Source organism: Lampetra planeri, chromosome 28 (assembly GCF_965212315.1).
Source record: "Lampetra planeri chromosome 28, kcLamPlan1.2.h2, whole genome shotgun sequence".
Taxonomy (NCBI): domain Eukaryota; kingdom Metazoa; phylum Chordata; class Hyperoartia; order Petromyzontiformes; family Petromyzontidae; genus Lampetra; species Lampetra planeri.
The window spans coordinates 11513726-11657904 of NC_136134.1; the positions used below are offsets into that span (position 1 = coordinate 11513726).

At 55.8% G+C, this 144179-nt stretch overlaps 1 protein-coding gene across 1 annotated transcript; it reads left to right on the top strand.

Moving 5' to 3' along the window:
* Positions 1-7628: 7628 nt before the first annotated feature.
* On the top strand, positions 7629-108838 carry LOC144728468 (paired box protein Pax-7-like). Its single transcript, XM_078607934.1, has 9 exons — positions 7629-8318; positions 13733-13968; positions 18083-18212; positions 24772-24918; positions 69190-69392; positions 77848-78013; positions 79074-79276; positions 102792-103056; positions 105368-108838. The coding sequence occupies exons 1-9, from the start codon at positions 8264-8266 to the stop codon at positions 105484-105486; spliced, it is 1524 nt and encodes a 507-aa protein (XP_078464060.1). The 5' UTR covers positions 7629-8263; the 3' UTR covers positions 105487-108838.
* The last annotated feature ends 35341 nt before the right edge of the window (positions 108839-144179 follow it).

Below are 144179 nucleotides of genomic sequence, written 5' to 3' on the forward strand. Positions count from 1 at the left end.
GGCTAAAATCGGTTGCAAGTGGTATCGCAACTTGCACTGGGCTTCCCCTAGGTCTACTCGGCCTTACATATGAACATGTTGCTGTGTCTAAAAACTTGAGGCAAATGCCGTCGTGCGAAGTCCCAACCACAGCAGCCGTGCGTGCGTGTACCATGCCGACCTTCAAAGGTGTTTGCTAACAGCACTTGGCCAAACAGTCAATGTAGGATACACGGGGGATCTTTGTCTTTGTAATCATATGGCACACCATACATCACGTGACGCGCATCACAGATCGCACCCTGCACAATTCCCATCACACAACACACCACACGTATAACCACACCCCACACACTGCATCCCACACACTGCATCCCACACACCGCATCCCACGCACCACATGCACCACACGCACCACACACACCACACACACCGCATCCCACACATCACACACACCCACCACACACATCCCACACACCCGCCGCACCACACGCACCACACGCACCACACGCACCACACGCACCACACGCACCACACGCACCACACGCATCACACGCACCACACACACACGCCGCACCACACGCACCACACGCACCACACGCACCACACGCACCACACGCACCACACACCGCATCACACACACCACACACACACCACACACACACCACACACACACCGCATCACACACACCACACATACCCACATGCACCACATGCACCACACACACCACACACACCACACACACCGCATCCCACACATCACACACACCACACACAACACACACACACCACACACATCCCACACACATCCCACACACATACCACACACCACACACGCCGCATCACACGCACCACACGCACCACACACACACACACACACCGCATCACACACACCGCATCACACACACCGCATCACACACACCGCATCACACACACCACACACACACACGCACCACACACACCACACGCTTCACACACATCCCACACACCGCATCACACGCACACTGCATCCCACGCAGCACGTATCTCATTACGCCCCATCACACGCATCACACCATGCGTCAAGTCACACCATATCACTCACCACACCACGCGTCACATAAAAACACACGCATCACACCATACCACGCATCACACCACATCACGCATCACACCACTCCCTGGGCGCGCTGTAGTCGGAGTCTCGCTGCGTTCCCAACGCCGCGGCTTACGCAGCGGCGGAGGGGCGGGGCCAGGGGGTTGTGGAGGAGGTTGGGTGTAAATGAGCAGTGGGGAGACAAAGGCGGCCGGGCGTGGTTGAGGCCACCCACCCCCTCGTGTACCGCGGTGTTGGCCTTTACAGGTGCTACTCGCGAACAGAACTTGCCCAAAACGTGTCCAGCCCACAGGGTGGGTGACCCCTTGATGTGTCTGCGGCTGTGAGTCTGCCTGTGACAGTCAGGCTGGGTGTCACTGCGGCTGTGAGTCTGCCTGTGACAGAGACAGTCATGCTGGGTGTCTCTGCGGCTGTGAGTCTGCCTGTGACAGTCACGCTGGGTGTCTTTGCGGCTGAGTCTGCCTGTGACAGTGACGGTCACGCTGGGTGTCACTGCGGCTGTGAGTCTGCCTGTGGCAGTCACGCTGGGTGTCACTGTGGCTGTGAGTCTGCCTGTGACAGACAGTCACGATGAGTGTCTCTGCGGCTGTGAGTCTGCCTGTGACAGAGACAGTCACGCTGGGTGGTGTCACTGCGGCTGTGAGTCTGCCTGTGACAGTCACGCTGAGTGACACTGCGGCTGTGAGTCTGCCTGTGACAGTCACGCTGGGTGTCACTGCGGCTGTGAGTCTGCCTGTGACAGTCACGCTGAGTGACACTGCGGCTGTGAGTCTGCCTGTGACAGTCACGCTGAGTGACACTGCGGCTGTGAGTCTGCCTGTGACAGTCACGATGAGTGTCTCTGCGGCTGTGAGTCTGCCTGTGACAGAGACAGTCACGCTGGGTGGTGTCACTGCGGCTGTGAGTCTGCCTGTGACAGTCACGCTGGGTGGTGTCACTGCGGCTGTGAGTCTGCCTGTGACAGTCACGCTGGGTGTCACTGCGGCTGTGAGTCTGCCTGTGACCGTGACGGTCACGCTGGATGTCACTGCGGCTGTGAGTCTGCCTGTGACAGTCACGCTGGGTGTCACTGTGGCTGTGAGTCTGCCTGTGACAGTCACGCTGAGTGACACTGCGGCTGTGAGTCTGCCTGTGACAGTCACGCTGAGTGACACTGCGGCTGTGAGTCTGCCTGTGACAGTCACGCTGAGTGACACTGCGGCTGTGAGTCTGCCTGTGACAGTCACGCTGGGTGTCACTGCGGCTGTGAGTCTGCCTGTGACAGTCACGCTGGGTGGTGTCACTGCGGCTGTGAGTCTGCCTGTGACAGTCACGCTGGGTGTCACTGCGGCTGTGAGTCTGCCTGTGACCGTGACGGTCACGCTGGATGTCACTGCGGCTGTGAGTCTGCCTGTGACAGTCACGCTGGGTGTCACTGTGGCTGTGAGTCTGCCTGTGACAGTCACGCTGAGTGACACTGCGGCTGTGAGTCTGCCTGTGACAGTCACGCTGAGTGACACTGCGGCTGTGAGTCTGCCTGTGACAGTCACGCTGAGTGACACTGCGGCTGTGAGTCTGCCTGTGACAGTGACAGTCACGCTGGGTGTCTCTGCGGCTGTGAGTCTGCCTGTGACAGTGACAGTCACGCTGGGTAGCGTTGTTGGTGTTCGTTCCGTGGTGGGTGGGTGGAGGGACGAGGGGGGGTGTCCTCTGCAATACGCGGATCGAGGGGAGAGACTTTTTTTCGTGAAATCTGAGAATTCACCCCCGCGCGCGCGCGCACATCCTCCTCCTCGCCTTTTAATTTGTCAGCGAAAAATGGGTAAATAATTGTGAGAAATTACTGCGGGGCATCTCGAATTGTCGCTAATTGTCCCAGCGGTGAGCTAAAACGCGTAACCTTTATTTAGCAGACGCTGTTATTTTAATAGCGACCTGAACGAAACGCCGATTTAAACGCGCCACAAAAGCGGGGTTTTAATAGCGAGGAAGAAGCGCCTCCCCCGCCGTTCGGTTGGAAGTTTAAGACAAATAAATAAATAAATAGCGAATCATCGCTTTAGAAAGTTAACAAAAAAACATAACAAAGATGATTACAGATGCAATCGCCAATCGCGGCCCCCTTCATTCCCATTCACACTTCTCCGCGATGATCGCGCGGAGCGGAGACTCTGATTCAGGCTCTCAGTTTCCGAGTCTACAAACATCGGGGAGAGAGACGGCGTCGACAACGATAAAACACACAAAGATCGCCCCCGTGTCGCCTTCACAGACTGTTGGGGTAAGCGCTGTTCGCGAGCACCTAATGAAGGCCGGAACAGCACACGAAGGGGTCGTTGGCCAGCACCACGCCCGGCCGTCTTTGTCTCCCCGGTGCTGATGTTTTCTACACACCGCACCAGGTACTCATTTGAGGCCGAGTCGACCTAGAGGAGTCCCAGAACCGGTTTAGATTTTCGCAAACGGCGTTGGCCGTGAGCGGGAATTGAACTCGGGTCGCCGGATTTGTAGCGCAGTGCGCTAACCGCTCCAGCACACGCGCACACATAATTAAGACAAAGACCCCCCCCCCCGTATAGCCTCCACATGATGTTGGGGCAAGTGCTGTTAGTGACCTGTACACACACACACGTGCGATACAGACCGTGTGGATCGCGAACTCGGCAACGAACTCGAGCACCTTAGTTTGATCCCCGACCACGGCTCACATCCGTGGCGAGTCGTCTCAGAACTTGACCTGGCCCTTCCCCGCTTCGATGAGTAAACCTGGTGCGGTATGCTGACGTCAGCACTGGGGGAGACAAAGGCGGCCGAGCATGAACTCTGCCGCATCACACCCTCGTGCGCCGTAGAATATGGTACCCAATCGGTGCTCGTGAACAGCACTCGCCCCAACAGCCTGTGCGGGAAATACGCGTGATCATATTTACACAAATAAAGATCCCCTGCGTAACCTTCACAGATCGCAGGGGCAAGTGCTGTTGGCGAGCAGCACCTATGAAGGCCGGAACGGCACACGAGGGGGTCTGTGACTAGCACAACGCCCATACACATATATACATATACCCAAATACACACAAGCATGCATACACACTTTGGCATATAATACACAAACTATATACACACTTATGCATATACATAAATACGCATACGTATTATGTGCACAGCTATGCATGCACATACTATAAACACAAACACCAACGCATACACCCATACATAGACAAACACACGTGCACAAACACATTTACACACACACATACACACAAAACATATGCTCATTCATATTTACACACGTACACATTTACACATACGCAGTTTCACACGCATATACACACCTACACATAGACAAACATATACACAAACACAAAGATAAAGATCCCCCATTTAGCCTAACATACTGTAGGGGTAAGGGCTGTTAAACACAAACACGTACACACATATATATATACACACCTATGCATACATACCTACATACTCAATACACACAGACGCGTACACACGTGTGCACACGCCTACAATGTCACATTTCCCATCGGCGAAGAAAGGCATCATCGGTGCATATTCCCCTCTTTGCCGCATTGACCAGCGCGACGAAGTATGGACAAACAACACCCACACGAGTCAAGTTCACAAAGTTAGGCTCTGCATTTAAAAACTCGCTTCGCGTAACTTACGAATAAAAATGGGCCGTTGGCCGAAACGTCATCTATTGTATATATACTTATATTAACCCCTCCCTTTTAAAGATGACAAGGTTACGAACCTACGTGCTGAGTGTTGTGTCCGCGTGTATGCACCGCTGCCAACGCAGCAGCATCGCAAAAGAAACACGTGTGAAACACGCACACGTGTACCTGCGTGCACACGCATGTGTACAGGTGCATGTGTACACATCAACAGTCGACACACATCGCACCCCCTCGGCGATTTGCCGTAATTGTTGTTGATGATGATGGTAGTGCCCCAACAGTCTGTGCGAGGCTCTGCGGGGAATCTTGGTGGTGGTGGTGGCGGCAACGTCTTCATCTCTCTCGCAGAGCTCATCAACCATCACACCACGTACCGCGTATACATGTCACAAAGACAAAGATCCCCCGTGTAGGCTGCTTACGGCTCCTGGGGCAAGTGCTGTAAGCACTTACCCGAGCGCCTATGGAGGTCCGCTGGTGTGTGTCGGTGTGGATGCCGTTCGCGTACAACATCCTCATGCCACCCTGAGTGCGCGCGGTAATTAGCGTGGAACACAAGTGTTGCACGACACAGACAAAGATCCCCCGGGTAGCCTCTAACAGACTGTCGGGGCAAGTGCTGTTCGCGAACACCTTTTGAAGGTCGGCACGGCACACGCGGGGCTGGGTGCGCCAACACCACGCCTGGCCGCCTTTGTCTCCCGCAGTTTATGATGTTTACACACCGCATCAAGTATTCGCGTAAGGCTGAGTCGACTTGGGGGGGGGGGGGGATGCCCAGGAGCGGTTCAGAAAATTGTCACCGATGTTGGCCGTAAGCGGGAATCGAACTCAATTTGTAGCGGGGTGCGCGAACCACTGCACCACCGCTCTCTACATACATACATGCGATGACATGCGTACATACATGCGATGACATGCGCGCATGTCATCGCATCCCCCACGGCGCGGCTTCTCCGGTCTCGGTGCGCTGACACCGCCGTGAAATTACCTCCCGGTGTGTCTCTCCCACCACCCCGAAATCGAACGATGTTCAGTTCCATCGACCCGCGGTCGGCCTCCACACTGCGATTCGCAGCACGCGTTTCAACACGGGCAGGGTTCCCGTCTTCTGGGGCTCATCAGCAGTGAGGCGTGCGGAATAAAATCCGCTGGTTTACCGACATGCATTGGCACGTACTCCCTCCCTCTCTCTACACCATGCATGGGCCGCTCGTCAGAGCAACATTTAAAAATCATATGGAATTGCATTATTGTGCAATACGTTACAAGGGAGCGGTGGCACAGCAGTTGGCGCACTGCACAATAAACCCGCCCTGACCATCGTGGGGAAGTATGGTCAAACAACTCCACGTGACCGACAGGGTTTTTTTGGAGAGGCTTGACAGCGGGCTGTAAATAGTTATAATTGATAATTGTGACGTATTTTACTCAACATGTTATTGCGTCAGCATTTGAGTTGCATGGGACCGGTGCGAGGTAGCAACTTTGTTCCCAGCGATGAGAGTCGGTGACTCGGTGTGACAGTTGTGACCACAGCATCCTCGCGGTCGCGGTGTAGAGGGTGATTTATGCTCGTTGAGACTCCACGTGAACGGAGCCCCCGGGTGTCGAGGATGATTGAGCCCCACGTGTTTGTGTGATCACGGATTTTAATTTTATAACTTTCGTGACTGCAGGAATTATTTGGTTCTTTCGGTTAAGTCACGTCTTAACCTAACGTGACTTAACCGAAATAACCAAATAATAATGATCACGATTCTCCAGCAAGAGTGACAAAGACAAAGACACACCGTGTAGCCTTTCACAAACTGTTGGGGCAAGTGCTGTTAGCGAGCACCGATGAAAGCTGCCACGATACACGATGGGGTGGGTGGCCAACACCACGCCCGGCCGCCTTTGTATCCCCGGTTCTGATGTTTTCAACACCGCACCGTACCAGGTACTCGAACTAGGGGAGGCCCATGACCGGTTTAAATATTCGCCGCTGATGTCAGTAGTCGTGAACTGGGCTCGCCGGGTTTGTGGCGCAGTGCGCTAACCATTACACTACCGCTACCCATTCGCGTACACACACACACGCATTCACACATTCACACATTTATCAAACCGCTAATTGGGCAAACGAATATTTTATTAGAATGGCATTTATACTTACAATTATATTTAAAACGTCGTACTCAAAGTGCACTTACACCTATATACACGTGTGGTGTGCGAGTCACACGTGCGTTAACGATGCGCACACGTGGATCGCGTTCTGCAGAACGACCGACGCCTACACTAATTATTACTGTCATGTAGTGACCCCCCCCCCCCCCCCAATTAACTCGATATTCACATTGCTATTGGTGATAGATTTCTGTCGATCACCTGTGGTCCACGGTTCGATTGTGTCAAATTACTCCTAAAAATCCCGTGTGTGTCCGATTGATGGAGATGATTAAGTTTTTAAAAACAGACTTTTAAACTTGTGTTGATCGGGAGATATAATGTGAAAATGATGCGACCTGTTCTCGTCGGCTTATCTTAGTCGCGGCGCGTCCACGAGCTCGCTCTCCTACGCACCGACAGACTTCATCTTGTCGTGTTAACAAGGGAAAGTAGCGGAATTGAACTTCACATTAAATTAACCGACAGAATCTCGTAACATCGCAAAGTGCGCGGCGCAATGAGAAATTCTTCCAAGTGGCCCAGACGGCCGAGATGACCACCACGACCGACAGGACCACCACGACATACCTCTCCGGCGAGCCGTGGCCCAATCGGAGGCGAGGGTTGCCCTCTCATGGCCGACTGCCCCCCCCCCGACCTCGCAGCCAATGGGAGCCGAGGGGGAGACACAACGAGAAGACACTTGGGGAAAGTTGGCGCTCGCATGGACGAGAGGGAAGAAGCACTCGGAGGAGGGTGGAGAGCGCGAGAGAACTGCTGCTGCTGTTGTCGTGGCAGAGGCGGCGGTGCGAACGCGAAGCAGGGAGCCGGGCGAGAGCCACCCCGCCCACACCCCCCCCCCCCAGCCGGCGGCGTCCGTGCCCACCGCCGTTTCGACGGAGACAGAGAAACTCTTTAACACGCAGACGCACAGGCAGGCAGACGCACACACGCACAGGCAAGAGACACACACACAGGCAGGCAAGAGACACACACACACACACAGGCAGAAGTTGTGCAACAGCAGCAGGAGGAGGAGGAGTGAGAGAGAAGGAGGAGGAGTGGGAAGGGAAGTTACTCGCTCGGTTCGCAGCTGAGCGCCGCGCTCGGCTCGCTCCGTGCTCCGTGCGAGGAGCGATTTCCACGATCATAGAGAACAATAAAGCGACGACAACAACCACAAACAACAACAACAACAACAACCACAAACAACGACGACAAGACGAGAGAAAGTATTACAACTTTCAGCACGGTTTATTGAACGCGCAGCAAAAGCAGCAGCATCAGCCAGAGCGATAGACATCATCAGCAGCAGCATCATCAGCAGCACTTTGCCGGCCCGGTGTTTATGCAGCAGAGTTCTCAGGATGATGCGCCCGGCACCAGGACAGAACTACCCCCGAAGCGGCTTCCCGCTGGAAGGTGAGTCGACTGGTGGTGGTGGGTGGTGGCAGTGGTGGTGCTCTGTGTGTTTGTGGTCTAAACAGAGCGTGTGCGCGCGTGCGTCGAGTTATCCTGGGATTTGTTAATCCAGCCGAGCCCCGTGTCGTTGTTTGTTGTTGTTGTTGTTATTAAAGGTTAAAACAAACAAACGAACACGTTAAAGCGCCTCTAATGATTACCCCTCCACCCAAGCAGTGCGTTACCTCGCCGCGTTGTGGGGGGGGGGGTGCAGCGTGGCCCCCCGCGCCCCCCCAACCCCAAGCGCCCTGGCTGGGTGGAGAACTTCCCCTGTCTACTCAGAGCCACTTGCTGCGTGGGATCTTCCTGCCCGACGATGTCCGCCGGCATCTGGAGCTTAGACCGCGACCACCTCCAACAAACCCACCGCGTGCCGAGTCCTGTGCCTTGTCGGGCAGAGTCGGTGACGAGCGCCTTGAGTGGCTGGATCCCGCGTGCTGTGCACAAAAAAGCCATTGGCCCTCAGCGCCACACTGTATATATATACACGTGTAGTTGTAATGTGCAAGGCCGCAGGGTTATTTTTGACACGGGACGTGTTGAGATGGTTACCTGCCACACGTCACCTGTGCACCACGAGCAGCATAGCCGCAGCAGCGTCACCACCTGAGAGAGGGCCCACGTGGGTAGCTCGATGGGCACGGGCGCGACATTCGGGGTTTCGCGCGCACGTGGGACTACGACCACACGGCGAGTGAGACTCTGTCTCAGCGAGTGAGACTATGTCTCAGTGAGTGAGTCTGTGTCTCAGTGAGTGAGTATGTGTCTCAGCGAGTGAGACTGTGTCTCAGTGAGTGAGTCTGTGTCTCAGTGAGTGAGTGTGTCTCAGCGAGTGAGACTATGTCTCGGTGAGTGAGTCTATGTCTCGGTGAGTGAGTCTGTGTCTCAGCGAGTGAGACTATGTCTCAGTGAGTGAGTCTGTCTCAGTGAGTGAGTCTGTGTCTCAGCGAGTGAGACTATGTCTCAGTGAGTGAGTCTGTGTCTCAGCGAGTGAGACTATGTCTCAGTGAGTGAGTCTGTGTCTCAGCGAGTGAGACTATGTCTCAGTGAGTGAGTCTGTGTCTCAGCGAGTGAGACAATTCCCCAGCGAGTGAGATTATTTTCTGGCGAGCGAGTCTATTTCTCGGCGAGTGAAACTGTGTCTCGGCGAGTGACAACTCTCGCCTCGGGCTATGCGTTCCAGCCCGCGTGTTTCCTCCCGGGGCCCCCGCATCTACACGCGTCTCGAGTGCTCGGATAGAGGGGCTGCGGCTCGCGAGGTGGAACACGATTAGCAAACGGATTTGATGAAAGGATTAGGCGCAACATGACTGGGAATAATCACGGCTGAATCGGGGCCGCGACCCGACTCTCCGCGTCCCACCACGTTTGGCGTGCACGCGCGCGCGTGTCCGTGTGTCTGTGTGTGTGCCCGTGTGTCTGTGTGTGTGTGCGTGTGTGTCTGTACGCGTGTCTTTCTGTTTGCGTGTGCGTGTGTCTGTGAGCGTGTGTCTGTCTGTGTGCGTGTGTCCGTGTGTGTCTGTGCGCATGTGTCTGTCTGTGTGCATGTGTCCGTGTGTGTCTGTGCGTGTGTCTGTCTGTGTGCATGTGTCTGTCTGTGTGCATGTGTCCGTGTGTGTCTGTGCGTGTATGTCTGCATGTGTCCGTGTGTGTCTGTGCGCGTATGTCTGTCTGTGTGCGTGTGTCTGCGTTTTTTTGGCCTCGCATTAATCTATCATCAGCAGCTTCCCATTTATCCCTGCCTCTGTTCTGTCTCCTGCCCTCGTACTCTGCCTGCATCAACACTTACACAAAACACAAACTCTGAACAAATTCGTCAATTACGCGCTGCCTTTTAAAGGGAAGGCACATGCACACACACACACATATATATGTAATATGAATGTTTAAAGGCCACACAGAGTTATTGACAAACGCGTTGAGGTTTGTTTGTAATTCTTATTAATATCATCAATTGTACTTGTGCACCACTGCCAACGCAGCATGCAGGATCACCCCAAATAATACCTTTAAAAAAGAATCATCGATCATCATCGAACCACTGCTGCCCGTTTTGCTTGGTAGGCACACTCGCTCCGTGCTGCCAACGCAGGCAAATCCCCGGGGCGTCTTCTTCCATCGACCTGCCGGGGTCGTCCGTGGCCAACGTCGCCGCAGGGTTGCGCAGTTACCCCGCTTACGTCCGAGCAACCCAAGGCGGCTGTTGCCACCTGTGAGCGTCTCTTTGACGTCGGAGCCGTTCTGGTGACACGCGCGGAGATTAAAATCTTAGCAATAATTTAAGCTCTTAAGTAATTTTTAAATATAGGTATTTTTTTATTGAGACCCCCCCCCCCCTCCTCCTCCTCCCCCAGTAAATGTGTAATTGTAACCCGGAATGCGCGCGCACAGTCGCTGCTGATGATATCCGATGCGTGGCGCGTGTTGTACAGGCGCGAGTGAGTGGAATTCACGCAGCCGAGTGTCAGCTTTCTGACGACACGAAACTCCATTCGCCGTTGATGTAAACACCGGGCGAGTGGCGCGTTCAGGGACCCAGCCGCCTCGTTTCTCAAGGGAGTGCTGGGCCGCAATTTAATAAACACATCGCGACGCGATAGAAACACGCGCGGTGTAGCGCAGCCGTCTCGCACCCAGGGAGCGATGAATCACGCGCTCCGCCTCCTCCTCCTCCTCCTCGCCCGGCGTCTCTGGTGTGTCGTCAGTCACCAGTAAATGTGTTCGCTTTATGTCGCCCGTGAGCGCGATCGTCCCGACGGAGCGAGACGCACGGAGCGATCGCGGGGCCCGTTATCTCCAACCGTTATGGCGATGTCGCAATGATTATTGTTGTTGTTGTAATCATGATGAATGATGATGACAACAATGTTGATTAACCCCGCAGCAAGCCCCCCCCCCCCCTGGATTCACCACACAGGGGCCTGGCGTACCGAGCCCTGCGGGTTTCACTTCCCGGTTCAATTCCCACCCCCTGCCGATAATCTCCATCGAGGAATGTGCTGCCCCCCCACTCCCGCCCCCACTCCCCGCTGCGTGTTGACGTTTGAGAGCCGGTGAGACGCTTCACAAGAGTAGCGCCGTGCGTGCCGGGGTCATAGCTCCCCCCCCCCCCACCATTCCCATCTCAAGACGACACCGGCACAGAGATTGTTAATTCTCACGCTCGCGCGCTTAACAAGCGCTCCCGTCATACATTTAGGCTCCTTGTAGTGTTTAATCTGAAAATGAAAGTAGAAGGAATTGTAACGTATGAGACTACATTTTTCGTATAATTAAAAAACGCGTGCGTAGACCAGGTGGAGGACACCTTGAGGCGGGCCACGTCCCGCGCGCAAACGGGAGCCCGGAGTCTCAGGGCGACACCCCTCGGAGTCTCCCTGGTCCCGCCCGCGACTTCGGCAGAGTCGCGGGCAGAGCCAGGCCCGTGCCTCCTCCTCCTTATTCACTCCCCACGTTGAATCTACCGCCTAGTTATCGCTTGACACATCCCATCCGCCACACTCCCTTCTGGGGGTGCGCTACTTATCGTCAGGATCAGAAGCAGGAGTGGAGTCCCCACTGACTAAAGCCCGCAGAGCTAAGGAGCTCTTTTTCAGGGCCGCTCGGTTGGCTGACAACATTGATACGAAAAAGAAAACAGGTCACGTCAATGTCGGCTCAAATAAATAAACAAACGAAGGCGCGCCAATATTAACTAAAACTCAACCAAAGTCAACGAACTCTAACTCAACTAAATTAATTACCTAACAAAATGCGTGTGGGATCTAATTAATTATTTTAACACGAACATGAACGGGTCGGAAAGAGAGATTATACCTCCGCATTATCGCAGAAAAATACATAAACGTGTCGGTGATATTTTAAATTATTTTGTTAATATCTAACGAAGCGTAATTATTTAGGCCCTTGGGTTTATTTTCTGGACGTGCAAAATGATGGCAACTCGAGTGCCCGTGTGAGTGAGCACGGGGGGATGAACCTCCCGTGTCAATAATTGGAAAAACACGGCGTGGACCGGGGATTCTAATGACCCCTGATATAAATTCCCAGCATCTTACCAACAATATACCACACACACACATATCATGAATACTGTATAGATTTTGTGCAGTCCTTTGAGCAAATCCACTGCTGGATGAATCAAGCCTCCTCCTCCCACACAACTTTGTCGTTGGTCATGGGGTCTATTTGACCATACTGCACCAGTGTGGCTCACCTCGGCCCGGAATTACATTCACGTAAGGTAATACAAGTTGTGCACGTTAAACAAAGCAAACAAACAATGTCCTTAACAATTACTGTTAGAAGTCTATCGTCGGTATAGTGCAGTCAAAGACAGTCCTTGGTCTATCCACTGCTGGATATAACGAATGTGTCTTGTCCGCAGGTTAGGTGATGGGGGAGCAAAGTTTCCGCCCCAGTAAACACAACGAATAAACACAAGAAACACAATAAACACACTAACAATACACACAAACGCAATAATATCAACAAACACAATAGTCACAATAATCACAATATCAACAAACACAATAGTCACAATAATAACAATAATCACAATAAACACTAAACACAACACAATAATAACAATCACAATTAACACAATAATCGTCATCACCACACCGCCATCACACCGAGTAATTAAAACTCACTCGCACACAACACTTGCGGCTGTCACGGGTCGAGTGCGTTCTCGTGAACCCGCAGTGTGCATCGCGTGTGTATGAATACTATATATACACACACTCGTGTGTGTGTGTGTGTGCGTGTTTGGCTGGGAGTGATTGTATGAATGAAGACTATGGGATGGAGGTGTACACGCGTCGTTACGCGCGTGCTTTGTGTACGCGTCGATCGACACACGGGACGTCCTTGCAACGACGAGATGTTCCATGTCAAAGGATGCTCACGCAGGTGTAATACTGATCAGAATCAACATCTTTATTTAGACTGCGGGAGGAGGAATCCGATGAGCTATGAAGCTCTTTTTCACAGATGTCCAGTAGGGGCGGGTCGGCAAGTTACAACAACAACAACAAACAATACAATAAATATATCTCTTAAATTCATTAATCAAATAGCAACGGCAGGATCAACACGGCCACCACCACTATCCACATCGTTCCCTTCAGAGACGGATCTAGAAACGTCCCAGGGAGGGTGCGGAGGCAGTCAATACAAGTCAACATTTGTAAAAACAGAGACCTTCGCTGATAAAAGTAACAACAACACAAAGCAAAACCTCGGCTAAATTTCAACAGGCTGCCAATTCTGAATGCGCCACAGGTCACCTGCACCACTGCCGCGACCGAGAACCTAACGCCCCCCCTCCCACTTTGTGACCCCCCTCCCCCCCCCCCTCTTGTCCCGGGCAGTGTCGACCCCTCTGGGCCAGGGTCGCGTGAACCAGCTGGGGGGAGTGTTCATCAACGGGCGCCCCTTGCCCAATCACATCCGGCACAAGATCGTGGAGTTGGCGCACCACGGCGTGAGGCCCTGCGTCATCTCCCGCCAGCTTCGCGTCTCGCACGGCTGCGTCTCCAAGATTCTGTGCCGATACCAGGAGACCGGATCCATCCGGCCCGGGGCCATCGGAGGCAGTAAGCCCCGGGTGAGCGTGATGGATGGATGGGATGGATGGCACCTCACCACCAGATGCTCACTCACTGACTCATTCACTCACTCAGCCCAGCCAGACAGACGCTCACCCACTGACTCATTCATTCAGCGGACACTCATTCACTCACTAAGCCAGCCACTCGCCCCATATGGCCATAAACGACAAGCAGCAGCACGGACAGAAGCAGCACCACCATGACCAAGCATCAGCATCACCGTTACCGCCACTTACACCTCCACGACCACCATCATAGAAGAGCAATCATAGCAGTACCACCACCATCAACAGCAACAGCAATAGCCACCATCTACCACTAAGTAGCGACGACGTTACCACAGCGCTTGTGCCAGGCTAGGTGCACTTGGAGGCTATCACGTGAAGTGTGGAAGGCTTGCTGCTGGCAGGTCACGGGACAGACCCAGGAGTTGGGGGTTAGATGGATGAGACAACTTAGATGACATCGACCCCCACCACCACCATCAACACCACAACCACCACTCGCCCTCCACCCCAACCACCACCACTCCCAATCTCACGCGGTGAGCAACAGCCTGGCGCCCCCCTCCTCCCTTAGCCCCCACCCCCCGCACCCCAGGCGACCCTCACAACCCCGAGGCCGGCCCCGGATTCGGCCTCGGGGTTCCCGTGCACCCCCCCCCCTCGCCTCCCCCCCGTCGTGACTCGTCGCCCCCTCCCCCCTCACCTCCTGCCCATGAGCAGAAGGCGCCTCGCGCGACTCCACGCAGATCACTCAGAGAGACTCACTCGGAGAGACTCAGAGAGACACAGAGAGACTCACTCAGAGAGACTCGGAGAGACCCACCCAGAGAGACACAGAGAGACTCACTCAGAGACTTGGAGAGACCCAGAGAGGTACAGGGGGCCCTCGGGGGAGGGGTCACTCAGAGTCGATCCCGGGACCACCACCACCACCCCGTCACTCCACGTCGGATTGAACGCAGCCGAATTGGTTCGTGAACGTTTTTTTAATTAATTGATTAAAATAACATATCACTTGGATAATTCCTGGAGAATGGAACGTTTTGCTGGAAATGGAACGTCTCAGTCGAGATGGGACATCTCGTTGGCAAGTGTCCCGGGCGTCAAAGCAAACCTGCACGGCCAAGTCAGAATGGCACGTGCACACACAGACACTCAGTCACACCAAACAAAGACAAAGAGCCCCGTATAACCTCAACAGACTGTTGGGGCCAGTGCTGTTAGCGAGCACCTATGAAGGCCGGCACGGCACACGAGGGGGTGTGTGTTCAGCATCACGTCCGGCCGCCTTTGTCTCCCTCGCGGCGATGTTTCGCACATCGCACCACGTACTCAATTGAGGCTGAGTCGACCTAGGGGATGCCCAAGATCGGTTCAGATAATCGCACCTGGTGTTGATGGCCGTGAGCGGGAATCGAACTCGGGTGGGTCGGGTTCGTAGCGTAGCGCGCTAACCGCCACACGACCGCTCCCCACAAGCTAATGGCGAGACGCACATTCACATATATGTATACGCAGCAAACGCGTAATGGCACGTGTCTACTAACATTTAAAATCTACTACGTGAACAGTTGGTGTCGATACAATGAATATCGCACCCAGTACATTGTCGCGCGCGCTTAGCGCCGGCATCGACTTGGCATCAGGGAATTCCTCTGCAAGCCACCTGGTGGAGTTCGGGTTAAAGTCTGGGATGTGGTGGTTCAGCGCTGTGGAAAGACCGGTGAATTGTAATGATTATTATTCTTGGAATCATTGTCACGACCACGAACACTGCCACCACCACATTCATCACCAACCCCCGCGATCATCGTCACCGTCACCATCATCATCATCAAGCCTTCGACAACTTTGGTGAGCTTCCCGCTGTTGCCGCATCGGCGGTGTTGACGCAGTAAATACCACGCCGCGTGTCGGCACTCCAGACCGTGGCTCTCGTTTCATTGTCGTTGCCCGGTTTTACTGACGAGCGCGCACGCACATTCACACCGCGCGCATGTGTGTGTGTGGATGTGTGTGTGTGTGTTTTATGCATGCCGATGTGTGTGTGTGTGTGGATGTGTGTGTGTGTGTGTTTTTTGCATACTGGTGTGTTTGTGGATGTGTGTGTTTCATGCATACCGGTGTGTGTGTGGATGTGTGTGTGTGTGTTTTTGCATACTGGTGTGTTTGTGGATGTGTGTGTTTCATGCATACCGGTGTGTGTGTGGATGTGTGTGTGTGTGTTTCATGCATACCGGTGTGTGTGTGGATGTGTGTGTTTCATGCATACCGGTGTGTGTGTGGATGTGTGTGTGTGTGTGTTTTTGCATGTTGTATATGTATGTGTGGGGAGCGGTAGTGTAGCGGTTAGCGCGCTGCGCTCCAAACCCCGCCACATGTGTTCGATTCGATTCCCGCTCACGGCCAACACCACTGACGATTATTTTAACCGGTCTTGGGCCTCCCCTAGGTCGACTCAACCTTAAATGCGCACCTTGTGCGGTGTGGAAAACATCTACAAATTGGGAGACACAAATGGTGTGGGGGTCTCCGGAATGTTAGAGACGACACAAAGACAAAGATTCCCCGTATAGCCGAAACAGACTTTTGGGGCAAGTGCTGTTATCGAGCACCTATGAAGGCCGGCAAGGCACACGAGCGATGAGGTCGCCAGCGCACACAGACACACACGTGTAACGAGACGGAGCTGAACACGTGTGTGTACGCGTGTACGAATACAGATTGTTTTACATCCGTGTTTGTATCTCTTCGGGGCACGCGGTGTGCTCATGTGGATTACAGTTCTCTGAGAACACGTGAGTGGATATCCACGGGCTCTGTGTCGGCTCGCAGGCATGCGCCGCTGGTGTTTTACAAGGCTGATGGAATCTTACACATGTATATATATATAAATATATATTTAGTTTTAACGATGCACAGCTGGCGAATCAAATTAATCGTCGCGATTCAGGGTCTCGATTCGATGCAATTATCGATCGTTTGATGTTATTCAGACAATACGTTGTCAATGTAGCGGCCTCTAGCGACTGCTGGGGTCACGCCAACCCAATCGACAGACACCGGCCCCAACGCACGCGGCTCGCTGCACGCGGTGGGCGGTCGGCACGGACCGCGTGCGCGCTCACCCCTCCCGTGAACACCACGAGCGCTAAAACATTTACACAACACGGAGAGGAGCACGAACTCGTTCCAGATGAAGCTAACGACTCGACGCAGATACTAACGCGATTAGTTGCGTTAATCGACGCTAAGATCAGCCGCGTACACACATTAGGGATGCACCAGTCCGAGGGACCGAACGAAGGAATGAACGAACGAACGAACGAATACACGTGTGCTGCTCCTCTGAAGCGGGTCGCAGTGAGCACGCGAGAGGCGTCGTGGTCGTGTCTGTGAGTGGATGAATGAGTGAATGAATGAGTGAAGGAGTGAGTCGATGCGCGCGCGTGGCTGAGTCTGTGAGTGAGTGAATGAAGAGTAGATGAGCGAATGATTGGCTCGTGGGTGAGTGAGTGAATGCGTCGGTGAGTGAGTCTGTGAATCGGTAAGTACACGCGTCTGTGATTAATTGGGCTCGCGAGTGAGTGCCTGAGTGAGTGAGTGTACGAGTGAGTCCCTGAGTTATTGAGTCTGTGAGTGAGTGAGTGTACGAGTGAGTTCCTGAGTGATTGAGTCTGTGAGTGAGTGCCTGAGTGATTGAGTGAGTCCCTGAGTGATTGAGTCTGTGAGTGAGTGTACGAGTGAGTCCCTGAGTGATTGAGTCTGTGTTTGTGAGTGCCTGAGTGATTGAGTGAGTGCCTGAGTGATTGAGTCTGTGAGTGAGTGCCTGAGTGATTGAGTCTGTGAGTGAGTGAGTCTGTGAGTGAGTGAGTCTGTGAGTGAGTGTACGAGTGAGTCCCTGAGTGATTGAGTCTGTGATTGAGTGAGTCCCTGAGTGATTGAGTCTGTGAGTGAGTGCCTGCGTGATTGAGTCTGTGAGAGAGTGAGTGAGAGTGAGTCTGTGAGTGAGTGCCCGAGTGAGTGATCGTGCGAGTCGGTCCGCGCCGGGCGCTGACTGGGCGGCGTGTCTCCCCCCCCCCCCCCCCGTGTCGACCACGTGCAGCAGGTGGCGAGCACCGACGTGGAGCGAAAGATCGAGGAGTACAAGCGCGAGAACCCGGGTATGTTCAGCTGGGAGATCCGGGACCGGCTGCTGAAGGACGGCGTGTGTGACCGCGCCTCGGTGCCCTCGGGTATGCGCGGCGCGAGCGGGGGCAGCGCGACTCGCGCACCGCGGGCCTCGTGCGTGTGTGTGTGTGTGACAGGTGTGTGTGTGTGACAGGTGTGTGTGTGTGACAGGTGTGTGTGTGTGACAGGTGTGTGTGTGTGACAGGTGTGTGTGTGTGCTGATTGTGTGTGTGTGCTGATTGTGTGTGCGCGTAGGTATGCGACAGATCTTCACCTTCTGTATCGATGTGACAGGTGTGTGTGGTACGTTGTGTACAGGTGTGTTTGTATTCGTTCTTATGCATGTGTGTATAAATGTGTATGTCAGGTGTGTGTGTGTGCGTGTGACAGGTGTGTGTGTTTGTATGTTCATGTGCAAATGGTGTGTATCTGTACAAATGTGTACACGCGTGTGTGTACGTGTTTGTATATTTGGCGCACTGTATTGTACTCTTATGTACATGTATACGTACACTTATTTATATACATGTGTATATGTTGACGTGTATACTTAGGTGTGTGTGTGTGTATATATATATCTCGATATAGGTATGTGTTTTTCATTCGTCTGATTATGTCTTCATGTCTGTACGGCCTGCGTGCATGTCTGCACGTGTGTGCGTGTGTGTGCATGTGTGCACGTGTGTGCGCATGTGTGCACGTGTGTGCGCATGTGTGCACGTGTGTGCACGTGTGTGCGCGTGTGTGCATGTCTGCACGTGTGTGCGCGTGTGTGCATGTCTGCACGTGTGTGCATGTGTGCACGTGTGTACGCGTGTCAGGCCGTTAAGATAGGGATCTCCGCATGACCACTTTCGCCATGAAAATCGTAAAAAAAACCCGGCCTCGGATTGTGCCACTCGTGTAGAAATGTCGAGCAACAAACGACCACCGCACTTGCAATGCAGAGGTGGCCGGTTCGATCCCAGCGCCCGACGCGGCAGCTGAGACGATGTGGAAAGTTTTTGTTTCATCCCCCCTCCTTCACCCCCCATCCTTCGCCCCCCTCATTTAGCCCCCCCCCCTCCTTCACCCCCCCCCCCTCCTTCACCCCTGCACCTTCTTGTCCACCCAGCAGCTGCTGCTGCTGGGTGGACAATGGGTAGTAACCACCGTTAGTCGACCTGCGGGCGGCGTGGTAGTGGTGGTGGTGGGGTGCAGTGTGGTGGTGGTGTGCAGTGTGGTGGTGGTGGTGGGGTGCAGTGTGGTGGTGGTGGTGGGGTGCAGTGTGGTGGTGGTGGTGGGGTGCAGTGTGGTGGTGGTGGTGGGGTGCAGTGTGGTGGTGGTGGGGGGGTGCAGTGTGGTGGTGGTGGGGGGGTGCAGTGTGGTGGTGGTGGTGGGGTGCAGTGTGGTGGTGGTGGTGGGGTGCAGTGTGGTGGTGGTGGTGGGGTGCAGTGTGGTGGTGGTGGTGGGGTGCAGTGTGGTGGTGGTGGTGGGGTGCAGTGTGGTGGTGGTGGTGGGGTGCAGTGTGGTGGTGGTGGGGGGGTGCAGTGTGGTGGTGGTGGGGGGGTGCAGTGTGGTGGTGGTGGGGGGGTGTAGTGTGGTGGTGGTGGTGGGGGGTGCAGTGTGGTGGTGGTGGTAGTGGGGTGTGGTGGTGGTGGTGGTGGGCCGCGCCGTCGCCGTTCTCGCCGTGCGGTTTGTCCGTCCGCGCGTATCAAACCGGCGCATTCGTTTCTAGAATTCCACTAGAAACGGTTACCGGTTTCTCCCTTTTTGAACCGGTATTCGTTTTAAAAATGGTTACCGATTTACCCGGTTATCGTTTAACAACCGTAGTATATGTGCTTACACGTGTCTATGCGTGCGTTCATACATGTGTGCGAAAACACGGACGTGTTTTACACTAGCAACGTACATATATGCGTCTATGTGTCGGTGTGTGTAGTGTGTATATATATACATGTACGTGTGTTTAAGAATGTATACATAGGTGCAAGCTGCACCCAGCCTGGCACAAGCCTCGTGATGACGTCCACGCAACTTGGTGGCGAACGGATGTCGTTGTGTCTTTGTGTTCTACGCAGAGCCTGTGTGTTGTGTACACGATCACTGTGTGTTGTGTACACGATCACACAGAGAGTTACGTGCCTGTAGAGAAACAATTGTGTCAATATTACATCCGCTTGTCATTGTTCAGGTCTACCTTGTGTGCACAGCACTTGTCCCAACAGTCTGTGAAGGCTGTCGGGGGGATCTTTGTCTGCGTTCTGAGTGAAATCGGAATCGCTTTTAACCGCATATTCTTCTGGCAAACCTCTGAGCGATGTTCACGCGTGCGCTCACTCGTGAACACCTCATCACCCCCACATCTTCACTCACAATCATCATCAGCATCCCTAGTGATCCAAAACGAATCTCTCCCGCATCTTCACTCATCATCATCACCCCCCACTCCCCGTGCGTGTGTCGCCTGTTCAGGCGATACCCACCGCGCTACGTGACCGGCCCCCCACTCGCCTTCCTCTCTCGTACCGTCACACTTCGCTCCGTCTCCTCTCCCTCTCTCTTAGAGGGCCACTCTACATCTGTGGCATCACTCTGCCGACGTTCATATGACACGCTCGCTGCGACTTCGCGTTCCGCATCCCAGCTCGTGGAGTTGCTATAGACTGTGTGTGTGTAGTTGATATAGACTGTATTTGTGTGGAGTTGCTATAGACTGTATGTGTATGGAGTTGCTAGAGACTGTATGTGTGTAGTTGCTATAGACTGTACCTGTATGTAGTTGCTATAGACTACCTGTGTGTGTAGTTGCTATAGACTGTATGTGTGTGGAGTTGCTATAGACTGTATGTGTTTGTATTTGCTATAGACTGTGTGTGTAGTTACTATAGACTGTGTGTGTGTGTGTAGTTGCTATAGACTGTATGTGTGTGGAGTTGCTATAGACTGTGTGTAGTTGCTATAGACTATATGTGTGTGAAGTTGCTAGAGACTTACCCGTGTGTAGTTGCTATAAACTGTATGTGTGTGTGTAGTTGTTATGGACTGTGTGTGTGTGTGTGTAGTTGCTATGGACTGTATGTGTGTGTAGTTGCTATAGACTGTATGTGTGTGGAGCTGCTATAGACTGTACCTGTGGAGTTGCTATAGACTGTATGTGTGTGTAGTTGCTATAGACTGTACCTGTGGAGTTGCTATAGACTGTATGTGTGTGTAGTTGCTATAGACTGTGTGTGTGTGTGTAGTTGCTATAGACTGTATGTGTGTAGTTGCTATAGACTGTCACACGGAGTTGCTATAGACTGTATGTGTGTGTGTAGTTGCTATAGACTGTATGTGTGTGTGTAGTTGCTATGGACTGTGTGTGTGTAGTTGCTATGGACTGTATGTGTGTGTGTAGTTGCTATAGACTGTATGTGTGTGGAGCTGCTATAGACTGTACCTGTGGAGTTGCTATAGACTGTATGTGTGTGTAGTTGCTATAGACTGTACCTGTGTGTGTGTAGTTGCTATAGACTGTGTGTGTGTGTAGTTGCTATAGACTGTATGTGTGTGTGTAGTTGCTATAGACTGTATGTGTGTGGAGCTGCTATAGACTGTACCTGTGGAGTTGCTATAGACTGTATGTGTGTGTAGTTGCTATAGACTGTACCTGTGTGTGTGTAGTTGCTATAGACTGTGTGTGTGTAGTTGCTATAGACTGTATGTGTGTGTGTAGTTGCTATAGACTGTATGTGTGTGTGTAGTTGCTATGGACTGTGTGTGTGTAGTTGCTATGGACTGTATGTGTGTGTGTAGTTGCTATAGACTGTATGTGTGTGTGTAGTTGCTATGGACTGTGTGTGTGTAGTTGCTATGGACTGTATGTGTGTGTGTAGTTGCTATAGACTGCATCCACACGCGCGCGCACACCCGCGCTTAAACACAGATTGTGTTTACGTGTCACACTCCAGCATGTACACACACACGCGCGCGTGTACACACGCAGACACAGAGCTGCTGCTGTGTACACACACGCGTGTGGGTGTGTACACACGCTCCAGCATACACACACACACACGCGTGTGGGTGTGTGTGCGTGCTGGAGCGTGTACAACGATCCTCTCTGTGGGTAGTGGCTGGACTCCGTTCCCCGTGCACACGTGGATGGATGTCCCCGTGCACACGTGGATGGATGTCCCCGTGCACACGTGGATGGATGTCCCCGTGCACACGTGGATGGATGTCCACGTGCGTCCCAGTTTCGCCGTCTCCGGCTATCGCCCCGGCGCGCACGCGTCACCGACTCGACGTTGCACGCGACAGTCGACGCAGCCGGAACTCTCACGGCGAGCGAGCGACTCGACGATTCACGCGGCCGAGGGGGTTTAACGCGGCGCCACTGGACCGCTAGAGGAGGACTCGCGGAACATTTCCGCCAAATAATAAAACTGGACGACCATCAAACGCGTGTCTGAGGCGCGCGGTGTTCGCACACCACGCGTCGATCTGGTGGTCATCGCCCTCTCCGCACGCACGCAATGCATGACGCGTAATCACTTAACACAAAATACATTCTTGTAAAGCTCTTATGTGAAATGTAATTCTGGTAAGTCACCCTGAGTTGATGTCTACAATAACTCGCATCGGCTGACGGCCGAATAGCCCCGGCAGAGGCGTCAATTCGGTGTGGGGGGGGGTTGATGAGCCGTGTCCCTGCAAAGAGAACGCGAGTCGGGACTCTCTCCTGGTTCTCTCTCGTACAGACACAGAGCTGCCGCTGCTGCTGCAGCCTCCACGCGAAACGATCTCCCAAATAAATCACCACTCACTCACTCGAGCCGCCAGTCTCAGCCCATTAACGTCTGTCATTAAAACTCGCTCGCGCAACACAGCTGCCACTTGTTAGAGCCAGGAGCGTACGCTGCATGGTACCGGTGATGTGCATCGTGTACTTATTGCTCATATTTTATACATATGTGTATGTGTCTATGTATATATGTGTGTGTGTGTGCTGTTGGCTGGGTGCGTTGTTCATTGTATAAATGTGCCCTGTGTAAGTTGTAGATTTACAAATGTCGCGTGTGCCGTCGTCACGCGGCCATCGTGCACACACGCGCCACTTCGCTCGCAGCAGCAGCAACTGAAACAACAAAACAACTCCATCGCGAGGGATCGTTTATTGTCCGGAAGAAATAATTTAAACAAGAATACAAATGACGACAGTGACATTTGAACAAGTGGTTGAAACTAAACTACAACTGCAGAATGAATTGACGCGCGGGAGTCACCCGACCGTCGCCTCCCCACGCATTTCGCACACACAGTTCAACGATAGACACACACGTACACACGCGCACACACGCGCGCACACACGCACACACGCACACAGTTCAACGCTGGACGCACACACGCACACGCACACACACGCACACACAGTTCAACGCTAGACGCACGCACGCACACGCACACACGCACACAGTTCAACGCTAGACGCACACACGCACACACAGTTCAACGCTAGACGCACGCACACACGCACGCACACACGCACACACAGTTCAACGATAAACGCACACACACCGCACGCACACGCACGCACACCCACACACACGCACACACACACAGTTCAACGATAGACGCACACACACACGCACACACGCACACACACGCACACACACGCACACACAGTTCAACGATAGACGCACACGCACCACGCATACACGCACACACGCACCACGCACACACGCACCACGCACACACGCACCACGCACACACGCACACACACACACGCACCACGCACCACGCACCACGCACCACGCACACATGCACACATGCACACGCACACACACTCACACACACACACGCTACACGTGCGGCGTCTACAGCGATGATTTATAAATGAACATCGACGAGTCGAGGACTTCTCGTGCTCGAGTTTGTGGGCCCTGGCCGGCGGGGGGGCCCTCTGAGAGCCCCGCGTGAGGGGAGCGACTTGGGGGGGGGGGCGCCTCCTCCTCCTCCTCAACGGCGGTCGTCTCTGTGCTGCTGTCTCTGTGCTGCTGCTGTCTCTGTGCTGCTGCTGTCTCTGTGCTGCTGCTGTATCTGTGCTGCTGCTGTATCTGTGCTGCTGTCTCTGTGTGCTGCTGTCTCTGTCTCTGTGCTGCTGTCTCTGTCTCTGTGCTGCTGTCTCTGTGCTGCTGTCTCTGTCTCTGTGCTGCTGCTGTCTCTGTGCTGCTGTCTCTGTGCTGCTATTTCTGTCTCTGTGCTGCTGTCTGTGTGCTGCTGTCTCTGTGCTGCTGCTGTCTCTGTGCTGCTGTCTCTGTCTCTGTGCTGCTGTCTCTGTCTCTGTGCTGCTGTCTCTGTGCTGCTGTCTCTGTCTCTGTGCTTCTGTCTCTGTATCTGTGCTGCTGTCTGTCTCTGTGCTGCTGTATCTGTGCTTCTGTCTCTGTGCTGCTGCTGTCTCTGTGCTGCTGTCTGTGTGCTGCTGCTGTCTCTGTGCTGCTGTCTCTGTGCTGCTGTCTGTGTGCTGCTGTCTGTGTGCTGCTGCTGTCTCTGTGCTGCTGTCTCTGTGCTGCTGTCTGTGTGCTGCTGTCTGTGTGCTGCTGCTGTCTCTGTGCTGCTGTCTCTGTGCTGCTGTCTGTGTGCTGCTGCTGCTCGCAGTGAGCTCCATCAGCCGCATCTTGCGCGCCAAGTTCGGCAAACGCGACGACGAGGAGGAGGAGGAGGAGGGCGCCGAGAAGAAGGACTTCGGCGACGACGGCGACAAGAAGGCGAAGCACAGCATCGACGGCATCCTGGGAGACAAAGGTGGGCGGGGACGCGCACACGTACACACACACACATGTACACACACACACGTACACACACACACGTGCACACACACGCGCGCACACACACGTACACACACACACGCGCGCGCACATGCACGCACACACGTACACGCACACACACACGTACACGCACGCACACACGTACACACACGCACGCATGCACACACGTACACACACACGTGCACACACACACGTACACACACACACACGTACACACACGCACGCGCACACACACACACGCGCACACGCACACACACGCACACACACGCACTGACACACGTACACACACACGTACACACACACACGTGTACACGCAGGGGACTCGGATTGTCAGGGCCACGTTGTCTGAGGGTCTCACAGTCTCCAACCTCGGCGTCGTTCACTCCGTCTCCCATGGCCGTGCTGCCTTTGTGCCATGAAGAAGGGCCATTGCCCGAAACGTTTACAACGGAAGTACGTGCACCTACATTTTGTTTTCATTGTAAGGCCACGCGGTGTTGTTGATATTGACACGGAATGTGTTGAGTTGTTATTCTTTGTGAACCGCTGCCAACGCAGCAGCATTGTATCATCTGTTCCGTGTGTGTCTCGAGTGAGTGGGTGTCGAGCGCTACGCTGCGCTACGAACCCGGCGACCCGAGTCCGATTCCCCTTCACGGCCAACACCAGTGACTGCTATCTGAATCGGTTATGGGCCTCCCCTAGGTCGACTCAGCCTCATATAATTACCTGATGCGGTGTGTAAACATTGCCGCTGGGGAGACAAAGGCGGCCGGGCGTGGTGCTGGCCATCCACCCCCTCGTGCGCCGTGCCGGCCTTCATAGGTGCTCGCCAACAGCACTTGCCCCAACAGTCTCTTTCGACTATACGGGGGATCTTTGTCTTTGTATGGGGGTGTTAGCGCGTAGGTTGTTCGTCTGTGCATGCTGATTGTGTCGGTGTCAGTGTGAGTGCGTGTGTTTGTGAGAGAGTGTGAGTGAGTGCGAGTGTGTGAGAGAGTGAGTGTGTGTGTGTGAGAGTGTGAGTGCGTGTGAGTGTGTGAGAGAGTGAGTGTGTGTGTGTGAGAGTGTGAGTGCGTGTGAGTGCGTGTGAGTGTGTGAGAGAGTGAGTGTGTGTGTGTGAGAGTGTGAGTGCGTGTGTGTGTGAGAGAGTGAGTGCGTGTGTGTGTGAGAGTGCGAGTTAGTGTGAGAGTGTGTGTGAGTGCGTGTGAGTGCGTGTGCATGAGTGTGAGTGTGTGCGAGTGAGTGACTGAGTGTGAGTGTGTGTGAGTGCGTGCGAGTGAGTGAGTGTGTGAGTGCGTGCGTGCGAGTGAGTGTGTAAGAATGCATGCGTGTGCACGTGCGTGGTTGACTGTTGTGTTTGTGTTTGCCTAAGTGTGTAGTGGGCGTGTAAGTATGTGAGAGAGCGTGTGAGGGTGTTTTGTACGTGTTAGAATGCGTGTTTGTTTGTGTGTGTTTGCGTTCGTGTTATCCGGGGGTGTTAGTGTGTCCGTGGTCACGTCTGGTAGTGTGTGAGTGCGTCTCAGTGTGTGAGTGTGTGCCATGCCCGCCCAACAGTCCGTTCAGGCTACGCGGGAGATCTGTGTCTTTGCAAGTGCGCGTTACGCTGTCGGTGCGTGTTAGAATGTATCTCGGCGCACACTAACACATTGCACATTCACGGCACAGATTCGATGTCCGCGTGTGGCTGTTAGCGCGCCTCGCTACGCTACAAACACGGCAGAGGCCCCGAGTTCGATCCCCGCTCACGACCCGGTGCGATGTGTCAACATCGCCTCGATGGAGACAAAGGCGGCCGGGCGTGGTGTTGTCCGCACCATCCCCTCGCGTGACGGTCATCACAGGTGCTACTCGCTAACAGCACTTGTCCCAACAGCCTGTTAAAGCTAGACGGGGGGTCTTTGTCTTTGCATCGGGGATGCTCCCTCAGTTCGGCACGCCGTTTCTCATCAAAACAACAACAACTACCCACGGTGTGAGCGGACAGAGCGCCTGCCTATTACCGAAAGCACCGGATTATAAGACGCACTTTCCACCCCCTGTATGTGTAATCGATCATTTGTGTGCGTGGAGGGGGGGTCTTATAATCCGGTAATTAAACAATGTATTTGGTGGTGATGGATGCTGCTGCGTTGGGCCAAAGCACAGACAACAGACATCGCGATGTCCTGTAAAGGGTCATTGCCCGAAACGTCACCAATGATATATTTATTTTAAGGCCATAGCGTTGTTGACGAGTGCTTGTGAGTTATCTATATTATACAGAATCCGGTAGTTGTGTGTGTGTGTGTATACGCGTGGTGTGCGTGACCATCATCTGTATAACTGTATTGACATGGGCGTATGCGGCAAGGTCGGAGTACCCACACTCTACCCCACCACACGCGGACCGGGACTCAGTGTGGCGGCTCGCTCGGGGGGGGGGGGGGGGACGGTGGTTTCCGCAGCTCGAGTGAGCGTGGCGATGCGGGCGCAGTGTGGACACGCGGATTCTCACTTCGCTGTCGAATTCCCCTCGACGTAAGCGTCCAGTGAGCCCCGTGCGGCACAGGGGAGGCTCTCACTGTGGCCGCATCTCTGAACCATCCCTGCCACCAGCAAGGGCCGTCCAAGCGAGTCCCACTCTGCTCACGACGAGACGTTTGAGTGCCGAAACCGGCCCAGCGCTATCTGCGCGTTGATCCGATATACTGCTGCTGAAACATTGCAGCAAGAAGTTCGCGTGGCTGTTGGGATGTGTAAAAAACACGTAATTTTGATGGTGCGGAGAGACAAATGCGGGAAAGAATCTGATTGTCTGCATGTTCATTGTGTTATTTATATTATACAAGTGTGACTATGCGTATATGGGAAGCGGTGGCGCAGTGGTTAGGGCACTGTGCTACAAACCCGGCGACTCGAGTTCGATTCCCGCTGAAGGCCAATACCAGTGACGATTATTTCAACCGGCCTCCCCTAGGTCGACTCAGCCTCAAATCAGTATCTGTTGCGGTGTGTAAACATCGCCACTGGGGAGACGAAGGCGGTCAGGCGTGGTGCTGGCCACCCACCCCCTCGTGTGCCACCGTGCCGGCCTTAATAGGTGCTCGCTAACAGCAGTCTGTTAAAGGCTATTCGGGTGACCGTTGTATATGCACTTAGCGTCATTGATGTGCATGTTGGTGATGTGTCAATCGTAAGTGAGAGGTGATTGCACCGAGTTCATTGATGGTAATCGATTGCCCACCCCTCGTGGGCATTCTCATCAATGCGTTTCTTGTTGATTTTGTGTGATCAGGGCAGAACCGAAGAGACCTGAATGTTATTTGCAAGCCTGTCCCGGGGGCATTGGTCCGCCAGTAGGGGGCGATGATTGCTGCTGCTGCTTCTGTGTGCGCGTGTGATCCCAAGTTATCGCTTACTGTGTCATTTTCGAATTTCGCCAAATTTGGACACTGACGCCACTGGCACGCGATGGCCTCACTCTTGTGAATGCCGTCACGGGATCTTTAACGTCTGCTGCGAGTGAAGGAGACGGCGCGGACGAGTGTTGTCGCGGTTATTAAACGCCGGCAGTATTGACTGGGGCGGCCGCTGTAGCGATTCCTGCACACCGCGCACGGCGGCTAGCCCAGTCCGGGTGCTGTTCCCCTTCAGGGGAAACCGCTGAGCGGTTTTTTTTTAACGGAAATTTCTCACGCGTTGGAGTCTCGCACCATGGCGACGATAAAGCCGACGTGGTGTGGACGTTCTCAACGACCCGTGAAGGTGTTTGTGGTTAAAGTAAAGGTCATTTTTTTTAGTCAGACAGACTGGCGAACTAACAGACGGATGGACGGACACAGACTGGCGAACAGACAGACAGATCGACAGACAGACGGACAAGTGGACGGACGAACAGACGGAGATCCGAACAGAGGGACAGACAGACAGACGAACGGACAAATGTAAGAGGCAGACGAAGAGGCACGAGCAGGCGGACACGGGAACCCGTTGTGCCGAACGCTTCGAGTTGCCTCTGCAGAGTCTGCAGCTGAGCGCCCTGATGGTCTGAGTGGAACTTCGCCGAACCTCACAGCGCGTGCAATTGCGGGTCGGAGGAACACTTCCCTGGCAGAACTAGAACCGGGTCCTCAACACGGGCGGAGGAATGAACGAAGTGACGTTCACGGGAAACCGTGTCCCGTGGTAGTCGCGTTAGAGGAGTGACGAGCGAGTGAGCGGAGTGAATGGGTTCCTGCCGACTTTGACTGCACCATCAAACTGGACGTGGGACTCACAGGAGCACTGACCTCTGACCGGGACCGCTTGATCCCACGCGGCAATGGGAGCCGCTCGCAAGGGGGAGGGCATGCGGGCGGGGGGGGGTCATCGGCGATTAAAATCTGTTATCGCGCCGCGGGGGGCAGCGGGAGTTCGAGAAGGAGGGGGGGAGGGCCTCTCACGCAATTACCCCAATTAGAGCGAGCTGCGTGTCAAGGACAGTCTCGGGGTCACGAGGCCACGTGGAGGCTGTGTCACACTTATCACCATCATCACCACCACCATTATCACCATCATCACCACCATTATCACCATCATCACCACCAACACCATCGTCATCATCACCAACACCATCGTCATCACGAACACCATCAACACCACCACCAATACCAACATCACCACCAACATCATCATCACCATCATCACAGCGACACGTGGTTAGTTCAGAGACTGCGAGTTATAATTGGGAGAAAGGGGCGGGGTATGATTCAGTATCATCATCCCTTCGCGGTCGATACAATTGCGTACCACTTTGTGGGAAGTCCATCGGCAGTTGCCCTACGGGTCAGACTTGTCTCCGGAATTGCAATGTGGAATTTGCACCGCTGGCCATTGGAGATGTTGGGTTTCTTGTTGAGTGAAATGCTTTGTAATTGTGGACATTGTGTTGTAAAACTATGGAGGCCTTCCTCCGTCCAGCAGGGGATTGATCATGATGATAATGATTGGGATCTTTCTGATATTTTAAACCTGCGACTCTAATGCACATTGACGATCGTGACCGAGTCGAGGGCAGTTTACAATGTTCTAGAAGGGCTCAAGAGTGTAATTGTGTTTAGCAATGGAGTCGACTACATGCGCATAAATTGTGGACAAACAATGATCTCCAAAACCAAAATGTTTACACAAAACAATGAGGGCGAGGAATTTTAAAGAGGCAAAGTCGCTCTGAAGCGGGCACCCATCGTCGATGGATCACAGCACGGCCCTGCAAGTCGCTACCCGTGGAGTGTGACGCTAAAGCCAATAAAAAGCAATCAAACTCTCAGAGCAGTTGGGCGCATATATACACACACGCGCGTGTGATCGGTGCGTGTGTGTATACATAAATATACACACACGGGTATATACACAAAAGTAGGTCGGTACGTTTACATAAAAAATAGCATCTACGAGATTCACAGGGTGAGATCCATTTACAGACACCCCACTAAGCCGTTTCTCCCACCGACCTCGCCGCGCCGAAGAGAGGTCGTTCAACTCTTCTTCACGACCGAAAACAGTCAGTGGGGTATCTGTAAATGGATCGCCGTGGACTTGTCGATACGCTGTACGATCGGCATGGTTTCAGTACAGTTCGCTTTCTCTTGCCTCTCTATTTCGTAGCTATTAATAAGTGCTATTGTCCGAAACATCGCCCATAAAATATGTTTACTTGAACGGCCAGACAGAGTTATTCACAAACGCGTTGAGTGCCGTTTTTTCTGCTTACGTTTGCCATACCTGCAGTACACGTGCGTACTGGATAAGGGGCAAGGCACGAAACGTTAGTCCATCACGTTGTATAAAATGTGTGTGTATGCATGGATCATGTGCGTGTGTGCACACGTGATGTGTGTGGAGCGGTTCGGGCGCTGCATTACGAACCCTGAGTTGGATTCCCGTTTATGGCCACCAATACCAGACACGATTATTCGAACCAGTTCTGGGCCTCCACTAGGTCGACTCGGCCTCATGAGTTATTGTAGCGATGTGTAAACGAGAAGACAAAGGTGGCCGGGCGTGCTGTTGGCCACCCACTCTCTTGTGCACCATTCTGGCCTTTATGAGGGCTCGCTAACAGCACTTAAGAGTCTGTTGAAGCCTATACGGGGGATCTTTGTCTTTGTGCACGTGGTAAGAGTGGTCGCGTGATGCCCTCGCACAGACCGCGCCGCGATTTCGCCACGACTTCGACTCCCACGACGGCTGGACTCGGATGCGCGTTCCTGCCCACTCCTCCTCCTGCTCCTCCTCCTCCCTCCCGCCTCCTCCTCCTCGCAGTCTCCCTCCCTCCCCGAGACTTGCCGCAACCATCGCCCCAACTCACTCGCTCTCCCAATGCTGCTACTGCTCACTCCTTGCGCGTGATGGCAGCAGCAGCAGCAATGCTCGATGCCGATGTCGAGGTGTGCTGCTGCTGGCCACGACGATAGGGCTTCAGCAGAGAGACAGAGAGACAGAGAGACAGACAGAGAGAGACATAGAGAGAGACATAGAGAGAGACATAGAGAGAGACATAGAGAGAGACATAGAGAGAGACATAGAGAGAGACATAGAGAGAGACATAGAGAGAGACATAGAGAGAGACATAGAGAGAGACATAGAGAGAGACATAGAGAGACAGAGAGAGACAGAGAGAGAGAGAGTTGGTGTCGTGTCGCTCTTCCTCCTCCTCTTGCGTGGAAGGAGCCGTAGACCACGGCGGGTTCATTGCGCGGTCCGTAGTGTGGGTTGCATGGCCCCACTGGCACGACTGTGGCTTGTCTTTAACGTATCTCTGTGGGTCTCTGTGGGTCTCGATGGTTGACAATGTATCCCTATGGGTCCCAATGAATCTCTATGGGTCTCTGCGTATCGCTATGGGTTTACTCGACTTTCCAATTAGGTGATCAAACCAGAGGTGCCGGGGTGCCGCAACCACAACATGTGGGGAAGAAGGGGGTAGACGGGGGGGGGGGGCGTGGAGGATTGGGGGGGGGGTGAGAGGGCGGAGGAGGAGTGAGCGAAATGCGGATAAAGAGAGAGCGAGAGAGGGAGCAGCAGCAGGAGAGAGAGAGAGGGGGGCCCCCCTCGTGTGCCCGGGCGCACGGCTCCAACTTGACGATGAACTTGCAGTCACAATGGGCGGCAGTGCTCGTCCATTGAACCGGCACGGCGGCGGCCAGCGGCGAACAGCGGCGGAGGCCGCAGCAGCAGCAGTAGCAACAGTAGTAGCAGTAGCAGCAGCAGCAGTTTGGCTGCTCGCACAAGATTCCTTAAAGAAGCTGCGAGGAGAAGGAGGCGGAGGATATGCCGTGGGAGGGAGCGGGTGGGGGTTAGGAGGGAGTGGGTGGACCGGTGGGGGGGGTTAAATAAGTCGGGTGGTGGTGGTGGTGCTGAAGAGGGTTGGGGGGGGGGGGTAAAAATGAGCTCACAAAAGGCGGGGGCCCCTGCAGGAGGAGCGGGGGGGGGTGGCAATGAGAGATGAATTATTCAGCACTCCCCCGCCGCGCGACTCGTTTTGTCGCTTTTATCGCTGCCCCCTTTTTTTCCCCGCAGTCGCTCGTGAAAGGAATGGCGCCGCTTTCTGTAACAAAACGTTCGCTTTTGTCCGGGAAGGCTTCAAAATCCGGCCTCTGTTTAGGCCGCGAATCAAACGCCGCGGCCGCGGTGGAGGGGCGACCGCGCGGGCCAGCGGCGAGAGAGCAGCACCGTCAGGCCCCGGGCTGCCCGTGCAGGGACACCTGAGGCTGCTCCTGCCGCTGCTGCTGTTGTTGTTGTTGATGAACAAACGGACGAGTTAACCCGGAGGAGCTGTCCTTTTGGGTAACGGTTAGCGTAGCACACTGGACTTGCAATCCATTGGTGGACGATTCAATTCCACCTCCAAATCCCCTTCCACCACTGCACGAGGTGGGGTCAAGCGTGGTGGGTCACCCCCGACTCTCACGCCGCGCGCCTGCTCAATGCGGAAGAGTCGACCGCATTCCCTCTCGAGTCCAGCAGTGCGTGGGCGCGTCGATTGCAGCGCTGCGCCTTTGCGTGGAGTTCACAGCAAACGACTCCCTGGTCGCTCAGCGCGCGTGCGATTGGTCCACTCTCACAGACAGTGCGCTTCTTGTTGTCCCTCCACGTGCGTTGTTTTACGCATTTCATCAGCCACGCGACATTCTAGGATGTGGCATCATTTCAACAGCATTGGTTCAACACGAACGATACTCTGCGCGGGTTTCGACGTGTCGATGACTCGTCGCTGTCTCCGTGTAAGCGAGGCGCATTTGAACGCGCAACGCTCTCGCGCGATGTAACTCCACCGCGACCAACACCAACAACAGCACCCGGCAACAACGCAAACAACAACAACAACAGCAGCAACAGCAGCAGAAGCGATCTCAGAGCCCACCAGGGCGAGCGAGGTCCGGCCACGCCGCTCGCCGTTGGGTGCGTGGCGAGGGTTTGTGGTGGTGGTGGTGAGGGATCGCGCGGGCGAGCATTTGAAGTTGTAATCAGAGACCAAAGTGGCTTGGCGAGCAGCACAAAGGCGGCGACCGCGGAGGAGGCGGCGGCGGCGGCGTGAGCCCGGACCGCGCCTCCTCCTCCCCGCGCTCGCGGAGCGCCGCGATCTTTCGCCCGACTTCTTCGCCACAGCCTCGCGGCCCCTAATTACTTCTCTATAGGCTTAGGGAGATAAAATTGAAAATTCCTTTAAGGGCGACCCCCCCCCTCCTCATCCTCCCACCCCCACCCCCTACTCAATCCCGGCGCGCTCGGTGTAGCCGGCAGGCGCAGTGGGCGCGGCATTGTGCGGGGCGACCCCGCGCCTCGCCTCTGCGTCCTCCGTGCGACGCGCTGCGCTTTTCAGCGACTTAACGCGTTCCTTGAGAATGGCGACACAGGGCTGAGCTGGGGGGGGGGGGTGGTGAGGGGGAGACGGGGACGGGGGGGTGTGAGGGGGAGACGGGGAGGGGGGGGGGAGACGGGGAGGGGGGGAGACGGGGAGGGGGGGAGACGGGGGGGGGGGGTGAGGGGGAGACGGGGAGGGGGGGAGACGGGGGGGGGTGAGGGGGAGACGGGGGGGGACGCGAGTGGACAAACCGGGCCAGTTTTGGTGACCATGGCGCGCACGCAACTTGCACCGAGTGCGGGACTCGCCCCTCCTCGACGAGAGAAAGAGTCTCGAGACTCAGTCAATCTTCCCCGGGGAGAAACAAAGCGCATTGTCGTCGCTACAACAACTACTGCAGTGTGTGTTGAAGGGGGGCTGCGTTTGCGTTGCTGTCCTGGCGGGGATTGGGTGAGCGGGGCGGACCGCGGGTGACGTCCACGTCGAGTCCGCCCCGCTCCGAATTCACCGGACCCGAGGCGCCACGACCTCGCCACGAGCCCCCAGGGCGCACTCGGTCCGCGTTCCCGTTTCACCACGTCCAGAGACACGTCACAGTAACACATTGAACCGATTAGTTATTATGTATAAATCATTCGCTGCGGGTGTGATGGTGAGATGTTCAGGGGCTAAACGCCAATCTCGGTAGGCCAGGCACGGCGAGAGGGCTTCAGGAGAGTGAGGAGGGTTCGTGTCGTTTCGCCGCTCCACCTCCGTTGAAAGAGCGCACACTACAGCGGCTGACTATATGGGTCCATGTTTAATTGGACGAGTATAGATATCGCGCGTTTTTCTTTCACAAACTGAATTTTTATTCATGGCGAAATAAATTACCGTGCGCGCTTTGTCGGCGTGCGTGCGATAATCCAGGAGCTTCGCAGAGCCCGGTCGCACTTCCTGACGAGTCGCGCTTATTCACCGACACGACACACGTGCGGTGTTGTTCAACGACACGACAAACGTGCGGTGTTGTTCACCGACACGACACACGTGCGGTGTTGTTCACCGACACGACACACGTGCGGTGTTGTTCACCGATACGACAACACGTGCGGTGTTGTTCACCGATACGACAACACGTGCGGTGTTGTTCACCGACACGACACACGTGCGGTGATCACCGACACGACACACGTGCGGTGTTGTTCACCGACACGACACACGTGCGGTGTTGTTCACCGACACGACACACGTGCGGTGTTGTTCACCGACACGACAACACGTGCGGTGTTGTTCACCGACACGACACACGTGCGGTGTTGTTCACCGACACGACAACACGTGCGGTGTTGTTCACCGACACGACAACACGTGCGGTGTTGTTCACCGACACGACACACGTGCGGTGTTGTTCACCGACACGACAACACGTGCGGTGTTGTTCACCGACACGACACACGTGCGGTGTTGTTCACCGGCACGACACACGTGCGGTGTTGTTCACCGACACGACAACACGTGCGGTGTTGTTCACCGACACGACAACACGTGCGGTGTTGTTCACCGACACCACAACACGTGCGGTGTTGTTCACCGGCACGACACACGTGCGGTGTAGACGCGCGCGCACGTGTGCGGGTTACGGCGCTGTCATCACAGCTAAACCCGGATGCGACACCACTCGTCAATTCGTAACGCGTTAAAGGCAGCAGTCATTTTAACCGGACAAGCATTACGGAGTTAAAACGACGCGCTTGTCAAAGCCATGTAAACCAGATTTATTGGTTTTATATATATATACACACACAGTGTATGTACACACAGTATATATGTACACACAGCATATGTACACACAGTGTATATATATACACACACAGTGTATGTACACACAGTATATATACACACATAGTATATATACCGTCGCGAGATACCGGAGTAATTGGTACCGGGTGTCTCACGCTTTATATTGGCCTCAGCGTCACACTCACACAGCATGGATTATGTGCAGATTTCCAACGCACGTTTCAGTCCATCAAATCAATCGATGTTAGTTTGTTCATAAATGTACCGAATTAACAGTACGGAAGCCGGCGGGGGGGGGGGGGTGGTAGCTGTCGTGCCCAAAATCCGTCCACGTATTCTGCGATGATCCATTTTAGCGCTGGTTTTTGTTTTGTATTTCGTTCGTCCCAAGTTGCCGGCACTGACGCTTGGGTCGATGTGCCAAGCAAGGCACCGGAGTTGCGTTCATCATCTCGGATCGACTCGACGAGAGCTCTGTCCTGGCCCCTGACCCACCCCGGTACAGAGGGACGCACACAGAGTCAACATCAAATCGCGTTCTGCACCTCCGCTGGGAAGCGGCAGAGAGAGAGAGAGTCAACGTGAGACGATTTCTCTTACCCATCCGTTCTGGGGGGGGGGGGGGTCACTCCCGACGCGGGTTATGTCCAGATTTGAACTCTGCTGTCCGGTTTGCATCGAGCGCCATTCAACACTGTCAGCGCCGCACAACCTGGCAGAGCTGGGTTCAAACCCGTCAAAGGTCACAATATTTGACGAATTTTAGCGCTCTCGTCCATATAGAACAGCCGTGCTGCGTTGGCAGTGGTGCACAAACAACAACAACTAAACACGTTCCGTGTTAATAACAGCACTACGGCCTTAAAAGGAAAAGTTATATAAGAGCCATTGCCTGAAAACGTCGGTTGTTCTATATCCTCTTTTTAAGGCTGCAGTGTTGTATTTGACTCATGTGTTGAGTTTTCATTATCTTTAGAATACCCTTTACTGACTTACTCTATGGCCGGTGATATGTTATTGCTATTATCATTATACGATAGTGTTTGTATATTCTACGATAGAACGCACCACGTTAGGAATCAAGCGAGCGGAGTTGGATTCCCGGCTCCGACTATCGGTGACAGCCACTGACATCTGAACCCAGCCTGCGCTCTCTCCCCACAACCCACCTCCTCTCACCATCCCGCACTGACCAGCATGGCGAAGTATGGCCATCAAATACTGTACCACCAAGACGAACGACGTGGCATGATGGGAGTCACCTGATCCAGCAGTGGATAATGCATTGACCACGTGCTTCCAATGTCATATAATTAGAACTCGTTACACGTAAATATCATGCGGTGGCTGAGTCGCGACTTCAACATCACCACCCACCGCCGCCCCCTCCCCGCCACCCAATCCCCCCACCCCCCCTCTCGACCCCCCGTGGGCAATCATGATGGAAGTGTTGTGGGGAGAGTGAGACACCGGGAAGATACGTGGAGGGCTTAGCGCGTGCATGTCACGATTGCTAATGGCCCCGAGGCCACGCGCGCTGCTGCTCTCTATTGATTTAAATGAATGCACTGCCGCCTCCGCGCGGGACCAAAGCAATTTCAGATTCCTCGGGATGGGAATCTGTGCCGGATTAGCGGCATCTGTGTCAGGGCGGCCCGGCCACGCACACCGCGGCACTGCCGAGCGGCGCCGGCCACCGCATCGCTACGAACCCGCGACATCCAAGTTCGCTTCCGCGGCCACCGCGGCTATGAGATAGATGGATGACATCAGGGCGTTTGATATCAATCTGAACAAAGAGGGGCATTCATCCAGCAGTGGATGGAGCAAGGCTCGTGATGAAGATAGTTTAAGGTAGAGTTGATGTGGTGGAGGGGGTAAAGAGTTGAATCGTACCCGCTCCCTCCCTCCCTCCCCAATCCCACAACTTCGTCTAAATGTTTTCTGTGAGCCGACCCCGTGACACTTGCTGACGTCGGGGTAACCCGCGGGCCAGGCGAGGGGATCCAGGGCAGCGTGAGCGGACCCCCTCCCTGCCCCCCCCCCTGCCCTCCTGCCCCGCACCCCCTCCTCTTCTCAAAGCGCTCCCTTGTGCCGGGCAGCAGCAAACCAACGCCCGAGGCATCGCTCACTGCCCCACGTTTCAATCGCTCCTCGCGCGAGGGGCAGAGAGAGAGAGAGAAGAGGGAGAGAGGAGGGAGCGCGCCTTGTTGAGCCAAGGAGGGTTGGTCGAGCAGCAGATTAAAATTGAGCCTTTTTATTTCTTCTCACTTTCATCTTGAAAAGAGTTGCACCGAGTTGCCTCGGGCGCAGCTCGCATGCGACTCCTCCTCCCCACTCGCTCGGAGAGGCTATCACACACACACACACAATGTCCTCATCGCCGCGAGCGCCGGCGGGGAAGGCAGGAGGAGGAGGCTGCTGCTCATCTCTCGGGCGCATCGTAGCGAGTTTTATATTTTTAATTAAACACCGCTTTCTGATGGGGGACTTTATCTCGGCTGCGTGTGCCCGAGCCACGTTTTGGAAATGGCGTGAAATTCCGCGCGCTTTTACGTGGAGAGAGAGGCGGTATCTCAGATGAATTCCTTAAACAATGAAACATGGAATATTACTCAAGTGAAAGGCCTCTCCCCTCCCGCCATCCACCGCCCCTGCCAGCCCAGCCACCCACGCGTAAATAGCCGCGAGTTTCATTGCCCGCAGTACAACAATCCATCAAACCAAACCTTTTTTTTTTATCGCCAAGTGCCTCCCAAAGATAATATTTCACATTTAACTTTAAATGAGAGATAATAACGGGACGCCTCTGCCACGCTTATAGCCAAAAGTCCTCGCCGCGTGATCTCCGCAGTACAAAGTTGTGCCAACTCAAACCAATTAAACACGCACGGAGCATCTGATGGCTGCGCGGACAGAAGATCACACGACAAGGGAGAGACGGGGGCTTTCTGCAGCGCAGCCACGCGGCCGGGCTCCTCCGTAGGCCGCCGAGGGTCAAGTCGCGCTTGCTGGGCTTCTGTTGAGGCGGGGGAGGCGGGCGCGGGGGCTGGAAAAGTTTGCTGGCGAGAGGTTGTTTTTGGAATCGCGCGCAGTTGGTGCGGCTGATGGGGGAGGAGGCGCGGCCGTGAGCGATGTGGTTGGGGAGGGAGGCTCTGTGCCTGGTGCGGGCGAGGTTGCTGATACGAGAACCCCATTGCTGTTGTTGGGGAGAGATGCCGGCCACGGTGGATGATTCGACACGGCGCGGCTGTCGGCAGGAGGTGGTGTGCTCACGACTGGTCGTGGATGTTGGTGGCCGTTGTTGGAGGCAGACTCTGGCTGTGGGAAGTGAGTGATGTTTGTGGTTGTTGGAGGTTGTGGCCGGGGTTAATTATGAACGTCGTGGTTGTGGTGGCGGGTTGTGGTTGGTTGTGGAGTTTGTTGGTTCGCGGGATAATTCGTGAGCGGACGTCTGCGGTGCAAACCGTGCCGTTCACGCGTCACGACGCTCACCGCGGCGTTCACTGTCGCCGGCCTCGTCGTCAGTGGGACTTTTTGAAAAGTGGGCGTGGGATTTATGAGATTAGCGTTCAGGAGAGGAAGGATTATACAGCAAACAAATACCAAATACACGCGTATTCTCACGCCGCGTGGCCCCGGCGAACTGTCGTGGCGAGGCGGGCGACTCGCGTTGACGACGACGACGAGGAGGACGATACTGAGATGACCGCGATGACGATCATAACGACCATGCCAACCCGTCTGATGATTTTATGATGACGACGACGATCACAACGATTTGGTTGACAGCGATTACAACCCCTATGCCGCCACTGATGACGATGATGATTCTGCTGCTGATGACGATAATGACGATGCAGCTGATGACGACTCTGGTGACGATAACGGCGATTCAAAAGTAAGATTTCGACGGTGACTATAATGGCGGAGAGAACACGTGGATTCGGGTGACGGCAATTTGTGACTGATACAATGATGACGGCGACGCGTCGTCAAATAAACCAACAAGCAAACACGTCGCGGGGGTGGGAGGCGAGGCCGGGGGGCTTTCTCCTCTCGTGTTTTGCTCTTTGCCCAAATCCCCTCCTCCCCCCCCCATGATGCTTGCGCTTGTTCGGGCGCGATAAGCGAACCAATGCGCGACGGCGCTCGCGGCGTCACGCGCGCTCGCACGCATTGAAAGTGGATTAATTCCGCCCAGAGATCGAGCCTCGGTTACTGAGCCGAGTCTCGATCCTACAGGGGCCCGGCCCTCCCTACCCACCCCAATCCCCCAACAGCTTCACCACCGCGACCACACCACGCCGTGGTGTCCCCCCCCCCCTCCTCGTCCCCACACCCCACCGCTATCATCCCGCAGTCTCTCCCCGCCCCACTTGGGCCACACGACCATCGGCGATGCAGGACGGCCTCGTGCCCACAGACTCGGGCGCAGAGTGATCGACGTGAAAACACTCCTCGCGACACGCAGCGCGACAGGCAGCTGGCGCGAGCATCCCGAACGCGGCAGGAGCCTCCTGACTAACGAGCCTTCAGACTCGCCGAGCCAGCCTCTTCGCTCGCGGCTTACTTTACTGACTTCGTCACGAGAATTGGCCACAAGCAGGTTGGACTCGTGTGTTCGACGCGCAGAGAGGCACACAGAGGAGGGTAGTGCCGGGTAAACATCGGGCAGTTCACCGGCAGCATCGAGTCACGCAGAGCAAGCAGCCCGCACTCTGCCTGTGCTGCTGATGAAACACCGAATTTCGAAACCCGCCCCGTGGGTTTGGTTGTGTTGAGCTGACGCTGCTGGAATTGTTCAACCTGAGGAGGAAGGCCGCGCGGCTGATGGGATGTGTGGAAACATATTTTCATTTTCTATCTGGAGGGAACAAAATATGTGGGCTTGTCTGCGTGCTAATGCTATGGAAATCGTGTTTGTAATCATCAGAGTGGCTGTGTAGCTTTCAGGCTTCACGATTAATCGATTACTGTAATCGACGTCTTATCGATTCGTCTACAGAGCTGTGTGTGTGGTCTGGGTTCACGCGAGCCTAACCAGCAAACTAGAGGCCGCTAATATGCTCACAGTGGCCAACAGAATGATCGATTCTTGAATCTAATCACACGGGGAGGTCTCCCGTCTATAATCGAACTTTAGTCGCGGATCCATCGATGAATCGTGACTCACGCAACAGAAATGGCTCACGACAGCTTCGTGAATGAGCACACGATTGTTCAGCCTTTGCCAATCCACTGCTGGATGAAGGCCTCCTTCCACGCCGTGCCCGTCATGGGGGGATGTTTGGCCATACTTCACCACGCTGGTCAGTACAGGAGGCAGGAGGGTGTGCAGGAACGCGCTCACTCTCTCGTGTGTTGCGGTACAACTTCGATGCAGTGCTGTTCGTTGCTGTCCGCCTGACGCTCGAGAAAAGCCGAGTGGTGAACGTCTACATGGTGACATTCTCGGGCTCCAGGCTCGCGGTTCGTGGTGGCCTCACCAGCGCCCGGGTGGCTACAGTTGGTGTCCCCTTCACAACCACCAGGGGATTTGTCTTCAACAACAGTGTCAGAGAACAGCAGCACTCGTTTAAAAGGCGGTTTGAATGGCTGTTTAAGAAAATGCTTAGTGATGGGTGGAAGCGTGCAAAGAGACAAATCAAATATTAAAACCCCACCTGACCGATTGTCGTACCCCCTGAGCTGATAATGCAGTCACTACACCACTGATGATGTAGTTACTATGCCACTGATAATGTAGTTACTACACCGCTGATGATGTAGTTACTACGCCACTGATACTGTAGTCACTACACCACTGATGATGTAGTTACTACGCCACTGATAATGTAGTTACTACGCCACGAATAAGAGGCCATTAATTGAGTCGGTACGCAAAAATCTGTCAATTTGACCCCTCCCCCCTCCCTGTAGGCACGCGTACTTTTTAAACCCCCCCACCTGCGTACGTACGCCTGACGCACCATCCCCCCCCCCCGAATCCTATAGAATGACTGATATTTAATCCACACAGAAACGATCAAGGATTAATAATATTAACGTGTTTAAGCAAAAAGTCCACCGCCGGACCATCTAACTCATTTGGAGGCCAATGTAGACAAATTATTATCGAGGCTTCCCCCCCCCCCCCGTTTCCTATACGTACATTGTCAGTAGACCCCCCCCCCCCCCCCCATATGCAAGCGTACGCATTTGGGTTAACCCCCCCTCCCCCCTCAATGCATCCGCACTAAATATGTCGTTATTACGCCACTGGCAAGGCCTGAGAGATGAGAAGATGCTGATCCATTGGAGGCCATGTCAGAGAGAACACGTGACGCTTGGTTATAGAGGCCATGTCAGAGAGAACGCGTGACGCTTGGTTATGGAGGCCATGTCAGAGAGAACACGTGACGCTTGGTTATGGAGGCCATGTCAGAGAGAACACGTGACGCTTGGTTATGGAGGCCATGTCAGAGAGAACCTGTACTCTGGTTCTGCGCTGTAGCTGTGGTGGCTTCATTTGAGGGTTGGGTGATGCCCTTCGCTGAGTGTGCACTCTCTGCGTTCTAGTTGTGTAAGGTGGCAGCAGCAGCAGCAGCACTTTGGTCACGAGCTCGATGCCAATGTCGAGGTCTGCTGCTGCTGGCTACGACGAGAGGGCTTCAGCAGAGAGAGAGAGAGTTCGTGTCCTGTCGCTGTTCCACCTCCTCCGTTGAAAGATCGTAGATCACAGTGGGCTCACTTGTGGTCCGTAGTCTCCGTTGCATGGCCACAATCGCACTGTGACTTATCTTTTAATGTTTTTTTTTTTCTATGGGTCTTTGTGTATCTCTCGGTCTCGATGTATCTCTGTGCGGTTCTGTGTATCTCTATGGGTCTCTGCACATCTCTATGGGTTCACTTTATGGTCCATAGTTTGGGTTGCATGGCCACGGTCGCACGACTGTGGCTTGTCTCTTTAATTATCCATTTGTGAAGGAGATGTGCGCATCAGCCTGTTGGTATTCTGATGCGGTTGATGGTCACACCGGTGTCCAAGACACATGGACACCCAGAGATACAAATGCAGCACCACGTGACCTGGCTGTACCACGTGACCTGGCTGCAGCACGTGACCTGGCTGAGTGGGCCCCTGCTGACCCTCGGGCCAGCTGGCTCAGCGGCAGGGCCAGCGGCTCGTGGTAAGACGCTCGAAAGTTCAAATCCACGTTGGGCTTGGCCCAACAATTCATCCCGAGATTCATAAAATTAAGACCACTTTCGTGGCGGAAGTCAGCAGTGGTGGTTCGATGGATATACTTACCCCCGCCATAGGAATGTGGAATTTACACCGCTGGCTCCGAACGTGTTCGTGAGGAAGCCTACCTTCTCTACGAGAGCTTCACCGAGGCTGGGGACTCGGCACAACCCCTGGCACGTGAAGCGGCGGTTGGCTCGGCGTAGGGCGGAAGCCAGAGGACCCTGAGAGACCCCCACCCCCCCCGCGCATGCAAGGGGACAGCGCTCGGAGCAGCTCCACGGGGTTTGGGAGTTTCTCAAACCACTGCGTGATCCCACCAACCCTCGCCTCCCTAAGCCCCGCACCCACCACAGGCGTGAGTCTCCACGTTGCGAGCCCCCGTTATGACCATCCACACAGCCTATACAACAACAGAGACAAAGATCCCCCGTGTAGCCTACATAGACTGTACAGGCAAGTGCCGTTAGCAAGTGCCTAACGAGGCCGACATGGCGCATGACGGGGTGGTGTGGCCAGCACCATGCTCGCTCACCTTTGTCTCCACGGTCTTGGTGAGTTGTTGGGTCTCTTGTGTGAGCCTGTTGGTCTTAATGTGAGTTTATGGGGATCTGTGTCTTGTCTGTGGGTCTCTGTGAGTCTATGGGTCTCTTGAGTCTGTGGGTCTCTGTATGAGTCTCTGGGTATCTATGGGAGTCTATGGGTCTCTGTCTGCAGAGCACTGCACATAGGTAGCAACACACCAACTTAGAATCACAAGAAGTTTCTCAGACAGCCACTGGCATTGGATTGTACAATAATATTATCCTAATTAGTAGCAGCACTTGACCCCACAGTCCAGGCAAGGGCACCTCTGTATTTACTATGTGTCTGTGACTGTCCCTAAGGCAGTGTCGGGTTTCTGCTCCTTGTCAATCCACTGCCGGATGAAGGCTGCCCCTGCCATGTCGATCATGGGGGTTCTGTGACCATACTTCACCACCCTGGTCATTGCAGGTTGGTGGATCGTGTGCGGGTGCCCAGGACCGGTTCAGGTTTTACCCTCGCCACTTACGTCGGCCGTGGCCGCGAATCGAACTCGGGTTGACGGGTTGGCAGGGCGCTTGGCTGACCGCTGTACCCCCCCCCCCCCCCCCGGTGCTGCTGTGAAGTCACTGCTGCTGCAGCTGCGTGCGACGGATTCCTTACTCGAGTTGATTTCATTGAAGTAGGCGAGGTGTTCCAGAGACCAGGATATGAGTTTCACTCGTGACCCGGGTCACTTGTGACACCAGGGTCACTCGTGCAGAGCATCAAAACAAAGTAGGACAGTTGAAAGAAATATAAATCAGAGCAAACAACCAAAGAGACATTTGAGAAAAAACAACCGAGTCTTGGAAGAAACCGAACACCGTGCACGAACATAAATAACTTGAGTCAAATATGTTTCTTGTAACGACAGCTGGCTCGGACAAATTGCTTTTAGAAACCGTTGATGCTAAACATCAAGTTACAGCAACATGCGAATGTGGTGATTTGTTGCACGAGGGTGCAAACGGGCGAGGAGTGTGTGCGTCAGATCCCGTCGCGAGCGAAGTCGTCGCACGGGATCGACGGCTCGGCATCAAACTGTGGATGGCGGCACGCGGAAGAGTAGCCGAGGGACGTTTAGTCGAGCGATAGAATTCCGGATGTTTGGGGCGTTTACGGAGAAACGGTGGATAAACAGGCAGAGAGGGCTGTTTAACAACAGCGCACAAGCTCACAACAACAACAACAACACGGGCAGAGCGTAGGGCGCCCACTGCATTTGATGAGAAGCTCAAACAGAAAAGGTGACTGCATCATCCCCAAAGACAAAGAGCCCAACAAGGCAAATAGTTACGCTGCAGACAATCCGAACAACTGCTCTCAGAGCACTAATGTCAACACTGGAGGAGGAGGAGGCTGCCCCGGGGCCAATGGGCACCGCTCATTGTCTCTGCGTTAAACATTAGCGGGAACGCGCGCCGCCCGCCATTATTGGGCCCCCGTGGCCCCGCGTTGGCCGGCGGCGGCCCACGGGGGCCGGAGCCTCGGGGCGGCGGCGGCGGCCCGAAGTGGGTGGGGGGGGGGGCTTTACGGGCGCTGCTGTGTGCGCGTTTATGGAGCCCCGCCGTATTTTAGAACCTGTTGCCTCCCGCGCGAGGCGTTTACAGCCTCACGGCCGGGAGCCTTGATTAAGTTTCGTCTGAAGCGGAGGAGGAGAGGGGCCGGGCCTCGGCTGTTTGTTGTCCACTTTTGTTTGCGGCAGGAGAAAAAAAAAAGAAAATGGGCAACAGAAGCGTTCCCCGGGCCCTGGCGAGAGAGCCCTTTGTGGGGAACGGCGGCAAAGGAACAAAAAAAACACAAACGGTGGCCATCAAAGCGAGACTCGTCGAGGGCTCGATTGCTTTATGGGGGTGATTGTGCGCACAGACGCCACCTTTCCTGCCTCCGCCGGGGTCATATTGGCCGTCCGCTGCGGGCACACGGAAAATCCCCCATAATGCCTCAGAGTAACGGTGAAAACGAATGGACGTAATTAGAGATCGGCACGACCAGAATATGTCAATTTATTTCTCCAAATATCCCAGCCCCGCCGCCTCCCTCCACCCCTCCATGCCTCCCCCCGCCCACCACCACCACCGTGGCAGCCCCCGCCGCAATTTCACTCGCGGCGCTTGCAGCTCCTGGCTTAGAGGCCGCCCCGCTGCGACACACGGCGGCACCCCGAGCCGCTCCGTGGAGCAGCAGATTGGTTATTGGGTGGAAGTTCGCGGCCCACGCGGTTCTCCGGCCCGCGACTTTTCGACGTCCGCGCCGTCGCTGCTGCTGCTGGCGGCGGCGGCGCTCCGCCGTGCCAAGCTCTGCCCGTGCTGCTAAATGCACAACGAAGGGGGCTGCTTTTATTTTTCCTTTCAATGCAGACGAGAGGCCCTTTCTGCGCGACTCCTATCTTTTGAAATATCTCAACAAAGTGGCCACTGCAACAAAGAAGTAGAAAACTCGTTTCTTTTACTCCCCCCCCCCCCTTTTTATGAATCTCTTCTTCTTTTTTTTATTTCTCAAAGCATTTGGGTCCAAAGTCACAAGACGCCTTAGAATGGGCAGCATGTCAGGAGAGTGTCTTAGATAAACCAACACTTGACTAAATATCTTAAAAAGGATGCGCGCACAATACAATGACACGGGGACAATGGCGCGTCGGCTCGGGAGAAGGGGGCGGTGGCGGCGTTCCGAGGCGCCGGCGTCTCCTAGGCGCTCCCTGGCACGTAAACCCGACGACGTATAATCCCGCTTTCATTCTCGCCGCCCGTTCAAAGCTCCTCTTTTTACTTCCGTCTCTTGATGGACTTGCCCACAAAGGGGGCAGGCGAGCGGTGGGAGGGTCTCGGGGAGCGGGCGAGGACGCGCTGACATGTGAATCTGCCGCCCCGCTCCTCACTTCAAAACACCGCGGGGCGAGACGGGGAGACGGGACGGAGAGAGAGACAGCCCCGAGCGCCGCACCTTCAAAACCATTACCAGTTAAATCGCAAACAAAGGTTGCTCCGATATGAATGGCTTTGAGCTTCGCTGAATTCGCCTTAGATTTCGCGAAGAGGGCGGGGCGTGAGGCTGGACGGGGGGGGTGCGTTGGGGTGGGGGGGTCTTGGAGGAGGAATAAAACATAAACAGCAGCCTATTTAAAAATATGGGTGGAGCAGTGGCGCGGCGGTTAGCGCACTGGGCCAAGAGCCCTCAGCCGCGCTGAGCTCGGCTCGATCCATGCCCGTGGTGCACGTCGTTGGTGAGCGATTTCCTGGGCATCTCTCTTCGCCGGTGACTAATGTGGGGAAGTATGGTCAAACGACCTCCGTGACTGAAAGAGCGTGGGGAGACCTTCATCCAATGGTGGCTTGACAAACGTCTACATCACCGCTATTATTATTGTTGTGGAGTAACATCTCCAACAGTTTGGGAAGGAGCGGTGGCTTGTGGAGGTTTTTTTTCTTCTGTTGTCCATCCAGCGCTGGCGGTTCGAGGTGTAAATCGACGCGGCGAGTGGCGCACTCAGCAGCAGCAGCAGCGTGCTGGACAATTTGTCGGCTAAAAGAGGGGTCAATTACACCGCCCGGCGTGGAATTAAATTCCACATTTACATCGAGCGAGCACCGAATCGCTCGATCGATGCGCTTCATCGACGTCCCTCCCAGCACAGGGGAGGGGGAGTCTGGGTGGCCGTGGATTCGGGACGGGATGCAGTACAGCAACAAAAACAAGCCACCGCCGCCACCGCCGGGAGATTAACTTTGGATCTCTTTTTGTTTCCCGGCTTGTTGTAGAACGACGACGCTTTTGCGAATTATTTGGCACTCGGCGCCAATCCGCTGGACTTTTGTTCGGCCATTGTGGTTTTGGCTGTGACAGGGGGTGCTTGACTCTGAATTACAGTAAACTAATATCGAGGGAGCGGGCCAGGAGGAGGTGGCGGGCGGGGGGGGGGGCACTGCCGCCGCCGCCGCGTGTTTATTTAGTCTTTGTCGGGAGCCCCGTAGGAAGTTGGTGGGGGCTGGGGGGGGGTCTCCGCGGGGCCCCCGGAGGGAATACGGAGTGGGCGCTGAGCGCGTCTCGGCGGTCCGTGCCGAGATCTGAGAGCCGAGTGAAACGAGCACAATTACCGCGGCGAGGAGCTCCCCGCCGACGCGAGAACGTCAAAAATGTCCCCCGCGCGCACGCGCGACTTTGCGGGGCGGAATTAGCCGGGAGATTACGTGGAGCCCTCGTCAGATCTTTTCCCGATTTTTTTTTTTAGCGAGGGTTTTAGAGAGCGAGAGGGGAGAGCGGAGAGCGGGCGAGCCAGGGAGAGAGGGGAACGAACTCATCTGGGTCATCGGCGGCGGCCGCCCGCTACCGCCGCCGCCCCCGTGCCGCGTTTTCTGCGTGGTTGGGCAGCGAAGCCTCATTAGGGCCGCACGGTGGGAGACGCGGTCACAGATAACCGCAGCCGCTTATTAAAATACCCGGCGGGCAATTAAAAACGGAGGAAGATGTAAAGATTTATTGTGCTCGTCTCTTTAACTTTTCTCCTGCGCTGGGGCGGAGGGGGGGGGGGTGCTCATTTGAAGGGGAGAGCTTCCTTCTCTGATTTAATTTTCTGACAACGAGAGAAGAAGTGACAGGGACTCGGCGCTGAGCTCGATAGCGATTTTAACAAAATTATAAATTCGCACATCAATTGATTGTAGCCACGAGGCATCGCGGCTACTGCATTAAATAAATAGCTTATATCGGGGAGAAAAATTCGTAACTTTCTAAGCTTAATACTCTTACATGTTGTCTCTACAGGAAATGCATAATCCATGACATACACAAAATCACATAAATTGTGTCCGTGTTAACTATAAAAGTAAATGATCAATCCTTTGGCAATCCACTGCTGTGTCGATCACGAGGGTTGTTTGATCATACTTCACCATGCTGGTCAGTGCCGGTTGGTGTAGGGGGCTCACGTGATCGGGTCAGATTTTGGGTCTCCACTGACGTCAACCATGGCGAGGATTCTAACTCGGGTCGCCGGGGCGATCGCACCGCGCGGAATCTGCCGCTCCGCCGCTCCTTCGTTTCACAAACGCCACTTTGTGGGAATTTAAAAGTGATCATCCTCAGGGTCGCCTGGCCCCTGCCAGAAGAACATGGAATTGCCCTGTATGTTCTCGTGCCCATGATCGGAGATGATCGCCACTCCACGCTCGTTTGAAGATGGAGAAGATTGGTTGACATTTTCTGAGCGTTTGCAAGATTACTCCGTGCAGCCGCGGGCTTTGACGGAAACCCAACGATGTCTCGTTCATCTTCTTGGTTCTTTCGGTAAAGTCACGTTGAAGGAAAATAATAAAATAATAAAAAATAAAACATAATAAAATAATTCTCACGACGTTTCGGCCACAGCGCAAGCAGCCGTCTTCAGGTGGAGAACAGGACTGCCTTCTCGACAGACCTGTTCTCCACCTGAAGACGGCTGCTTGCGTTGTGGCCGAAACGTCGTGAGAATTATTTTATTATGTTTTATTATTTATTATTTTATTATTTTCCTTCAACGTGACTTTACCGAAAGAACCCAGAAGATGAATCCCTGCAGTCATGAAAGCTTTAAATCGAGATGTCTCGTTCCCTACGCTCCTCCGCCTCTCCTCCTCCCACGCGACGTCGAGCCCGCCCGCCCGCTCACCCGCCTGTCCACCCGTCCGCCTGTCCACCCGCCCGCCCGTGCACCCACTCGCCCGCTCACTCGCCCTCTCGCCGGGCGCGCTCGCCCATCCACCCAGCGCGATAGCTCCGTGGCTTAGTGGCGGTGAGCCCCGTGCGAGCGCGGCACCAGTCAGACGCTGGCCGCGGCGGCCCAGCGATGGCTGTACTACCATGCCGGGGTCAAGCAGGACAGGTTGTTACTGCTGGAGAAAGGGGGTAAATGGGCGCCCTTTTGTTCGGGGATTTGCACGCAGGTAATTAAGGGTCTCCACAGCCTTAAGATCCAGCTCAAAATTGGCCCCATTAATTAGACACGAGGCTAAAGCGGACGAATAATAACGGCATTAGCGCTGCGGCTCGCCGGCGCTCACCATAGCTCAGCGCCATTTACGCGGGGCCCTTATTCCGAAAGTGCGGTCAGGAGTTCTGGCGAGAGATATCACCCGCACGGCCCCCATTAAACCGCGCTCGCGATCCGGTCGCCCACCCGCCCGCCCCGGCTGGTGCTGGCTGGCGCACGCAGCCGCACGCCGCGGGTTTCCGTAGTTGCCGCGCGGCGTTCGAGTGGCCGGCTCGGTTTACCAAAAGCGTAAGAATCGCCTCTGCTCAGGTGACCGTGTGGATCAGGGGTCAGAGCGCTGAGCCGGTTCCGCTGAGACCCCGGGTTCAAATCCGGGTTTCAGCCACGCAGCCACTGTGATTAATCCGAGTGTGGGGTTGATGGTGTCGGCCCGATCTCCAGTGACTACCCCAAGGAAACCCACCTCCTTCCCATATCTGTCCCTCCACGAAACAAAAAAAGCTTTTTACACATCCAATCGGCCATGAGGCTTTTCTTCTGAGAGTGCATCATTTTGACGGAATTGGTTCAATACAAGCGAACTTGGGACTGGTTTTGACATTCAGTCTCTCATCATCGGCAGATTCAGGCTTGCTTGAACCCAATGCTCTTGAACTGCCTGGCATGTATTGGCAATACGGGTCCTCTCTTGTTAGATATGTGCCCTGGTTACGCTTTGGTCCTGCTCTTAATCTGGTTAAATGCAAGCTCTTATGGTGACTCATTTTCAGATCGATTGGCGTTTTCTAGGGCGTTGCTTCCCGTGCGGTTCATGCCCCGCGGCGACCGGCGAAGCGATTTTCGCGCCACCGTCTCTCCCCGGGAGCCGTCCTCCCGCACGGGAGGCGCACCGCTACCTGCGGGAGCCGCGCACGGAACGATCCGTCGTCTCTTGACTGACGCTCCGCCGAAATCACGGTGGCAATGTCGTCGAGGGAGAGATAAATAACAACAACAATTCATATATTACGCGTATCTTTTAAAAACCGCGGCGTCGGCGTGTTCCCGCCGGTGTTGCGGGCGAGGCTCGCGGTGCGCGGTGTGAGCGCGAGATAATTAGGGGTGCCGCCCACCCTCCCCACCCGTGGCTGGGTGCCCCGATTCCCGAGGGGACTCCTCTAATCCGCTCATCCTCTCCCACGCGCATCCCTTCACCGCCGCCACAATCGGTGCCGAGCGGGAGAGCCGCGGCGCGCGCCTCCGATGTCGCATCGTCGGACGCGAGGTCCGGAGATTCTCGCAGGCACGGCTCATGGGGTGGCCACGCGCACCTGTGGTGTGTGTGTGCGTGAGTCTATCTGTGTGTGTGTGTACGTGAGTCTGTGTGTGTGTGTGTACGTGAGTCTGTGTGTGTGTGTGTACGTGAGTCTGTGTGTGTGTGTGTACGTGAGTCTGTGTGTGTGTGTGTGTACGTGAGTCTGTGTGTGTGTGTGTACGTGAGTCTGTGTGTGTGTGTGTACGTGAGCCTGTGTGTGTGTGTGTACGTGAGTCTGTGTGTGTGTGTGTGCGTGAGTCTGTGTGTGTGTGTGTGTGCGTGAGTCTGTGTGTGTGTGTGTGCGTGAGTCTGTGTGTGTGTGTGCGTGCGTGAGTCTATCTGTGTGTGTGTGCGTGCGTGAGTCTATCTGTGTGTGTGTGTGCGTGAGTCTATCTGTGTGTGTGTACGTGAGTCTGTGTGTGTGTGTGTACGTGAGTCTGTGTGTGTGTACGTGAGTCTGTGTGTGTGTACGTGAGTCTGTGTGTGTGTGTGTGCGTGAGTCTATCTGTGTGTGTGTACGTGAGTCTGTGTGTGTGTGTACGTGAGTCTGTGTGTGTGTGTGTGTACGTGAGTCTGTGTGTGTGTGTGTGTGTACGTGAGTCTGTGTGTGTGTGTGTGTACGTGAGTCTGTGTGTGTGTGTGTGTACGTGAGTCTGTGTGTGTGTGCGTGAGTCTATCTGTGTGTGTGTGTACGTGAGTCTATCTGTGTGTGTGTGTACGTGAGTCTGTGTGTGTGTGTACGTGAGTCTGTGTGTGTGTGTACGTGAGTCTGTGTGTGTGTGTGTGTACGTGAGTCTGTGTGTGTGTGTGTGTACGTGAGTCTGTGTGTGTGTGTGTGTACGTGAGTCTGTGTGTGTGTGTACGTGAGTCTGTGTGTGTGTGTACGTGAGTCTGTGTGTGTGTGTGCGTGAGTCTATCTGTGTGTGTGTGTGTGCGTGAGTCTATCTGTGTGTGTGTGTACGTGAGTCTGTGTGTGTGTGTACGTGAGTCTGTGTGTGTGTGTACGTGAGTCTGTGTGTGTGTGTGCGTGGGTCTATCTGTGTGTGTGTATGTGTGCGTGAGTCTATCTGTGTGTGTGTGTACGTGAGTCTGTGTGTGTGTGTGTGCGTGAGCCTATCTGTGTGTGTGTGCGTGAGCCTATCTGTGTGTGTGTGTGTGCGTGAGCCTCTCTGTGTGTGTGTGAGTCTCTCTGTGTGTGTGTGAGTCTCTGTGTGTGTGTAAGTCTCTGTGTGTGTCTCTGTGTGTATGTAAGTTTCTGTGTGTGTGTGCGTGAGTCTCTGTGTGTGTACGTGAGTCTCTCTCTGTGTGTGTGCGTGAGTCTCTGTGTGTGTGTGTGAGTCTGTGTGTGTGGGTGAGTCTGTGTGTGTGTGTGAGTCTCTCTCTGTGCGTGTGTGAGTCTGTGTGTGTGCGTGAGTCTATGCGTGTGTGCGTGAGTCTCTGTGTGTGTGTGCGTGAGTCTCTGTATGTGTGTGAGTCTGTGTGTGTGCGTGAGTCTCTCTCTGTGCGTGCGTGAGTCTCTGTGTGTGTGTGTGAGAGTCTCTCTCTGTGCGTGCGTGAGTCTTTGTGTGTGTGTGAGTCTCTGTGTGTGTGTGAGTCTCTGTGTGTGTGAGTGTCTCTCTGTGTGTGTGTGCGTGTCTGTGCGTGCGTGAGTCTCTGTGTGTGTGAGACTGTGTGTGTGTGCGTGAGTCTCTGTGTGTGTGTGTGTGAGACTGTGTGTGTGCGTGTTGTAGCAATTGGCTCGTTTCGCTACGACACTTAGTGACCCGAGTTCGAATAACGCTCACGGCCACCGACACGAGTGATGATTATCTGAACTGGTCCTGGGTCTCCCCTTGGTCGACTCAGCCTCAATTTAGTACGCGGTTTGGTGTGCGTAATCATCAGCTCTGGGGAGACAGCGGACATGGTGCTGCCTACACCATCCGCGCCTGTGCCTGGTCGGCCTTAATAGGTGCTTGCTAACAGCACTTGCACCGACAAGCGGTTGAAGCTATGATGTAAGATCTGTGTGTGTCTGCACCTAGCCTGGCACGTGCCCTGTGGTAACATCACCGTCACTTAGTGGCGGGTGGTGGCTGGTGTGTGCGCGCGCGAGCCAACGCATGCGCCCGTCTTAATCTGTTAATCCGTTGTTATTGACTTTTGCAAGTGCTTTTGTATACATTTAAATACAATCACAAAGCAAAGTGGATTTATAAAACGTGTGAATGGTTTCGAACCTCAAGACGCTGCTGCTGAGCAAATACTGGCAACGAGCGCGTCTGGAGCGGCGGGTGGTGAGGAGGAGGAGGAGGTGGAGGAGGAGGAGGGTTTTAGAGGAGGGAATTATGGGAAGAAGACTCCGGGCCAGAGGAGAAGTGAGTCCGAGAGATTGACAGCAAAACCCAAAGTGATCATCGGCGTCGTCTTGCAGAATACAAGAAGCAGAATTCACAAGTAGTGAATGCGTCCTCCTTCACACATCTCTCCCTGCCCTGAAGAATTCCGTACACATCTCGCCAGACAGCACGGCCCTTCCTTCTGGCAGGGCAACATTTCGGCAGCATCGGGGTCATCGCGAGCAAAGCGATGGGCCGGTTTCGCCATTCATTGTCTCGTTAGCAGAATTGGGGCTCGCTTGAGCCAATGCGGAGTGGACTGCCAAATGGGTCCCGAGGCGATGAACATCTGGCGCGATTCACCAGCATTGGCTCAAGTGAACATGGGCTGTGCGTGAAGTACTTTGACGTGTTTAGTTTTACGTGGAGGCACGGGCAGGGGCGGGAGGTGGCGAGTCGGCAGCTGGTGCAGTACCGACGCCCTCGTCACTCGGAGGGAGTCGGGGGCAGCAAGACGCTCGACGATGAGGAGGAGAGGGGGGGGGGGGGTGAGGAGAGGGGGGGTGAGGAAGAGGGGGGGGGGTGAGGAGGAGAGGGGGGGTTAAGGAGGAGAGGGGGGGGTTGAGGAGGGGAGGGGGGGGGTTGGGGAGGGGGTTGAGGAGGGGAGGAGGAGAGGGGAGGTTGAGGAGGAATGGCGACAGATCCGACAGAGGCCCTGGCAGTGCCGACGTTCCAGGGACGAGAATCCCCGTGGGAGGCGCGGAGCGGCGCGTGCAGCGCAGAGGACGAGCGGGCGGCGCGCCGCTGCGGGGCCGTGGCCGCAGTCACTGGCGAGGCGCTTGATTGAAGCCGTGCTATTAATTACAACCGCGCCTCTTTCTCTCGGGAAATTATCCGGTGGAATTGCTTATGGAGGCATGTAAGTGGCAGATAAAACCTGCTGGCGGATCTTTTTTTGTTCCGCTGTTGTTGTTTGGGGTTTTACTTCCCCAAAAGGAGCAAGTGTTGCTTACTCTGCACGAGTGGGCATTGGGGGGCAGGCATCGCTCAAAGCCACGTGCCTCCCCCGTGCCTCCCCCGTGCCTCCCCCGTGCCTCCCCCGTGCCTCCCCCCGTCTCCCCGTCTCCCCATCTCCCCGTCTCCCCGTCTCCCCCGTGCTCCGCGAGCCTCTGGAGTGCTGCGGTGCTCGCGGCTCACAGCTGGAACAAGTTTAACCTCCACGGATTTTCCCGCTGCCCTCACTCCAACCCCGGCACACCCCCCCCCCCCGTTCCTCGTGCCGTCCTGTCCCTGCCCCCCCCCCCCCCCGCAGCAGCCCCCAGCAAAGCTTCAGAGAAATCACCGAAGCCGAAACCCCGGCAGTCGGACCGCACCGGCTCACCCCCCGCCTCGCCCCCACTTCCCCCCCCCACGCGCCTCTGTTGCCACTTAACCCGACACGGGGAGGCTCACGGTGGGAGCCGGGAGGTGAGGCCATGTTGCTGTGGTGGTGAAGAGGAAGTCGTCATCAGTTTGCCGAGTGTCGTGCCGGGCGTGAGGATGACTGCCCGATGTGCTCGCTCGCTCTGTCTCGCGTCCACCCAGCCCCCCTCCCCCACGCGGGGCACCGCACTCCGAACGACGAGTAGGCGGGCCGCGCTCTGCTGATGAGACTCGTGGAAGTCAAAGCCGATCCAGAGATTTGCCATTTGAATGAGATGCTCCTGGATGATGTTTCATGTTCACGTGGTGAGACAGAGATTCACCCCTTCGGTTATGACAATCATATTACCCACAATCCACCACAATAATATATGAACGGCCTCTCCTAAAATGTAGCGAAGTTAGAGTCGGACACTCCTGTTGAGATGCGTCTGGAGCGGTGGGAGGGAACTCTCATCTCCTGCGAACCGCTCTGAGCTGGGGGTGGAACTTACACGTTCCTATGGCAGGGTGCGGATCTATCCACAGACAACCGAGAGGTGATACATCTGCCAAGATGAAAATGCAAGAGATGCCCGCGGTGGGTTCGTCCTCGTAGATTTGTCGTCTTATTTAATTTGACGTCATCACATCTAAACCTTGTCGGGACGACGACGTTCGCCCGAACACGCTCCGCCGGCAAGGGAGCCGCATTGGCCAAGCGAGAGCGGCCCTTGGTTGTGCGACTCCGCCGTTAGTTGGAGGAGTCCTTCACGGAGCGGGCGAGCGCCGGGCCCCGCGGCCGCTCCCCCGCTCGCCACGGCCACAACGCGACCCCCCCCCCCCCCCAATTGAATCGCCCCTTTTGTGAGAGTGGCGGGCGCGCTCATGAAAAAAACCGCCCGGGGGGCAAGCGTCTCACGTGAGGGCCGAGGGAATTTCCTCGACAAATGAAATATGTACCATCATCCGGCAGGTGGAATAACAGCCACGAGCGTGGGCCGCCCCCCCCCCACCCCCCGCTCGCGCACGCATTACCTCTGCTCGCAAATTTAATTTGCGAAGAATGGGGCGGAAGTGGCTTTGAAGTGCGGCGCGCACACGAGTGTCTGCCGCCGGAATCTAGGCCCGGAAAAAAAATCCCCGTAAAACTTGCCACTAATGACTTTTCAATGGCAGTTGTCCCCACTTGGCCCGCGAGTAAACAAAGCGATTAGTTCCCGCACCTGCGCCACACCGCCCCAATCCTCCCGTCTGAGCCGCCGCCTCCTCCGTCCACTTAGCGCCGCTAATCGAGTGGATTTCTGGTAAATCTCCGTGAACGGCCGCTCTGGAAACACGGAAATTGCAGTGAGCGCGCGACCACGAGCGCCTCGGCATCGCTTTTCACCTCCGCGGATTCTCGTCGAGTGTCTCTTACCTGTCGCAGGGAACCGGGAGGATGCGATGATGATGATGATTACGTTGAAGGTGTTAATGGGCATAGTAACTTGGTTACATCTCGCAGCGTCTAAATCGTACAGAAATAATTAGAATTTTCTACAAAACAAAAATCGTGGGATTTGAGAGACGCAACAATTAGGCGGATGTTGGGAAAATTTGGCAGTGGCGCGATCCTCCACAGCCACCATCATCGTCATCACCTCGACGTTGGTGGTGATGTTGGTGGTGATGTTGGTGGTGATGTTGGTGGTGATGTTGGTGGTGATGTTGGTGGTGATGTTGGTGGTGATGTTGGTGGTGATGTTGGTGGTGATGACGACGACAACATGATGGTTAAGATTCAAGCTTACATTTTATTTTGTGTAACCAGGTGAGAAAATCTCAAAAACAGCTAAAAGATCGTGCAGCAATTAAATGAAGCAAAGGTGATGGTGGTAGTGATGGTGGCGATGATGATGGTGATGATGGTGGTGGTGATGATGATGATGGTGGTGGCGATGATGATCACAACGAGCGATGTTGGTTAGTCGCCTCCCGCACTGCCGCCCGCGCGCTCCGTTCCCGGTGCTCAGGAATCGCGGCCAACAATCACAGTCTCCGAGCGTTCCCGTCGAGATCGCGGGCAGCGATGTGAGCTGTGAGCTGTGGGGTGCGCGCCACTTGATGGACGCGCCGCGACCTCGCCCGTTGTATCGCCAGGCCGGATCGGCGCTCGCCCCCGGGACTTGCCGCACGGCTCGCGTTTGCGTTGGCGACTCGGCGCGCCACTGGAGACGGGCCAAGCGCTCGTTAGAGCCCCGCCGCGCTCGCACCGTGTTTGCCTTCGCGCTCCGCACGCCCGCGGCGGTTGTGGCGGTCGCGCCGCCGTACAGCACCGCACCGCCGGGGAGCGCTCATTTTTTTTCAAGCGAAATAGAAACCGCGAGAGATGGAACCGGCCAAACGTCCCAGCGCAGGACCCTCCCGCGAGAGAGTCCCGAGACTCCGTGGGGGCCTCGGCTCTCGGTCGACGCGGGCACAGGTGCCAACGCCCCCGCGCCGATTTCCGTTTCTGTTGAGAAACTCCGAGTGAGCCGAAGTGCCCGCAGGAGACGCGAACTCCCTGCCGCCGCTCGCCTACAAACACCGCACGGCTCTGGAGGTGAGCACGACTCTAGAGGTGAGCACGGCTCTAGAGGTGAGCACGACTCTAGTGGTGAGCACGACTCTAGTGGTGAGCACGACTCTAGTGGTGAGCACGACTCTAGTGGTGAGCACGACTCTCGAGGTGAGCACGACTCTAGAGGTGAGCACGGCTCTCCCAGCGAGCCGTGCGTCACCCCGTGTCGTAGAATGGCCCCGAAAGATGTTGGTACAGAACAACTTCTGAGGTCACTTGAATAAATGTCTTTATCCACCCAAGGGGCACGCTTCCTCTTGCCTCCAAACAATGTTCATCACGTGCCACTCCAACCAAATGATTTGATTCTCGACGCTGGAACCTTCCGCGATTAATTGAAAAACGTATTCGTCAAAATGTAATTTCGTGCAGTCGTTGTTGAGCACCGGGCTGACTCCGTCACTTTCTCACTGCGCTTGAGCACCTGGCTGTTTAATCACTGCGGGCTGCAACCTGGATTCGAACCCAGTTTCACAGCAGTGCTGGCCCAGTATCTGGCTACCCATGTAGCAAAAACAGAACAGATAAGTAGACAAATCGCATCCTTCTCATACCTGGCCCACCACATAAAAAGTCAAATAATTATTTTACACATTCCCAACAGTCACAGGAGTTTCTGGGAGTTATTTTTTATGGTACAGCAGCGGCCAGCAACAAATAGCACTGTAATCAAATGTCACGTTCATTAAATATCACTGCCATCAGCGTCGTCACGGATGAGAGTGTAGGAAGACGTTACTCGAGTTGAGCGAGCCTGTTGTCGGAAGGTGTTGTGGGGGGAATAGAGACGATGTTGATGTTGGGAGGAGGGAGGGAATTCGAGAGTGGAGTAAGTGCGAGGGAAGAAGCAGAGAGAGAGAAGAGTTGCGACCTGCAGTGTGGTGGGTGAATACAGAGTGTGGGATGAGACGAATCGGGCAGTGTCTGCTAGACCGAGTCTTCAACTGCAACCTTCAACTCCGAGGCCGTGTGCCGGGGGCTTCCTGCCGGAATTCCCCTGCCGGGTCATCACGGGGGGAGCACAGCGGGGGGTGGGGGGGGGCACAACGGGGGGTGGGGGTCGGTTGCGGGCTATTGACGGTGCTGATGGTGTTGAGGTGCCCGCTGATGGTGGGAAAGTGTGAAAGGGAATCGAGATAACCCTCCCTCGGCCACTTGCCGAGTGTGACCCCACGGGCCGCGCTCGCGCAAACAAACAAACAAACACGGCTTATCTGTGCGTGCGAGACTGGGGGGTGGTGGTGGTGGGGGTGGTGCTGGGACCGAGCACGGGAGCTTGTAACAACATCGCGCCGGGCGAAGGGTTAACTGTGGGAGCCCCGGAGAGGAGAGGGCGAGCACGAGACGCCCGGCGCAGCTTGCAATGCCATTACGAGGGCTGCCGCCGATGCTGCTGCTGGGTGCGGGGGAGGCTTTGAAGTCGTGGGCAGCGCCGGGCGATGAGCCCCGGGTCCCCCCAGGGACCCCGTAGCAGCAGCAGCAGCGGCAGCAGCAGCAGCCGGCAACGCCATAAGAAGCGCTCCGAGGAGGACACGAGCGGCGGCGGGGGCATCGGCGGCGTTTGAAATTCGGTCCGACGATCCGTGAGACGGAACACAAACACCAAGCTCGGTCTGGCCGGGATGCCCCCCCCCCCTCCACTACCCGGCTGGCTGCGTGCAGTTTGACAAATTCCCGACACGTGTTTTGTCTGTTCTATGCGCGGCCGTTCCCACGTAACTACGCAGCACGAATCGCGCGCCGCTGATGAGACACCGAAGGTCGAAACCAACCGCTCCAGATTTCTTGCGTTGAGCCCCAATGCTGCTGACGCAGCGCGCTGATGGGATGTGTGAACAAACCCGTCATATTTGTTACGCGGAGAGAGACCTGTAGAGGCGGTGATTACGTCTGCTCCTTGAGCTCGTGACTCCGTAGCGCAGTCGTCGCGAGGTAGTAACGAGGTAGTAACGAGGTAGTAACGGGGTAGTAACGAGGTAGTAACGAGGTAGTTACTCCCTGTTGAAGGCCTCTTGTCGTGGCCTGCAGACCTCGGCATGCAGCTGGCGGACGCAGCGCTGCTGCCACGGCAGGGCACAGAGCGCCCGAGCGAGCCCCCCCCCCCCGCCTCGCTCCCTGCGCTCACCTGTGCTCACCTGTGCTCACCTGTGCTCACCTGTGCTCACCTGTGCTCACCTGCGCGCGTGTCGAGCGAGCGAGTGTGAGTAGAGGCGGGTTTATGTTCGGGGCTGGGTTCGGGGGGGGGGCTTATTCATAACCCCTCATCAGAGCCCCCCTCCACTCCTCCTCCCACCGCCGCGGCCCCCACGGCTCGGGAGTGGGGGCGCTGCTGCTGCTGCTGGCCTGGGTGAGCGTTGCGCGGCCTCCCTGCTGGTGAGCGGGCAGAGAAATCAAGAGTTCTCCACACATCGCTTCTACATCCATAACATTCCCCATTTTATGCCTTTCAGCGTCTCGGCCGGACGCCGTGGCCGCTCGCTCCGGGTGTATTTATTATTAATTATTGTGCACGCGCGCGCGCCGCCGTGTCCCCTCCTCCTCCATCCTCCTCCTCCCTGCGCGCAACGTAAACACGCGGCCAACGAGTGGCACTAATCGCAAATTTGTCCAGAGTTTTGTTATGGCTTTAATAACCGGATCGTGGGGGTCCCTTCTCTCCCCCCACCACCACCACCACACCCCCGCACCTCAGCCACCGTCATCCACCCACCCACCACCACCTCACCACCACCACCCACCCACCTCCTCCTCTTCCCCACCCCCGTTTCGCTCCCGGCGCACGGCACGACAGCGGTGCATGGGGTAGGGGCGAAGTTGGAATCCGCGTGGTGTGTGTAGCAGTGTGCGCGCGTGTGTGTAGCAGTGTGTGTGTCAAGTAGCGTGTGTGTAATGCAGTGTGTGTACCGTAGTGTGTGTGTGTAGCAGTGTGTGTACCAAAGTGTGTGTGTGTAGCAGTGTGTGTACCAAAGTGTGTGTGTGTAGCGCAAGATGCTCACTAACAACACTTGCCCCAACGGTCTGTTTAGGCTATACAGGGGATCTTTGAGTAATTAAGTGTGTGTGTGTAACGCACTGTTTGCGTGTAATGGAACGTAGTTTGCGTGTAACGCGGTGTGTTTAACGTATGTGTACGCGTGCGTGCGTGTGTGCCCCGCCTGTGCGTGCGTGTGCGTGGGTTCTCGCCGACGCGACCCAGCGGGACTCCAAACATTCGGCTCCAGGGCCGATCCGAGTGTCACGGCAACAAAACGACGCTCGTGACGCATTTGCGTTTCCCCCTCCGCCTTCCCAATTCCACCCATTCTCTGCCCCCCACTGTCATCCGCCTCCTCCTCCTTCTCCTGTCTCCCCACGCCTCCCTCCCTCCCAGCTTCCACTCGCTGCACCAGAGTTGAGCGAGGAATCCGTTTCGTTTTTTTTATCATTAAACAAATACACAAGCAGCGCGGCTCTTGTGTGCGGTGGTGGGTCGGCAGGGCTTTCATCGTGCGTGCCGCAGTCCCCCTGTGCCGTCGTGCAAGCGGCGTCGTTGCGCGTTGCGACGGACGTGCAACGGACCATGTGGTGTATTTTTTTTCTCGACGTGCATCTAAAAGTGAACGTTGAGCCCGCCTCTCGCCGTCGCTTCCATTTGATGGACAACCCAATCCTCGCCTGGGCTGTGGGGCGGCAGGGGAGCTGGCACAGTGGTAACAACACGGATTCGATTCCCGACTCGGGCGCATTTCTCCCTGGAGTTGTCTTCATTCTCCCCCACATTTCTGCATTGGTTTCCTCCGCGTCCTCCGGTTTCCTCAGGCGAGAAGCCAAACGGTCACTCCTCGTGAACTGCTAGACGACGATCCAGCTACAGCGGGAACCTGCTGCAACAGGTCTCGGGACTCGGTGTGGCATTCTGGGTAGAGAAGTAATGACGAGCGGCGTCGTCGGGCACGTGGAGAGACGTCCCATCGGATTTGGCAGATGATCGAATTCCCCCGGCAGCTCGGGGCGGCAGACGAGAGACATGGACCGATGCGTCGCACGGCCACGTGATCTCGCGCGCTTGGTTCGCGAGGCCCCTACTCAGACAGCCACTTCTCACGTGACTGATTTCGATTTGCTTAATCGCTGTACTTAATTTTGTTTGACTTTTTATTTGTTTGGCTTTTATAATTCTTGAAATTGAGACTCGACCCGGGTTTCTTGAGTCAAACAAATACATTAGATGTCGTTGTTTGAGTTGCCACTGGCGGTGGCAAAGTTTAAAAAAAAAATACCTCTGTGCTGGCGAGCGAGCGAGTGAGCGATTGAGTGAGTGAGTGAGGGTGCGATTGAGTGAGTGAGTGAGGGAGCGATTGAGTGAGTGAGTGAGGGAGCGATTGAGTGAGTGAGTGAGTGAGGGAGCGATTGAGTGAGTGAGTGAGGGAGCGATTGAGTGAGTGAGTGAGGGAGCGATTGAGTGAGTGAGTGAGGGAGCGATTGAGTGAGTGAGTGAGGGAGCGATTGAGTGAGTGAGTGAGGGAGCGATTGAGTGAGTGAGTGAGGGAGCGATTGAGTGAGTGAGTGAGGGAGCGATTGAGTGAGTGAGTGAGGGAGCGATTGAGTGAGTGAGTGAGGGAGCGATTGAGTGAGTGAGTGAGTGAGGGAGCGATTGAGTGAGTGAGTGAGTGAGGGAGCGATTGAGTGAGTGAGTGAGGGAGCGATTGAGTGAGTGAGTGAGGGAGCGATTGAGTGAGTGAGTGAGGGAGCGATTGAGTGAGTGAGTGAGGGAGCGATTGAGTGAGTGAGTGAGGGAGCGATTGAGTGAGTGAGTGAGGGAGCGATTGAGTGAGTGAGTGAGGGAGCGATTGAGTGAGTGAGTGAGGGAGCGATTGAGTGAGTGAGTGAGGGAGCGATTGAGTGAGTGAGTGAGGGAGCGATTGAGTGAGTGAGTGAGGGAGCGATTGAGTGAGTGAGTGAGGGAGCGATTGAGTGAGTGAGTGAACGAGCGAGCGAGTGGGCGGGCGGGCGGGCGAGCGAGTCACGTCGCTCACAACGTGCGAAGGCGCCGGACAAAGCGGCCGCTCTGCGGGCCCGGCGCGGCCTCTGTGGCCGTGGCGCTGCGAGTGAAAGCGCCGCACAATGATGAGATCAAATGCGAGTTATTGAATTAAAGCGCGCGGGCTTTGAAGCTACGCGCCGCTGAGCGCGAGCCTCCTCCTCCTGTGCCTTTCTCGTTGAGCCCCACTTCTCAATGGCACCAGTTGTGATAGCTCTCTCTGTCTCTGTGTCTATCTCTCTGTCTCTCTCTCTGTGTCTCTGTGTCTCTCTGTCTCTCTCTCTCTATGTCTCTCTCACCTCTTCCCCTTCTGTGGCCTTACCCAGGCCCAGGGCGTGGATTTATGGCCGATGCAAAGTCCCCAAAAGTTGGGTCGCGGGGGCCACAAGCCCCCCTCCTCCTCCTCTCTATCGCCGCCCTCGCCGCCTCCCCTCCCCCCTTGGGTCTCTGGGTCTCTGGCGGTTTTTAATATTCACCCAGTCACCTTCCACGCGAGCGCATTGTCCTGCCAGTCGCTGTGTCAAACTTTATTGATATCACGTTTGTGCTGGGCAAGGTTGTCAGATCAGTATTCAGAGTGGCGTGGGCTCCTGGGGAGATGAGGATGGGAGGTGGGGGTGGTGGGGGAGGGGGTTCTTGGGAGACAGAGAAAAGATCTGTTCTCTCTCTCTCTTCACTCTACAAAAGCGAAACTTTTTTTCAAGGAGCCAGGCTTCAAAACCGCGAGCGTCTTCTGGGCTGCCGAGCTTTTTCATGAGAGAATAAACCCCGCGAAGAGTTTTAAGATGATAAATCGCTATTTTTCTATTTTTGCCGAACGCGCCATACGCGGCTTAGACGAGTGCGTCCTCCCGTGGCCACCTCGCCCCCCCCCCACCTCTCGCATCGGGCACCGCCAGCTCGCTCATTTGCTGCCCACGCCGCTGAACTCGGCGAACAGAAACAGCGCTCGAAGTCGGGGGAGCGGGGGGGGGAGACGGGGGGCGGGGGGGGGGGAGACGGGGGGCGGGGGGGGAGAGACGGGGGGCGGGGGAGGCGGGGGGCGGGTGGGGAAACTTCGCAAGTTCGGCGCGGCGGGTCGCTCGTAACAGTCGACCCTCGTTCTTAATTGGGGTGAACAGTTTTGTTTTCGTTCAATTTTCTTGGACAAACGTGCAAGGTGTAGCGAGCGTGGAAGGAGAAGAAAGCGTGGGGGGGGGGTGGTTGGGGCAGGGGGGGGGGTCAGAGCCACGCGTCTCACTTTTTAGCCGACGCGGCGCTGCGCGGTGTCGGCGCACGGCCCCGGCTGTGGGTCCCCGCGGGTCCCCGCGGGTCCCCGCGCCCAGCGGAGCCCCTCGCGCGGCGAGGGGCCCGCGGTGAGCGCAGTCGGCACCCTGCCGCCTCCCCGCGCAGCCCTCCGCCCTGCCCCCCCCAGCCCACGGAGCCCGCAGCCCCACCCCGCGAGACTCCCCGCTGGGCATGTGTCAGAAAGCAATGAATACGGAGTGGAGTGCTTGATAGACTTCGCAGATGGTGCCTGAAGTCCATGATGTGCTCCATTACTGGCCCGCCCTCCAAGCGCGCGCACAAAAGACGCTCCCTGACAGACAGACGGAGGGAGAGGGGCGCGGGACGGGCGCAGGGCGCCTGGGAGAGAGAGAGAGGGAAGGCGCGGGCAGGGCGGGGGAGGGGGCGGCGGGGGGGGGGGGCGAGGGCGTGAAAAGGGGGCGCTGGGGGAGAGGTGGCGGCGGTAGTGCTGAGGAGGGTGAAGTGATGCGAGGTGGTGGTGGAGGAGGAGGGAGTGGTGGTTTGTGAGAGAGCGGAGTGGAGTGGCGACGGGAGGGAGGGTGTGGGGATGTTGGTGCGTGCGGTGGATGTAAGTGATGAATCCTCCATCTGCCGCCCGTAAGCCACAGCCAGGCGCTCCCACAAAACAAAAGGTGCAGCACGGCTGCTCAGCTCGCTGCCACCCCCCACCCTATACCCCCCCACCACCACACCACCACCACTACATCACCACCACACCCACGACTCACCCCCACGGCCGCCCCCGCTTGCTCTGCGCGCGCTTCTGTTTGGCGGAGCCAGAACTAATTTCTGTGCTCAGGAAGGGCGGCCTCTGAATTATCTGTCCATTATATCGCGAGATAACTCGCCGTGCCACCGCGCACAATGCCTCCATATGGCAGCGGCGGCCGCTGAAATAGTGCCTTTAAAATAAATAAAGAAACGAGCACAACGAGAGGCCACGTGTGGAAACAGACAATTAGGGGAGCGGCCGTATCGTGCGAACGCGGTCGGCACAGCGCGGCCAGGCACCACGATTTTGGGAAACGCAATATTTTAATTTTTTTTATATAATCCTCGTTCAGTTCCAGTTTCGATCGCTCCCATGCTGCTCCGAGCGTGCCGATCGTTCCGATTTTTGTGCTGCGGTTTTTACTTTATTGCCAGCTTTTATTTTCCTTCTAAAACTCGTGGCTCGCCCCACAACGCGCCAACGGTTCCTCTCGGTTTTCCCGAGGGCCCGCCCTGGCCCCATGCAACGTTAGTGAATCTCGCTTTCTGCGTGCGTGGCGGAGCGGTGGGCTGTTCGCGCTGCTGCGCCCTCGTGCACGCACAATCCCTCCGCCGACGCGATAGCCCCCTCCTCGCAGCAACCCTTGCCGGCAGGGTCGAGTCGAATTCCGTCAACCCCGCCCTGGCCCTCGCTGTCCCCTCACTAATCAACCAACAGCGTCGGTGTCCAGAATATTCGCACACACAAAAAAAACACGCAATGGTTTTTACACTTAAGCCAAACTGCCTTCTGGAAGTGCCTAGATTCAGCAGCATTAATTCAACACAAGCAAACTCTGGACCCGGTTTCGACTTGCAGTGTCTCATCAGCGGCGTCGGTCCCGCTTGAACCCAGTGCTCAACGATCCCCTCTGTAAGTTGCTTAAATCGGTACAAATTAAATCCTTATTGTGCAATTTGCACCAAACGGCAGTGCCGTCGCGCCCTCCAAATTCACTCGGCAGCCTCGGTTCCATTGTGCGCTTCTTTAAACAGCTTTTGAGTCGCCACTTATTTGGACACCAGTGACTGATGCCCGTTCGCTCCTTTCCTTGACCTTCCTCTTTGAGCTGCCGTAAAGTTCAAAGGCTGTTCCTACTGGCAACGGTTGGCCCGGTGACGGATGGAGGTAGCATTAGTCACCTGTCAGAAGGCTTTTTCACAGCTTAAACACTTTGCTTTCGGCCCAAAAACAAAGAGACTCTCTCTCCCTTTGTGCGCTTGCGTTTGTGCCTCGGCCGCTCTTCTTTTATCGTCTCCTCTAATCTTTTTATCTCTCCTCCTTCTTCTGCGAGCCTCCTCGCAGTCCGCTCTGAAGGTGTGTCCTCCGTGCCCCCCCTCCGCCTCGCCCCCTCTCTGTGCTGCGTTTTTGGCACCGGCGAGCGACGCGGCGTACGGACGGCGATGGCCCCGGCGCCGCCGTCGCTGCGCAACACTTGGCGGTCTTCGTCCGCACTCGCCGCAGCGTCTCGCCCCGGCAGCTAAACCCGCGACGATGGAGAGAGCGACGGAGCGAGCGCCCTTTGTGCGTCGCTCCGGGATGGGGCTCCATGGCTCGTTATCTGAACCATCGGTGGAAATTCCACATTGCTATGACAAGAGGCACATCTGTTATTTTCTAACAACTGAAGTTTGCTTGCCACAAAGTGATACATATTTTATTGACCTTGGAGGAATAATGATGATTGGTTGCGTTGACCCACGACCTATTTGGTCACGGGTTCGCACTCCGTTTTTTTCCCCTGAATGAGGCGAGGTGCCTCTCCCTCTTCAGCTCATCACTACCTCTTTATTCCAATTCCTCCGCCGCCCACCCTTTCCTCCTCTTCCTGATCCTCCTACCGACCCCCTCCCCGCCGCCCCCGCCGGCCCCCGCCCCCTCTCTGCTCCTTGCCTTTCTACTCACGGCTCCACCGTGAGTCCTGGAGAGGTGAGATTTGGGCTGCCACGCTTGGGACTGTCACGCCGCGTTACCGCGCGGCCCACCGCAGCCGCCTCTCTCCGAGTAACGAGCAGCAGCGTTTGGCAGCAGCAGCAAAAAATAAATAAAAATCTCGTTGGCTGGGGGGGAGGGCAGACACAGACTGGAATGAGAGATGTGTGGGGGGGGGGTAGTTTATAGGTGGGAGGCTGGGGGGGTGGCGGGCGGGCAGGAGAGAGTTGTGCAGAAACCGAAAAGGAAAAGAAATAACCCCCCACCCACCCGTCCTGCCCCCCCCCCCCCCTCGTAAAGAAGGAAATAAAAAAGCAGTATGAAACAAATCACGTTGCATTAATGCATCACCACGCGGCGTTATCGACAGAAATCCCGCTAGGCCGCGGGTTTGCCTATCTCCACGTAATAACGTCCCCCGCGGGACCCGGCAAGCAGCTCGAGTGGCCTTAATGCTGCACACGGCGTAATCCCATAATTCCTTGTTTAATTAAAGCTCCTGGCCAGTGGTTGCGAGTGGCCTATCTTGGCCTGGCTCCTTGATGCTGACTTTGAGAAAAATGTAATCCCGGCGCTTTTTTTTGTTGCACTAATCAGCGCTGCGCCTCGCACTCCAAGGCCTCTCCAGCACTCGCGGGCCCGCGCGCCCGCCAGCGAGCGTGCGGGCGCCAGCGAGCGGGCGGCCAAACGAGCAACAGCAGCACGCCCACCCCCCCCCCCCCCGTTCATCCTCTTCTCATCTCCCCAAAGTCCTCAACCACCTCTCCACAAACACAACCACAGCGCCACTTTGCCATGGCCAACCGCCTCTCTACAAACACAACCACAGCGCCACTTTGCCATGGCCAACCGCCTCTCTACAAACACAACCACAGCGCCACTTTGCCATGGCCACCACCTCTCCCCAAACACAACCACAGCGCCACTTTGCCATGGCCAACCGCCTCTCCCCAAACACAACCACAGCGCCACTCTGCCATGGCCAACCGCCTCTCTACAAACACAACCACAGCGCCACTTTGCCATGGCCAACCGCCTCTCTACAAACACAACCACAGCACCACTCTGTCATGGCCAACCACCTCTCCCCAAACACAACCACAGCGCCACTTTGCCATGGCCAACCGCCTCTCTACAAACACAACCACAGCACCACTCTGTCATGGCCAACCACCTCTCCCCAAACACAACCACAGCGCCACTTTTCCATGGCCAACCGCCTCTCTACAAACACAACCACAGCGCCACTTTGCCATGGCCAACCATCTCTCCCCAAACACAACCACAGCGCCACTCTGCCATGGCCAACCATCTCTCCCCAAACACAACCACAGCGCCACTCTGTCATGGCCAACCATCTCTCCCCAAACACAACCACAGCGCCACTCTGCCATGGCCAACTGCCTCTAAGCAACCAAACGGTGCCACCCGCCCCATCGCCACCCGCCCCTCTGCTTGCGCCCCAGAGTCTAATTTTGCGAGTTCAAATCCCGAGTGGTGAGACAGGGCCCGGCTTTGTCTCGTGCGCTCACGCCTGTTGGGGAGCGCGATGGAAGAGGCCTAGGGAGCCACTCGTGTACCAATCTCGGATTTGTTGCGGTCCCGGCGGCGGCTTAGCACTTTTACACGCGGGCCGATTCCGGCGCGGCCGTAACAGCGACAGTAATTCCGGCATGGGAATCGCCCGGATTTACCGCGCCTGCTTGAAAGCGCCGGCTTCGCAGTGACAACAAAACTTAGACCCGAGCGATTGGGGCCAACGGAGGTGTTGATTTGAAACTGCAACGATAGTGGCCACGCTTTTGATCTCCTGTCTCCTTTTTCCACCTCGTCCACATTGTAGATATTGTCCACCTCGTCCACATCATCCACTTCGTCCCCATTGTACACATCACCCACATCATCCACCTCGTCCACATCGTCGACGTGCAGCATCCGCACAAAGCGGTGGCTTCATGAGTTCCAGCACCGCCGCAGCCGCCGACTAATTTTACCAGAATGGCCGTGTTGGGTTTCATGGGCTGGATTAGTAACGGAGCGAACGCTGCTCTTGAATTAATGCGAAGCGTGGCAAATTATTTTGTGAATATTTAAAACGTGTCTGTGGACGGCTCCCATTCTTTGCACACAAAGACGCTTCTTCGCCGATTTTAAAATTGTGCTGCGTGTGCGTTTATTGCGCGCCTCCAGGATAAGGGCTCTTTATGCGTGTTTTTTACAGCGTATATATATATGTTTTTTCGTTTGGATAACGAACGAAAAAACATCGAAGGCAAATTATTTGTGGAGACCTGCGCTAGTTACAAACCGAGTCCATCTGAATGAATTTCTATTGTGCGTTGTTTCAAACTTGACATGTTTCTATTTTTATAAATAACCGACTGTCATAATGTTTTTTTTTATTGTGCTCAAACGGAGCTCCGTGTGGTTAGGTTGGCTTTGAGACGATCATCTCAATGCGGATTTGTCTCATCACATCGCTTCAAATGCTGTTCATCGCGACTTGTGAATCACGCGATAGTGACGATGACTTACGACGATGATGATAACGATGACAGTTGGCATCGTATTTTATTAATTGACCAAAGTGTTTTTCACAATATTTCCACTTTTTATCCTAAAATATATGTGGGCTGTTTGAAATAACGTATACACTTAGCCATATTGGATTCCCACTTGACTTAATTTTTTTGTCATTTGGATCGTCATCAGAACGAATACAAATGCACGTTACATTCCACACGCAACGTCTTCTGCTCGTGAACAGCGAGGACATTATGATCTCATTCGTATTTTATTGAAATGCACCACATGTGACGTCTTCCGTCCCATCGCAGTCGGTGACGTGATCGTTTTGTATATATTAACTTTGTTGAGGATATCCAGTTCAAGTGATCGGACGCTATTGCCACCAAAGTCCCATACGCCAGGATGTATGACCCGGAATCAAGCACGTGTGAGAGATCTTTGTCCCTAAGTTGTTAAATTCCAAGGTGGTGACTCGCGTTGCCATTGGTAGGTCAGTGACCCCCTCTAGGAATTGGCATTTGTGTTCGGGTGGCAGCAGGATATTGATTTGTACCCAGGCCTAGTACCGGCATCGCTGCGTTGAACTTTACGACAGGACACTGCGCAGCTTTGATAATTGGCCGAGTGCTGATGTCCGCATCGGTCTTCAGGTGGGAGCGGTGGCAGCCACAGCGTTCACGCTGGCCGTGCTGCCCGAGCGGTGGTTGACGATGGGTGCCCGTGCGTGCCCGTGCCGTGTGTTCAGCAGGCAGCACGGTGGAGGACAGCTCGGACGTGGACTCCGAGCCGGACCTGCCGCTGAAGCGCAAGCAGCGCCGCTCGCGCACCACCTTCACGGCAGAGCAGCTGGAGGAGCTGGAGAAGGCGTTTGAGCGCACGCACTACCCGGACATCTACACACGCGAGGAGCTCGCCCAGCGCACCAAGCTCACGGAGGCGCGCGTGCAGGTGAGCCGAGGCCCCGCCGGTGCCTTGCCCGACCCGCCAGAGCCTGTCAGGCCATGTCTGGCCCTGCTAGGTCCACACAGGCTGTGTCTAGCCCGGCTAGGCAGCAGCAGGTCCACACAGGCTGTGTCTAGCCCGGCTAGGCAGCAGCAGGCCCTGTCAGGCTGTGTCTATCCCGGCTAGGCCTCATACAGTCTCATCTGGTCTAGCCTGAGGTGAAACCCAGGATTGATTTCATGACCTTGATTTAACCAGGTGAAAGTCTATTCAGCCAATTTGCTCTTTAAGGAACAGAAATGAATAAAGTTTTGGTGAGCTAAAAAATGTTTTTTTGGGGGATTCTATTCATTATAGTAAAGGCAGCTCATTATAATGTCCGGTTAACTGCTCATGATGACCTTTTTGGAAATAACTGGGTCACTGCGGAAATTGCAAACAAGGCTGGTAGAAGTGAGAGAGCATAGGATAGCGGGAGATGTAGCATCTTAAATGTTTCAGCGGTGATGTCAGGTGACTCAACACATGGTGCCCCCCTACCCCCCCACTCCGCGCCTCTCCGTCTCGTGGTCGCTGCGCTCAAACCGTTTGCGTCTCCTTCTCATGCCATGTCGAGTTTCCTCGAGTGCTTTTTTAATATAAAACCTGAGGTTTGTGTGAGGGGGTGTAGGAGAGCGAGAGAGACATTGGGAGAGAATGACAGAGATGGAGAGAGGAGAGAGCTGTAGAGAAGCAGGGAGGAACAGATGCAGGGAGAGAGGAGATGGATCCAAGGAGAGAGGAGGGAGATGGAGGGAGGGAAGGAGATGCAGGGAGGGAGGAGGGAGATGGAGGGAGGGAAGGAGATGCAGGAAGAGTGCTCGGCCCGGCCATGCAGCTTGCGGCTGGGAGGAGGAGTGGAGCGGTTTTTGCGGAGCGCCACGGTGATGGCTGCCACCTGTTGGCCCCCGCGCGTGATCGGGATCGTTTGTGGCAGAAGCGTTTTGCTCCACCTGAGCCCCGCTCGCCGCGGCCATGACGTTCCAAGTCCCCGTGGGCCCCCGGGGCCGAGACCCCCGAAACAAAGCCCCCTTTCTGTGGCGAGGCGGAGAGGGAGCCCCGGCGAGTGCCCGCGTGCACTAATTGACTGACAATGGTCGGAGGGGAGTGCGCCGTCGCCGCGCCCGCTGCATTATTCATTTAGTTTTTCTCCGCGCACGGAAGGCTCCCTGCGAGCGTGAAGAGATTTGTCCACAGCCTAAACAAACACGGGAGGTTGGGGAGGGGGGGTAGAGAGCAAAAGCCCCGAGCGTTTACTAAACACGGTGACTAAATGATTCCGCGGGCTCTGGCGATCACGAAGCGCAATCCTCGCCGTGTCCTCGTGATCCCCGCGGAGCGCCGGCTTAGCCGGCTCGCTCGCCACGCCGGGGCCCGGCGATCGCCGCTCGTCCCCACCGACTCCTCGCGCGTGCTCGCCGCTCGTCCGCTCATCCGCTCATCCGCTTATCCGCTCGTCCTCTGCCATTTGTTTTGCTGACCCTGACGTTCCTCCGTGGAAGTTTCTCGCGCCAACTCGGAGAGAAGTTGGCGCGGCGGGGTTGGTGGGAGCGGGAAGAGGAGGTGGTGTAGCCACAGTTTGGTTTGTTCAGTCTCTGGCCTTTATCCAACCTCTTGTCGAGAGCCCGTCAAGGGGATACAGCTATTGCAGTACATCTGCAGCGCTGGAGATCTGGGCTTGCTGCGCGCATGATGGATTCAAAACCCGGGCAACGAGTTAATAAATAAATAAATATATATTTACTTTATCTATAAAACCCGCTGCGTGTAATATGCAGCATGCGTGTACATGTACACAGAAGAATAGAGAAACTGCAAAGCACTTTCAAAACATAAATATATTTAACAATAAAAAAACACAAAGGCCTCACATCAGCCCACGCTGGTCAGTGCGGGTTGGTGAAGGGGTGGCCACGGCGTGGTTCTAACATCCCAGACCACCGCCGTGAGCCGTGGCCTGGGACCAAACTCGGCTGACAGAGCATCGCCGTGACGCGAGCCCATCGCCGGCGCTCTGCTAGCGCGTTGCCGGCCTGCGGGCACGCGTCGTCGCGCCAGCGATGTGTCCAGTTGCACGTTGATTTTTGCGTAACCAGGTGAGAGAACTCAGGAGGCCAGGATGGGGGGAGTCTCTTTACCAAAATAACAAAAGCAGTGACGTGAAAGCAACAGTGAAGCAAATAGAAAGCAAAGCAAGACAAACAGCGTTACAGAGGACATGGGAATATGGTGCGCACACAAAAATCAACATTGAACTTAGCATTAATCCCGTGACAAAGGTTGGCTCGGACAAACGGCTTTCAAAATCCATTAGTAGCCAAATTAAGTGACAAAACATCAAATGCATTTGGAGCGATGATTGCACCGGCGTGTGAACCATTGAGCGGCCGTGTGTCAGATATCACGACGGTACCGATGCCGAGACTGGGGATCGTGTCTCGCCCTTCCGGCGCACGCCGATGCCGGAGCTGCTGGGCGCGGGGGCGGCCTCCACCCGGAGCTCCGTCTTTTGTTAGCCCCCCTCCACTTCGAAGAATGGCGAATCCATCTGCGGGGCGGCGTTACGCTGCGCCCGGCGGTTGATGCAGCTTCAGATTTATTACCGAAGCAATATCCCTGGCGGCGGGGTGCCGCCGTGGTTACGGGGAACATTCACGGCCGCGTGTCGGAGCGAGCTCACCGGCGCAACCGCCCGCAGCCCCCCGGCGGCGGCAGCGGCGGCTGTGGCCGGGCAGAGCCGATGGTCGCAGAGCCGGGGCGGCGGCGTCGGCGGAGGGGCGGTGAGGATGGAGGAGAGGGAGAGATCGTAAATGTTCGCTCGGATGCGATTACATCACGACGGTGCGCGGCGTCCCCGGAGCTCCGATTGCCGGACACCCGACCGGGGCGTCCCTGCTCTGGCAGGTGTCTGCCTCCGCTTTGATACGGCCGCGCCAACATCTGTCGGATCTGTTGATTTGGGGAGTCGTGAAGCCACCCGCTCCACAGGCCCCCTGACTCCCCCCCCACCCACCCATTACCCCACCCCGCCCAACTCGCCTCCTCTCCCAGATGCCCCCTCTTGGACGGGCGCTGTGGATCACCGCCATTATATATTTATTTCCCCCTGCATCTTTACACGAGCAGTTAACGGTCATTATTCACCGCTCACGCTTTCAATTTAACCTAATGAGCTGTAATGGTTTAAAAAAAATGTTTATATTATTATTCCAGTACTTTAGATTTCTTAAACTTGGGTGAAGTGTGCGGAATTAAAAGTTTTAACGGCTTTTAATTATTACGCTTGGATGTGGAGGGTGGGAGGGGGACGATCGGGGGAGAGGGAGAAGCAGCAGAAAGCAAAATTAATTCTGCATTAGTGGCATTTGAAATTCTCCCTCTCCGCAGACACCCACTCGATTTCCACATTTCTTCTCTCGCTTTTAAGCCGCGTTATCAGCGCTCACACTGGACGTTCATTTGCACAAACTTCATTCAATGGAATGCAAAATGAACGCGCGCGAGAGAGGGCGGTGCGCGCGTGTGGGTGCATTTGCTTAAAGGTGCGCGTATACGCACGGGAGCGTTTTTGCATGCGAGCATTTGTGTGTGCGCGTGCTTGTGCTAATGCGTGCGCGTGTACTGTTGTACGTGCACGCGTGTCTGTGGGTGTATGCGTGAACGTGCGCATATGTCTACCTGCGCACGTGCGAGCACGTGCATGCATGTGCCCGCACGCTCGCGCGTGCATGCCTCTACATGCACGTCTGCTTACGTGTGTGCGCGCACGCACGTGTCTTTGTCTTTGTGCGTGTCTACCTACACGTGTGCACGTGCGATTGTGAGAGTGTGCATGTGCGCATGCCTGTGCATTCATATCGGCATGCGTGCACGTGCGTGTGAACGTCCGCGTGCGTGTGTGTGCGCGTGTCCGTGCGTGCGTCCCCACACTGCACCGGCGGCCAGCGTTGTGCCGTCTCCCCCACTCGCCCCACCTCCTCCTCCTCGCTGCCGCGTGCCACCGGCATCACGGCTCGTCCGTAATGCCGCTGGATTACCTTGGCTTTCCCGGGCGCACGGCACTCGGTCTCTTTATGCAGAGCGCAGGATTCTGCAAGTGTCTTCGCTCCTTGGGGTTTTTTTCCTGACAGAAAGATACGTGGAATCCTCACCGCGCCGAGATCAAACCCCAGGCTCATTTTCACAGCTCAGCCCCCGCCCCACCCATCTCCGTCCTTCACCTCCCCACACCCCCCAGCTCAGCTTCACATTTCACGAGTGTTCAGTGTCACTGAATTTGACGAGCGGTTAATATAACCCTTCGTCATCGTCGTCGTGAAAATAACCATCGCCGTCGTCACGATCATTTCTTCTCGAGCCACGGGTGTCCGGTCTGTGTCGGGGGGGGGGGGCGGGGGTGTGGGCGATCGATCGGAACGTGCTCTCTGCTGTAACGTGGCCGTTTTGGGAACCCCGTGATGCAATTCTCAAGAGCAGGCTGCCGCGTGCCCGGTGTCCGTAGCTCATATTTCAAACGTGAAAATTACCCGCAGCTAAATTCTAAAATAATAACCGCTCCTTTGTGACTCGGGTTGCTTTCTGGAAAAAAAAGTGAAAGAACTCTCACCTGGTTAACTAAACAACATCAAATTAAATTTGTTTCCATTCCTCATTTTCCCCTTTTCGCTCCCCTAATTCCCCTGCAGCCAAATTACCCCAAATGCCCCCGCACCCATCGCGGTTCTCGCAAGCTCAGCGGGCTTGAGCCCGGCTAGAGCTAAGGTGGGTGACCGCCACCGCTGGGGCTTGCCAGGTGTTGTAGGTGGGGTTCTGCGAGGAGGTGGCAGTGTTCAGTGTCACCCCCCCCTCCCCCTCCCCCCCACGTGGAGTTTCTCCGGCCTCTCCGGTTCCATGTCAGGGTCAAGAGAACATCGCGGCCCCTGCCATCAGCGCCATCGCTTCCTTCCTTCTGCCAGGCCCCTCAGTTGTTGCGCAGTCTCATCGGTCGGCAGGGCTGCGCCGTGACGGTGACACGCGCGCCTCGCAGCACAAACGCCATTGGTTAGATTCCCGACTCGGGTGCCCCTCTGCGTGGAGTTTGTATTCTCTCCCCGAGTCCGACGTGGGTTTCCTCCGGGTTCTCGGATTTGCTGCCATAGCTAAAAAAAAAACGATGATGCAACGTTCTTGGACCAAAATTCCGATGCTGCAAATTTACATTCAAGTCATTCAATTGGCATCACACAACATCGCCCCCTCCTACGGAAACTTGGCAGGACCCTCATGGAGAAGAGTCTTGAGATTCATCTTCTTGGTTCTTTCGGACGGCTGCTTGCGTTGTGGCCGAAACGTCGTGAGAATTATTTTATTATGTTTTATTATTATTATTTTATTATTTCCCTTCTACGTGACTTCACCGAAAGAACCAAGAAGATGAATCCCTGCAGTCATGAAAGCTTTAAATATAAATTTAAGAGTATTGAGACTCGGCGAGGTTTCCTGGGTAAACGGGCATTGTGGTAATAATTGGCATAGGGAGGACACCCCACGAGGCGTACGAGAGGGCACAACCCAATGGTCCGCGCTTGCCGCACTGCAATCTCCTTGCCCACTCGCAGCTCAGCGGGTTTGGGATTTTCACAAATCTTCGCGTGACCCGCCAACCCCCCCTCCCCCGGCGGATCGTGGGCATGCGGTTCCGCTACTTCCCCCCGAATGCCAAGAATACGACTCTCACGGTCCCCACCCTGAGCAAGAAGACAGCTGGCCCCGAGCGGAGACGCAGCAATGCTTCCAAACCCAAACACGAAGCGGTGGGAGCCCCCCGGGGGCTCCTATAGCGGCGTGTACGCTCCCAGCATGCCCTGGGGTACATGCTCGCCGCCGATTGAGCGGAGAGCGCAAGGAGGTGACGAGAAGCTTGGTGGTTGATTGGAGGAGTGAGGAGGTGATGATGATGATGATGAGGAGGAGCCAGGTGACACGGGCGGCAGCCCTGGTGTCCGGGCCGACCGCGCTCGACTTTCGCGCCTCGCACCGCCGTTGTCCGTCTTCGTAACTCTGTCTGCGCCGCTCGGCACTCCGCGTCTCACCCAGCCAGCGGCGCAATCGTGTCGGACAAATGACGAGTAAGTGGAGAGCGGCGGCGCGGCGAGGGGGCGAGCGGGAGCCGTGTGGGGTGGTGGTGGTGGTTGGGGGGAGGGGGTGGCAGACGTGGGGGGGGGGGGGGGGTGGCGGTAATTGCTCCCAGACGGGGAATTAGTAGAGACCGCGTGAGCGGGCGGGCGGGGGGAGCGGGGAGCGAGCGCGGAGCGAGCCTAAGCGATGTGCAATCCGCGCTGGGAAAATCATTATCGCTCCCAGAATTCCAGCCGCAGCACGGGCGGTGGACGCGGCACCGCACCTGCGCCGTCGGCTCGGAGCATCCCCTCGGACCGGCGCTCTCTCTCGGGCCCCCCCCCCCCCCCCCCCCCCCCGGGCATTCGTTGTGGTGCCCTCGGCGGGGCGCGGGAGCGGTGCCCTTGGCGCTGCTCGCAAGAGGAGCGCTTTGCGGCACCGCTGTCGCAGCGGTTGGGGCCGTAGCGCTCGTTACAATTTCCACGGCCACTTGTGGAAGTTCCACATTCCTATTCCGGCGGCGCGTCGCGTAGGAGACCACCACCGTCCACATTCCACAAAATGGTTCTCACTTTATCGGCCCTAGAGGAATAAAGAGGCAAGTTCGACCCCACCTGGGAAATGAACTCGAAACCTTCCGCTTGCGAGCCATGTGCTCCGCCTACTGCGCCACCCGACCCGGCCTCCACAGCGTGGGAGACGATTAAACAACGTTCGTTTACGTTGTCCGAGTAGGCTTAAGCTGCATCAGCGTCCCAGAATCCCTCTGTTCCTCCTTCTCTCCATCTCCATCCCTTCATCTCTCCATGCCACCATCTTCATCTCTGTCTCTCTCCTTCCCAGCGTCTCTCCCACAAGCTGCACCGTGATGTTAGCGGTCCTTGCTGCCGGCTCGCTGCTTTCATGGTGCTCACCGCCGATGGGATTTAGAGATCCGCGGGCGGCGGAGGCGCTCCCATCATGAGACTGCGAATGCCCCGTGGCCCGGGGCTGTGACAATTCATCGGGGGCCAATCGCGGACGCGTTAGCAAGCGGCTCGCTCGCCCTCTCTAGCCACGTCGGGGCGAATTGCGAGCGGTACCAAAGCAGCTGGCGACAAAGAATGTTGTAGGCGCCCAGTGGCTTAGAAACAACGGGACGGTGGTGGTGGGGATGGTGATTGTGGGTGTGGTGGTGGAGTTGATGGTCGTAGTGCTGATATCGGTGCTTGTGGTGGCGGTGAGGAGTGCGTCAAGGGGGGATGTACGTGGATGGATAAATGAATAAGTAATCGCGGCGATCGCGATGCCCGGAGTTGAGGGGGCCGCCCGTGTAACACAACTCCTCGCGCCTCCCAGCCTCAGCGCGGCCCTAATCGCTTTCCAAGGCGCACGAATCAAAGTGCAGCAGCGACATGAAAGCGTTGGGGAGAGTGGCACGGGGCCACGGGCTGCCTGACCCGCAGGCAGAGGGGGGCGCGGGGGGGCAGCTCCCGCAGGAGCCCTGCACTTTCGACTCCGGAGAAACCGCCCCCCCCCCCCGCCCCCCGATCGCCGATCACCGCTACCGCCGTCGAGATGTCACGGCGGCCGATTATTTATTTATTTGTTTGCGCTGCGCCTGGGCGTCAGGCGAGCGCCGATCGAGTCGCTCAGGAACGGCCGACCGCACCCCCGCGTCGTCCTCCTCCTCCTTCCGGCCGTTCTTTCCCCATGCTTCGTCGCCGCTGTCGGCCTGATTATTCTTCTTCTTTTTCTTCTTATTATTTTTCTTCTTTTTAAACGCGGATCTCGCCGTCTTCTCCCGCGCCGTCGAGCCCGGGCATCGTCCGTGCCGCCCGTCTCCTCCCGCGCCGCCGCCGTCCAATGCCTCCTCCTAGTGGCCACGCTGCTGCATGGACCCTCCTGGCGCCAGTGGCATGGAGAGAGAAGCGGCCGCAGAGCGAGCGGACTCTGCGGCGGTGGCGGATGAGAAGCGCGCGCGACCGGGGGCGTTCGTCGTGCGCGTCGTGCGCGGTAGAAAACGAAAAATTGCGAAACGCAAATTCCACTAATTGCAGCTGTTTTGAGGCGGACGTGAAAAAAAATAATAGCGATAATTTGGGGAAACATTGACCCAGTAATAAATAAACTGCCGTGAATTCCTCTAATTGGGCAATAAATCACAGGCGGGCAGCAAGGGACGGCGGGCGGCGCGCTGTGCAACGAGCGACGTTCACATCCGCGGAAACGCGGCAATTATTTTTTGTTTAATGGACAAAGGACGTTTGTGGGCAGCGAGCGAGCGAGAGAGCGACGGGCAGCGGCGCCTGACTCGCGCTGCCCTCTGCCCGCACCCCCCGCCCAGGTCTGGTTCAGCAACCGGCGCGCCCGCTGGAGGAAGCAGGCCGGGGCCAACCAACTGGCGGCGTTCAACCACCTCATACCGGGCGGCTTCCCCCCGGCCAGCATGCCGGGCCTGCCGCCGTACCAGCTGCCTGAGGGGCCCTACCCGGGCTCCGGCATCCCGCAAGGTGAGGCGCTCGCCGCTGCGCGGTCATCGTCATGGTCATCGTGGTCATCGTCATCATTGTCGGCAGCAGCTGGGATCAATCCACTTCCGGGTGGAGGTCTCCCTGAGCCCTCAATCCATCCGACTCGATCCAGCCGGGCCCTTTGGCCACATCGTGGGGTCCCTCGTCAGCCGTGCTCGCTCCGGGCCCGGGCCACGGCACCCATTGCCTCCCTCGGCTTCACGGGGCCCCGAGTGTCCGTTCTAGAACAGACCGCCGCCGCACTCCGCTTGGGCCCCCCCACGGGAACGGACGGACCCTGTGGCAGTCGCGGGCGCGAGCGTGCTGACCGCCGGAGACGATCCGGCGGCGCCCGTGAGCTACGTGAATTGACTTACGCAATCGGCAAAGAATCCGCACAGGGTTCCATCGGAGGGCGCCTTGCAGGTGTGCGTCATTGTGCTCGCGCACGCGAGCGGGTGTATGACGCGCTGGCGTGTGTGGGAATTAATTCATTAGTGCGCTGAGCGCGTTACAGTAAACGCTATTGTCTGGTGTGTTTTTGCGCTGATTGTAATTTATTGAAGGCAAGCATCCCTGTGGGGCGGGGGGGGGGGGTCAGCGGAAGGGGTCGGTGAGGGTCGGTGGGGGTTTAATTGTAACATTTTAGAGATTTGGGTTTAGAATTGTGACTCGGAGTCGTTTGGGTGTTTTTAGGCCAAGTTTTAACGTTCACTAATCTGAGCCGTCTTCACTGGAGAGGAGAGACGGAGTTTGTAAGGCCGTGAACCCTGGGCAGGGACCCCATGTCAACGCTCCTCTCCGTGCATCTCTGATGTTGATCGTCGTGTGCACATTAGACCATCGCGCAATGCACAGCAAGCAATATTGGTATTCACATAAATACCTCGTTGGTTAGTCTCTTGGCAAACCAATTTGAGTTTGATCTTCAAACTTTCCACAAAACCTTCCCAGACTACGGCAACTCTACACCTGATGGGCCTTGGCTCGCCGACCTCGTTTAAAGACACCCTCTCTCCTCCTCCCCCTCCTCCTCCCCCACATGGTCATCCTCCCACAGTGGACACAGGCACGACGGTACACAGACCGCAGCCCCTGCCGCCCTCCTCCATGCACCAGGGCGGCGGCCTGGCCGGCGGGGACGGCGCCGGAGCCTACGGCCTCTCCTCGAACCGCTCCGGCTTCTACTCGGACAGCTTCATGTCGGCCGCGTCAGCGCCGTCCAACCACATGGCGCCCATGGCCAACGGCCTCTCCCCGCAGGTGAGGGCGTGTGGGGTCGAGGGGGCGTGGGGTCGCGGTCTGCAGTTATAAGGTCACGGAAGTTAGAAACGGGGCTCCCGCGGACCGATCGGCTGTGCCGGCAGGAAGAATGTGGAGGTGACGGAGGGTTTTGTGGAGACGGGGGCGGGCGATGTCCTTTATGGAGGGGGCTGCGAGGAGGTCAAGATGCCGAGCGCTTTAGCAGGGGGCGTGTTTGATGGGCTGTGGAAACCACCTTGGAAGAGAAGAAGAGAGCGGAGCGTGCACGTAGAGAAAACGGTGTGGACCAGAGGGCCGCACTCCAACCGTGCAGCTCGTTTATGCACAGGGAGGGATGTTGAGACCTTCGTTCCGAGGCAGGAGAAACAACGCAGAAGCCCAGCAGAGAACGCGGCAGCTGCACTAAGTGGGCGTGGCCTCCACGAGTCTGGCGACCAAGGGAAGAGAAGGCCTAAGATCAGTTGCTGAGATACTGTCAGGACAGATGTCTCCGTGTGAGCCTATGGGTCACTCTTGTGAGTCTGTGGGTCACTCTGTGAGTCTATGGGTCACTCTGTGAGACTGTGGGTCACTCCGTGAGACTGTGGGTCACTCCGTGAGTCTGTGGGTCACTCCGTGAGTCTGTGGGTCACTCTGTGAGTTTGTGGGTCACTCTGTGGGTCTGTGGGTCACTCAGTGAGTCTGTGGGTCACTCTGTGAGACTGTGGGTCACTCTGTGAGACTGTGGGTCACTCTATGAGTCTATGTGTCTCTTGTCGCTGAGAAATAGCCCTGGTGAGAGCGTATCTCCTTGCCTTACTCCTCTTCCAAATTGTGTGCTTTTACTTCCTCTGTGCAATCTCAGTGGAGCTGTTCCATCTTGACAAATTATTTTTATCACTTCTCTATGTTCTATGAAGGCCTTGCTCTGCGAGAGCTTGGGAGGATGCGCCAATTTACACCGAATCAAATGCATTTTCATTGTTGATGGTGATGTGGTGACTGTGGAGAACAATGCAGGAAGTGAGTGAAGAATCAGACTTGACGGCTCTGCTGGATCAAGTCCTCGCCACTCCGTGCCGGTCATGAGAGTTGTTAGGCCCTACCTCGCCACGCTGGGTCAGCACGGCTTGGCGAAGCGATGGGAGGGCCCAGGACCAGTTCAGATCCCATTCACTACTGCTCTTAGCCATGGCCAGGAATCGATCCACGGCTCCATCGCTCCGCCCAGACCGCCGAACAAACCCGGCAGTGACCTCGTTCGCGACGGCGCAACGGCAATTACGGTGCCCCGCCGTCGCGACGGTCACCCTGCGACTGGCCCTCCCCAGCAGGACGCGCCACCCACAATAAAGGGCGGCCTTTGTGGAAGGCGGCATGGCACGGCGGAGGCTTGTGTTTAAATTTTAGCTTAGCAGTGATTAGCTAAACCTCGCGCGCCCAGGTAGCGCCAAATAGTGTTAAGCATTCCAAATCGCGTTCTCCGCCGGGGCTTCCCGGAGCCCTGCGACCCCCCCCCCCGCACCCCCCCGCACGCCCCGCGCTGCATACGCAAGTCTTTAGCGACGGGTTGGCAGGGATTGCGTGTGTGAGTGACAGCTAAAACCGTCTCTCTCTCCCCGCCGCCACCTGCTGAAAGGAGCTTCTCTTTCTCTCGTTTCCCGTCCTCCCACCCACTACTTTCCCCCCCTCCCAAATTATCCTCATCCCGTGAACCGCCATTAAATCCTGCGGCAGAACCGATGCCGATCCGGAGTAAGAAGTAAATTACAAGCAATTACACAGCGATTAGGCCGCAGCCCTGGCACTCGGAAGGCCCGACACGATCTCCGCTAACAGGCAGAAAATAAGATTGCAATGGCGCATAAAACAGCGCTGGAAATGATTTCCAGCGCCGCGTTTGTCTGCGATTTTGCGCCGCTTCTGCACGCCCGTGTTTTATTGCAAAGCGCCGCCTCCCCCTTCAAGCGGATTTCGCAAACGTTTTTCTGGTGTAACTTTTCAGCGCCAATTTTGCGGTGAAATTCCACATGACCCAAACGCTTTCGTTTCATTGTTTCTCTCGCACTTTTTTTATTCCGGCTTTTTTTCCCTCTCCTTCCTCGCCTCCTCCATCCGTTTCACCCCATCCCTTACGCTTCCCCACCCAACCCCTCGGTTTTGGCAGAGTCCAGAGCCCTGCTGCTCAACAAGTGTCTGTACTGTGTTACATATAACCAACGCAAATGTGAATAATAACAAAAACAAGAATGATAATATTTTACAGCCTCTTGTCAAACCATTGGCGGATAACGGCCCCTCCCCAAGCAGTGTCACAGTCATGGGGGTCGTTTGACCATGCTTCACCACACCGGTCAGTGGGGGTCGGCGAGAGATTAGGCCCAGAACATCGCTCGCCACCGATGCTCGCCACGTCTCCGGATCGAACTCTCGTCGCCGCGTTCATCGCACGATGCGCCGACCGTTGCGCCATGTCTCCCCCCCTCCGACGATAATAAAAATATCCCTGAAGGAAGACGGCGTGACAGGGGGTACGAAGCGGGAGTTTATCTCTCTGGGAACAAAGCAGCCGCTGTGCGGAACGCTCCGCTCCGCCCGCAGCGTCGTTGCTGCGCGCTGGAATTTGCTGGAACCGCAATTTTTGTGACTCATCCAGGGGCCGTAGCGGCGCTGGGCGTTCGGGAAACCGCAGAGCCCCCCCCCCCTCATCCCACCCGGGGCGCAGTCACGAGGGGCTGCGAGCGGCGAGTTCGCGGCTGCCGACGCGAAAAACAAAGTCCCCTTGCCCGGCTTCTCCGCCGTCGTCCACGATCGAGCGCCTTCTGCCGGCAGGGAGGGGCGCACGGGCGGCAGGGCCAACGAGAACGTTCCCGTGGACGCGTTGCCACTTTCACCCCAAATTCGGCAGCGCCCGACGTGGGCACGATACCGCGTCGCTCGCTCGCTCGCTCTCCCAGCAGCTCGCCCCGCACCAAGGAACCGACTCCACGTCGTAGCGCACCGCTTCCCACTGCCTCGCGCACCACCAGTGGTGCATGTATACACAGTACAGAAATGGATATCTACTAATTCATCGTAAATATATATTACAATATATGTTAAACACGTAGGCTTTCGCGACCAATATCATCCGTAAGAGGTTTTTTGGGTTAGATCACTTAAATATATAAATGTGCCGTTTAAACCCACCACCACCCAACACAGCCAACTAGTAAGGGTTGTCGCGTAAACAGAACGTGCCAATTCGCCAGAAGGACAAGATCAAAGGGCTCGGATAATGCACATGCATCATGTACGTTGCCTCAGTAATCCCGCCCCCCCCACAATTGTGCAAGAGCGCAGAAGGGTGGTCACCACATCTACGCCTCTATATAAGGAACGAAACAGGTGGACTTCTCCACAAATCTGGCTGTCGCCTGATGAAGCTACTTGTAATAACTGGCGAAACGTCGTACTCAGATTGTAAATATTGTGGCTTGGCTCTCCAGCACACCGGTGTGCTCTACTAGTGACGAATTGGCACGTTCTGTTTACGTGACAGCCCTTACTAGTTGGCTGTGTCGGGTGGTGGTGGGTTTAACGACACATTTATATATTTACGCGATCTAACCCAAAACACCTCTATTATGGATATTACAAGATATGTTAGTTCATTTATATGTGAATAGATCATGTATCTATCTCTTAGTTCATATTTATAGATATTAGTTAATTTACACACACAGATATCTCTTATGGGCTCTTGAAAGTCCACCAGCAGTTGTACCATGAAGGGAATGGCCCCCTGCCATAAGAATGTGGAATCTCCATCACCGTCTCAAGGCCACCGGGAGAGATGAGCACCGCTGGCCCCTACCCCGCGGCGCTTGTTTGAGCGGGGAGGCACTTAACCTTTGACCTGACCAGCGATCAACGCGTCAGCCAGCTGGGGATTCCTCACATTCCCTCCCGCCGCCACCTGGGCCGGAACGCCAAGCTCGCGACTGACGGAACGGCCTCATTACCCACAGATCAATGCCCTTCACAAGCAACAACAGCAACAACGGCAACAACAACCTTTGCCTCCCCGCACACCGCGTCGATCTCGCCACGCCGGTCAGCGCGAGATCGCTGAGCGTGCTGCCCCCGGGAGCGGTCCGGCGATGTCGCTCGCCACGGATGTTAGCCGTGGCCCGGGAATACAACAGTGGTAGCCACGTGGGCGGCGCGGTGAGTGGACCGCTGCGCCACCTCTACGTTTGTCAGAGGGTAAAGGCGCAGCCCCGCAATTGCTCGCTCACCCCACCTCTGGTGGAAGGGCCTCCACTAGAGGGAGCTCCAGAGCGACTCCTCGAGAGGGTGTGTGGCCAGGCGTCTGGGAAGAAGTGGGAGCCACCCACACTTTACCCCACCGCTCGTGATGCCACAGTGAGTCGATCGGCAGGACAGACGCGGTGTGCTGGGCAAGGTAGATGGTGAACATGGCAGCGTCATCAAACGGCAAATGATAGACGCGCTGCTTTGTTATTTATAACTTGAGTGGGAGTGCGTCTTGTACACGAAGCCCCGAGTGTGATGGCTCCCAGCGGCTCGTTTACGCGCCGCGCGCTTTGGGCCGGCCGAGGTTTCCGCGCGGGCTCCGGCTCTTCCTCGCTCCTTTCATCCGCCCAGTGTTTTGAGAACCCCGACCCTCCCGGGGGGCCCCTTAAAGGCTCCGCGCGCATCTGCGTGGCGGCGGCGGCGGCGATGGCTCGTGTGGGAATCTGCCGTTGGATGGAAGCGCCGCGCCCGCGCTCCCACGGGCGTACATCTGCGAACGTCGTTGGGCTCCATCGCGCTCGCTCACTCGCTCGCCTGCCCGCGTGCGCTCAATTTCTTCTTTTTTTATTTTCTTGGAGTAAATTCTGCCGTGACGGCCCCGCACGCGGTCCTACCCCCTCGCTGCGCGTGTGTGACCGTGCGTGTGTGCGCGTGTGTGAGCGTGCGTGTGTGCACGTGTACCTGTCTGTGGGGAGCGGTGGTGCAGCGGTTAGTGCGCTGCGCTTCGCACCCAGGCGACTCAAGTTCGATTGCAGCTCACGGCCACCACCAATGACGATTATCTGGTCTGGTCCTGGGCCTCAATTGAATACCTGGTTCGGTGTGTAAACATCGCCTCCTCCTCTTCCTCCTCTACCACCTCCTCATCTTCTTCCTCCTGCTCCTCCTGTCAGGCAGCGCGGCTGTGCCTCGTGATGGATGGGTCGCTCCTCGGGTCTGATCCACCGCCATCCTTCACAGCTTCTCACGCCAGGAATTTGCTCTTGATCTGAGCGAGGCAACTTTTTTTTTCCGACTCACCCCCCCCCCCCCATCTTCATCTTGTCTTTCTTTGCTCTAAAGAAGAAAAAAAATCACTGCCGTTTTTATAAAGTATCTGCTAAGGCAATCAGTGTCAATTCCCAGGCCTCTATCAAAGCTCAGCCAAAGGGTGTAAATAGTGCGTCTAAAGGGGGTAATTTACTACCTTTGTGAGACCAGTCGTCAGAGGGGACTTTATCCTCGCTTCTTTTGTAATAAAAATAATACCGACACGAGATGCAAAAACATCCCGAGCAAAATGAGTCTGCTTCTCTGAGGCTGGGCTGCACGGTGGTCAACGGATGGCCGTAGAGGAATGGATTCTCGAATTCATCCACACGGAGGTTCGAGTTTTACCCCCTGGTCACGTGCGTGGCTTTTTTCTGCATTGTGTTCCTCGCCCACGTCCTCCTCAGCTGTCCCCACTACGCTCCGTCCGCTGCCCGTGCTGTCAACTCTCCCTGCTCCTGGTTCAGCTCCACACACGAGGCTCTTCTCCTTGGACTGTGACTGACTGCCTCTCCCTCGTAAATAAACAGCCCCCCCCCCGCCAACCCGCACCCCCCCCCCCCCCCGCTCTCCGTTCGGCTTCTGGAGAAGCGGCCGCGTTGTTAAGCGCTGCAGGAATCGCCGCCGCGTCCCGGTGGTCCCAAAACAAACAAGCGCACGGACATGGGGATCATCGACGTGGGGGACGTGTCCCCCGCAGCCCCCCTCCCCCCCCCCCAATTACCGGCGTCGCATCGCCCGCTCGCTCGCCGTGCGGGAGCGACGCGGGCGACGAGCTCCGGGTGCGGCGGCTGACCCCGTGTAAGCGGCGGCCCCGTGCTGCGGCGGCGGGGAATAATATTTACTAAACATTTCACGGCCGGCTGGCGGCGTGGGGCGGGGGATGGAGGGAGGTGGGCGCGGGGTGGGCGGAGACAGCGGGGCTGGGAGAGTGGAGAGCGTCGTGCGGGACGCGCTGCGTTGCCGACCGGCGAGCGCACGGGATTCGGCCAACTCACGCGGCCCTCGTTTTGATGTCACTTTGGTGACTCGGTCCACTCGCTTGTGCAATTGAATCGCTCTCTTCCTGCCTCTTGAGTTCTCGCCCGGATAAGCGGCGTGTGCCGGTGAAGCGACGTCTACCCCACCCTGAACGTGACGGACACGGGTTCTGTTTCGCGGCGGTCAGCAATGCCGCTCCATCCTGCAGCGAGTAACAATAAACACAACAAAAATCTGTGAGTCCTGATTGACAATAAGAAAACTCAAACAAATGTGTTTTTACGTTTAATTTAAGAGATATTATTATGGTAGCATTCCCGATAAGATTTGCTATAGAATTCCACAGAGCAAGGGAGTAAGATGAGCAGTTTGAGCCTGTTCACACACATGAGGCTGCCTGGGAATCCCAGGTGATGTCGCACCCACACACACGCACTCACACGCACCCACACACACCCACACACACCCACACGCACCCACACGCACCCACACTCACCCACACTCACCCACACGCACCCACACGCGCTCACACGTATGCACACGCACCCACACGCACTCACACACACGCACCCACACGCACCCACACGCCCCCACACGCACACGCACGCACACGCACGCACGCACGCACACGCACTCACACGCACGCACGCACTCACACGCACGCACACGCACGCACCCACACGCCCCTTCCAAACACGTCCGTCTCCGTGGAGACGGGGCGATGGGCTCCGTCTCGAGGGACGTGCCGGCGTGCCTCATCTGGCACGGATTTAGCGGTGGATTTGCGCTCGCCCGTGCGGTCGCTCGTTTCTCATGGCGGGGGCCACCCGGCCGCCCCCGACTCCTCGCCGTGCCGCGCCGTGCCACTCGATCCGCGGATACGCGCCCACGTTCGCCTCTGCCGGGAAGCGGCCTCGCCCAGAGCCCACTTGATCCCCGGTGCCGGCCTCCGCTTTGTACGGCGTTTCACGTGGCGCGTAACGCTGCTTGGCTCGTCCCGGCCGCGGCGCGACAGGGCGATCTCTCGCGGTGTGACGCGGGGGCAACGCGGGGGCGACGTGGGAACGGCCGGCGCTTCACCTGGGTCGCTTCGTCCTCTGCGCATCTCGCTCCGTCACCGTGCGGGTGCGTGCCGGAACGCACATTTGGATCGTGTTTAACGAGCAGTCGAGGCTCTGCAAAAGTGAATAAGAATCACATTTTTGTTGAATCTGCTAGCCTGCAGGCCATTCTGCACCAAGGCTCTCCAGTGGCACTTTGTTTAAGCGGGGAAAATTCCAGACTGGTTTCGACTTCTCCGAAGCTCATCAGCAAGTTGCGGCCTGTTTATCAAATGCCACTGCGATGCCTGGTGTTACAGGTCACGGTGTTCTGTGCGAAAAATGGAGATGTGTGGTAGGCGCCACGTAGGCTGATGGACAACGATGTCAACGGACATAGAAACAAAAACATCGATGTGTTTGTCTCACCATTGACCACATGACACAATTAACGCAGTAGCAAAGGTCGACGGGTCACGGGCCATCTCAATTTACATCGTCCACCTTGACACTGAGCGGGCGTCGTAAGAACCGGCGAACGCCGCTATGTCACGCGGCGCGATTTCTACCATCGCAAGTTCGCGAGAATCGCTCGGTCAGCACGGAACCGTCGTTGCGCCTGCACCTGTTCGCTGGCTCTTGCCCACATTCCCACACAATCTCTCGCGCCCACACGTCGCCCGGGATTTCAAGCTGCTTCCCAGCTCCCCCGACGCTCCCGTCCGTGCCAAACGGGCCATCTGACAAATGCCTGGGGCTCACCAACCACCCACCCCCCACCACCACCGCCAACTCGCTCATCCGCTGATCCACTCGCCCGCACCCCCACCCCCGTGCCGACACCTCAAAGCCCAGCTGGTGCGAAAGCGCCGTGCCGCCGCGTGCCAAGGTGCCGGGGTCAGAGGGCGTGGGTCGGCATCGGAATCGGCTTGGTCACACATGCCACGCTGGCAGGTGTGACGAGGAGAGATCATCAGCACCGTCATTGCCGCCGCCGTCGCCCCCACCGCCATCGCTCGCATCGTCGCTCGCATCGTCGCTCCATTGTCGCATCGTCGCTTACATCGTCGCTCGCATTGCCACTCACGCCGCCGCCGCCACCGCTGCCGCCGCCGGGCGGGCGATGTGAGTCGTCCAGCCCTGGCCTTCACGCTGGGACAAACCGCGCCTCCTGCCCTCGCCCCGGCTTTTGGAATTAGGTGCGGATTTTTTCCGGGGTTTGAGTGAAATATTTATTTTTATATTTTCTAGCCCTTTCCACCTCCCGTTCTTGTTTTTCGTTTTAAGCCCATTTGCGCTAAATTCGCTGCGTTGGGCTTGGAGCTCGCACGCGTGGCGCTCCTTGGGTGTGGAGAGCGAGAAACATTACCCGGTTCAAAAATATCGATTTGGTGTTTTTTGGCTGCCGCTTTGCCAGGGGGAAGGGGGGGAAGGTCATCCACACCCCCACAGAGAAAAACCCAACACGCCAACACCGTAGCCTCCCGTGACGTGCAATCTGAAGGGCAATATTTAGCTTCAATAAATCTGAATTATTGGCATATCACAGGAAAATCTGTGTATCGACGTCTAAAGTCAACCAGATGTGCAATGTGATACTGACATTGCCGTGTAGCGCTTATACATTCCATATTTCTGTGACATCGGAGAGCGGGCGTCCCTATAGCCGTTCCAGATGGGACTGGGCCTGAGCCAGAAGTTTAACGGTGGGAGGGGAAGAAACTCCACAGAAGGAATTTACTACGAAACATTAAAGATGTTTTCGCTCGTACACGCACGATACCATATCTGCAGCTGCCCGCCGATTTGTTCGCGGGATTACCAAAGCGTCGTGAAGTGGACCCAACAGGCAGCCCGACGCCGCTCGCAAAGAGGGGGGATCCGTGCCGCGGTGGTGCAGCAGTGACCGTCAGTCGACCGCAGCTCTCCCAGCGTGACGAGGGCGCCCTCACCGTGAGAACAAACAAACTCACTCTAGATTGGAAAACTCACCTTGCGAGCCGAGTGGCACAACGGTCCCACGGGAGCAACGCTTCCCGGCGGTGTTTTGACCGCCGGGAAGGAAAACTCCAGGCTGGTTGAGATTTCTCTGGGCCTCGGCAGCGGAATGTGGGCAGTTAAGCCAACGCTGCCAGGCTGCCCGACGTCGCAGGAGAGATCCCTCCCACTGGCACCGCGGGGCCCGTTCATTGCAGAACAGGAACATGGTTCAAAATGTTGAACTAAACTTACTCTTCTTTTACCTGACCTGGTTAAGTGCGTGATTCGTCTATAAGATATCACATGCCATTTACCATTTAGTGGCATTCAAATAGTAAATGAAATGTCAGGTTTGTTAGACATTTTAAATCCTCTAAATTGATCGTCCTTTGTCAATTCGCTGCTGGATGTCGGCCTCGCCTGCCTGTGCCAGTCGCTCGGGTTGTTTGACCATACTTCACCACACTGGTCCGTGCTTGCTGGCGAAGTTGGGGCGGGGGGGGTGCAGGGGATGTCCTCTTCCTCGTGCTGCTCGTAATGAGTTCACGAGAGGCCGTGCCACTCGCCGCGGTGAATACAGAACACTCGGTTCTTGGATGGAATCGCAACAAATCATCGTGAGCAGGTGTTGCGAGCGAGCGGTGTTACGAGCCAGCGGTGTTGCGAGCGAGTGGGTGTGCACCGGTGCACTGTAGGAATTGGGAGATGATCAAAGAAAAGTTTTGCTCCGTGACCTCTGCTCTGCAAATTAAAAGATGAAAATACACTCGAGAGGAGCACAGCCCTGGAGAGTTATTCATAGGTGCATTTTATTATTATTATTCGTCTTCGTCGTCTTATTACCGATTAGATCTTGATGTAAATCAGTCCTGACAGCTTAGTGCGGTTGTGACACCGATCGCCACGGAAGGGACAATAATGTTTAATTCAGAAGGAAGGCTTCCGAGCGCGAGTCCTCCACCACCATATGTCCGTCAGCCAATCACGAGCCGCCTCATCATTATTATTATTCATGGAGAGGCCTCTCTCTCTCTCTCGCTGTCTCTTAAGCGAGCGAGCGAGCGAGCACGCCGCTCCCTCCCTCCCGCTCTCTCTCCCTTGCCCCCGCCAGCTGTGTGCCTCTCTCCTCCTCCTCCGCCGCGATGCCCGTCTCAGCGTGGCCGGGCGTGGGCGCGGGCTGCCGGGCCTGCGGAGCCCAGCTGAGAGATACTTCACTCTCCATTTGCATCCAATTATTGTGATGAAGCCAGCCCATTAGCGGGTGTCAGGACCGATTTGCTGTGACACACCTTCCTGCGGCACCCCGACGCGCCCAGCCCCGCCGTCACGTGGTCACGGCGCCGCCTAATTTGTTCCATTCGACGGTTTTCCCCTTCCCGATGATTAACGCTCCGAATTGAATTCCGCTTTCCCTTTGTGGGCGGGGGGGAGGGGTAGGAGCTCCGCAAGGATGACGCTAATCACACGGTTCACCTTTAATGTGCCGGGATCTTTCGTTTCTCTCTCGCTCCTTCCTCTTATTTAGCGACGAAGGAGATGCTGCAAGGAGGATATTTAACTGTTTAGATTTACCCCCTAATGAGGGTGCTAACCTCTGGTTAGCCCGCGATGCGCACTGAATATGCGGCCGAGACCCAGCGACAGTATTCAGGTCACACCTCCTGCTGCCGCTCGGCGCTCCGCTATGGTAATGCTGCCAGCAGCGTGAAAAAGTAAATAAGCATATATATGACATTTTTCCATTTCCATGTTATTTTGTGCTTGGTGGGAAAAACAATCTCTTTGCAATTTAGCGGTAACAGATGCCGCGCGGTACACGTGTAGGGTGACTTTCTGGGGTCACATCGAGAAGGAGGAGGCGGAGGAGGAGGCGGCGTGCAGGGCCGGCTCGCCCGGAATTTACCGTTGAGATTTGGGCACTTTGTGCGGAACGGTTTTAAAACGGACCGCGTCGCGCCGGTCAGAGCCCCTTAAACAAGTCTGAATCAAGGGAGGTTCGTTCCACCCCACACAGTCCACCCTGCCAGGCTAACCCCACCAGGTCCACCCCGCCAGGTCCACCCAGCGAGGTCCACCCCGCCAGGTCCACCCCACCAGGTCCACCCCGCCAGGTCCACCCCACCAGGTCCACCCCGCCAGGTCAACCCCATCAGGTCAACCCCACCAGGTCCACCCCACCAGGTCCACCCCGCCAGGTCAACCCCACCAGGTCCACCCCGCCAGGTCCACCCCACCAGGTCAAGCCCACCAGGTCAACCCTACCAGGTCCACCCCGCCAGGTCCACCCCGCCAGGTCAACCCCACCAGGTCCACCCTGCCAGGTCCACCCGACCAGGTCAACCCCACCAGGTCCACCCTGCCAAACTAACCCCACCAGGTCCACCCCGCCAGGTCCACCCCATGCAGTCCACCCTTCCAGGTCCACTCCACCAGGTCCACCCCGCCAGGTCCACCCCGCCAGGTCCACCCCACCAGGTCAACCCCACCAGGTCCACCCTTCCAGGTCCACCCCGCCAGGTCAACCCCACCAGGTCCACCCCACCAGGTCCACCCCACCAGGTCCACCCCACCAGGTCCACCCCGCCAGGTCCAACCCTGCGAGGTCGCCGTAATATTTAGCTGCTTCAAATTAAAACCGATTTTCGGCAGTCGGGGAAAAAAAACCCAAAGCCCAGTGGTTACAGCACATTTCACTGTCTCACCGCGCTGGTGTTGGTATAGATGAGCGGTGCTGTGGGTCCTGCCCTGTGAACCTGGCGACCCGGGTTCGAATGCCGGTGCTGTGGGTCCTGCCCTGTGAACCTGGCGACCCGGGTTCGAATGCCGGTCCCGTGTCTCTCGCCCCACTTTGCGAACCAGAACTGACCAGAGCGGTGAAGTATGGTCAAACAACCCCCGTGACCGACACGGCACCATTGAGGCCTTCATTCAGCAGGCGATTGACAAAGGGCGGTAATTATTAATATTTAAAACGTGCCAATTTCATTTAATCTCCCACGTTGCGTAATTAATACAGAACGCAAATGAATAAATTGGTTCATTATGCAGGAGTGGCGCTGCCACTCGCACCGATTGGCGACAGCGATTACACGGAACTCTTCACTCCATACCCGGGGTGGCGGTGTGGGTGGGTGGGGGGGGGCTCGGGCAGTGGGGGGAGCGGCGGTTTAGCATCGTCCCCGTCGTTGTTCAGGATGGCGGCCGCGGGAACGGGAGAGGGAAAGAACGTTCCTCGCGCGGTTTCTCCACGGCCGACCCCGCCGCTGCCCTCGTCCGTGACGGCCGCCGTGCGGCCCGGCTCCATCTGTCCGGAGGGGGGCGGTGGAGCGAAGCGTCAACTCTCATTACCCGACGGCCTCCAGCCCCCCCCCCCCCCCCAGCAACCTCCCCCTGCCCCCCCCCTCCGCGGCTCCCCCCCCCCCCACCCACACCGGCTCACCCTGTGCTTCTGAGCGCCGCCGCAGTTATCACTTTTAATTACCTCCGCCGGGCTAATTAACGAGACAGATTGCTCCGTGCGATTAAGGGTCCCGCCAGTCAGCGAGACATTAAATTGTTCTCCGGGCGAACGCGCCGAACGCTGGCAGCATCCGCCGATGTGGAGACTAAAATTAACGCGCGAGAAAGTGGATGTTCATTACGGGTGCCGCGGGCCGCGCTCCCGTCGAGAGCACCGCGCGGATCTCGGCAGCACCGCGCCTCGTGGGAGCCACTTCTGTGGCCGGTCTTGTGGGCCTCACCTGCGGGCCTCACTTGGGGGCCTCACCTGCGGGCCTCACCTGCGGGCCTCACCTGCGGGCCTCACCTGCCGAGAGCTGCGGGCCTCACCTGCCGAGCATCGTCTCCCTGTTGAGCCCGGTTTGTGCCGGGGCGACCGTTTGATTCCCGGTGCTGCAAGTGGAATTATCTTCATTTTCCTTTCTTCATCTTTTCCCGTTGAATTCCTCAGCAGATTTTGCTTGCGGTGCAAGTGCAGGCGTGGTGGTGGGTATCACGGCGACGACGACGACGATGATGAGGCTGATGATCTATGGGTTTAAGTCACACAGCAGGAGACGTTTGGGAGATTTCCCCGTCACGTTGCTAGCGCCTCGGCCTGCCGCCCCCATGCCACCATCTCTCCGCTGTCAAAACACACAGAGAGAGGATCTTTTATTCGGCGCGGTGATGAAAGAAACCCCAATTCTGCTTGCGGGATAAAAAAAATGAATAACACAATAAATAATTAAACGGCGGTCACACAGCCAATCCCGAAATAGGTTGGCAGCATTATTAAAGCGGGAGGGAAACAATAGACAATTTTATATGTTTTTTAAAAGAAATGCCCAGAATTCAAAACGCTGTGCCCCGGAGCGAGCAGTGTGACTGCTCGCTGGCTTCTATTTGTATTCCTCTCTCCGTGAGAGCTGCCGGGGTCTGCTGCCACCGCTCCGCGAGGAATCTTAGCGCGTGCTATCCCCGCCTCTCACTGGCGCCCTTGTTCTCCTGCTGCTCGCAGCCCTGGGCAGAGGCACGTGAACTCGCCCAGTGACGGGCACCGCCCGCCCCGTCCCCAATGCGCACCCAGCCCCCCCCCCTCCCATGTACCCCCCACCAGCCCCCCACCCTTCCCATGTACCCCCCACCAGCCCCCCCCTCCCATGTACCAACCCCGCCACCCGCCCGCCTCGATACCTCTTCTTTCTCGCCGTCTCTGCGGCACGTGTCCCTCTGACGTGCTCTCACAAGTAAGAGGGGCACGCGACGGCTACCAGGGCTACTCGTCGTCACGAGCAGCAGCAGCAGCAGCTGCTGCCCACTGCTCGATGAAGCCCCGCGCAGGAGCGCGATGGAGCGTTCCGTCTCCACGGCGGACGCCATTCTGCGGTTCCCCTGGTCCCCCCCCGTCCCCCCCCGTCCACGTGCCCCGCCCGCTCACGTTCTCCGCACGCGGCCAGCGTGACGCCTCTGACTCGCGTTCCCTAATCCGCGTCGTGTTCCTCTCGCTGCCTCGTGGCGTACTCCCCGGCGTGCGCCTCTCCACACTTCTTTGAGAACTTTTCCGCGCCGCTTTTCCAATTTTGTTCCTCAACTCGTCCGCGTCTCTGATTCGCGCGCCTGAGCGGATCGTCGTGGGGGGGGGAGCGCGACTCGCGCGCCGGGGCCCCCTGTTGGCAGCCGCGGGGCGGCGAGAGCCCCGTCGTGATGCTCGGTCGACACGCGCGGGGAATTGGAAGCGGGTGGGCAGCGCGGGGCGCTCCGCCCTCGTGGGCAGCGCCGTGGCAAAAACTCGGCGGCCTTTCTGCCACAGTCCCAGGAATGTTTTTTCAGGTTAATTGATTTCGCTGGACATGCGCTTGGGAGGGGGGGAGGGGGCGATATGGAGGTCGGTCCGATCTGAGAACAGACCGAGAGTGACCTCACATCGACCCCACAGGCCAGGTCATCGCTGTAGGGCTCGCTGCTCCCGAACACTCGATACGGGGGCAAGCGTTCCCACTTGCCCTCCGCCCTCGTCCCTCCTTACCTCTCGCTCCTCTCGTTGCCGCTCTCCATTTCATCTTCCGTCCCTCTCCCCCTCCGAATATCTGTCCCCCTGTTTCTCCCCCTCTTTGTCTTTCTCCCTCCATCCCTCCCTCCCTCCTCGCCCCCCACCCCACGCCCGCGACCTCCCTCCCTCTCTGTGAATTGAGCCGCGTGGAGCCCTCAAAGAGCTCGCTAAATCTCGTTAAGGAGGGGTAACGGTAAATCTGCAGCCCATTACGCCTTGCCCCAGGGCCACTGGCAGAAGGCACCAATCCCAATCGCTATCTCCGCGCCGCAGAAGGCCGAGATATCGGGCCGCTCACACCCGCTCGCTCGCTCGCTCCCTCGCTAAAAAGAAAAGATGGGGTGGCGGTGGTGGTGGTGGTGGCGGGTGGGTGGTGGGGGGCAGCAGCAGCAGGGGAGGTAGAGGCAAGATTTTGTGGATGTGTCCAAGCACAACAAGCGCGCCGCTGATGGCTGTCACGCCCTGGGTAAGCGTTCCTGTGCTCGCTGCGCGCGCCGCTGGAGCCCCGCCAAAGAAAACCCAAAGCCGCTTCAGCCTTAATTACACTTCCTGAGACCTGACAGATTTTTTTCCCAATTTCTACGGTAAAAACAATAAATGTAAAATCCCATTTTAAGACGTAGTTTGATGTGTTGGCATTTTTTTCCCCTTTCTTTCTTTCTTTCCGCAACCTTTATTTTTTTTCATATCCCGGATTGTCACAACCCGTTAGGCGCCCGAGCCATGCCGAGCATCGCGAGAATCGCGGTCGTGGCCACGGCGCGAGCGCGGATCGTCCGCGATGCCGAAGCCACCACGTTGCCCGACCCCACGAGCGGCGCGCCGTGCTGCCACCACGTTGTCGCCAGCGCCACCGCGCTCGGGCGTCGTGCTGGAAATGGCTCGCGGTGGTGGCAGCACCGGGCCTGCTCGCGGCGGAGACGCACGCCACACGATGGACGCGGTTCTGGGCGTGCGGTCGAGACGCGTGGCACGGCGCGTGGCACGGCGCGTGGCACGGCACGTGGCACCGCCGCTGCGCTCGCGAGCGCCCGTGGAGCGCTGCTGCTGCGGCGTCGGAGGCGCCCGGACCTGGCGACGGTGACGCTGCCTTGGTTTGCGCGAATGTGTCAAGCCGGGCCTCTTATTAACAGAAACAATTTAATAAAACTGTAGAATGACCCCCATGTGTAATAATGTCATGGCGATGTGGAGGTTTTCACCGTGAGGTCACCTGATTTGTGGAACTGCGCATCCTGCACGCCCTCGCAAACGAGATGCTGCAACTTCAGGGATGGTGTAATATCTCAATAAATAAATACAACTTCTAAATCCGTTCCAGGGCACGCACCCGCCCTCGGCCCCGTGCCCGCAGGGGGCACGGGGCCGAGGACCAGCGCGCCTCATCGCAGGCATCGCCCCTCCGCCCCCTCCGCTCGTTACCCGGTGCTGAGCCCCCGCACGTTTTGTCACGAGCTTCCCATTTTCTTCCTTTGTTTTCAAACTGGCGGCGATCGTCGCGAACGCTGCCGGCGTCGTGGCCACGCAGCGATGCCCGGCACGCCAGGGTTCACGTGCGCCGACTCGCATGGGCTCGCGTCGCTGTCGTCACTGTAGTTGTTGTCGTTGTTGTCGTTGTTGTTGTTGGTTTAACTCCCCCCGGTGAGCACGCAAGGTGCCTCCATGATTCGTCAATGCGCCCGAAAATTGCCTCGCTTTAATTTCTTGCGGCGGAGGGTGGGTGGGGGATTGATCTCGTCGTGTAAGCTCGCGATAATCGGTACGGAAATTAAAACTGGTAAGCCAACTGTTTCGGATTTATTTAAACAATTTCCTGTCCGGCCCTTGAACAAATGCGCTCCTCTCGCCATGCAGAACAGACCGTGTTATTACAGCAAACACGGCCCCGCACAATGGAGCGCTGATAATAGCAGTCGCACCAGCGCTCCTCGCAGCGCACCTCTTGTGAAGTGCAGAGCGAGAGAACGCGCCGAGTGGCAGCGAGAGAGGCCCACCGCTGCCAGGGGGCCCGGACAAAGACTAACTCTGTTCGACTGTGTTGGATTCAATTAACGGCCAGGGGTGATTTTTCTTTGGGGGCGGCGGTACAGGGAGGGGGAGGAGAGTGCGGAGGGAGGTGGGGGAGGGAGGGGTGCTGGGCTCTCGTGAACCGAGGGCTGACGGAGCGCGGTGAATTTGAGGTTGGGACGCGAGGGAGGAGAACCGGGTGGCTCAGAGGCCGGAGGCACGAAACCAGGGCCGCTGGTTCCCGGTTCCAGTCCGGGTTTTAACGACCGCCCCCGATTAAACCGGGACCTCTCACGCGGCGAATTCATGTTCTCAGCCCGGTCACCGATGACTGCACAAAAACTCCATCTCCGAGAATTATAAATAATGGTTTGTCTGCCGCGCTACACACGGTACCCTGGTGGGCCGGTGGGGAAGTTCTGCCCCCTACTGTGTGGAACACAGGTCACTTGAAAGGACCTCAATAAGTAGCTCTGTGATGTCTGCTTCCGTGGGCTGTTCTCTAACATTTTGTGAGGGGGGCGGAGGTGGTTTACACGACCGTGCAATATTTCCAGATGGATTCTTTATCTCGTGACGTGATGCCGAGAGCGCAGTTAAAATACATTTGTGGAAAAGTAAAAACGGTCAAGGAGTGGTGGGGCGAGGGGGGGAGGTCCGTGGCGGACGTGCGGCGCTGGATTGGGAGGTGGTGTTCTAACCACCGCTCGCGCTCGCACGGCGACTCGCATTCTGCTCGGTCTCACGTGTCCAGGAATGGATGTTAAAAATCCCCGCAGAAATATACGGTGTTTGTAAATAAATAAATAAGCGGCCTGCCCTGTTACAGGAACACGTGTTGAAAGAACAAAAGTGAGAGAAGTCGGCGCAGAGAAGCCTTCGCGAGCCGCCGCTGCAGACCCGACAGCTCGTATTAAAATCTTTTATTTTATATTTTATATATTTTTTTGAGACGGGGAAATTTTTTGGCCGTGCCTGAAAATCGACGCCAACAGTTTTGTAGCGCGGCGCTGTCAGTCAGCAGCGGCACGAGGAACACGGAATTCATTCGCGGCCCGGCTCGGATTACCTCCGTTACACGTGTTGGCAATATTATGGTTCCTCGTGTTACTGTCGTGGGCTTTTATGTGCTGCTCGCCGCGCCCCCTAATGAGAATCGATCTCAGTATTTTCTTTGAAAAAAGGAAAGTGCCAAAACTTCTCGCCTAATGGCTTTGGGTTGTTAACACGTTTGGGAGATGTTTTCTGGCCCACCCTAAGTGATTGAGTCATTCGCCCGCCCCGCCCGGCCCTCTCCAGGCCTCTAATCACGGCCGAAACGCGCCCCTCGGAACGGAACGCGTCGCAGCCGCTCTCGACGCTTGGACACTCGCGGACCTGGAAATTCCCAGCTCGGTTCCCGCGTCGTAATAATCCGCCGGCGGCGATGAGATGTTACGTGCATCCAACGTTGACACGGAGCCTTCGGGGTCCAATTTGCGATTGTCGGAGGTGGCGTTCTCGCGCTGCGAGATCGAACGAGCGACCCAACGAGCGCTGGCTGACGGACAGGGCACGTAGCGCGAGTCAATGATCCAGAAATTATATTGTCAGCACGAGCTGGCTTGGCAGCGCGGGCCCGAGCGTGGGGAGGGGGGGGGCTGCACGTGCGGACGATGTGAACGTTTTCAGCGTCTCCGACGCTTGAGACAAATTGCCCGGCCCCGTTCTCGTTTCCACGGAAATACATCTCAGCCGGGCGGGGGCCCTGAGCCCCGCGACCCCGAGTTCGATTCCAGGTCGCGACTGCCGCCGGTGGCCAGCGATAACCCAACCCGGCGTGGGGGAGGCCTCCCCCCGCGAGTCGCTTGAGGGAAACGCGCCGGAGCTTGTGATCGCGCTCGACATCTCGTCGGCCCGCGCCGGGGGCGGCGTCGTTTTCAGGTTACGCGCAAACCCTCGAGTGTTGAGCGGTGACAGAGCGGGAGGCGCGTTCGCACCGCGCAGCTTGACGGGAGCCCCCCCCCCCACACTCCCCTCCCCCCACACGGCTTACAGACCCCCCCCCCTGCAGCTGGACATTCACGTTCCTACCGAGAACGAGAACTCGACAAAAAAAGACACCAATTTCCTGCTGGCCCTTTGCAATAACCTGCTCGCTGGCTCCCTCCCCCTCCATGCCCCCCCTCTTCTCCCCCCTCCTACCCCCTCCTCCGCCTACCCCCCCCCCCCCGCTCCTCGTGCTTCGTTTAAGTTTCCGCTGCTCGGGGTTTGGCTGGGGGCGGGCACGAGGAGCGAGGGGCCGCCTCCTCCTCGCTCTCCACAGCGCATGAAATAGCTTCTTGTTGTGCGGAACGGTGAGGCGGGGAGCGGTGAGGGGGGGGAGCGGTGAGGGGGGGGAGTGGTGAGGGGCGGAACGGTGAGGGGGGGGAGTGGTGAGGGGGGGAGCGGTGAGAGGGGGAGCGGTGAGGGGGGGAGCGGTGAGGCGCTCCCTCTCCAGTGGTACTTCTCTGGAGTGAATGCGCCCTGGTGGATGTTATTATGTCGCAATTGGATTTTTCTGCCAGGGTTTGTCTCTCTCCCCGCTCTCTCCTCTCTCTCTCGCTGTCCCATTGTTGTTTTTCGTTCTGCGTGGGATTAAAGGGGGAGGTCGGCGCTTGCCCACGCTACGCTACGCACGCACGCCTCGCTACGCACACTATGCTACGCACGCCACGCTGCTCGTGCGTCCAGCGGCTCGTGGGGGGTGGGTTGGGGGTGGTGGTGGGGGAGGTGGAGCGCTGGTGGGGAGGGGGCTGTGAGGAACGTCAGAATGTGAGCTGCCGCATTCCTGCCCCTAATTACGCGCGAGGTGTCAGGCGTGTGATGGGGGCTGGACCTTGCCCACGCTCGCGTTCGGCGGCTCTGCACTGACCGGAGCTGACAGCGGAGAGCTGAAATCAGCGCGCACACGTATCGCCTCTCATGGCACTCTCCCCCGCTCCCTCGCTCACTCACCCACCCACCCTACCTCTCATTCGCTCACTCACCCACCCTACCTCTCACTCGCTCACTCGCTGACTTTCCCTCCTTTCAAGTCAATTAAAAGCTCGGTAATGGCTCAAGAGCTGCTGAGTAGCTGACCCCATCACCCCCTCCTCCCCCCTCCTCCTCTCCCCTCCTCCTCCTCCTCTCTCCTCCTCCTCTCTCCACCTCGTCGTCGACGTCGTCTGCCAACCAGCCCAGGCACTAAAGCCGCACATGGGGAGAGGAAGGTGCACAGTGAAGGGGTGTGGGGTGGTGAGTGTGGGGTGGTGAGTGTGGGGTGCAGCGTGCGGAGTGCAAGGTGGGGGGAGCGGGACGAATCCACTAACGATTCTTGAATCGTGACCTTGAATCATTGCAATTCTTGGAATCGTCAGAGGGGGAGGAGGTGAGGGGGTGACGCCCCAGGCGCTTGTCGCGAGATGACTCCACGGGGACGTCACCGCGCCCTTCCAAGGCGCCGTCCCACGCCAGCGGTGCCGCCGCTTCTGCGGTGGCCGTGAGGCCGCATTGTCGCCCCCAGAGCGCGGTACAACCGCACACGTGACCGTAACTTTAAAGTCCTTTTTGTCATTGACGAAGCCTCCGACTCCGTGTAAACAACACACGCTCGTGTGTTCCCCCAGCTGATGAGTAGCCCTGGGTCGGGGTGAGGGGTGAGGGTCAGGTGATGCTCTACGTTGGTGAGGATGGGACCAGACGTCAGAGGCAGCGGGCGCCGTTGAGACCCTGGGCACCGGCCACTGCCTGTGATCGAAGCGGGTTCTCAAGTTCAGCGAGTTGATGGTCTCAGCCTGGTCACCGACGACTGCACAAATAAAATCCATCACGAGAAATGTGATCCCGTTGTTAATCTCGTTACATTTCAGCTCGGTTGTGTTTGGCGAGACCGCTGGGGCAGTGCTGCCTGCCCCTTGGGTGCGTGTGGACCAGAGGTCACTCGAAGGCATCTCAGCGACAGCTCGGTGATATCCGCGGGCCGCTCTCCAGCATGAAGGGGGGTAGGTCGGCCCTGCCCGGTAGCAGGCGACCAGGCCACAGGCGACTAGGCAGCAGGTGACCAGCAGGCGACCAGGCATAACGACGCTCGCTGTCCGTTGCTCGTCACGAGAGGGCTCTCTCCGCCCCTTCGCCACGGAGTCGTCAGCTCACCACCGGGCCACTTGCTCGGCGCTCAGAGTTATTTTTGGGAGCGTGTTCAGAGTCGGAGGGCGACTGGGGGAAGGTGAAGGGTTTTGTGGGGGTGAAGCGAGGGGGGGGCGCGTTCAAAGCGCGGCGGCGCTAGCGGCCGGGCAAGCGAGCGAGGGGCGTGCGGGCGAGGGCACGGGACGAGGGGGGTGGAGCGTGCGGCCGCGACGGGAATGCGAACTCGGGAGGAGGGAGGCGCAGAGGGCAGGGCAGGAAATGGGTCCTGAAGGCTGCTAAGTGGAGGACCCATGTGGAGCTGATTTGTCCGCGCTCTGCGCGTCGCCTGAGCGGCGATCGCAAGCGTGGGCCGTTACCACGCTCCCCAGCGTGTGTGCATGTGTGCGTGTGTGTGCATATGTGTGTGTGCGTGTGTACGTTATTGACCTGGTCAAGGCCTATGATACCTTCAGTAGGCCTGGGCTCTGGGTTGTTCTTCGTGCTTTCGGAGTCCCTGACCCACTGCTCACGATCATTAAGGACCTTCATGATGGTGAGCGGGCCCGGGTAAAACTACGTGGCAGGGAGTCGGAGCCATTCCCTGTTCACTTTGGAGTGCGACAGGGATGTCCTCTGGCTCCCACATTATTTAACATCTATTTAGACCACGTAGTTCGTGAAGCCTTCAATAACTGTACCGGAGGAATGTCCATCTGGTACAGATACAATGGGAGGCTGATCGATGCCCGGGTGCGGTCAAGGGATGGCTCCCTATTGCTCAACCATGTTATGTATGCCGATGAGCTGGTAATTGCTGCTCACTCAAAGGAGGAGTTGGAGGCGCTGCTGCTGAACCTGGAGTGTGCCACTAAGAGGTGGGGACTTACCATCAGCCCCACCAAAAACTAAGCACCTGCCTGGGTATTTTCTACCATCGGACGCTCCACCCCCACAACTCCCAATTAGTGATGGGGCAGTTGTGGAGAGTTCCCCATACCTGGGCAGTGTGCTCATGACCGGCTCCGGTTTGACAGCAGAGGTCTCACTCTGAATCCGTCGAGCGGCATTATCTTTTCTTCGGTTGCGTAATGCTGTGTGGAAGCTACCTGGTCTGTCTATCCGCACGAAGCTTCAGGTCTTCTCGGCCACAGTCATTCCCTCCCTTATCTACGCTTGCAAAACGTGGACCCCCTAGTGGAACATCTTCGCCGGTTAGAAACATTTAGGCTGGCCTCCCTACGATCCATTTTGGGTTTAAGCAGGCTGGATTGTGTGAGGAGCTCACATATCCTTGAAAGATCTGGACAAAGTCCCATCGGTGAGCTCCTCCGGCAGGCAAGGCTGCGTTGGCTGGGTCATGTAGCCCGCATGCACAGCCACCGCATGCCTTAACAGCTTTTGTTCGGCCGGATCGAGGGGGCTAAACGGGCGCGGCACGGGCTGGAGAAGAGATGGAGTGATGTGGTACAGGAGGATGTGGAGCTGAGTGGACTTGCCGATGACTGGTACCAGCGGTGTCAAGATCGGCCTCTGTGGAGGAGGCTCGTGAAGGACGCTACTGGCCAGTTGGAGGCAGTCGCCCTCCAACAACAACGGAGGGCGGAGGAGCAACGCTCACAACAATGAGCGGAGCGCCGAGTGGCTAAAGCACAGCAAGTTAACACAGTAGGGGGCACAGGTGGTGCATCAGCTAGTCATCTCAGTCGACCCGTGGCACCTGGGTCTGCCCCGTGACCTCCTGCCAGCGGGCGTTCGATACTTCACGTGGTCTCAACGTGCACATAGCCTGGCACAAGCGTCGTGGTAACGTTACCGCCACTTAGTGGCGAATAGCGGTTGTTGTTGTGTACGTGTGTGCGTGCGTCTGTGTATATGTGTGCGTGCGTGCGTCTGTGTATATGTGTGCGTGCGTGCGTCTGTGTATATGTGTGCGTGCGCTTGTCCGGAACATTCGGCTCGGCAGGGGGCTCGGGGCGCGAGCGGTGGGGTGGGGCGCGCGTCGTGAATTGTGTTCACGCTGCACCGTGGAAGCCCTGCAGCCACTGGAGGCGCTACACTCGCCACAGTGGCAAAACTCGAATTTGATTATTGCTTCAACTGGCGGGTGAATCATTGCGCAACGAGAGTATAACTACGACGTTATACATCGCAGGATCGGCGGCTCGCGGGTACACGCGTCGAGTCGCGAGCCTCGGGTCGAGGCTGGTGTGTCCTCATCAGCATGCCGCTCGAGGCGCTGCCAAGGTTAAGAGGAGAATCTCAGGTCTCGCAAGCCTAGCAGGTTTTGAGCCTGAATAGCACCTGAACGAGTGACCACTTTGCGTAACGGGCGCTATAGGCTCCTGCGTAGCTACGCTGCCAGCAGCGAGTGGCGCGATCCACGGTGACACCTCACCTCGTTGATCCCCCCGACATCCGCACGGATCCCAACAAACTCCCCCCCCCCCCCCCCCGCGATACGCACAGCTCACCTCGGCCGCCGCGACCACGCGAGTTGACGTCCCTCCCGTTCCGTCTTCCCCCCCCCCGCACACCTCGGCAGATGATGGGAATCCTGGGCAACCCGTCGGCCATGCCCCCGCAGCACGGGCAGGAGTACTCGCTGTCCCCGCTGCCCTCCTCCGGCCTCGTCGACCACTCCTCGGGCCTCTCCGCCAGCTGCAGCCAGCGCGGCGGCGGCGACGGCATGAAGCACGACGGCAGCGGCCTGCCGCCCTCCCAGGCCTACTGCCCCGCTACCTACGCCGCCGCCGGATACGGGCTCGAACCCATGCCCGCCGCCTACCAGTACAGCCAGTACGGACAGAGTAGGTACTGCCACCACTGCCACCACCGCTGTCACTGCCACCGCTGGGCGCTGCCGCCCATGAGGAGGGCGGCGGCGGCAGCGTGGGTGTGTTTGTGTGTGTGTCTGTCTATGTGTGTGTGTCTATCTGTGTATGTGTGTGTGTCTGTCTGTATCTGTGTGTGTCTATGTGTGTGTGTCTGTCTGTGTGTGTGTCTGGGGAGTGGTCGTGCAGGGGTTAGCGCGTTGTACTGCAAACCCGACGACCCGAGTTCAATTCCCGCTCACGGCCAACACGACTCAGCCTCAAATGAGTACCTTGTGCGGTGTGTAAACATCGTCACTGGGGAGACAAAGGCGGTCGGGCGTGGCGCTGGGCACCCCATCCCCCCATTTGCCATGCCGGCCTTCATAGGTGCTCGCTAAGAGCACTTGCCCCAAGAGTCTGTTAAAGGGTTTATATGGGGGACCTTTGTCTTTGTGTAGGTGAGTAGAGAAACGTGTGTATGAGCTGAGTCTCCGATGTGGGTCCGAGATTCGGCCACGGCTAACATCAGTTGCAAGTGAAATCTTAACCAGTTCTGAGTCTCCCTTGGGTAAACTGAGCCTTAAATGAATACCTGCTGTGCTGTGTGAACATTAGCACAAGGGTGACGAAGGTGACGGGACACGGTGCTGCCCACACCACCCTCTCGTAGGTGCTCGCTAACAGCACGTGCGGTAAAGAGGGGATGGCTGCGTGTGTGGGGAGCAGCCAATGTGGTTCCCGCACCGATTCCGTGGCCAGGGGCATGCCGTGGCCACCCCCTCGGCCTTTTCTCCAGCGGCTCGGCCTAAACGGTCGGACCGTGGAGACAAAGGGGCCAGGCGTGTGTCTGCGCTGCCCCCACTTAGCCCCCGTGTATTCTGCCAGCCTTAAGGGGCGCTCGCTAACAATGCTTTGCCCCAACAGGATACAAAAAGGGCTTAACTCAGGCCCCTTTATCTCTGAGCGTCGATGATATTGTTTTGCTCGGGACGCGAATTCGTAGCCTCACCTCTTCATCCCACAGGCACCTCGGTGCTACCAGCGGCAATTTGGCCCTGCAACTATCATTATGAAAAAGAACGTTTTGGGCTCCGGAACTCTGCTTACTCGCTGATTCGCTTGCATTGAACCAAGCTGTGAATAAAAAAATTTGACGAAAAAAGTCGCATAAACAAACCGATAAACATAGTTTAAATGATTTGACAAAATAAATACATTTCGTTCCCGAGCGCCGACGATAGCAGCGACAGTTGTAATAATAAGAATAATAAAAGCGCAACAAAAACCTCTCCCTTTCTCCCGATAAAGAAGAAAGGTTTTGTTAAGACGGCTATTTTTCAGGCCCTGTAACCTTGTGAACCCGTCCTATAAGATCACTTCCAACCCCGGCAGCGTGGGCCTCTCCTCTCCCCTCCTCTCCCCTCGCTCGCCCAGTGATGTCACTCACCCCCTCGCGACCCCCGGGCAGCCCGGGGAGCCGAGGTCAGGGGGTCGCGTGGGACGCACAAAGGCCCTGAAAAGGGGGCGGCCCCCTGCGGAGCGTGGGCCGAGGTGGAGGCCACGGGAGGGGGCGTGTTTAATGAACTCTTGGAGGAGTAGTTTATCAGGCCTAACGGAGCGCCACAGGAGCCGCCGCTTCCTACTGATGCATTGTGCCCGCCGCGCCACAGGTCAATTAATAATTGGCCTCCTCGTGGGGTTTAAACTGGCTTAACTTTTCTTTCTTCACAGTTAGGTAAACATTTTTTATCAACAAAAAGAGAAAGAAATATAGAGCTTTACTCTTTTCGCGGCTAAGTTCACGGGCTCGTTCCTCTCTGCCCCCGCCGTCTCTCTGCTTAATTCCCGACCTCAAAGAGCTCCTTCTGCAGTAATTCCTTAAATAGCCAAGCGTCGAGTTTGTTTTTGAAAGGCTCGGCGCTCGGGACTGCGAAATCCCGGCATCTGTGCACGCCCGCCGCGGCGGACGTGCGGCCCGGCTTCATGACGAGACCGCCGCCCCCACCGGCCACCTCGTGGTTTTTTTTTAAAGAAACCACAGCTCTCAAAACTTATTTTGCATTCCTGTGTTTCACATTTAATTTCCTTGGTCACAAGGACTCGAAACAGCGGTGAACCTTTTAGCCACAAATGCCGTCCCCGCGTTCATCTTTACCCCAAAATCCCCCACGCATTTCTCCTCGAGACTAATGCGCGGGTAATGTTTCATAGTTTTGTAAATTCATTTACGCGGGGTCCTTTTTATTAAAATCTTTTTCCCCTCTCTCCCCACACCCCCCCCACCTCCCTGGCTTCTGTTCCGCAGCTGCCGCTGACTATTTGGCCAAGAACGTGGGCCTGGGCAGCCAGAGGCGGCTCAAGCTCGGCGAGCACTCGGCCGTGCTGGGGCTGCTGCAGGTGGCGGAGACGGGGCAGGCCTACTAGACGGGGCTATGCGCCGCCACCCCCCGCCGGCACCTCGTCCGCCCCGACCCGCTCCTCCTCGCTCCCTCACTCGCTCGTTCACTCGCTCGCCCGGCCGGCCCCCGCACGCCTCCGTGCCGCTCGCCCGTTAACGCGCGAGGACGCCGCTCCGGGCTGCTCCCTCCGAGTTCCTCGGTTCTTTTCGTCGTCGGTGTTTTTAATTCGTCCATTCCTGCCGTGTCACCGGGCAACGTTTAGCAGAGGCGCCGGCGCGGGCCGCCCTTCCCAAAGCTCCCGAGTGACGACCTCGTCTCGGCGGCGCACAGGTGCCCATTCCAGTTCGCAAGCCGTGTGCATTTTTGAAAAATTCAGACATTCCCAGCCACAGCGTCTCCTCACTCCAGTGAGCGTGGGGCAGTGTGCTCTTCTTTGCCGATGGCTTGGAGCCGTTGGTGGAAATTCCACATTCCCGGGGCAGGTCCCGGTCTATCGAAATGGCGACCAATTATTCACTTCCCACAAAATCAATGCAGAACGTAACGCAGCTTCTTTACCCCCGAGCAGTCCCCGGAAACTGCCGGACCAAACGTGGGCGACCGACGCCGGGCGCTGCGAACCTCTCCCCCCGCGGCGCTCGGTCGACCGCACGCCACTCCGGGGGAACTCGGCGACGTGCCTGCTGGCGTAGAGAACCCACAGGTCCCACCCTGCCACTACCACCTGTGATGATGATGATGATGGCGATGGTGTTGGCTCGTTGGACAAATAATGACAGGGACAGCCGACGCTCCGTGCCGAGAGGGCGAGATGCTATCCGTGTTACCGAATAGCAAAAGAAAAACAAGCAAACATTTACGAAAATAAATAAATTTAAACAAAAAGTTGCTCGATATGATGGCTCAACGCAGTTGGAGATTTGCATCAACAGTTTGAGAATGAAAGAGGGCCTTGAGAAGAAATGTTTTTAGACGAACATAGCTGAAGGCGCCACCGCGTGAATCGGCGTGAAATAGTCGCCGAGGCGGCTGCACCGCGTCGCCAGAGGAGGAGCCTCATCAGAATAATTCCCATTACACACCTCCTCTTATCGCTTCTGCGCCATCGGGCGGGCGGGCACACGCCACGTCTGAAATACTGAACGCCTGTCGAGCGAGCGTCGCCTGGAAATGGAACTTTCGGCGAGCGGCCACAGACCGCCTTCGCCACGTCGCGGCCGGCCGGCCTGCAGTCGGCGCTCACGGCGTGCGCCGCCTCTCCCGCAGACCAAGCCCTGGACTAACTTCTCACCAAGCCTCGTCGCACGCCGGCCAATTTGGTTGAGAGTTGTTCTTCCGCTCGCGTCGCTAAACGCTTGCGTGCACGTGCCGATGTCATGTGTTTGGCCGTGTCGGGTGGCGGAGGGCCTTTTGACACGAATTTGTGCAAACATTTATTCTGTATTGGCTGCAACAACAAAAAAATTACGCTTGCTTAAACGCGTAAAAAGGTTCAACGCGGCGTTACCAGCGCCACATGTCGGTACAAATCAGTTTCCTGCCGCCCGACGCACGGTGCCAATCCGCGGGTTGTCCGTGTCGAGCCTGGATGGGTGGCGGACCGAGCTCAAACCCTCCCCGCAGCGTCCACGATCTTCTCACTGCCGGTTCCCTTTCCCGATCGCCGACCAAATTGGGGTGTCGTTTGGGAGCGAGCTTGGGGGTTTTTATTCTGGCCACGATTCTGACCGCGCCACACAGCGGGCAGGTTTCGCTCACCGGGAGAGAGCGGTGGGCACGTCGTTACCTCGTTAACCCTAACGAGGTAACGAAATAACGACGAGCGGGCGGCCCGGCTGTCGGAATGCGTGGAGGTGGGAGAGAGAGAGACGCTCCTGGAACCGGGCGCTCCGCTCTGCATTGCCCGGCGGGGCGTGAGACGTGGAGCTGTTCAGCTTTTTCATTCCATTTACCGAGCGTCCAATATTTTATACGCTGTGTGTGTACGTGTGAGCACGCATGTATATACACAGTGCGTATATATGTATGTGTATGTACATATGTATACAGCATATGCGTACGTGTGTACATGTGCGTCTGTGTACGGTATATCTATACACGCGCGCATAGCCAATGTGCCGATGTGGTATGTTTTGAACGTATAAACATTGGTGGTGGAACAACAACAAAAAACGTCGTTTGAGAAAATCACAAAAAAAAATCATCCGAATTTTTCTCCTCGGACGGCCGCCTGCGGTGGCGTGGCCCCGAGTGGACCAACATCGCCACCGCCACTGTCGTGGTGCATCCCAGGGAGTTGCTCTCCACCCCGTGGAGATTCGCGCTGTTCCATTCTGGAGTGGGGGAGGACGGAGGCCAGCGTGGTCCGGGTCTGGTTTACTGACTCATCTCGTGTTGTTGTGTGCTCGGGTTCAGAGGCATTTAACGGAACGAGATCCAAAATGACTTCTGCCTCGGTGAATGGGGGAGCGTGTTGTTTTTGTTTGTTAGCGTTTGTATGTGCACAAAGACAAAGATCCCCCGTATAGACTTAGCAGACTGTTGGGGCAATTGCTAACTTTTGAAGGCTGGCACGCTACACAAAGGGGTGGGTGGCCAACACCACGCCCGGGTTACTTTGTCTCCATTCGTAGCGACGTTTACACATCGCACGAGGTACTCATTTGAGGCCGAGTCGACCTAGGGGAGGACCAGGACCGGTTCAGATAATCGTCACTGGTGTTGGCCGTGAACGGGAACCCATCCCCTCGTGTGCCGTGCCCGCATTCATAAGTGCTGCTCGCTAACAGCACTTGCCCCGACAGTCTACTGAGGCCACACGGGGATCTGTGTCTGTACGTACACGCGTGCGCGTTCCTCTGTTGGAAGTCGCCGCGAAGCTGCCCCCACTTCGCCAGCCTCGCGTCTCGGAGCGGCGACATCCCTCCTCCCTCGTGGCACCCACCGCCTCTTGTGAGATATATAAATAATAAAGACAACATCGCTGGTTCTAATTCCTTACGGAACCTTGGGAGTTCCGCTGTCGAAACCGTAGCGAGACAACGTGAACCTGTATTTCCATTTGTTACAAAATTATTACCAATTTTGGATGATGATATTATTATTGTGAAAGTTCCTTTGATGCGGCTAGCAACAGCTTTTAGAATGTATAGAGGCGTTACTTTGCAAATGTACAACAATGTTGTTGTCCCGTGGGACTTGGTGGTGTGTCCACACGCTGCGCACAGGAGGAGCGAGGTGGGTGAATCCCCCCATCCGAACTCTGCCGCAGTCCCGCGTGCCGTAGCGAGACACACGGCCCGTGACGTCTCCGTTGTCCCGCCTGCGCGTGCGTGTGCGCGTGTGTGTGCGTGTGTGTGCGTGTGTGTGCGCGTGCGTGTGTGTGTGTGCGTGCGTGCGTGTGTGCGTGTGCGCGTGTGTGTGCGTGTGTGTGTGTGTGCGCGCGTGCACGTGTGTGTGTGTGCGCGCGTGCACGTGTGTGTGTGCGCGCGTGTGCGTGTGTGTGTGTGCGCGTGTGCGTGTGTGTGTGCGTGCGTGCGTGTGTGCGTGTGCGCGTGTGTGTGCGTGTGTGTGTGTGTGCGCGCGTGCACGTGTGTGTGTGCGCGCGTGTGCGTGTGTGTGTGTGCGCGTGTGCGTGTGTGTGTGTGCGCGTGTGCGCTCTTCTTTTATATTTGTTTTGCTCGTATTGTCCACTCCCGAGACTCGGCGAACGACCTTGGTGACACTGTAAAAGTTGTAAGTAAATATACTGTATGAAGCAGAGACAAACACTCCACGCGTGTGACGTCTTTCGGCACACCACAGGGGGGTGCCGACGGCCACCCTACTACGCCCGTGTGGGGGTGATTTCTGGGGGGGGGGGGGGCTTATTTAAGAGTGATTAGTGACTGCCGCTGCGATGGACATGGACCATGCCGGTTATTATTTGTGTGTTTTTCTTTGACCGTTTGTACCGAGGTGAGACCGCCGCCCCCCGTGCCCCCCCCTTGCCCCCCCCCCCCCTCCGTGCCCCCCGCGACACAACAGCCGTGATTCCGTCTCGCTCTTTGGCGTCATCCAAACGGAATCTCACCGACCCCGGCTCCATGTGTGCCCCCCACTGCCCCCTCCCCCCCATAATCCCCACCCCCCCTCCCCCCGCGCCGTGCCTGTACATATATGTCCCTGTAATTTATTCCGTGTTGCTAGATGGTGTGTGTATAGCAAGCTGCACTTGCATCCCGGCTCCGCCGTCCGTCCGTGCGCCCCCCACGGCCTGGCCCCCCCCCCTCCTCCTCGCCGCTGGTGGCTGCTGCTGCCGCCGCTCTCGCGACGACATCATGGGGGGTGTGGGGGGGGGGCTCCACCCCGGGACCCCCCCCCCACCCCACGCCTCTGTTTCTCTGTAAGCCCCCCTCCCGCCCCGTCCACCACCCCTCTCCGCGTTCACAAATAAAAACCAAGTCTTAAGCATCGACCAAGTGGAGTCTCTCTTGGGCTGTTTTGTTGTTGTGGTTCTCATCGCGTGTCTCCTCGCATCATCGTTGACATCAGCAAGGAGCGCCTCATCCGTCGGTCCCAAATGAGGAATCGCAGAACGCATCGAGCCGTCTCCCTCGCCGCGGCGAGCAGAACCTCAACATCGGTTGGCATCGCGCTCCTCAAACCCTGAACTAGCTGCAGCTTCTGCAGCAGCAGCTGCTGCTGCCATCACGCACACGAATAGACGTGCAGCGCGCCGTGTTCTTGTTTTCATTGCTACAGAAGTTCGTGGTTCAAAGTCCGGTGGCCGACCTGGTTAATACTGCGCTGGTGCGTTAACCGAAACAACATCACCACGCGCCGTCTGCCTCGCAGTGCGCCGTAAAGATCCCGTGAGGTCGTCTTACACAGGTGTCGTGGTTCAGAGGACACCTTCGCATCGCTCTAGAAAAATATAAAAAATATATCTGCTCATCACCACTCAATAGCGCTCCCCTACTACACAACGTGTCATCTTCGGGTGAGACTCGTGCTTGTACGACTTCCAACTAACATCTTAAATATCACCGTGGCTCGGTGATATGTGAGTAGGGCCCCGTAGCAGCGGCGCTGGGAGCTGCGTTGGGGTTGGAAAGACCCCGATGCAGCCTGGACCAGACGATTGGGGCACTTCCGATTAGCACTGCTGGCTACGTAGGTCTGCCCAGTGCTGATGTTTACACATCACACCAGGCACTACATTTGAGGCTGAGTCGACTTAGGGGAGGCCCAGGGACCAATTCAAATATTCGCCGTGAGTGGGAACTCGGGTCGCCGGCAAAGCGAAGTGCGATAACCACTGCACCACCTCTCCCGACCATCGACACGTGCAGACGCGCTGTCACAGACACGCCCGCCCGCCCGCCTCTACCTGGACAAGCACAGATGCATTCCGACGCAGAGAGAGACTCACCCGACCATCGTGTTGTTAGCGAGCAGATATCACGACACACACGCTGTACACACAGACACGCATACATATACTGAAACAGACACAACGACACCAACTGCTCCCTTCGTGACGGCGACATCACTACAACACGTGTGCCAGGCTATGTGCACTTTTATGCCGCGTCAAATGTCAAGGCTCGCTGCTGGCACGAGGCCACGAGACAGACCCAGGTGTTCTGGGTTGACTGACCGAGATGACTGGCAATGCCAGCAGACACAAAGACAAAGATCCCCCGTGTAGTCTGAACAGGCTGCCGGAGTAAGTTTTAGCGAGCACCTATAAAGGTCGGCACAGCACACGAGGCGGTGGGTGGCCAGAATCACTCCGCCTTTGTCTCCCCAATGCTTTGTTTTACACATCGCACCAGGTACTCGTTTGAGGTTGAGTCGACCTAGGTGTGGTCCAGGACCGGTTTAGATTTTCGTCACCAATATTGACCGTGAGAATCAAACTCGGGTCGCCGGGTTCGTAGCGCGGCGCGCTACCGCTACACGACCGCTCCCCACATATCCATACAAGATACAGACACACAAACACACAGATACACAGACACACAGCCACACAGATACAAAGACACACAGATACACAGACACACAGATACACAGACACACAGACACACAGATACACAGACACACGCAGACACACAGATACACAGACACACAGATACACAGACATACAGATACACAGACACGCAGACACACAGACACACACAGACAACCACACAGACACACACAGATACACGGATACACATATACATAGACCAGGACCATCGTCACAGCGATGGCCACGGTGGAAACTCTACGCGGGCCTCTTTCTCACGAAAGGGGAGGCGAGAGAGGCCGCATCCCGGGACGCATTATTTATTTATTTTGCGCAACAACAACAAAAAAACCTCACGGAGCCGAAGAGCGTCGATTTAGCAGAGCGCGAAGTAAGGATCTGACATCCACCACCATCGCCCCCCCCCGCCCTCTATCCGCACAGCTGTTGCTGAGAGGCGCTGGCTCTGGCTTTGTGTGCTGCCAAAGAGCCCCGATTCTCCGCGCCCCCGTGAAGCAGGTGTCCCGGACACGTCGCCCCCACGATTAGGCGGCGGGATCCGCCGGAAAGGAGAAGCCAGGGCGAGGCGCGCGCCGCCGACTCGGGGGGGGGGGGGGGGAGACGATTGCGGACAGCTACGAGGGGAAATTGCCGAGACTGGAATGTCTGATTAGGGATGAGGAGCCGCAGATGACAAATTCAATTTTGCGCACGCGGCCGAGGCGTGGGAGGGAGGTGCGAGCCACGGGCTGACGACGGGGGCGGTGGGAACTCCGCAGCCGAGATGAGGGAGAGAGACAGAGAGAGACAGAGAGAGACAGAGAGAGAAAGACAGGGAGAGAGGCAGGGAGAGAGACAGGGAGAGACAGAGGGAGAGAGAGGCGGCAGGAGCTGATGGCTGATCGACACGAGCGAAGATGCACTCAGACGCAAGGGCGGACAGACAGCCTCACGCACGCACGAGTACTTTATAGACTCAAAGGCAAATGTCCCCTGCATAGCATTACCGCACTGCAGGGGCAAGTGCTGTTCGCGAGCGCCAATGACTGCTGGCACGGCGCACGATGGGGTGAGTGGCCAGAACCACGCCCCCGGTCGCCTTTGTCTCCCCGGTGGCGATGTTCACACAACGCGCCGGGTACTCATTTGAGGCTGAGTCGACCTATGGGCAGGCCCCTGGGTAGGTTTAAGTTGTAGAGGCCGGGAATCGAACCCAGATCACGGGGTTCGTGGCGCAGTGCGCTAGCCACTGCACGCTGACTGACACCGACACACAGGGACATTCACAGCGAATCACAGATACAATCACAAACATTCAAATGCACGGTTATGACTCAACACACACAGGCCGTAACTAGACACAGGCACACGCGTGGATACAGACACCCTTACAGACACACGGACATACATTACATACACACAGACAACACACACATCGGGTCTGTACCACATATACACGCTTAACAGGCACACACGAATACACTCAAACACGTAAACACACACACATACATAAACACCTCTCCACATAGACACACATAGGCACACGTACACACGTACGCATGCGCACAGAGAGACACACTAATATACACATAGACACAATCACGCAATACACATCGACAAAGCACACACGCAAACATGAAAACAAATAACAATCACTTACACATAAATATAACACACAGACACCACGCTGGTTCCATAAATATAGCACACAAATGCATATAAATATAACATACACATAGCACATGGACAAAACATACTTATAATACACACACCAGACTGCCTTCATAAATATAACACACATACGTATAACACACACATCAATATAACACACATACATATAACACACATGTACAACACATACATGTAACACACATACACATATATGTAAACATAACACAGCCAAAGATCCCCTGTTTTACGCTGAACGGACAACTGGGGCAAGTGCTGATTGCGATCACCTATTAAGTCACGGCGCACCATGCCAGGCTGCCTTTGTCTCCCCTGTGCCGATCTTTACACATCGCACCAGGTACTCGTTTGAGGTTGAGTCGACCTCGGGGGACGCCCAGGACCGCTTCAAATATTCGCCACTCTCTGATCGGTCGTGCGCGGAAATCGACTCCCGGGTCCGCCGGGTTCGTAGCGTCGTGCGCTCGTCACTGCACTGCCGCTCCCCACAGAGTTAGAACACTCGACAACAACCAACGTTAGCAGCTAAGCGGCGCTTGTGCCAGGCTATGTACACACAGACGAGGATCTACAGTCCTAAACAGACTGTTGGGGCAACGACTTTTTGTGTTTAGTTTGTTGTCCTTCCCCCGCACCTCCGATTAGCACGATTGGCTACGTACGATGCGAAAGAAGTTCAACATACAGTGCATACGCACATACATTAGCGAGCACCTATGAAGGTAAACACAAACTCACACTCTCCCCGTTGGCGACTAAGTGGCGCTTGTGCCAGGCTAGACTGTGAGCGAGCATCCCTCTCCCAGGGAGATTCGCGCCTCGAAGCGAGCAACGCGTTGCGGATCGCGTGGCACGGGAGTCGCCACGCCACGGGACGCGACAACAACCGCGCGTGCCCGACACGACTGCTTTGTCAATCCACTCTGGACGCTTCGCGACCAAATCGCCCTGAATGCGCCTGGTGTCGTTAAATATCCGACACTCGGTAGGGTTGAGCCTGATTGGTGCTTGGGGTGGGTGGCGGCCACCACTACCACCACCACAGCCACCACCACAGCCACGACCGCAAGGGCTTGCCAGGTGTTGTAGGCTGCCAGGAGACGGCAGTGCAAAGTGCTGGGTGGTTCTCCGGGGTTCTCCGCTCCCCTCCCCACACGGAACCACGCGCGCGTCTCACGACTCGATGGGAATTCGTGGCCAAACACCCCAACGTGGCCAGACCCCTCTTTTACGGCGAATCATGGGACTAAGCGAGGCTTTGGCCGGGTAAATAATTGTAATTATTCTCATTATTATCCCACGGACCTTTTTTACGCTCAAGACTAAAGACTAATCCTCGCACCTTGCGTGTTTGGGGTGGGGGGTGTGGGATTGCGGGGGGCTGTCTCGCTGCACCTGTATTTCGGCTGACAAGTGAAAGAGGAACACAAACACACGCGCGCACGCACACACGCGCATTGTGCGCTGGGCAAGGCAAGAGATGAGCGCCAGAGACCGCAAAAAAAAAAAACCCAGATCCCATTGTGGCTCCCGAGTCGAAAAAATCTCTGTGACGAATTCCACAGTCGTGCACAATCGCTCCGAGCAGATTAACGCCGAATCTGAAAACGCGGCCACCTTTGCACGCTCGATTCTGTGGGATGGATCGCGTTTCCAACTGATCAGCTTTTGGCAATCAGGCTCCCCGCGCCCCCCCCCCGCCACCCACTCGCCCCCGTCAAGTCCGCGAGCCCCCCACACTCCGTCCCTCTCCCCACCCTTCCCTCCCCCTCCCCAACCTCCTCAATCCGCATGCAGTGCTGCTTGCTCCCCCCCCCCCCACAAGCCCGCCTCCTCGCCTCTCCTCCCCACCGCTGCTCCACCATTGCCTCCAACAAAGACAAAGATCCCTGTATAGCCTTGACAGACTGTTGAGGCAAGTGCTATTAGCGAGCAGCACCTGTGAAGACCGGCAGGGCACACGATGGGAGTAGGTGACCAGCACCACGCCCGTTCCGCCTTTGTCTCCCCAATGGCGATGTTTACACATCGCGCCAGGTACTCATATGAGGCCGAGTCGAGGCCCAGAACCGGTTCGGATAATCGCCACTGGTGTTGTTGGCCATGAGCGGGAATCGAACTCGGGTGGCCGGGTTCGTAGCGCAGCGCGCTAACCATTGTTCCGCCTCTCGATAAATACGAACACACGAACGCACACACGCGCCATCTGCCACTGGCCCTTCCTTGACTCCCGTGGCGGAATAGAACGAAGGGGACACAGCGAGGGAGACGAGGTGGGAGACGAGGATGACAGGTGGAAGAAATGACGTCGGAGGCGGGGAGCGGATTCATTAGGGCTTGTGCCACTACCTCCGTTATTCCATCTCCACGCGCTAATCAATTAGCAAGCGTGGTGTTCGTGCGTCTGTGTGGTTTAGCCGTGGGGATACAAAGGCGGATGCATGGATCCTACGTGGCGCTGCCGCTTACGCCTCCGCTTCACTCCACGTGGATGTGACGCGTGTGGAGGAACAGGTATCCACCAATAGCAGCCCTAAGATCGTAAATGTCCCTCTGACTCAGCATCCCTCCATCTCTAATAGCAGCGCTAAAATCGCAGCAGTCTATAGTGATGACCCTGATCGTATATTTACGACCGAAACACCGTCCCACACCCCCACAACATGTCGGTAATGTAAGGAAAAAGACGTTCAAGATGTCACACCTTAAGAAGTTACCACTGCTCTGCACAGTGAGAAAAAGTGAGCATCCCCTGAACCAGATGGAATAACCGTGGCCGTCATCAAACAAGTTGGGCCAACTGCTGGCATAAACTTCTCCTTATTGAGAACTTTCACAGCAATGGAAATACCGGAATCTTGGAATGATGCATTATCATTTGTTCTTCTGTTCTGTGTGTATGTTGAAATTATTTCCAGCCGTACGTAATCAACCGTGCCAATGGGAACTGCGGGGGAAGGACAACTAAACAAACGCAATACAATAAAATATATAAAAAAAACGTTAGTCAACAACACTGTGGCCTTATAGGGAAGAATACCGTGGCGAGATGTTAACTACCTCGCCTGGTGCACAGGAGGTCGTGGGTTCGATCACGACGCTGACGCCTGCTGCTGTATGTTTGGAGTTTGCGTGTCTCTCTCCCCGTGAGTCGCATGGATTTTTCTCCGGGTCCTCCGGGTTTTCCCTCCCCATTTATAAACATACGGTTAGAGTATTTGGCCGCTATAAATTTCCACACAAGCCGATCCTGTGCGGCCAGGTAGCTTCTGAAAGAGAGCTATGTAGCTCAGTGGGCCTGACCTGGTAAAATACAAAATAGTTTAATATATAATAGGCGACGTTTCGGGCAATGGTCATTTTTCTTCATAGCAGGGAAGATAGATACAGAGCTCACTTAATAAAAGGACATTTTTGTTGACGGACGTAACCGGGAAACACATCACAGAAGGGGGTTTTATTTATGGAGGTTGATGAAGATGGAATGGGGTCAAAATAATGAGTTGCGGGGTGGATGAGAGTGGGGTGGAAGGGGGCGTGCGGACACGTGCACTTGGTCATGGGGGCAACGCGGCATGAGCCCGCGGAAGAGAGTTTTCGATCGTTCTGCGTCACCCACCAACAACTCACGCGTTCAGTCAGCGCAGTCAGAACAGCAGCTGAAGAGGGTGCGAGATGCGTGCGAGTAATGCCACTGCCTCGGCAGCGTTAGTCGTTCCGAACGGTTTCATCACGAGCGCGAGAGTCGGATTCAACAAGGCGACGATTAACGACGCGGATACTTTGGGTGAATCACGGTGTGACTTTGCATCGTGTTGGTAGATCTGTCCCACACGAGACGAACTTTAGAGTCGGAGCATCGGTCGTGAGCGCCTCGGGTGTAAACTACTGCGCACCGAGACCGTCTCAGCTGCTGCGCGTGCTCTCGGCAGGGTCCTGCCGCACTCTCGTCCATTTCAGGGACGAAGATGCGCACTCGACGCTCGCCACATGAACGTGGAATTCAACATCGCCACCGTCTCAGGTCCGACGGACGGAGAGGAACAGTGGCGCCGGGCGATGTCGCTCCGAGCAGGGGGCGTGCACCGAGGGGATGGGGATTGGAAGGAAGAGAAAGGTGGCGTGACGGGGCGGGGGGGGGGCCGTGCTGAGGGGGCCCCGAGGAATCCGTGTGCCCGGCGGGCGCTCTGGCCCCATCGAGTTTGATTTCATGCTTGAGTCCCGGCGGTAACAGGATTTGTGAAGAAGGGTGAGAGCCTCCCTCCCTCCCTCACCACCACCACCACCGCCACCGAACTATCTCTCCTCTCTTTCCAATGCCACTTCTTTCTCTCCTCCCTGCCCTCTTACCTTTTAATAAACAATGCACAAATTACACGCAATCTCTAAAAGGGGTATTTAATTGGTCATACGACATCGTCATCATCATAAAACAATGAAAATGTTAAATCAAAGAGTTTACACAAACTATAATCCGCGCGCATGTAGCCAACAGCACGCAGCGAGGCCAGACGACTCGTGCCCAGAGCCTTCCCCAGGAGAGTGAAGGGCGGGATACGGCATCGTGCCCCGCAGAGCCACGCGCTCTGAAGTCTTGCGGCACTGGGACTCTCCACCATGCGAAGTTCGACTCGCGACAAGAACCGCGCCAGGATCTCGGCGCAACGGAGGTCGAGACGTGTCGGTGGAGTTGAGTGAAGTTACGGCTGGAAAAGAACGAGACGGTCAATTGACTCGGGCCTGTGAGCAAGGCTGAAGCAACGGGGTGAATTTAAGTTAACGAAGACGAATGGGGCGCGTGGGTAACACGAAGCCCCGCCTGACACAATGCGCACAGCGAGAGAAGAGAATATCCCGTCTGTACTCTGCCATAGAGAGGCATTTAGATATATTGAGAACAACAACAACAACCCCGTGTTTGAGGAGCTCTGGAAATTCACACCTCTCGGTCCTCCATCCCCACTCTCTCCTCTACCCCCACTCTCTTCTCTCCCCACGCTCTCCCCACTCTCTCCCCGCTCTCCCCACTCTTTCTCCCCCCCCCCTCTTTCCTCCCTATACCCCCCAACCCCTCAACCCCTCTCTCTCCCCCTCTCTTTCTCCTCTCTCACCTCCCTCTCCCCGAGCGAGCCCCCCGGAGTGGGAGCGCACAATCCGGGGTGTGCATGCGTCGTGATAAGGGGCGAGAGAAGGAGCAAGAGGGGAGAGAGAGAGGGGAGAGGGAGGGAGGGAGGGGAGCAGCGATCTCGAGCTATCTGATAAAGACGACCGTGGCAGTGAGGCACGGGAGGAGTGTTTAAATATCTCAGAGGCGCCGCGACACTCAGCCGCGGGCACGGCAGCGCCACTCTCATTACCGCGTATCGATTTCTCTTCCTTCCTTCCTTTATTTATTTAAAAAATACACAGCAGCAGCCGGTGGTGGTGGCGGTGGTGGCGGTGGTGGGATGAGGAATTAAATCGCAGGGCGCCCCGCGCCGCCGTGCGAGGCGCTGTTGATGGGAACTCCGGGGGAGGTCAGCAAAGTTGCGGAAGCCTCGTGAAGAAGTCTTCTCTTCTCGTGTCGAGTCGCGCGCGCGCGCCTGCCCCCACCCCACCCCACTGGTGATGGTTTTGAGAGGGTGACTCAGCCCACCATCGTCACTCCGGGGTCGATAAAGAGGTTAACCACTTTTGTGAAGAAGTCGATAGTCGATGTCACGTGGAGAGACTCGCCTACCGCCCCGCCTCCCGCCGTAGAAACGTGGAATTTCCACCACTGATGGATTCGACAAGCGGGAGATGGGAGGCACCTCAATGCCCATTTGACTTTGTGCATCAAGAGTGAGTGGAGCTTGGAAGGGGGCGCGTCACGGCGGTCGAGACTCAGCATGGAGTGGCAGCTGAAGGAGGGAACGCGCCCGACAGATCCTCGTGCGCAACGCGAGATCGCGAATATTGACGACGGCTTCGTGAAGACTTCATCCAGCAGTGGATGGATATATTCTATTCTGTACGTTGGACAGCTCGATGGCAATGTCGAGGTCTGCTGCTGCCCACGACGAGAGAGATCATTGGCGTCGTTTCTCTGTCCCTCCTCCTCCTCCCTTGAAGGAGCGCAGACCACAGAGGGTTTACTGTGCGGTCCACAGGTTGCATGGCCCCAGTCGCACTCCTGTAGCTCGTCTTAACATTTTCACTTTGAAAGAGATGTGCGCATCGGCCTCGCGATGTTCCGATGGGGTTGATGGTTACTCCGCGGTCTGCACGGAATGTCAAAGCCAGGAGGTGCGATGACGCATGGGCCTCGAGTGAGGTGTTCATGGCTGGTGATGACGAGGACGCCTGATAAGACACCTGGGTCTCCACGTGGCTTCTGTGGCGATGGCAAATCAACACAAGGGAGCAGACATCGTGCTGCTCGCAGCAGACATCGCAGCTGTCGCGATATTCACCTGAAGACGGGCGCTTGTGTTGCGTTCGAAACGTCGTGATTCGTTTCATTTTATTTCTACCTTCGTGACTTTACCGAAAGAACCAAAGAGTATGGATTCCTGCAGTCACGAAAGCTTCAAATCAAGATTCAACACAAGGCCATTAACATGGCAGGTTCATTCAGAATAACACCCCGCCCCCTCCACCCCCCACCATCACCGCTCCCCACCACCACCACAACCACCAAGCCCCCTCCACCCCTCACCATCACCACCCCCGCACCACCACCACCCCGCCCCCCTCCACCACCTCCCCCCCCCACAACCGCCCCCCCCACCACCGCCCCGCCCCCCAGAGAGGCCGACTTGTGGGAGTGGCAGGGACCGTGACCCAGGCAGGAGGTGACCTGCGCCAGGGTTGAGTTGCACGCCCTCTCACTGCCATCGTTGACTCACAAATGAGGTTAATAAAACGTCGGTTATTGTCGCGGAGATGAAAAGAAAAAGTCTCGACGTTTCGGCCGGCTGGCCTGATTCAGAAAGAATTGCGGTTTCACATAAAGGCTTTACACATTATCGCCTCCGCCCGTTCGTTTGTCTCAATTTGTTTTGCGCGAAGTGATCACGCAGGAGAGCGCGCTTCGTGAAGCCTCGTCCGGGAGATGCCAGCTGCACGAATGTTGTGGAAGGCTCCCACCAACAGTGCTTCTTTCGCAATTGACCTTCCTCGCGTTCGCTTGGTGTCCCCAGAGGTGACATTCCCCCCGACCCCAGAAGATGCGCGTGTAACCTAGCTCCCTCTTCTCTCTTCCAGTAATTTGTCGGTCGTAATGTTTTTGTTTGTTTTGTTTAAAGTAAACTGGCATTCGTCATAGACCGATGCAGACGAGCGCTGTGGGATGACACGCAACGTCACCGTCCGGCGTGCGGGAGCGGGTGGGGGGGGTGAGGTCACGTGATGCGTGAAGGTGCAGCAGGCATCGGAATGAAGAAGACATTCACGATCAGGCTTGCACGGATCTGCTCCTCCATATGTGTATGTGTTTGTTACACCATCTCATCAGCTGCACGCCCTTCTGGGGGGAACGCATCATTTCAGCAGCATTGGGTCAACACAAGCACACTCTAGCCCGCTCTTGACACGTTGTGTCTAATCAACATCGTCCTACACGTGTGGATGTGTACGGTATACGTGTGCCGTGCCGGCATTCATATGTGCTCGCTAACAGCACTTAGCCCAATAATATGTTTAGGCTGTGAGCGGGATCTTTGTCTTTGTATACATGTACACGTGTGTGTACATGTGTATACGCCCGCGCGTGTGTGTGTGTGCGGCATGGGTATAAATAAGTTGGGAGGTGCTGCTTGCTCGCGCGATCGCTAAATTGCCTGTCACGGTTCGCGTCAATCCATCCACATAATCCGCCGGCCACGCATTGCGAGACGCGATAAATCTGCGCGCATTTAAACGCGGAATCACAGGTGTGACCTTCTCCTCCAGCCTCCTCCCCGCCATCCTCTTCCACATCATCCTCCATCCTCTGCCCCACCATCCTCCTCCCCTTTATCCTCCATCCTCCTCCTACATCCTCCTTCCAATCACCCTCCCCTTTCTCTTCCTCATCATCCTATTTACCACCCTCCATCTCCTTCTGCATCATCCCCCACATCCTCCTCCCCATCCTCCTCCATCCCCATCCTTCTCCAACTCCAGCATCCTACCATTAACACCAATGCCGCCACTTCTACCACCTCCATCACCATCACAACCATTTCACCATCAACACCATCACGACTACCGTCACTATTGCGAGCACCATCCCATAAATACCACGACCATCACTACGACCATAATTACACTCCCGTCATCACAAGCATCACTGCTACCATCACGACCACCACTACTACCACCATCACCACCACATTTTTCCCACCATCACTACTTCCATTACAGTTATTATACCCTGGTTACACACTTTCTTCTGTAGACCCATTGGTAATGTTGCTCTTCGTGTTCAAATTCAGTCGTACAAAAGTCCAAGTGAAGAGACCGCGAGAGGCATGAGAGAAATGGGAGACATGACATCTTCACTCAACGAGGTGGGGGGGGGGGTGGAGAGGAATTCCAAACCCCAGGGGCAGCAGAAGAGAAGCGGCGACCTCCTCCTCCTCTCTGGCCGCTGGGAGCAGAGAGCAGCAGCAGCAATGGGGCAGTCCAGGCAGAACGGGCGGGGGGGAGGGGCGGAGGCTGCCTCAGGCCCGGTGCGGGGCCCTGAGGCGGTGAGGATGATCTCGCGGCTGATGGCAGATTGTGAGGATTAGCGAGGTGTGATATCGTCCGCGGGTGCGATTGGGAAGTCTGACCGGGGCCATTCTGAATCGTTTGGAGTCTTGTGAGTAGATTAGGGGACGTGTAAGTCGCTTGCGTGGTCGGCCCACTCGAGACGACCCCAGCTGGCCTGAGCTCGCGCCGAACGGGAACTCGGGGCGGCGATCAAAGAAGCCTCTCTGCACGAGACTCCGCGTCGCCCCAGAGACATTGCGAGATGTGCAGATCTCTCCACAAACGACGATACTTGACAGTGAACACTCGCGCATACTTGTGAGTAAAAAGGTGAAGACCACGTGGCTGACAAAACTAACTCTGATATCTTGTCTGTCCCTGCCACCTACAACATTATGAGTCTAACGTGTGATGCATGTGTTCATTATTCAACAGTGTTTTGCATTACAGGTTTTTAAAAATACCGTTCACCTGTTTGCCGCACATACACAAATACACACAATCGGCAATGAATTCTGAAATCGGTTACCGGTTTGGCGGTTTCCGTTTAGCGACCGGGATATTGAGAGGTGTTGTGGATGTTTGGTGAAGTTTTGCCCGCCTGGTCTGCACCTCGTGTCGGGATGAATCCAGGCCGGGCCAACGAAGCGAAATGGGCCCAGGGCAGCGTCGTCACTCACTTTCAGAGAGGGGGTGGGGCACTGTCGCCGATAAGACATCACCAGTGTGAGGGCCGCCACACGTTGGGGACCACTGGGGGTTTGACAGCATCAGGACGACGGGGTGCGTCAGGGTCGGCACTCAAGGCCACCAGGCGCGCCAGTGGCTCGCGGGCCTTGCGGTGAAGCACGCCGGCCCACAGCACTCGGCCTCCTGCCCGCAGTGGCAGCCACCTGCAGTCAACTAAACACGTGGCCAGCGGTCCAACATATACTGTCAACATACACTGTCAATATATACTGTCAACATACACTGTCAATATATACTGTCAACATACACTGTCAACATATAGTCAACATATACTGTCAACGTATACTGTCAACATATACTGTCAATATACACTGTCAATATATACTGTCAACATACACTGTCAACATATACTGTCAACATATACTGTCAACGTATACTGTCAACATATACTGTCAATATACACTGTCAACATATACTGTCAATATACACTGTGGACATATACTGTCAACATATACTGTCAACGTATACTGTCAACATATACTGTCAATATACACTGTCAACATATACTGTCAATATACACTGTGAACATATACTGTCAACATATACTGTCAACGTATACTGTCAACATATACTGTCAATATACACTGTCAACATACACTGTCAACATACACTTTCAACATAAATTGTCGCGGAGTGTACGTATCTCTGTTCTACTGCCAGTGCTGATTCCTGTCCACGCCAGCCCCTCTCGCCAGTCGTCAGCCTGGCACATGCATTGTCAGTGGTGCACAAATACAACAAAAACTCCAAGCTCTCCTCAATAACAACTTGGTCCTAAAATATATATATCTCATTGGCGACGTTTCGGGCGTTATCCTTCTTTATAGCAGTGGCCTTTTATGGAAATATGTGACGTTTTGGGCACTGAACCGTCTTCACATCAGAGAAAGCAGGTACATTGCCCAGACCTGCGATGAAAGGTCACTACTACTCGGAAGGGTCATTGCTCGAGACGTCGCCTCGTGTCCACCTCTGAGTGGCCACGTTGCTAGCGGCGACTGTGCTGAGTTTGTGGCCGGATAACAACGGGGGCGATGCGGGCCGCGAGGAGGAGCAGGAGGAGGAGGGGGGAGAGAGACATTCGGCTCCATAATCCTGACGCCACTTTGTAGGTGGCGGCCGGGTGCCGTGCCAAAAGGGATTGAGGATAAAAGTTAAAACGCAGTCGATAAATCGATCGGCACAATTTCCCCCTGCCCGAGTACGCAGTGCGTGCATGTATAATACATGACTGGCGCGTGGGGGCTGCAGGGCAGCGAGCCGGGGTTCGAGTCCCGTTTCGGTGATTATAGTGGGGAGTGAGTGAGTGGTGGGGTCCACTCACTGCCCACGCCGTCTGCTATGCGATGCCGCGTGAGATCGCTGCGCTCAGCACGTTTCCACGTTGCCCATGGCACTCCACGTCTGATTGTTGGGAAGTTTGAAGTGGATACATTGCCCAATGAGACACCCCGTGTGAGCGATAAAGAACCGTTTGCAACTTAAGTAACATTATCTATCTCAGGGGTCCACAGTGTGAGTTGCATGGCCACAATCACACTACTGAGGTTGTTTTTAATGTATACCAATGGGTCTTTCGGTAAATTCACGTAGATAGGTTCAAATAAAATAATTTGTTATTTTTGTTATTTCTTTGAACCTATCTACGTGACTTTGCTGAAAGACCCAAAGAATATGAATTATTGCAGTCACGAAAGCTTTAAGTCAAGCGTTTATATCAATGAGTCTCGATGTATCGCTCCGTGTCTCTATGTATATATATCTGTATCTCTATGGGTCTTTATTGTTCATCGTTTTGGTTGCATGGCCACAGTCGCGCCACTGTGGCTGCGTCTTGAACTTTAGCAAAGAGCGAATACTCCGTGCGTGCTCGAGCGAAGTCGGCAATGCCACGATGCCGCCGTGCGCTCTGCTGGACTCTGCGTGCTGAGTATCGCGCGGCGAGCCTCAGCTGTCACGAACTCGGGGGACTGCGCCGTGCTCGCGTCTCACCCATCACCCGGAGGCCGCCCGGCCTCGCGAGGGGGCGGTCGAGCCGCGCTCTGCGTGATGACTGCGCTGTTTGGGGGCGGACACCAGACGGCAGTAGAACAACAACAACAACAACTGTTGCTGTACTGCACTTCTATGCTCCCCGTCTTCACTAGACCCGCATGGTGAAGTGTGGTCAGGGAATCACATGACCGACACGGGTGCATACGGGTTGTGGTCTTCTCGATGTCGCACTTCGCTCTGGACGGACGGAACGATGGATGGCACTGCGTTGTAAGTTGCGCACTAAAAATATAAAAAATAAAAACCGCAACAAATCCGTCAATAACAACACCGTGGCGCTGAACGGGGAACTACATATAATATGCGACGTTTCGGGCAATGGCCCTTCATCGCAGAGAGATGTTCACGTGGAGGGGAGGTGGAGGCGACCCGGGCTAAATGACCACACTGCCCTCTGGCGGAGCGGGGCGCGCGACTCAACACGAAGAGCGCCGCGGCTGAAGCAGCGGACGCGCAGCGGTGAAGTTGACCCCCGCCTCACTTCTGTCGCACAGCTTGCTCGCGGATAACACCCCCGGCAAAATATTTCCCGACGTCCCGAACCGGTAACCGGTAATCGATTCTGAAAACGTTTACCGTTTAAGAGCCATGATCGTTCGGGTTGGGTCGGAGTGTTTACGCTGCCGCCGAGCGTACAGAAGAGCTGTTGCGGCGGTGTAAGTTGATTTTATTTCGTGCACGGATGGTCCCGCTGAGCCAGTTTGCCGGCTATTTTACACGGGAGATCCGTGGTGTGTAAGCACAGCAACAGCAGCGACATCAACAACAACAACAAGAGACAAAAACACCAATTGCTGTCATAAACCACCGTGGTCTCCGCTCCTTCGACGCATGAGGAACGGCAAAACCACGCGAACTCTGCCTGCTGAAGCCCTCTCGTCGTGGCCAGCAGAAGTCTTCGACACCAACATCGAGCTCCTGGACGCAGCACTGTGGTCATCACGCACAACACGAATAGAATTATATCTTGACCTAAAGCTTTCGTGACTGCAGGAATTCATATTATTTGGGTCTTTCGGTAAATCCACGTAGATAGAAAAAGTAATAATAAAAATAACAGGAATTTTTGAAATCCACGTTAGTATTTTTATTATTATTTGTTCTACCTACGTGGCTTCACCGAGAGACCCAAAGAATATGAATATAATTGCGGTGGTAATCTCTCTATCACTCAAACACCTCTCTCATGTCGTGCATTCATCTACCGACGGGCACGTGACTTCTACTTGGTACTTCTCATATTGATGGAGATCATCGCCTATCATTGCACATCGAGGTGGTTGACGATGATCCACGTGGTTGCGGCAGGAGTGTCGGCGAAGTGGTGCATCGCTGCTGCGACGATGCCTCCTCCTTGCGAGTTGAGTCGTTACGTGTCCCATGGTTCTGTTCCGGGTGGTCACCAGTCTCCGCACACTGCCAGAGAGTTGATCATTTCCCATGTGTGCATCATCATCATCACCCAGTATCCGCATCATCTGAGGCTGCTGCTGCAGCTTCCATAGCTTGTGCGGTGGATGCGGTTGAGGGGCTCTGGCCCAGAGGCTTCCCGGTGGGAAATCGATGCCCAGGATCCTGTGCGTAGTGGGGCCTTGACCGAGCCGGTGGCGATCGTGCGAACTCCACTCGGAGATCCGAGCTGATGGCGTTTCCACTTTGGTGGTGTTGAGGAGAGGCACCGACCCGGCGCGCCCGGGTCCACGCTACGTGAGTGGCCGCCAGGGGACGAGGCTGACACGCGGGCAGAGCGTCCCCGGGAGGGTCCCCAGCGACTGCGCGCAGCGCAACGTGCACAGTGAGGCCGAGTTGCGTGTCGCTCCGTGCTCTCACATGCCCTGCACACGCGTGCCCGCTGTCCGGTACACACACAGAACACACGCGCAGATCACGTGGGGACGTTGCCTTTGTTCAGTTGAATTTAAAGATAATTGCTCCCCATTATTGGTATTGTCACCATTCACAAATATCTTCTGAGCTCAATGGGCTTTTACTCGGAAAGTACAACTTCTGATCCTGACTCGAAGGATTCGCGGTGAGCCCGACTTTCCATCGCGCCGGAGCGCGGCTCCCCGCTATTGTCCCGGCTTCCTCGAGCCAGTGGCTCACATCCCGCTTGGTGCTGACTCAGCCCCCTCGTGGCGCTCTGCTCCATAGAATTAGAACCACTTCGCGCGGGGACGTCAACGGCGGTTGTCCTATGGGTAGACTTGCCCCCGCCATGGGAATGTGTAGTTTCCACCACTACCTCAGGATTATAAACAGAGAATGAGCACCGATGTTTCAATGCTTATCTGAGGGGTTTTACTGTACTCTACCATGTGGTTGTCCTCGTCATACTGGCGCTCGCCATAGGAATGTGAAATTTCCATGGCTGCTTGGACAACAGAGATCAGAGTGGTCCCAAACACGTTCGAGTCGGGAGGGGAGCGGTGGAACAATGGTTAGCAGTGCACTGCACTCCAAACCCGGAACGCTTAGTTGGTTTGTAGCCGCCACGGCGAACATCAGTGGCGAGTGACGTCCGAACCGATCCTCGACGCCATCATTGAGCCCATCCGTCACCAATCCGCACGAACCAGCCGAGAGCACCATGGCGTGGGGAGGCCTTCATCCAGCAGTGGATTGACAAAGGCGCTGCAGATTATATCTCACACGACGACCAATGGACGAGCAGGCGGCGTGGCTATCAAAGCTTCCTCTTAAATGCCAAGAGGACCCACCACGAACGCTTCTTCTTATTATCGTGACGCTGGCTCGAGCAGCAAATCCCCACGTGAGTCTCAGGACTCTTTCGAGGCGGGTCCTGTCAGTGCTCCCAGTGGGAGGTGATGCTGCGTGCGTCCCCGGCTTGAGTCACTTGCAGGCAATCTTCCAGTATCGCCATGTTCGCCCAACACCCCCCAATCCCAGCTGCACGGGGTCGTCTCGTTCCGCCTCGTCCCCGGCGCCTGCGGCGTGGCGGCAGGTGTCGCGGTCGAGGGCACAGGTGTGCAGGGAGCGCTGCGCTACGGGCCCGGCCACCACAGTTCGATTCCCGCTCACGGCCAACGCCACTAAGAATTATCTGAACCTGTCCTGGGCCTCCCCTAGGTTGACTCAGACTCAAAGTGTGTACCTGGTGCGGTGTGTAAATATCGACACTCGGGATAAAAAAGCGACCCGGCGTGTTGCTGACGACCCACCCCCTCGTGTGCCGTTCCAGCTTTGATTGGTGCAGCTCGCTAACAGCACTTGCCCCTACATTCCGTTAAGCCTACACGGGGGATCTTTGGGGACAGGTGTCACGGTGAGTTCTATGTTAACGGGAGCCACACATCCTGGAAGTTTGTAAACTTCCTTCTCGTTTCGTGGCTTCCAGGGAGCGTGACGGCGCTGTCAGTGATTCCATTGAAGTAGTTTATAATCGCCGACGCCGCGTTTGTTTCAAACATGGGAGGAATCCGGAGTCGCCGAAGAACGGAGGGGGAGAACGGGGGGGGGGAGAGAGAATATACAAACTCCGGACCGAAAGTCGGGAATTGAACCCATGCGCTTGTTGCTTTCAGGCAAGAGTTTTATTATTATTATCACTGCAGCACCACAGCCCTGGGGCCTAAATTGTGTTGGTTCTGACGCGTCTCTCTCTCTCTTCCCCGAACAACGCGCTGACACCCCGCGCTGCCGCGGCGTCCTGGGAGAAGGAGCCCCCACCCGGCACCCACGCAGTGTGCCCCGTTCTCTCCACACGTGCTACGACAATGCGCATTGTATCCCTGGATTCATCACAAGACTAATAACAACAACAACAACACCAGTTTACCATCTACAGCCACGTTGTAAGTCCACTGCTGACCACGTGGGCATCCACCACGCTGCCCGTGCTGGTCACGTGGGTTTTCATAATACAGGGGGGTTATTTCGGGTTAGATCGCGTAAAAATATAAATGTGTCGTTAAACCCACCACCACCCGACACAGCCAACTAGAAGGGTTGTCACGTAAACAGAACGTGCCAATTCGTCACTAGTACAGCACCACCGGTGTGTTGGAAAGCAAAGTCACAAGATTTACAATCTGAGTACGACGTTTCGCCAGTAATTACAACTAGCTTCATCAGGCGACAGCCAGATTTGTGGAGAAATCCTCCTGTTTGGTTCCTTAAATATAGGTGTAGATGTGATGACGTCACTTGTGAGCACTTCTAGTGCGAAGTGGGAGGGGGGGAAGGATTAATGAATCATTAATTAATCATGAATTACTAATTGGCTATGTCTGGTGGTGGCGGCTTTAACAACACATGTATGTTGACGCGATCTAACACAAGTACAAATTTTGTTATGGATGATATTGGTCGCGAAAGCCTGCCACGTGTCAAACTCACGTGGGGTTTGTTAGACCAAACTTCACCACGCTGCTCAGTGTGGCTCTTTGAAGGGGAGGGGCATGGAGCGTTCAGATACCGCTCGCCGTGGACGGTCAGCCGTGTTCGGGAATCAAACTCGGGTGGCTGGGTTCGTTGTGCAGTGCGCTAACGACTGCGGAACCTCTCCAGACGATGTGAACCGTTGGAAAAACCATAACAACAATTAGCACGCAGGCTGAAGAGGTGCAACAGCAAAACAAGCTGCGGAGAGGCGCATGCGTGGGGTGAAGACGGCGGCGGCAGCAGGAGGGCGGCGTGGACGAGAGCGCGCGCGTTAGATGCAGCGCATTGCGCTTCGCTGAACGTCGGTGGTGGGGCCTCGACTCGACGCGTCGCCAGAGGGGCCGGTGGTCGAGACTGACGACGGCGTGGCAGCCAGAGGAGGGAGCGCGCTCCCGAGATGTTCGCTCCTCGCGGAGAGCGCGGAGAGAGAGAGAGAGGTGCGTGCCTGGAGAGACGGGGAGAGAGGAACACGCGGGTCGGAGAACAGACGGGGAAATGCCCAGGCGGCCATCCCACTGGCCCGGTCTGAACTCTGCGGTACCCGGGCCTTGGGGGAAACGCGCCGATTCACCGAGCCTCACCCGCTCCCCACGCCTCCTGGGTCGCCGTCAATCGGCCGCCCAACAACGGTAGCGACGTCTCCGGGGAGCTCTGCCGGTTGCTCACAAAAACGCCGCACCGCCGTCGGGCAGGGAGCGGCGGGGACGCCACAACACCCGGGGTCGCCCGGGCGACCGCGTGGCGCGCGAGCTGCACGACGTTGTCGACGGGCTTCTCATTGCGTTTCAAAACTTTAATTCTTCACGTGATTTGTTGGCGTTATCTTCGCAAATGGTTTCTAAAAATATATGCGAGCTATAACAAATGACAGACTACCTCCTTTGAAAAATTACAGGAATCCTCCTTTGCCAGATGTATCATACTTCAAACCGGAGAAAATATAACATATTTACATATCTGAATTATTTAAATACCTTCATGATGCAGCAAGTGAGAAGGTTTATTTGTTACTCGTATAATTAGCAGGAATTTCCATTCCATGCCATGGGATACCCAGTGTATATAATGCCCTTTTTCTGGGAAAACCTTACATCGGATCAAGACTCATTTTGAGCAGGGTCCTGCATTGGAATGTTTTTTCCCTCCAATTCCACGGGCCCTGAGTGTTTGGCAGGTGGGAGGCGGAAGCTGGCAAACCCGCAGAAAGCCTTCACATGCCAGCTCCGTACAGATGGGGGTCATGATCCCGCTTGCTGTGCTACCATCTCCTGGTCATCCTTGCGGCCCGGCGGGACTGAGAGCTGCACCCACCTACCCCTGTGCACGCGTGGGTTGTGGGAATCGCGAGCGGTAGGGTGGGCGAGCTGCGTTCTCTCGCCGGTGGAAATGAACGCTGGGATCTCCCACAAAGTCAGGAATGTAAATGGAGATTCACCGCGATTCGTCGCATTTCTTTTTCGGTCCGGTTGTTTTTTTTCTCTCGCCCACACCTAAACCCCGCAGGCTCCCGTGGGGGTCAGAGATCGCGAGCCGCACCCGTGTCCATCCGTACGCCCTTCCCCCGGCAGTCCCGCAGAAATAGCAACGAGCAAATTGCGCAACTTGGAAATTGTTGACCTCCGTGTTTGTTACCCAATGGGAGGTTGGGCTGAGAGGACATCCCCTGCAGAGATGGAGCTATACAATCAGCAAGTGCGCGCGCAGGAGCTGGAAGGGTGGTTGCAATGAAGGACAATGAAAGATGGCGAAAGGCCTTAATCCAGCATCAGTGGATAGATTCTGGCTGGTGATGATGATCATGCCATGACTGGGTGGCTTAGTAGTTGGAATCGCTGAACGAGCAGCGCCGAGATTGCGGGTTCGAACTTGGGTTTCACAGGTTTGGGGTGGAGTTAGGGGTAGGCCGTTTCACGATCTGGCCAAATCTGTGTTGGTAAAATCCCACAATTTAACTTGTTTGGCTGCATCGGGTGGTGGAGGGTCTTAACGACACAATTTGGCCAGATCGCTACTACGTGGCCCAACGCAAAAGTCAGTGATGCATCGTAGAGAATAGGGTTGTCGAATGTGTTTCTGCTTAGTTTCATTGACTGTCACAGATTTCTCACGACAGAGATGCCATGATTCCTCTGCGTCTGGCGCGTTACTTCCTCTAGCTGTGTTTGTTTTTCTCTCCAGGTCTCCTTTTTCCCACCAAACGTGCCCCATCTTCTTACACGGTCCCGTCTCTCCCCATGATGCCCCGTCTCCTTATAAAACAGGTGGCCCAACATCTGAATGTTGCAGGACTCTCCTGAAACAGAATCCTGAGACTCGGTGAGGCCTTCGAGGATGAATGTGGTTACGTGTTTGAGGTTGTTGATTATTTCTAACGATTTAAATCTACGTGGTTTTAGCATTCAAGGTGCCCCCGCGGGCTGTTCGCGCTGTTTGTTTGTTGTTTTGCTCTGTAAGGTGGCAGCCCTCCCGTCCCCTCGCAGCCAACACCCGCGCCCCTCACGTCCCTCACGTACGCACCGCCTCATCTCGGGAGGTGTGGCCGCTCCACCACCTTATCGGGAAACAACGCAAAGGGGCGATGTGTAAATTGGAATGTTTGGAGGCATCGTGAGGATCGCGCCAGGCAGGAAGGAGCCCCCCCCCATCCATCCCCACCCAGACACAACCCCGGACAACTCCCGCCATCTCCGGCACCCAGGGGGCTCTGGAAGGCAGCGTGCGAGTCGCGAAAAGTGGAGGCAATTACAGGAGACGGAACCGGTCCAGCCGGAACGTAGCGCCGATAGAGACGCGCGCCCGGGATCCTTGACGGTTAAAAGGAGAAGGGGACCCGAGGGTGACCCCTGGATGGGGGCAGGGCAGTGTCCAAGCTCCGCTTCCTCGCTACTAACTTCATCGCAGGTGTAAACATAAAACAAACTCAACTGTTTCACGTCGCAGGAAGTCGAGGGCGGGTGCTCTAAACCAGCGGGCCCCAACCTTTTTGGCATCAGGGACCGGTTTATTGGAAGACAATTTTTTAATGGACCGGAGGGGGGGTCATCATTGGGTCTTTCCCCCTTTTCAGAGAAGCTCTCCAGCGACGTTTGTGTTTTACTCATGTTGGCTACTGGGGGTTACAGCTTGTGGGCTACCAACACCGTGACTGAGACGAGTGCGCGGTGCGGGAAAGTGGCGCGGATGGAAGTGGTAAATAATAAAATAATGGGGGCGGGTTCCACGCGTGGACTCACCGCTCACCTCCTGCTGCTGTGCAGCCCGGTTCCTAACAGGCCACGGACCGATACGTATCGGGCCGCGGCCCGATACGTATCGGTCCATGGTCCGGGGGTTGGGGACCCCTGCTCTCAGCAACCTCGATCTTCACTTTTGCGCGGTTGCGTATCGTTCGCGGTGTCACATTTGTGGTTTGAAAGTATAGACCCGGTCAGCACAATAACACTTTGCTTAATAATGTCAGTGTGCGTATCTTGTGAACCCTTTGTTAGTGGAGCAGCAGGATTCATCTGCTACGCGGTGTGATGTTACGAGTTTTAGTTATTTATTTAAGTATTCGGTTGCCAGCTTTGCTCAAGAGCCACACAGATCTGGGCATTTGTGTCGGGAAGCCGTTTGTAGTTTTAATGAGAGAGAGAGAAAAGGAGTCGTGTCCTCGGGCGGATAGACGGACACGACAGTGGAGTGGCAGGCCCCGCAGTGACTGCCGTGGGTTCCCGTGACAGGTACAGGGTCGCTCCAATCAACCGGAATGATCCTCACCGAGCCTCCATACTCTTTTCAGCAGGGTCCCGGATTCGGTCAATTCCACAAATGGGAGCGTGGCTCCGCGTGAGAGCAATGCGGAGACAACCGAGCACACGAGGGGGAGACCCTCGGCACTGCCGTCTCCCGGCCGCCCCTCGCAGCCCCGTGACTACAACACCTGGCAAGCCCCGGCGGTGGTGGTCACCCATACAGCTGCACACCGCCAGGTTCAACCCTGCTGTGCTTGCGAGATCGTGGTGGCATTTACGAGTGAGCGATGAGTGTGTAATGTTGCGCCGCATTCTTTCTGTCGACCCACATCTCCGATCAGATTTAGAATTTGATTTCCCGAGGAGAGCCCGTTGACCTATGGCCTGCTCTGCTTCAAGAGCCACCAATCCAGCTTCTACTATAAAAGCCCGGCGTGCCGTTTGTCCGGCAACTAAATTACCTTTCAGAAGGCCTGAATCAAAAAGTTATAGAAAGTGAACCCCCCTCCCAGATGTGTGGGTAAAAAGTTGATCCAACAGGTTTACAACAATTGTCGACCCCCCTCCCGCCAAATAAAATGTGTACGTATATACACATCTATACCTACACATAGAGACCTACACATCTATATACCTACACATCGACACCTACACATCTATACCTACACATCTACACCTACACATAGAGACCTACACATCTATATTTACACATAGAGACCTACACATCTATACCTACACATATAGACCTACACAACCCACGTACAATAGAGTCAGTAAGTCAGCCGCAGTAGTCGTGGGGAGAAGTGGACACCAGTGGGGTGACGGGCGAGGCGCCACACGTGGCCACAGGCTGCCGACATGCTCGTGCCCTGACGAAGGCCTCTGTGGCCCAGCCTTGGGGACTGACCAGGATGAGTGTGGCCAGGCCACTCCGACCTGACCTGGCGAAGACGTCAGCACGGCTCCCACGGGCCATGGACACGAGGCGGTCGTTTGGCTTGAATCCGCATCGAGGATCGACAGCAATCAATGGAGAGCGAGTGACGTGGGGTGCGTGCGTGTCTGGGTAGCGGTAGTGTAGCGGTCAGCGCTACGCTGCCCTACGAACCCGAAGACCCGAGTTCGATTCCCGCTCAAGGCCAACGCCGGTGACGATTATCTGAACCGGTCCTGGACCTCCTCCATTAGGTCGACTCAGCCTCAAATTAGTACCTGGTGCGGTGTGTAAACATCACCACTGGGGAGACAAAGGCGGTCGGGCGTGGTACTGGCCATCCACCCCCTCGTGTACCATGCCAGCCTTCATAGGTGCTCGCTAACAGCACTTGCCCCAACAGTCTATTCAGGCTATAGGGGTATATGTGTCTTTATATGGATGTTGAACTTGTTTTACGCCGTACGTCGCCAACCGTGCTAACCGGAGGTTGGCAGAGAGCTAAAGGGGCGCCACCGAGTAGTGATGGTCGAGATGCCTCTTCAATTGCTTCCCAATGTCGCCTCAACTTCAATGCCCTTTACTTATCCAGGAAAGCGTCCTTAGAGTCTCAAACCTCCGTCAAGGGGGCGGGGGGGGTCCCACATTGGGATATTTGACCAATTCCACGAATGACCATTTGGCCTGTGGGGAGGGGGGGCACAGAAGCAAGCTGGAGAACCCGCACACTCACGACGTGGTGGGAGTGGTGGGGGGATATTCGCAGCTCCACACAACCTGCCGCACGGATCCACTGCACCACCTGGAAGCCACTTGCCGCGTGCAGGGTGTGAGGTTGTGCCACTTGCCACGTGCAGGGTGGGAGGTTGTGGCACTTGCCGCGTGCAGGGTGTGAGGTTGTGGCACTTGCCACGTGCAGGCTGTGAGGTTGTACCACTTGCCACGTGCAGGCTGTGAGGTTGTGGCACTTGCCACGTGCAGGCTGTGAGGTTGTGGCTCTTGCCACGTGCAGCCTGTGAGGTTGTGGCTCTTGCCGCGTGCAGGCTGTGAGGTTGTGGCACTTGCCACGTGCAGGCTGTGAGGTTGTGCCACTTGCCACGTGCAGGCTGTGAGGTTGTGCCACTTGCGGGGCCGTTCCCCACTGGGCCTGATCCTCTGCTCGTCGGACTCCCCAACGGTAACGCCCAGGACGCTTGTGATTTATGACGTGATGATGATGGTGATGATGATGATGGTGCCGGTGGTGATGACGATACTGAGTCATGCATAACTGCCCCTGAGGTGCGCACGAATGAATCGGAACGATGTGTCCCAAGACAAATAGTAATAGAGAATAATGAGGCAAGGTGTTTTCCTGTCCTCCACAAACAGAGGCATGTCTCCAAACACCACTTCCTTGGTTTGATTTAAACTCCAAATCGTCAAGCGACCAGCAACAAACAGCACCAATCAAAATAGTGACAGATGAGAGTGGAGCAACGCGGTTCAGGAGTTGAGTGAACTTATTGCTGTCAGAGCTTGGTGGGAAAGAAACGTCGACGGGAGGAGGGAATAAAGTGGAGCCATGCGGGTAGAAAGCGAAGCGTTTTGGTGGTTGTTGTAGTTTTTGGTTGTGGTGGTTGTTGCAGTTTTTGTTGGTTCTAGTGGTTGTGGTGGAGGTGGAAAACCCAAGGAAGACCTGGATGAAGACCTCCCCACGCATTGTCAGTCATCGGGGTTGTTTGACGACACGACACTGTCGCTGCCCACGTCGTGTTGGTGAGCGCGGAGCCCAGGCGGTGGTTGCTGACGTCAGCCGTGGCCGGCAGTCCCAGTCAGGCGGCCGGGGTCAGAGGGCAGTGGGGTGGTCACTCTCGCAACATCGCTCTTGAACTTGCACTGAACATCAGGGAATGAAACAAATAACTGAACACATTAATATCTGTCAAGTTGGCCAGAGAGCCTTTAAACAAAAACGTGAAACAATTTTCAAAGAATGTAACCTTTTTCTTTGCATGACATTCAAGTACTCATATTTAATCATTTGAAAAGTGGCTGTTTACACCAGAGAAAGGCGCTGCGAATAGTTACTGAATAAACGTAAATTTAACAAGTTGAGCTGCCGTGTAATCGGTGTGTTATGACCATCATCGCAATCATCCCTACTTGGTTTAAAAAAAAAACTCTTCACGCAGCAGTGCAAGTAATGTCTGTGAGCCCCAACCTACATGACACGTAGACAACGATACCCCGTGTAGCCTTGACATGCTGTTGGGGCAAGCGCTGTTAGCGAGTAGCACCTATGATGGCCGGCACGGCACACAAGAGGGTGGTTGGCCAGCACCACGCCAGGCCGACTTTGTTTCCCCAGTGCTAATGTTTTACACACCACACCTGGTTCTCATTTGACGCTGAGTCGACCTAGGGGAGACTCAGGAGCGGTTGAGACATTCGTCACTGGTGTTGGCCACGAGTAGGAATCGAACTCGGGATACGGGGATCGTAGTGCAACCCCGCACCAACCAACGTGGTGAAGTATAGTCATGTATCCCTCAGGAGTTGCACGATATTGGGGAGGCCTCCATGCAGCAGTGGATTGACGAAAGGATGTCATGGTGCATTGTTGTTTTGCAGCGTGGCTCGTGCAATTTTCAGCTCAGACCCACGTCTCAGTTTTGACTCCGCGCGCGGTTTTTGTCCCCAGCAAGCCGCGGGAGACCACAGACAAGCGGGGAGGGAAGGCAGCCAGAACTGGCGCCAACAATCGCCCACGCTCTGTGGTCCTATATTGTTGGGATGTTTGGCCAACTCCGCAGGCAGATTCCCCAGCAGGGAATGGATGCTGAATAGCCACGATTTGAAGAGTGGTAATCCATAACACAGACTGTTGATGTGAATGGATGAGAGTGTTCATGTTGGTGGACTGCTGATGTGAGAAAGGCCAGGTGATGTTGAACGGTTTAAGTTCGCTCACGGTTTGTCGAGCTCGCTGGAGCAACTGCAGCGTCGCGTGGATTGCCGTGTTCGCCGACTTCCTATTTTAGAACCGCGTTGGAATATTTCGCAACGCGGACTCAGCCATTCCCGGAAAACTTTTAAGTATTTTTGACAAGAGTTATTCTCTTCATTGTTGTCAAAGATCAACCCACGATACCGCTGATTGGATGATCTTTAAAACACAAACTTGTCAGAGAATGATATTTTGGAAACGGACGCTTGAAAAGGCTTTGGTTCTCTTAACCAAAAAGCCTCAGGCTTAACTGGTTGACATTTAGTTTCTGTGTAAAGGAATGCTTCTGGCGCAGATGCACATTACGAATCTTTCTGACGGAATATAAAAGCGAATTATTCTAGGGTAGTAATCATGATTACCGTACAGGTTCTGCACCAGCGTCGCTACAATGCGGCACTTAAACACGAGCTCTGCTGATGAGGCCCAGAAGGGTGAACCCGGTCCAGTTTAAACCTACTGATGTAAAAGTGTATAGGACGTAGTGCGTGGACTACAACGATTCTTTATTTGTAAGTGGACGTACAAGCCAGAAGTTGATTCTGTTTCACATTTGCTGTATTGTCCTCAACTTAACACCTCCTCGCCCAAATCACAGGTTAATTTTATCTTTCGGTTTTAAAGATTGCGTCTGGAAATCTTGTGATTTAAATTCGTGACGTTTAAAAAAATTCCGAAATAAAAAAAATGACCCACAATTGGCCCAGTTGGGATCACACAAAGAGCAGTCATCGCCTCCAACAGCGAACATTTGGAAAGAGCCTCCTGGAAAAGACTCGTGAGCCTCGGTGAGACTTTGCTGGCTAAACAAGCCTAACAGTAATAAATATAAAACATTCAACTTTGTAATTTAAAGAATTTGTTCGAATTCGTTTTCTGTTGCATTGCAAGGTGCAAGCCTGCAGCCACAAGTGCAGAATTCAACCTTTGCCAAGCGGTTGCGTAGCTGACAAGCCACCCACCCAACCACCCCCCATCACTCACCGCAAAAAGTCCCATTGGGCAACTGGCTGCTAAAAGCGTCTGGCTCATTTGCAATTCTCTTCCACTCACAACGATCCTTGTGGCTTTTCTTGGACGTGTCACCAGCGGCGGGACTGTGAGTGTCGAGGCGTCAGCAGACAACCTGCGTGTCGTGCAGCAGCAGCTGCTGCCCACGACCAATGCCGGTTCCCCTCTGCGGAGACACCGCAGCGAGCGTAGAGAGAGGAAGTCCCTTGCGAGAAGCACAGGCGTGGTGTACGGGCACGTTTTCCCCACTGCCTCTAACGACTAGTCGGTTAAAACCGACGCTTTCGCCAAAATCTTGCATCCAAACATCGATTCCTGTTTACGCACTGACTGCAGAGTTCACGCATTTCATTCCGAGTAACAAAACCTTAACGCATTCCTCAAAAACACTGGTCCCAAGAGGACACATTCCTATAAGAGGCGACGTTTTAGGCAATGGCCCTTCTTCATCACAGAATAAACACCACAGGAACATTCCCCGCGCATTTTCCGCAGGGTATAGTTGAAGTGAAATACGAAACGATACAGATTTGTTATGAACCCCCTGCAATGTCTATACATTTTTAGTGTGTATATATATGTACGCTCGGAAGTACAGTCTGTTCTATAACGCGTGTTTTCATAACGCGAATTGGATATAACGCGTTGCATGTATTGGGGAACACATTTTATTATAACGTGGATACGAATTGGATATAACGCGATAGAGTGAACGCAACTACGTCGCGTGGAGTTGGAAACAGCGGTTGTACGGCTGCCTCGGTGTAGCATCATCACACGAGGCATTGGGATGCTGCTGGATGCTTCACACGCGCCTCAGTCTTCGTGCAGCCTGCGTACGGATTTCGTGTGTTATCGTAGACTGTGCATTAACCTATATTGTCTTTTGTTTATTATAACGCGATTTTTCCATAACACGGTATTCTTCAGGAACGCAACAACTACTGAGGAGAAGAGACTGTAGTTTATAGGACTTGCAGGTAGACTCTGTTGGAGGTAGAATACTCCTTGATAACCTTTGATCTTCCCTTGTCCTTTGGTGTTCAGGATGTCGACGATGCCATCCCGTAGTCCTCTGGCTCTAGAGAATGCGACGACGTGCAGGCGACCGCGTGTCGAGACAGGTCCGGGTGAGTGCTGTCCACTGCTCAATGAATGTCCGACCCTGTTTCCTTGGCGATGGTCACATCAAACACCGCACGGATCACGAGCTGGCATTGTGGGGTCAGAAGGGGCCCAACTCTTCTTCGACCATGCAAGCTGCTGCTCGTCGCACGCCGCACAACGCACAGTGAATCTGAGCTGTTGCACAGAAATGTGAAATCCAAGTTGCTTATTGACAAGCAGTCATTAACCACTCCATCCGGTTCGAACATTGAAGCGTTGAGACGACATCGTCATGTACAAATGGCGGGGCTTTCGGATGTTCCGAATTTTTATTTTATTTTCGATAACGCGTGATCAAAACGTTGGAAATTCATGAAGGTGATCATGTTTCCGGGAAACTCCTCGGCAAGCGAAACATTGTTAGCGTCTCTTAATTTGTTTCCTTCGAGGTACAGTGTTGGGAGGTGTGGAGCGTGACGGACGGACACACGGACGAATGAATGATCGAAGGGAAGGATGGATGGACAGATGGGCCTACGTACGGATGGACGTCTGTACGGACATGTGGACGGATGGATGGCACGGACGGACTCTTCTGAATGGCACAAGGAGCTGGGTAACCCCTCAGGCTAATGGACCAAATGAGACGGCCCATACGAGTGGCGGTCGTCGTGGATTATAGGAGCCGCGGCTAAATAGGCGACGATGTCAGTAAGAGGCGTTCTGCTGTACACGTTGAGAGGCCGCGATTGCAATGACAGTAATTGACTCGTCATTTCCCGTGCATTTGGTTAAATCGTTGTTGCTTTATGGCCACGTTTTACGCTAAAATCTCGAGAAATTATTTTGGGACGCGCGCGCGCGTAAGTAGTTAGTGAAGTACATCCCACGCGATTTTCTGCAGCCGTAAGATGCTCTGGTTGCAGGTGACAGTTTTCTACTGTTTGTGATAATTGTGCCTTTCAATCTGAGCCGTCCTCTCGGCGAGCAGCTGGCTCGTGATAGCCGCTAAAGTTCAACAGCCACAGGCAAATATTTAGCAACTTTTAGCCGTAAATTGTGAGTCTCTCACTCTTGACATTTGTAGAAATTCACATTCCACAAACTTGCGATTTAAGCAAACCCACACATTTTTCTCGGTGGCTTGTTTTCAGCAGACACTCAGTTACCATGAAAACTCTCTCATGAATACGAATAAGCACACCAATAAGCCGCCTTCGATTATTGTCTTGCCCCACGTGTATTGAAATGCCCCTTTGAAGGAGTAATGAGATTGTGACCCTTGCATTCAATGCGGTCGTGTAATTGAGTTGTGCACCAATTTTAATGGTCACGATTCGCTGTCATGATTTGATTCTCGAACTTATTCTACGTTTGTCTCATTTGTACCGCCCGTCTCATTTTCCCTGTTTAATTAGTGTTGGCCGTCTTCTGTTGTTTGAGTCTTGCCGTGTTTTGCAGTTCCGTCCATTAACGACCCCCCACGATCCGCACGGCACGGGGAGACCCTCATCCAGGAGTGGGTTGACAGAACGGCTGTCCATGTACGTGTGTGCATTCAAGTGTCGACTGATAAGAACCAATGGGCTTGTGTAGGACACGTCGCCAGAACGGTCGGTCATTGATGGTCAATAATTAAAGACGTAGTAGCGGATAGAGGAGAGAACACGCCCACAAGAACGTCCGCCGTGGAGACGGAGCGATGAGTTCGGCTCGTGTGCTGGAGCGGGACGGATTGTCGCATCACAAGTCGGCGTGGGATGCCGGCGATGACGTGCGGAGGGCACCGTGACTGAATACCTCACCAAAATTAAGACCGTACAATTGGAAAACATTCTGAAAATCAAGTTTCCCTCTTTAAGCCCCACGGCGTATCGTGCAGTTCCCATCACTTGTCCACTCTGTGCCTATGAGTTGTCCCTCTGTGCCTATGAGTTGTCCCTCTGTGCCTATGAGTTGTCTCTCTGTGCCTATGAGTTGTCTCTCTGTGCCTATGAGTTGTCCCTCTGTGCCTATGAGTTGTCCCTCTGTGCCTATGAGTTGTCCCTCTGGCTGCTGGGAAGAACGGTCGCTGTCCAAGGAGAAGACGCCACCTGTGGTATGCGTTTTCTCTTCGGCGCACGGTGCTGTTGACGATACGCGTTGAATCGTTGAGAAGACAAATACAGGAGGCTCTTTGCCAATGGAAACTGATGTACGCGTGGTTGTTGTATGGTTGGACTGGCACCCACCACAGCAATGTGGAAATCCCACCAGGGGCTCTGAGTGGAGAAAAGTACCAACGCTGGGAGCCAATTTTGAGTTTATTTTTGGACGGCAATGTGTTTGTTACTCAATCGGGCCTGGCGTGACGCACGCAGGTGAGAGGCAAGCGACACGCAACGTCAGTCGCCCGCCCCCGGGTGATGAAATGTCCGCGCTGTGGACGGATTCCTGCGGCCGCCGCTGAAACCGCGCCAGACGTGACGAAGGGATTCCATCGCCTGCCTCAACATCACGTCAGCGGGAAAGGAGGGAAGGGGAGTGGCTGGAGAGGAATGGGTGGGATGCCCCTACCCCCTTCTCAATGTTTCTAAGCAGGTGAAACGTGTTGCGAAAAATACGTTTCAAAGTTCAGAAATGGGGCAAAAGAGTACAATCGAGTAATGGGCGTCGCAGACTTTCCTCGCGCGCACACAGCGGATTGCGCAGTTACTCTCTCCAGCGTTTACTAGTTATGAACGTTTGTTTCACATTGAATGTCGTGCCGCCCCTGAGTCTGTCTGCCCTCCTTTAAATGAGGCCCAAAGTAATAAGTGGACAACGAGCCTCCTCGCCATATCTATCCCTCCGGATAAAATATAACGGGAATATTTTACACATCCCATCAGCCGCACGGCCTTTTGTGGAGGTCACCAGACAGCAGCGCAGCCATGCGTCCCGTGGAGCCCCCTGTGGTGGCGGCGGCGGCCTGGTCGCAGTGTCTCTGGGGGTGACGCGTGAGCTCGTGATGAGTGCACAGGCGCCGTGAAGAGCTTGCGGCCCACGGAGGTGAAGGAGGACCGCTCGCATGGCCCACCGACTCGCTCGGGTTGCCCGCCACTGCTCCACAAGGCTGGCCTGGCCTCGCTGCCGCCTCCAATGAGACGGTCAAGCCACCGTCCGGCGTTGGTGACTGCCAAATGGCCTCTGAGCACCGCACGGAGGGACGCGGGCGCCGCGTCCCGCCCCAAGCCCCCGCGCTGCTCGATGTGAACCCGCGAGCGATGGCCGCGCGCTCCCAGCTCCGGCCGCCGTTCGTGTCCCTCGCGAACGGCGGCGGTGGGACAACATCTTCAGCGACAGCTCAATCGGCGCCCGGTTCCCGAAAGCAAGAATGATTTTCTGGCCGTCGGTGTGTCGTGACGCGCACGGGGAAATGTATTTGGTCGCTATCAAGCAGCTAATCCGTCGTGGTGGACCAAGGGGTTGTTTTTAACCATACTTCACCTTGCGGGCCAGTGTGTGTGTGTGGGTGGATGTGGGGAGCGGTAGTGGAGCGGTTAGCGCGCTGCGCTACGAACCCGGCAACTGGAATTCGATTCACGCTCATGGCCAACATCAGTGGCGATTATCTGAACCGGTCATGGGCCTCCACTGGGGAGACAAATCAGTTTTGCCACCCACCACATCGTGTGCCACCGTGCCGGCCTTCATAGGTGCTCGCTAATAGCACTTGCCCCAACAGTCTGTAAGGCTATCTGGGGGATTTCTGTCTTTGTGTGCCCAGGATTGGTTAAAAGCATCAATTGCCCCTGGCTAGATCCCTCCCCTGTGTCTCGGCAAGAGTATATGATTACAGGTGAATACGTGACTTTACCGAAAGAACCAAGAATACGTGTAACAAGAATCTAGTGCTCCAATGTATCTCTAAAAAATATATTTCCTCGAATGTTTGAAATGTATATGCCCTGTTCACTGGTTTGCATAACTACGACACAGAATCGTCCGTACAAAATACACGGCGCCTTTGTGCATACTGCACAAAGGCCATCAACAGTCCCTGAAGCAGTGCATTGTGGTCCTCTTTCCAGAGGTGACTATAACAATATATATGTCTGCGCAAATGTGATCGACTTGCAGCAGCAGCAGAAATGAAAGAGAGATATACAACGGTAGATTGGGCCCGTCTTTATTAGGATTCATCAGCGCAGTACAGTCACCAATGCTCACAGCTGCAGACTCTGGGAGCCGTGTGTGTGGAGTGCCCACACTGCCACACATTGGCACGATGGGGCCAAGTAACTTCTCGAATGCTGAATGCACAAAGGCCGAGTGCGCGTCGCTCACGTCGTCGTCGTCGTGTTGTTGTTGCGAGACTCGAGATTTTTCGGCCTGCACTATTTGTCTGTTACGATTGTGTTTCTCATCATTTACAGATTTGATTCCCACGGTGGTCCACACGATCGCAACCTCTTGAGGGACAATCCTGAAGCTGATGGGGATGGCCACCTCCTTTGAAGCGAACCTCCTACAAATCCTCCGCGTTTGTGTCGGAAACCGCTGAGTTGCTCTCGTGAAAAAAACTCTGCAAGTCACGCAATTCGAGATCTTTTTTTACTGGCCTTTGGTTTAATCATCATCATTAGGTTCGCAGATGTCCTACTGGACGGTCTAACTGGACATCTGTGAACCTCCTGGACATCTATGAAAAGAGCTTCAAAGATCATCGGATTCCTCCAGCATAAATACATATTCTGATGGTGATATTATTTTAGCTGAAGATGTACACGACCCTGACCCATCAGAGCGCAATGTCGTCTGATTAATTCTCGTGACGAGCGTTTACAACATCTCTGGAGGGATGGTGGAGCGGACGGGTCGAGTACTTGGAGCGCCGAGTCTGCCGGTGCAGCCCTCTCCATTCTGAGCGAAACGGCGTCGAGCGGTGACGTCGAACCCGGCCGTGGGACGTCTCGAGCCAGCGGCGAGCACGTGGGCCTTCCCCCTTCGGCTCGCAACGCTCGCCACTTCCCCGTGGATAAATCACTCCTCGTTGCTCGCTGAAACGTGGACACCAAACGGCAACCGCTGTTCGCTCAATCGCAGCGATTGCCCCCTGCTCCTATCGGCATCGAGCCACGCTCATTTCCTTTGGCGATCCTGAGCCAGTCGTGGAAATTCCACATTCCTATGACGGGGGACAGTATATCCGTAGGACAGCCACTATTACATGGTGCTCATCATACACTGAATAACTTTGCAGCTCTGATGTTTTAAACGTTTTCTTTAATGTAACTGTTTAATGCACAACTGCATTCCTGGCGTGGGAGTATAGCAGGTAATTGCGTTTGGACTCTAACACGATTCCAAGTCAAGTGAATGTTCATTTTACATT

Bases quoted from the DNA above. Each gene is read 5' to 3' on its own strand.
- LOC144728468 (XM_078607934.1), top strand. From the start codon at position 8,264: ATGATGCGCCCGGCACCAGGACAGAACTACCCCCGAAGCGGCTTCCCG. The intron at 78,014-79,073 runs GTGAGGCGCTCG...ATCCTCCCACAG, and splicing joins GGGCTCCGGCATCCCGCAAG to TGGACACAGGCACGACGGTA. The intron at 103,057-105,367 runs GTAGGTACTGCC...TCTGTTCCGCAG, and splicing joins GTACAGCCAGTACGGACAGA to CTGCCGCTGACTATTTGGCC.